This window comes from Pseudonaja textilis, chromosome Z, assembly GCF_049901715.1.
Source record: "Pseudonaja textilis isolate UNSWEBS1 chromosome Z, rPseTex1.2, whole genome shotgun sequence".
Lineage (NCBI taxonomy): Eukaryota > Metazoa > Chordata > Lepidosauria > Squamata > Elapidae > Pseudonaja > Pseudonaja textilis.
Window position 1 is genome coordinate 111,292,228 of NC_142008.1, and position 143,006 is coordinate 111,435,233.

At 42.9% G+C, this 143,006-nt stretch overlaps 6 protein-coding genes across 10 annotated transcripts in view; 5 read left to right on the top strand and 1 right to left on the bottom strand.

The window, feature by feature from the left end:
- Positions 1–4,818: 4,818 nt before the first annotated feature.
- Positions 4,819–14,623, bottom strand: LOC113449989 (cardiotrophin-1). 2 transcript variants are annotated; one of them, XM_026721131.2, is made up of 3 exons: positions 14,353–14,623; positions 8,829–8,950; positions 4,819–7,186 (listed from the first exon to the last, which is right to left on the bottom strand). In XM_026721131.2, exons 1-3 carry the CDS (start codon positions 14,366–14,368, stop codon positions 6,734–6,736), a joined length of 591 nt encoding a protein of 196 aa, XP_026576916.1. In that variant the 5' UTR covers positions 14,369–14,623; the 3' UTR covers positions 4,819–6,733. The 2 variants fall into 2 exon arrangements, with proteins under 2 accessions (XP_026576916.1, XP_087773979.1); XM_087917853.1 differs by lacking the exon at positions 14,353–14,623 and adding an exon at positions 13,591–14,295.
- A 3,749-nt stretch (positions 14,624–18,372) lies between these two features.
- Positions 18,373–36,611, top strand: BCL7C (BAF chromatin remodeling complex subunit BCL7C). Of its 2 annotated transcripts, XM_087916773.1 has the most exons (7): positions 18,373–18,578; positions 26,285–26,826; positions 28,538–28,616; positions 28,704–28,800; positions 31,512–31,679; positions 32,495–32,580; positions 35,029–36,611. In XM_087916773.1, exons 2-7 carry the CDS (start codon positions 26,735–26,737, stop codon positions 35,179–35,181), a joined length of 675 nt encoding a protein of 224 aa, XP_087772899.1. In that variant the 5' UTR covers positions 18,373–18,578; positions 26,285–26,734; the 3' UTR covers positions 35,182–36,611. The 2 variants fall into 2 exon arrangements, with proteins under 2 accessions (XP_087772899.1, XP_026576918.1); XM_026721133.2 differs by lacking the exon at positions 18,373–18,578 and having other exon boundaries at positions 26,229–26,826.
- A 3,921-nt stretch (positions 36,612–40,532) lies between these two features.
- On the top strand, positions 40,533–96,620 carry LOC113449994 (uncharacterized). Its single transcript, XM_026721135.2, has 7 exons — positions 40,533–40,705; positions 60,771–62,042; positions 64,161–64,287; positions 65,546–65,665; positions 68,194–68,875; positions 83,774–83,827; positions 88,462–96,620. The coding sequence occupies exons 2-7, from the start codon at positions 60,990–60,992 to the stop codon at positions 91,721–91,723; spliced, it is 5,298 nt and encodes a 1,765-aa protein (XP_026576920.1). The 5' UTR covers positions 40,533–40,705; positions 60,771–60,989; the 3' UTR covers positions 91,724–96,620.
- Positions 96,621–96,920: 300 nt separating this feature from the next.
- MAPK7 (mitogen-activated protein kinase 7) lies at positions 96,921–117,612 on the top strand. 2 transcript variants are annotated; one of them, XM_026721096.2, is made up of 7 exons: positions 96,921–97,184; positions 99,313–99,535; positions 103,088–103,253; positions 104,728–105,863; positions 108,475–109,385; positions 110,100–110,227; positions 111,232–117,612. In XM_026721096.2, exons 2-7 carry the CDS (start codon positions 99,316–99,318, stop codon positions 111,383–111,385), a joined length of 2,715 nt encoding a protein of 904 aa, XP_026576881.1. In that variant the 5' UTR covers positions 96,921–97,184; positions 99,313–99,315; the 3' UTR covers positions 111,386–117,612. The 2 variants fall into 2 exon arrangements, with proteins under 2 accessions (XP_026576881.1, XP_087773216.1); XM_087917090.1 differs by lacking the exons at positions 96,921–97,184; positions 99,313–99,535; positions 103,088–103,253 and adding an exon at positions 104,154–104,226.
- A 5,669-nt stretch (positions 117,613–123,281) lies between these two features.
- The window catches only part of LOC113449967 (zinc-binding protein A33-like), a 21,399-nt gene continuing 1,674 nt past the window's right edge, over positions 123,282–143,006 (top strand). The window contains exons 1-7 of one of the 2 annotated variants that reach the window (XM_026721097.2): positions 123,282–124,186; positions 126,766–126,861; positions 127,835–128,071; positions 136,040–136,062; positions 137,300–137,424; positions 139,735–140,296; positions 142,608–143,006. The exon at positions 142,608–143,006 is cut by the window's right edge and continues 1,674 nt beyond it. In XM_026721097.2, coding sequence (XP_026576882.1) covers positions 123,749–124,186; positions 126,766–126,861; positions 127,835–128,071; positions 136,040–136,062; positions 137,300–137,424; positions 139,735–140,285 — 1,470 coding nt within the window. In that variant the 5' untranslated portion in view covers positions 123,282–123,748 and the 3' untranslated portion in view covers positions 140,286–140,296; positions 142,608–143,006. The remainder of the gene's footprint in view (positions 124,187–126,765; positions 126,862–127,834; positions 128,072–136,039; positions 136,063–137,299; positions 137,425–139,734; positions 140,297–142,607) is intronic. The other variant, XM_087917091.1, reaches the window with a different exon arrangement.
- LOC113449968 (olfactory receptor 10AG1-like) overlaps positions 142,632–143,006 on the top strand; it is a 2,049-nt gene continuing 1,674 nt past the window's right edge. Inside the window, exon 1 of the mRNA XM_026721098.2 lies at positions 142,632–143,006. This exon is cut by the window's right edge and continues 1,674 nt beyond it. Coding sequence (XP_026576883.1) covers positions 142,632–143,006 — 375 coding nt within the window.

Consider the following 143,006-nt stretch of genomic DNA (forward strand, 5'->3'; position numbering starts at 1 on the left):
AAAAATTTTTTCCAGGAAGAATGATGACCTAGAACAGGGATCTCCAAACTTTGTAACTTGAAGACATTCAGTTCCCAGGATTTCTCCAATGGCTGGTTGAGGAATTCTGGGAGTTGAAGTTTTATAAGTCTTAAAGTTGCTCAGTTTGAAAACTCCTGATCTTGAGGAAAAGAAACTAAGACAGCCTGCTTCTTGGATCCTGCCTGATCCACACATCCCAGAGCATGCCCACCCTGTCTCCAGAAGTTGTGAATGCTCCAACACTGGAAGTTTTTAAAAAGATATTGGATAATTATTTGTCTGAAGTGGTGTAGGGTTTCCTGCCTAAGCAGGGGGATGGACTAGAAGACCTCCAAGGTCTTTTCCAACTCTGTTATTCTATTCTATTCTGTTCTATTCTAATTTCTATTCTGTGGATCTAATAGGGTGGGCAGAAAGAAAAGTCATCTATTTTGACCCCATGTCAGGCAGGGCTTCAGAGGTGACAACCAATATTGTGAAAGTGTATCCGGAAATCTACAGGGAACCAGGACAGCACATGGGTGGTGTTACCTCAATGTACCCATAACTCATATATTTTAATAATCAGCTGGATTACTCCTATTACATTACATAGCTTTTGAGAATAAAACTAAAAAATGTTCCATTTTTTTTTTTGACAATCTACCACAAAATAACAGCAACAATGCAGATTCTGGCACCTGAGCTGTTTGGAATCCTATTTATATTAGGTTGAGTTGAACTGTGTTAAAGTGAAGAAACCACAGATGAAGAAAACCAAAGCCTGCAGGAAGTCTGGAAATGTATTTCATTTCCTCAAAATCACTTTGACTAGTTCTTTTTAACCTTTCAATCTGGATTGTTTTCAGCGAATAGGTGCAACCATGAAATAGATGAATTGAACAAATCATGAATTCCCGTTTAAAGTTTAACAATTGTTTCTATCTATTGGGCTTTCCTGGGTCTGGTATATTATCTCCCAGTGGAAATATATATGTGAGATAAGGGAGAGCTATACCAAATGTATCTTGTAAATTAGCCAAAATTCAATGTTTATCTTTCAAAAAACCATGTCAGAATTGTGCTGTGGCATGCACTTCTCAAAAGGATGCTACAACCAGAAGAATAGTTACATTTATTTTTATGTTCCTTTTGTCGGAATGTGATTCCTCTCTAGTTTTCCATGTAAGCCCTTTGACCTTCAAGCAGAATGCAGGTAGTCGACTTATGACCACAACTGAGCCCAAAATTTCCATTGCTAAGAAGATAATTGACTTCTGCCCCATTTTACAACTTTTCTTGTCACCGTTGTTAAGTGAATCACCGCAGTTAAGTTAGTAACACGGTTGTTAAGTGAATCTGGCTTCCCCATTGACTTTGCTTGTCAGGAGGTCGCAAAAGGGGATCCTGCGACACTGCAACCATGGTAAATACAGGTAGTCCTCAACTTACAACCGTTCATTTCGTAACTGTTCAAAGTCACAATAGTTCTGAAAAAAGTGACTTACGACTGTTTTTCACACTTAAGACCGTTGCAGCATCCCTATAGTCATGTGATCAAAATTCAGATGCTTGGCAACTGCTTCATATTTAGGACAGCTGTGGTATCCCCTTTTGCGTCCTTCTGGTAAGCAAAATCAATGGGGAAGCTAGATTCATTTAATAACCATATTACTAACTTAACAAAAATGCAGTAATTACAACAGTAGAAAGAAAAGTTGTAAAATGGGGAAAACTCCCTTAACAAATGTTTTACTTAAGCATAACATAAATTTAGGGCTCAATTGTGGTCGAGGACTATCTGTCTTTATGATGGTTGCCAAGCCTCCAAATTTTGATCACGTGACCATGGGGATGCTGCAACAGTTGTAAGTGTGAAAAATGGTCATAAAGGACGTTTTTCAGTGCTGTTGTAACGTTGGTCACTAAACCAATAGTTATACGTCAAGGATTATTTGTAGACATTAGACTCAGATAAAACTTTTTTTATTTTAATTAAAGTTTTATTTGGGTTTTCACACACATAAAATACAAGTAAAACATCTTTTTTGAAAATAATCCCGGGTTACACTTCTTTATATAGACACAGTTTCATGCTCATTTTTGTGTTCTATTCCATATCTTATTACTATTTTGCATTTTCTATATAGTTTTTCCCCTCTTTTAATTTTCTCAATTTAATTTGATTATCTCATCTCAATTCAAATCCCTTTTTCAATTAGATTTTCACCCATTATCTCTAAATAGACCCTGTTTCTCTATATTTTGTTTCTGTCCTTTATAACTTCTTTTCCTTTCTTTCTTCCCTCTCTTCTTCTCCCTCCCCTTTTTACCCCCTTGTCTCTCTACTTCTAATTCTCTCTTCTGCATTTCCCTCTTCTGTTGCTTTCTGATTTTATACTTATTTTTCAATCTATTCTTTTTCTGAGTTGTTTTTCCCAGTCTTAAATTTTCCATTCTCTTTCCCCTCTTTCCTTCCCCCCACACCTAAGATTACTTGTTCATTAAAGATGGCTTCTTCTTTGTCTCAATTTTCTTGTTCTGCAGGCATTTCTTGTTGTTTCTCATAGTTCCAAATCTCCATTTCTAAGAACTGAAATACGAAGCCAAAAGAACCCCTCCCTTCTTGTGCATCTTCTTTGTACTTTTTAAGTTCCATATTCAGTTCTTCTAAGAGTGGAGCCATTTTAAACACTTTTAAACAACCACCCGATTGATTTTAGTCATTCAATTGCAGTAACCAAGAATCCAGAGATCACCAAGTAATCCAAATACTCCCAAGCTGTTTCTTCTTATTTCTTTTTTTCACTTTCTCTTCCTGGGGTTTTACTATTTTGTTGCGATGTTTCAGTTAAGATGTATCTTTTAGAAGTCTTGTTGAGATTTTACTGTAAATTCTTTTTAATCCCAGGCAGTCTCCTCCCGTCCAGATCCTGCCCTTTTATTCTTTTTCTCCCCTCTCCTGTTTTCAAAAGCTTTTAATTATCCAGAAATCTTTATTATCCCTTTGACTTTTTATTTTCAGCATTAAATACCTATAAATGTCAAAGTGGATTTTTTTCCAATTTCTTGCTTAAGTCTCTTAACTGTCAGTATAGGAAAAGGAAAAAAAAAACACCAAATCCTTTCCCTTTCTCTCTCCTTTGCTGCTTAGAAATCTTCTTTGGGAACAGTGTTATTTTTTTAAATAGTTTAAATTCCAGGGTACCTTATTTGTTGATTTGCTGTTTGACCCGGTCAACCAAAACTTTCTCTTATCTTCCTCCTGCACATTCTTTTCCGGTTGAGTTCTTCTTTGTGGTGGCCATTTCTGACCACTGCTACAACCGCCTTCGGGAAAGGGAGTAATGGCCAGCTGAGGAGGAGAGATGCAGCTCTCCTCAACCCTGCATGCAGTCTCCCCCTTCTTCACCACCTCTACAGAGTGGCTTAGCCCCGAAACCAGCCAGCTCGGGGTGCTCTAATGGCAAGCATGGATCGAAATCACGCAGAGTTGCGGTTTCAGTCTGTTGTCGAAGAAGCTCAAACCCCAACTCAGATAAAACTTTTAAGCCTCTCAGAGCTCCATCTAGATATTTTGGGGACCATTTTCTGTTCTGTGCTGGGTACTCCTCTCTTTGACACAGCTTGGCATTGCTACCCATGTCTCCCCTGCATGCCCCGCCCCCCCAGTCACTCCTTAGGGTATTGCTTTCTTTTTTTCCCCTTCCAATGATCAGCTGTTCCAATGATCAGCTGTGCCAGGATCCCCCTCGCTGTCTTACTGCTTCACCCAGGAGGCTTCCCTGAGGCCCAGGAGGCTAAAAAACAGAGTGCAGGGTGGTGGTGCAGCATGGTCTCCCCATTCCCCGCCCCCGTGCTCTGTATTTGGCCTCCTGGGCCTCAGGGAAACCTCCTGGGAGCAAAAATGGCCTCCTAGGAGGCCCCCCCCAAAAAAGGAGCAAGGGGGGAGGGGTGCTGAAAAAAAAGAAAAAAGAAGCCATTCCCACAGTTATATGGCCACGCCCACATAGCTATACCCACAGAACCGGTAGTAAAAATATACGCATCCCACCCTTGGGTTGATCATTTTACCCACAAACTAGAAGCCCCCTAATTCTGCAGGTTGGCATTAGAACTGGGAAAAGGCACTTGCACACCACAAATCAGCTTGTGCTGTAAACAGATGTGCATCTTGGGTGGAAAGCAATAAATATATGAAATAAGGATCGAAGGAGCTGTGGTTGATTGTTGAAATGATCATTCAGGAACACCATTAATCATGCTTTTGACTTCAAGGGTATTCAGGCAATGGTAGCAACAACCATTCTTAATTGTCTTTATATTTAATGATCAATGCTGCCCAGTCAACTGTTGATATGGGTGGCTATGAAATTCAATTAAAATGAATCACACTTAATTATGGCTTAATAAGATGTGTGAATTAGAGAATTATTAATTCTGGATAAAATATATTTTTAAAAGTCTAATTTCAAGTCCAGCTTGGCTCCCAATGATTAATACAGCCCTATCATTCATATCGCAGATATGTTGTTTTGCCTGCCCAATTGACATGATATTTCTTAGTGGTCTCCCATCCATGTAATAATAAGACCCAACTTTATGTAGCTTTTGGAGAGCAGACAGGAGTATTCAGGTACTCCCATTTAGGTGAACTTTTAAACTTAAGATACTCTGAAACTAATTTCTGGTGATTTCATTCATACAACTATGAAGTTTTCTTGGCAACAGAAGAGATTGTATTGACTACTTAAAAGCAAATCAGTCTAGTAAATTATTTGTAAATTGCACCAGAAGAAGAAAAAAGGCAACTACACATTCTACTAAAATACTTTTATTACGATTATAAATTTAAGTTTTTCTCCATATACAATACATACATACATACATACATACATACATACATACATATATATATATATATATATATATATATTTAGAAAACCATATAGAAATAAATATTTCTTTAGCTAGGAACATACATCCTAGAGGAAAGAAACTCCACAACTGGAATTTTAGCTAGAAAAGAGAAAAGACAAAAATTCACAATGCTAATAGCCTTGGAGGAATTTATAAAGAACATAGCAAATATTAAAAGTAATGCAAAAAAGCATTTTAAAAAAAAATCTCCCAACAGATGGTACAACCCTATGTAAGAACTCATCATTAAAACAGGATGGTTTATTGAGTTAGAAACAATATCAGTGAATGGACAATAAACTGTCCACGTATTTCAACGCTGAGGACTAGTTTCTTAATATTCAGTATTATTTAGAGCAACATTTCTCAACCTCAACCAATTTAAGGTGGGTAAGACTTGGAATTTCCCAGCCAGCATGCTGGGAAATTTCCTATGCTGGCTGAGGAATTCTGGGAATTGAAGTCCACATATTTTTAAGTGATTGACGATGAAAAACACCAATTCAGAGGGGAGAATGGACTCGTTTCAGAAAATCCAAACTTAAGCAAACTACTAAAAGTCACTTTAGCAGGCTGGGTTTGCTCTGTATTTTAAAAGTCGACTGAACTGTATTTCCCCATTGGAGCCTAAAACCGAACACACAGTCGCACTTCTCATTTCCACATTCAGGAGGGATTGTGCATCAAAGTGACTATTGGGCTGCGTGTTTGCAACTCCACTTTCCAAACGGCCATCACATCTCTCTTTGCTTTCCTGGACTTGCCAAGGAGAAAGATGTGCTTAGAATCAGCTGTCCAGCCTACAATCCTCTCCATGTTGCCTATGGGATTATGGGCGGGTTAGTTCCAGAGAAAACCAAAATTTGAAGAAGTTCATTTAAAGAAATTGGCCAGTTTTACAGCCATGAAGGGTGCAATGGAAAACCTCGTGCTTTGAAAACACACCATGCCATCTCTTTAGGGTTCTCATTAAATGGAAAAGAGATAGCTTATTAATATGTTCCAGGTGGGGAGAAGTTAAGTTGTCTACCACACAAGATTCATTTGTGATTTCAGAGCTTTTACATAGCTCTAAGATGTATGCAGGTAGTCCTTGACTTATGACTACTACTGGGACCAGAATATCTGCAGTTAAGCAAGGCAGTTATTAAATGCATTTGATCACCTGCCAAATTCCTGAATTTTGATCACATGACTGTAGGGATGCTGCAAGAATTATAAAACGAGGACCAGCCATAAATCACGTTTTTTCAGGACTATTTTAACTTTGAATAGTCATTAAATGAAATGGTTGTAAATCAAGGATTGCCAGTAATTGATTCAATGGCCAGTAATTGATTCAATATATATATTCTTAATTGATTTGAAGAGATGCTTTTTTGGGGTTATTAACTTTCAGCCTGGTTTGCTGTTAAGACACATTAACAGTTGGACAAAACACAGCTATGCACTGTACTTATGGTTCAAAAGCTAGAACCCCCTTTTAACCTGGTTACTAAATAAACCCATTTTCTCAGACAGAACATACATGTAATAAGCTGACCCAAGCAAGCCAAATTTGCACAACAGGGTAAGATGTAAATGAACTAGTTAAAACTAAGCAAGTTTGAGTACATTGTCGAATGGTAAGCATTGGATTTGCAACTGACTAAGTGGCTAAAGGTGCTGTGTGTTCACACCTGATATTTTGTGTGAACTCAGGAAAATGGATGGATTGATCCGAGCCATACTTCAGTGAAATATGGGGAGGGATATTGTGCGCCCTCCACATTTCCAGCCCTGCCACTGGTCAATGTGGAAAGAGAACCATTTTTCAGACGGGATATTTCTTAGTTAATAAGGCAATGTCCTTTTCACATCTGTTGACCCAGTCTTGGAAGAGATGGCAAATGTAGTAACCTGTGAGTTTCATAAAGAAGGTGTTGTCGGGTTCCAGAGGCTGAGCAGATACAACTGGACCCGGCACGATGCCCAGGGAAGACATGATGGATTTAAGGTTATTCTCCAGGCCCAGACAGTGCAGACGTGAAGAATCGAACTGACGGTGTAATTCATCTTCCAGTGGATTCAGATCCATTTGCTGGCATTTCACACTGGCTAAGTACACCGGCAGGTTGGAGAAGGCACAGGTGTTCTGCTGCAGCCGCTCCTTGTCAGTGAGACCCAGCCAGTCTGAGGTAGACAGTGTTGGCAACGGGAGTCCTGGAAAGGGCTGAATGGGTGGGTTGAAATCAGGCTCACCAAAAGGTATCCCTTGATGATGCACCTAACACAGAGAGAAGTCACAGCATCAGTTCTTTGAAAGGTGGATCCCTGGATCTTCAGAAAATGATAGAATGCTTTCTCATGATGACTAAATTGCAAGTGCCCTTGATTTACGACTGCAATGAAGCCCAAAATTTATGTTACTAAGCGAGACAGTTGCTAAGTGAGTTTTGCTCCATTTTACGACCTTTCTTGTGTCAGAGCATATTCATGAACTGGAATAGAGCTTAGTAACAAGGTCAGCCAATGAGAGCTGAGTTGAGGGCTGAAACTTAAAGAGAGAATCTAGACGTGTTTTATCTGTGCTGAGTGTGTTTTATCTGTTCTGTGCTGAGCTCTAAAGTGAAAGAAAAACTAACTTGCTTGCTTGCTTGCTGAAAACCAGAGCTCTGCTCTGAACCTGTAACGTGTCTGCTCCTGTTTGAGTTTGCTTCATGTTGGAGAAACCTACAACTGATTTGTAAAATGTACTTTGTGTTTATAAAGAAGTTAAATGAAGCCTCAGCCATCTGTGTTTACTTTTCTTGTGCTGAATTTACCCTGCAATACTCTGAACATCTTGCCACAGCTGGGAATCACTGCCGTTGATACATTAGGAACCCGGTTGTTAAGTTAATCTGGCCTCCCTGTTAACTTTGCTAGTTAGAAGTTTGCAAAAAGTGATCACATGACCCCAAGGAAATCGTTATAAAAACATGCCAATTTCAAAGTGTCCTAATTTTGATCATGTGACCATGGGGATGCTGCGACATTCTTAAGTGTGGAAACAGTCATAATGTCACTTTTTTCAGAGCCATTGTAGAAGAAAATACAGTTCATTATATTACACATTTTGAGATGCTGAAAACCTAAGAATCATTAATCAGCTGTCTTCATGCACCTGCTATGGTATTACAGCTTTTACTTGGCTTTGTTTAAGTAAAGCATTTGTTCTGAGAAAAATGCCCAAGTCCTTCATTCAGCAGATTCAAATAATTATTGGCTGCTAGCCCCTCCAGCAGCCAAATCAGAGGCAGAGGCGGTGTGGGAGGTGGCGGCATGGGCATCAGCATCAGGGCAACATGAGAGCTCAGAGAGGGAATGGACTTGTCAGAGAGACAGAGGCAGAGCCTGGGCTGTCCATCAGCCGTCAGATGGGGAGTCAACAGCCCCCAGGTCTGGAGGTGACTGATGAGGAAGTGGAGAAACAGCTGGGTCCAGTGCCTGATGTGCAGATGCACAGAAGGGAGGGGAGAGGAGAGGAGAGGAATGGAAATATTTGGCCCGATCCTTGGGATGTAAGAGCCAACACTGCTAGTGAAGCCCCACCCTAGCTCTGGGGATAAAAGGCAGGGGATGGAGATGAATAAACATGGCAGACAACCATAGGCAGACCTGTTAGCCTGTGGTGAGAGAGGAACTTTTTGCTGGGGCCGCTGGCACTTCTAATAAAGGAATCACTGATTTAACTACAGAGGGTTTGTTGTGTTCGGGGAGCTGGGTCCAAACAATTATCAATTTGCATTGATTAAAGTCCCTTCTTCTTTTCTATCCTGGATGTTTTGTAAATAAAATAAAATAAAATAACACACACACACACACATACCCCATAGACAGAACCCCACACCTTCCATTAATTTCTTCCACTTATATTTAGGACTTACATAGTTTGACAGCAGTTTTCCTGAGCTAATTTGCATGCTGAGGGTGAGATTGTGTGTCCTTTCAATCTCTATGGCTATTTCTTGCTGGGTGCGAGAGCATCCAGAGCACATTGGCAAATCCACTGTAGAAAGAAGCAAGAAAAATGTTAGACCCAACAACTAGTAACTAAAGATTCAAATACCTGTATTAATAATACTATCCATGTTGTCCTTTTTTTTTTTGCAGGCCACAGAACCTAAATGGCAACCATGGTGGGTGAAGAGAGTTAAGAGAGAGAAAAAGGAAATCAATTCATCTTAAATAATAATTCAAATTTTAGGATACAGCATCAGAAGTGAGCAAGAATGGAAAGTACTATACAGCAGTGTTTCTCAAGCTTAGCCATTCTTAGATGTATGAACTTCAAATCCCACCTAGCACACTGGCTGGGGAATTCTGGGAATTGAAGTCCAGACATACTAAAGTTGCCAAGGTTGATAAACATTTCTATTCAGGACAGGTAGTCCTCCACTTGGAACAGTTCATTTAGTGACTGTTCAAAGTTACAGCACTGAAAAAAGTGAATTATCGTTTTTCACACTTACAACGGTTGTACCATCCTCGTGGTCACATGATCAGAATTCAGATGTTTGGCAACTGACTCCTATTTATGACAGTTGCAGTGTCCTGGGGTCATGTGGTCCCCTTTTGTGACCTTCTGACAGTCAAAGTCAACGTGGCCACTGTGTCACCAACTTAGTTGCAGTGATTCACTTAAAAACTCTGTCATGAAAGTTCATAAAATGGGGCAAAATTCACTTAACAAAAGTTTCACTTAGCAACAAAAATGGGCTCCATTGTAGTCATAGGTCAAGGACTACCTGTATCTACCTATAAGATCAATGGGACCTATCCTTCAATGGCACCTATCCTGTGGAAGCTCATCTTAGGTTGTTTCAAAAACAGACACAGTTGGATGCCTGCTATTCACAGTTCAAAAAACCCAACAACCTTACAAGTCCCTTAAAAAAAGAAGACAAAAAGGACAGCAATTATTGAAGATGCCTGAAATTAGTTTGAGGTTTGAAGGATTTTCCAGAGATAGCATATATGGAATTGTGAAGTAATGCAGTTATGCTGAAGCTGTCAGTCCCCAAAATCACTGAGGCGGATTTCTGGGGAACCGCAGCAGTCATTAAATCAAGATCTCTATCACCGTTCTTAGGGTAGCATTCAAAAATAAAATGTAAAAATAAAATGCAGCCAGGTAGAAAATTCCTGGCCTTTTGCATGGCTATGTTTTCAAAAGGAACTCCAAAAGCTTTTTGTTTTGTTTTTCTTGCTAAGAGATTTGTTATTCTGTGCCACATAGATGTAGCTGTCCAATAAACTCTTTAAAAAACAGACTTTGTTCTTCTGGCTTGGAATGTACCCTCCTTCCCATGACCTGTGCACATCTTAGACACACCTGTAGATTTCAACACATTTTTTTGTCTTTTAACTTCTGGAAAGGAAAAGAACTTTGAAACTGCAGGGTTATTAGGAAAACCAGGAATGATTGTCAAAGCATGTTGAAGTTTCTGACACTTGCTAAATACAGAATGGAGGGAACTCCTTAATTGACTCCCGGATATCCTACAGCTGCTATCATCTGGTCCAGAAGCTTCTAAAATAGTATGGAGAAGGAACTTCTGTTGACAGCATGTTGAGGACCAACCTTTTAATGCGTGCAAAAACCAAATCCCAGCTCATTCATCGCTTTGTGTGCAGAACATGGGAAAAAACTCTGAAGCTATGCTATGAAGTTTCATCATTTTCTTTTATCTCTCAGTAGGAAAACAGAAGAGGTTGAAAGAGTATCACATGGATCCTATTAATGCATGGCCATTGGCTATTTTTGAGCTTTGGATGGATGGACAAGAACATTCATTGTTCCAGACAGCAAGGCCATTACATTATCTGGAGGACCAAGTTGGAAAAAGCTGACGTGTACAAACAGCAAAAACCACGATACTTCCTTCTTAATCTAAGTCTCCCACTGAGATAATTTCTATGCAAATTATTTTATCTAACAAAGGCAAAATTGTGCCAAGCTCCTAATCTTTCCTAGAATGTCTCCCTTTTAAGTTCCTTCAACTTAATTCAACTAGATTGCCAACTTCAAGACAGCCTTATGCAGTTTGGAAAAGGGTCAGGATCATGGATTACTGATGGTAACTTCAAAGATGAATGAACCCAGTGACAACTTTTCAAATTAACACATTTTATTAAGGTTATAAGCTGTTGGGAGCCACAGGTCTTTTCATCAGCCAGCAATATAATGGCTGCATATGTTTTTCCTAATTACCTTGGGGAAGACATTTGTGGGGTTGAATGGTAAAACTTTTTCTATAACTTTGTAAATATGTTGTCCATTCTGTCCACCCTAATCCTTTCCTATGGTCTCTGGTTTCTGTGTTAGAAAAAGACACCTCAGACCAGAGTTTCTCAATCTTGGCAGCTTTAAGATGGGTGAAATTCAACTCCCAGAATTCCCCATCCAGTCTTACTGTGGCTGGAGAATTGTGAGAGTTGAAGTCTACCAATCTTAAAACTTGCAAGGTTGAGAAACACTGCCTAAGACAATCAAGACACAGAAGGCTTAAAAGTTGGGAATCATGAACTTTTTAGAAGAGTTAGAACTGCAGTTGCAGAATTCCTGGCAGGTGTGGAATTCTGGGAATTATAGTGCCAGTATATTTGGAAAGTGCCTGGTTGAAGAAAGCTGAGACAGCAGGTTAAAAAAGCAGAGAATGGAATGAAGACTAAAGAAAAAATGAGGATGATTGCCAAAGGTTTCAAATCAGGACAGAGAAGAAAAATCTATCCATAGTTTTTAACTATTACTAAATGGAGCTTCTATACTTAAAAGCACTGTATCTGACTGGCAGACTGCATGAAGACATAGAAAACAAGACCAGGGAGGTATATTTGGTTGGATGAAGGAAAAACCTACATTTGCTCAATTGCTCTGGTGTTTTATCTGGAAATACCAAATTTTCTCCCTGGCTATTCTAAATGCAAATTGTATATTTTAGTGCCAGGCATTCTAACTGCCAAGCAGTAAATGTCTTTTAAAATTACCATCCAAGATCAATGATTAACTGCACCTTCAAGTTCAAGGTGTGAGGTCATCAGAGTCTTTACATCTCTTGATCTTCAGGATGGGGGTGGCGGAGGCAGAAAGGAAGAAGGAAAGAGAGCAGAACATTCCAGAGGTTTTACAATGAAGGAAATAAATTGGACAGAGAACATGAAGAACCAAAGGGGGTGGAGCAAACTATATATGCTTAACATGCAGATAGGAAAAAAAATCTGTCCAAAAGAATAAAACTAAACTGAAGATTTTCCCACATCAAATGTATTGGCCCACGAGTCCATCATCCCCAGCTGGCTTTGGACACACTGACCAAATGTTGTGAGGTTGCAATTCAGTACTAATCAGAGGCAACATGTTAGGAAAACACTGCTACTGAGGGAGAAGAATTTTCAAAGGCTGAGCTTATACAAATCTATCTTCATTGGTTGTGTGAACCAGGCAATGGGAGTTAACATGTCATGTGAATTCATAGAAGTTGGGTCGTTCAGTCTTAATTTACTCAGCTGATCCTGAGGAAACCTGAAACAGCACTGCTAGTCCAACCTGAAACAGCACTAGTCCATGTATAAAAGTCTAGTGGAAAGAATAAGAGAGATACTTTGTTCACCCAACTTCTTAAACCATGGTCTGCTTCACAGGTCTTCCTGAACCAACTGCCACCAACTGGGTTTGGACCTCACTCGAAAACATAAGCCCAAATTTACAGAAACCAAGCAAGCAAACCTATCATTTGGATCAATGATGCTGTGTGCATCCAGATGTGCATCCTCATTTCATAGTCATGCAACACTATCAAACTTCAGAATTCTTAGGAGATTCTGGTTCCCAAGAATGATGCAAATTTTACCATTAGCAAAAAGTTATAAATCATTTGCAGAGGAAGTTTTCTTTTTTCAAGCTATGAGTTATAAAATTTTCCAGCAACAGTTCTAGGATTTGAATGCCATTGCCTAGAGCCCTGCAAATTAGCAAATCTTAAAGTTTTATTACAGCTGGGAAATAGGTCCCCTAAGGTAATTCAGTAATAATCATGACATTAGGGAGATAATTAAACCTTGAGACTCTTGTCACACTATTGATCTGCTTCACAGCTGCTAAATTATAGTTTGTTTGAGTAAACCATAAATGGTGTGGATCTCCTCTAAATAAACTCTTGCTCCTGGTTAACAAAATGTTAAGCACAAATTTAACAAGAAGGCTTTGCAGCTTAGTAATATGTGTGAATGCAGCCTTGGCGTTACATGAGCAGTTCTGAGGGATGCATATGCCAAACATGATAATCTTACATGCATGAAATATATTTCAACCAAAAAGCAACCTGCCCATCTTCCTGTGGACACTTGTGTCTCACTGACCTGGATTCATCCCACCAGCAAAAGATCATTTATAACAGCCATAATCCTTAACGGTATTTGGAGCTTTGCTATTTTCAAGAAGTGACTGCATGCACTGACCTGCTTGCAGGAAAGGTAGTGGTTTAACCAATTTAGTCCCTCCCTCTGCTTCCTAAATAACTTTCAGAGAGAATCCTAAGCACAGGTCTCTTGCCTTTTACGAAAAGCAAATCTAATACCTCCCCCCCACCCCCAACAATTGGTAATTGTGAAACGGGAGAGGGAGAGGAAAGGAAATGGCTCAATTACCACGACTTTGTAAAGAGAAATGTGGAGGGCTACTTGCTGCCTTTACCATGCAAACTAGGCTGTGTGGCTTTGTTGACAGTCCAATAAGTGGAAAATGCAAGCAATAGGGTCAGCTGGGAACGCAAGCTTCATTTGTGAATTCGGCCACCGAGGTGACAGAAGGGTCCAACGCAGTCTCCAGTTATATACCCCAAGAATCTCCTTTTCGGTGAGATGGGAGGCATGATCAGCCAATCAATCACTCCCTACTAGCCTGCCAATCACTCCCTTCAGCCTGCCAGCTGAACAGGGAACTAAACCGGCCGATAGGGGAAAACTTCGCCTGAGAAGGACCCAGCTACCCCTCCGCTGCTGCCCGTCCCGCTCCGCTTTCAGCCGCTTCGCTGCCTGGGATCCAATTCGACCTTAGCTGCTCAACCCGAGCCTTTGGGATCGCGCCAAGCCGGCGTCGGTGGCAGTGGCTGGGACACGCACGATGTCTCTCCCCACCCCCTCCACACCTTGGAGAAGTTGTTTCTTCTTGACTTTGTTAGGCGAGCTGCCTACCGCCGGTAAGGCACGAAATGGAAGCGCTCCCGAATCGCGCTGAAACAGCGGTGGATAAACACGAGGTGGTTTTCAAATCCTTTTTAACCGACCCCCCCCCCCCTTGTCCCGCTTTGTGGGGGAAACTTGGGAGACTCTGAGGAAACTTTGGGAAAGCCCTTGCTTCCCCTCGCTCTCCCCGCCCCACACCCCGGTTTTTGAGGACTTTTGCCGTACCTGGCAGCACTTCCATCCTGCGACCCTCCCCGGCGCCGATTCCCGCCACTTTGTGGCTCGCCCTGTCCCTCACCGGACCTTTTATAGCCGCTGACCACGCCCCCTGTCCCCACGCCGGCCCGGGACTTGAGGATTCCAACAGGCTGAGGTCACCTACAGCCTGCCTCCTGCTGGGTCTGCAGGCGGCTGCCCTTTCATCTTTCCCCACCCTCACCCTCACCCACCCACACACCTGCTTTGGGCAGGAATGTGCGCTTGCTTAGCCGATGGAGAAGGGGCGCCCTGGATAGATCCAGGAAGGAAGGGGAAGGCGGGTGGGGCAGCTTTCCCAGGAGAGAAAGGAAGTAGTTGGTTTTATGGAGTGGTTAAAAATTCAACACATAACGCCCAGTCGTTTGCGCTGTTTCCAGGAACGCACTCTCTAAAAAAAAAAAAAAAAACGGAAAAAAAACGTATAGGGTGCAATCGAATAAAAAGCACCGCATAAACGAGAAAGCAACGCAGCCGCCTTTGAAAAACGGGGACAGCCTGATTCAAATATAATGAAAAGCCCATTTAGAAAACCGAGGGAAATACAGAAAAGTCTTTGATTCCGGGTGGGGGGGTGATTCCTCTTTGGAGGGGAAGGTGTTCCCTAAATAGGATCTCCCGAAAGCTTTGAGGGGCTCCAAAATTGTGGGACTACAAGTAAGAGACTGTATTTCGTTAGTGAACTGAAAATGACTGCATTTGAGACAATTCAGAGAGAAAGAGAAAAAGGAGAGGAGGAGAAGGAGAAGTAGTAGAAGAAAAATGAGATAGAAGAAGACATAAAAGAGGAACAAGATGTAGAAGAGGAGGAAGAAGTAGAAGACATAGAAGGAGAAGAAGAAGAAGAAGAAGAAGAAGAAGAAGAAGAAGAAGAAGAAGAAGAAGAAGAGGAGGAGGAGGAGGAGGAGGAGGAGGAGGAGGAGGAGGAGGAAGAAGAAGAAGAAGGAGAGGAGGAGGAAGAGGAAGAGGAGGAAGAAGAAGAGGAAGAGGCAGAAGAGGAAGAAGAAGAAGAAGAAGAGGAAGAGGAGGAAGAAGAGGAAGAAGAAGAGGAGGAGGAAGAAGAAGAATGTATTTCATCATTTTCTTAGGGAGAAAAAGTTAGTGTTTTAGGTAAATTGAATTGTTCTGGGTTGGGGAGAATCAAAAAAGAAAGGTGGTAATATATTTTTGTCTCTTGTGGTAGTATTCTTTTATCTGTTTTTCCAATGCTAAAATTAGAAACGGAAACTGCAGGGAAAAAAAGATAAGCTGGGTGGTTTAAACTTGGATGGGAAAACACCAAGAAGTCATGAGATACCGGGAAGTCATAAAAAAATAAATTCTTATTCAGAACTTTATCTAAATGTGTCTATGCTGTCACCTTAACTGAACTCAGAAGATAATAAAATTTTCTTTTTATATTGTACTAACATCCTGCCTTTCAGCCACATTGCAAAAGGGATGTGGGACCAATGAATCACTGTATGAAAACAAGATAAAATTGCAAATTCTAATCAATAACTCTTTACTGTGAAGGGAAAGGGGACCCCAAAAAGCCATTCAAGGTTTTAAAAACAGCATATTTTAATGGCAGGAGGTTTTCCTAGATTGCAGTCCATTTCATTAGATGCAGGAATGTAGAATGTTATGCCCCAATAAATTCAAATGCCTTTGAAATGCTACAATATGTTTTTATGTGGTTCACCGGTCATGCCAATGCCTTAGTCATGCCAAATTGCATTAAACTGGGTTTCACATAGCAAACTAGATAAAGCCAAAATAAATAAATCATCTACTTGCTTATGCCTGGTGTCATCCGTGAATCTGTTCAATGATGGAGTGTGAGCCTAGCCATTATGGTCACCTCATATTTCTCTTACTGTATAGACCCATATTTCTCAACCTAGGCAACTTGAAGACATGTAGACTTCAACTCCCAGAATTCCCCAAGTTGGAGAATTCTGGGAGTTGAAGTCTATGTATTTTCAAATTCCCGCGGTTGAAAATCAGTATGGACACTCAATGAGAGCTGCAAATGTTATGCTATATAGAAGAGCAAACAGACTAACCCCAGGGAAACAGTTCTAAGAAATGAACTCTTTAATTTAAATTTAATTTACTTGCATTAAAACATGAAGAATTTAGCCATGCTACTGGGCCCACTTCAGATTTGAGGGTCGAAATATGCATGGAGGCACAGAAGGAGCACACCCATCTGCAAGTCTTTGTATCACACACTTCTTTCCCTTGGGCAACCGTTCACCCTCCAAAGTTGGACTATATCATAAACTAGCTTGATACCCATGCTTAGCTACGAAACTATGTGGTTGGGCTTAGTTTTTGGGGAGGAAAATAAGCGGGGAAAATTATACCTCTGCCTTCCAGGGTCCATCGGTATTCATCTGGCTAGCATCCTGTCAGTGTGTGAGAGAGTTGAGGGCTGTTTGGAAACTGAAACAGTATTTGCTGTGTGAGTAAGAAGGAGACAGCAAGGAGCCTGAACGTGGCTTAGCTTAACTGTTCTGTACTAAAGCTGGTTGCTGCTGTGAAAATAGAACTGAAACTGAAACTCCTCTCCTCTGCTTGTGTTTTACATTTGGAACAGATTTCTTTTCAGGTTGGGAGGGGGAATAGAACTCCTTAGCATCAGGTCATGTTAATAATAATAATAATAATAATAATATATGAAACACTAATGCTCTGGTGGTCATTTCAAGAAATCCTTTCTTAGTGAGCATCTAGAAGCCAAGAGGAACATATGTACCAAATTTCAAGTTTGTAGGCTTTACAGTTATGGAGATTTTGTGATGATGCATGAGTAGTATTTCACTTTTATATATATAGAAGATACCGGTAGTTGTTGACATGACCACAATTTATGTTGCTAACTGAGAAATTTATTAAGTGAGTTTTGCTCCATTTGACCTCAGGACACTGCAATGGTCATAAGTATGAAACAGTTGTCATGGGAGTGCTGCAAAGGTTGTAACTGTAAAGAATGGTCACAAGTCATTTTTTTCAGTGCCATTGTAACTTCTAATGGTCACTAAATGGATTGTTGTAAATTGGGGACTATCTGAACAAGCAAATAAATGAACACATATACAAATCTCAGGCTGCCTTAAGGAGCTGCAGACGGGCAGGTAAAGATGGAAGCATCCTCCTTCCTCTGAATCTTTAGCCGATTGGTTTCTATTGAAACATCATTTGGAAGTTCGTAATTTACCTTTTCCCCCAGCCCAGCTCCGGATCAGCCTTTCAAGAGATATCTTGTACTGATAGCATGAGTGATGGTACTTTGGAAGAAGATCAAGGACAATCAAGACACCTGCTTGGGACATTTGTATGTGTCAAATCTTGCATAATCCTAAAATGGTGTGACTGAGATTGGCATATGTGGACCTGATTGGGGTAGATTGCAAGGGTGATACAGAAATATAATATGTCATTTTATTCTATTTTACATATTTATGTATTAAATTATTGTATTTAATTCTATAACTATTGTATTTTATCCTACTCTCATTTTAAATTGTTTGTTTAGAACAGGGGTTGCCAACCTTTTGGACCTCAGGGACCACTAAACTCATAATTTTAGATCCCAGGGACCACTAACTGGTTCTGTCGGCATGGCCTAATTTGTGGGTGTGGCTTGGTGGTCATGTGACTGGCTGGGCATGGCTTGTATTATAAATATTTATATAAATATTGGGTTTTTTTTTTATAAAAAAGAGCAATTTTTACCCAAAATCAGGCAGAGCAGGCAGATTGAGTTGCTCACAGAATCACAGATTCATTCAGAAATCAATCTATCTGCCATTGGCTAGCTCAATCTGTCACATTAAATTTGCTAGCAAGCAAACTCACAAAATTAACTCACAAAACACCATGTATGTAAATATTGAATTTTTTTATAAAAAAAGCAACTTTTATTCAAAATCAGGCAAAGCAGGCAAATTGAGTTGCTCACAGAATCATTCAGTGATCTATCTATCTGCCATCGGCTAGCTCAGTCTCTCAAATTTGCTTGTGGTGAGTCTGCACTGAATTTGCTTGCAAGCAAACCTTCAGTCATAAGGGAGATTTGGCTGTGCTTAGCTAGAAAGCAAGAAATCCAACCATTTCCTGCTTCCTAGCTAATCTAAATCTCCTGGCACAGCAGAACAGATGATGGTTGGAAAAAGGAAAAATAGCAACTTAGCAGACAAATTTTCCAGGTAAGGAGTAAGTAGGCAGGGAGGGTTCCCGGGGGCCTAGTGGGCTGAGCAGCCTTGTGTTTCTGCACAGCCTGGATTGATTGCTTTGTGGGGGTGCTCGGGGGGTGAGATTTCTCTGCGGCCCACCAAAATTTTCTCAAGGCCCACCAGTGGGCTGCGACCCACCCGTTGGCGACCGCTGGTTTAGAATGTTATTGGTAATGTGTGTTTGAACCTGTAGCCTATAGGCTAATCAATCCAAAAAAAATGTGATCACCCAATGATCTTCTTGAGGACCTAGCACAATCTCAGTTGGGCTTCAGAGCTGAGTCGAAAGATGCCAATGTCACCCCACAAGAAGGGAACACATGCTGTGGATTCACTTTTGATCTCATTGTCCAGGGAACATTCTAAATCCCTATTTATCTGTTATTTCCAAGAGAACTATCTGAGTGATGTATTTCAAAGCAATTAAGTTTGAATGGCCTGGATCAGATAACTGGATCATGGTAATATTGTATTCAGCCAGTTGGTTTTTTAAAGCTTATCCCCAAATGGGGGATTAGATATAGAGGTAAACATTCACTTACAACCAAAATTGACCCCAAAATTTCTGTTGCAAAGCAAGGAAGTTATTAAATGAGTTGTGCCTCATTTTATGACCTTTTTTGCTACGGTTATGTGAATCACTGCAGTTGTTAAATGAATCATGCAGTTGTTAAATGGACCTGGTTTCCCCCATTGACGTTGCTTGTCAGAAGCCAGCTATAAAGGTTACAAATGATGAGCACATGAGCCCGGTATAGCGGAACTGTCATAGGTACATGCCAGTTGCCAAGCAGCTGAATTTTGATCAGGTGAATAGGGGGGCGTTGTAACAGTTGTGTGAAAAATGGTCTTAAGTCACTTTTTTCAGGACCATTGTAATTTCAAATGGTCACTAAAGTAATGGATGCAAGTGGAGGATTACCTTTATCTTTGGTTTCTTGGTGAAAATTGTTTTATTATATTGTTACATTGAAAAAAGTTCTGATAAGATGTTTAATCAGGAAACAAAAGTGAAATACTAAAACTATTTCTATTGTTTCTTTTCTGAGCAATATGTTTGTTTTAGATAAGGCCACCATTCTTCTTATAAAATAGTAACACAGCTATCAAATTCGTACAGTGTTGTATGCATTCAATTTATAGGTAATAAAAGCATAAAAAAATATTCAAGCTTCTAGTCCAAATCATTTCCCTTTATGGAAATATCACTTCTTAGCATTTGAGAATCTCTCAACAATAATAGGGATACGATTATCATGAACTCTCCAGATCTTCTAGTCTGAAGAAACAGGGATAGTCATTCAGATGGATGTCCTTGGGAAGGTAAAAAAATAAAAGATTGCAACCACAGCTTTGTAATCTAACCCCATCCCCCTTTTAAAAATATGTATGAGATTCCCATAGGTGGTTTACAATATGCTGTAGAGATGTTAATTCTATGGCACAAGATAAGAAGGATCAAGCCCAAATGGAAGCAGTGATAAATGACATGCTGTAGATGTGATTGTTATTTTTGTTCAGTCACTAAGTCATGTCTGACTCTTTGTGACCCAATGGACCATAGCAGGCCAGGTTTCCCTCTCCTCCATGGTCTCCCAGATTTTGACCAAATTCACGTTCATCGCATGGATGACACTATTTAACCATCTCATCTTTTGCCCTTCCCTTCTTTTGCCTTCTGTCTTTCCCCAAAGCAGGGTCTTTTCCAAGAAGTCCTCTCTCTTCTCATTTAGGTGGCCAAACTATTTGAGCTTCAGCTTCAGTATCTGTCCTTCTGAAGAACAGTCTGAGTTGGATTTCCTTTAGGATTGACTGATTTGATATCATTGCAGTCCAAGAGACTTTCAAGAATCTTCTTCAGGACCACAATTTGAATGCATCAATCAATTTGAGGGGCTGCCATAGAGAGAAGGAGATCAAGCTATTTTCCAAAGCACCTGAAGGCCAGACAAGGAATAATGGATTGAAGCTGATCAAGGAGAGATTCAACCTGGAAATAAGGAGAAATTTTCTGACAGCGAGGCCATTCAACCAGTGGGAAGGCTTGCCTTCAGAAGTTGTGGGAGCTTCATCACTTGAAGCTTTCAAGAAGAGACTTGACTGCCATCTGTCAAAAATGGTTTGGGTCTGCTTGGGCAGGGAGTTGGACTAGTCACTACATGACCTTCAAGGACCCTTCCAACTCTGTTAATCTGTATCTGTAATTCTTCGGTGCTCAACCTTCCTTATGGTTCAACTCTCATAGCCATGTATTACTGTTGGGAAAACCGTAGCTTTGACAATATGGATGTTTGTCAGCAAGGTGATGTTTTTAGTGTGGTTAGCTGGCAGTAGGTGCAGACGGCTGAGGAGAGCAAGGACTCAGATGAGGGACCAGGACCACTAGGGGGTGGACTGCTGCCTTCAGAGATTGTGGGGGCTGGCAGCAGTGATGAGGAGGTTCCTGAGGAGCCTGTGCCAAGTGCGCGTGTGCACAGGATTGCTCATAGGAAAGAGCAGTTACAACAGCACAGGTGACTTGAGAGTAAGGCTGCAAAGTAAGGCTGCAAGAGGATAAAAGCCAGCTGTGAAATGAACGTTCTTTGCAGAAGGCAAAGATGTTTTGAAACTCCAGCCTCGTGGATGTTCCAGTATCCTGAGTTTGTATTTGAAGATTCTTGTATTGCAAATTATTTGTTGTCTGTTATCTTTTGGCAAGGCTTGCACAGTTTGTATTTGTATTATTTGTAAAAGCATTACAAGGTTTCTGTTCCTTTTGGATTGTGTTTGATTTGTTGGAAAAGGATGTGGGTCAGAACAAGTATGCTGTCTAGTTATATGTGATAGTTTTGCTATTTCAGCATTTACCTTATGTTGATCTTTGCTTTGCTTTCTTGTCTATGACTGTAGTCAAGTTTTGTGACCATGGTTTTCTTTAGAAAGTTCACCCAAACCTACCCTGATTATTCCAGTGAAGGAATTATCAGGTTGTGTTTTTGGGTATCCTATCAGTGGTGGGATTCAAATTTTTTTACTACCAGTTCTGTGGGCATGGCTTGGTGGGTGTGGCATGGTTGGTGAGCGTGGCTTGGTGGCTGTGGCAGGGGAAGGACACTGCAAAATCTCAATTCCCTCCCCACCCCATTAGCCTGCTTTCCAGCTCCGTTCTCCTGTGCAAGGCAACCAAAGAAGACCCAGCCAATCAGCTGGGACTCGGGAAGCAGAGAATAGATGGGGACGGGACCAGTCAGAGGTGGTATTTGCCAGTTCTCTGAATTTCTGCTACCAGTTCTCCAGAACTGGTCAGAAGCTGCTGAATACCACCTCTGCTTCCTATGCCAACTAGGGAAGATCTAAAATTTAAATGAACTTCTAACACTTAATAATGAATTCAACTTTGTGACAATTCTGCTGGCTAATTAACACTATTTCAATTGGTTTCTATTTTGGTAATACAAAGAAGGTAGTGTTTCCTTCAGTTTCCGCTCTTTCTTTGATAAGGAGACTCATTTATTCTTATCAGGGCCAGAGACAGCTTTGATTGCAATTGTATTTTCAAAACACGCAGAAATCCTCAGGGCACAACCATAACGAAGCCTTTGTCCCCGCCAGTAATCTCTTTTCCGTTTAGCAAAATAACTGGATGAACAGTGCCATCTCCTGCAAATTAATCCAGAAAAGTTTTGTTCTGAGTGAAAAAGGGATGATTCCAAAGGAAGAACACAAGGGAGTGGAGATCAAAGCCAGGCTCCCAAGTCATGTTAAACCCTAAAAACAGTTTTGCAAATGCAGTGGCTACATCATGAATCTTCAAAAAAGAGGGATGAGTTTCAGTGGTGGTATTCTACCGGTTCGACCCAGTTCTACTGAGCCGGTAGCACCGATGAGCATCGGACCGGCCTGCCTGGACTCCCATGCTCACCTTTATTCCCTGCCTTTGAAGCACAGCTGCTTTGCACGGAACAGCAGAGTTTCTCACGGCAGCTGCTGAAGCGACAGGAGAGTGCAGGCTTGAAGGAGGTGAGTCAGAAAGCCTCTGTGCCTGTGCAAAGTGCGCATTTGGCATGCGCATGCATGCAAAATAGGTGCATGTGCACAAAGTGCGCCCACCAAGCTATGCCCACCGAGCTGATGGTAAAAAACTTTGAATCCCACCACTGATGAGTTCACACACTATGCTGATCCACAAACTACCCAACTTGGCCAAGCCTAACATACTGTTAGAACCCAGTTTAATGTAATCTTGCATATATCTGCTCTGGTGTGCCTTTCACACATTCAGAGGGACAAGTAAGAGTTGTCTAAGAGTTATCTAAGAGTTTAGCTGTGTTTATTTTGACCCTAAGACTGTCTCAAATTGGGGATTTCAGCATCACATTCAATTTTTCTTTCTCCCTTAGATATATAGGTAGTCCTCAACTTACAACAGTTCTCTTAGCTATAATGGCACTGAAAAAAAGTGACTTGTGACCGCTTTTAACACTTATGATCACTGAAACATCCCCATGGACACATGATCAAAATTGAGATGCTTGGCTAGTGACTCAGATTTATGACAGTGGCAGGGTCCCTGGGTCATGTGATCCCCTTTTGCGACCTTCTGACAAGCAAAGTCAATGGGGAAACCAGATTCACTTTACAACTGTGTTACTAATTTAACAACGGCAGGGATTCACTTAATGAACGTGGCAAGAAAAGTTGTAAAGTGGGGCAAAACTCACGTAACAAATTTCTCAGTTAGCAATATAAATGTTGGGCTCAATTGTGGTCATAAGCTGAGGACTACCTGTAGTAAGCAGTTGATCTGAATCTTATAGTAAAAGCCTAGGGCTAGGAAGCAGGGAGAATCCCACAAAAGAAATTACTTAAGACTGTGGTGCAAAAAGGACCTCGTGTATCCATCCTTTGTGGTCCTCAGAGTACTTCAACAGAGAGGGGGAAAAATGGGACCCTATGTCCCATTTTTTTGGAACTTGGAAAGCTTTACAAGACAAAATACTCAATCTCAGGTGAGCAAGGCATCCACTTAGCCGATTAAAAGTCCTCAAGTACAGCTAGTCCAAGTACAACCGTTCATTTATTGAGCATTCATTAAGTGGCATCGGTATTTTGGTGGTGCAATGGTTAAAATGCAGTATTGCAGGCTAACGCTGCCCACAGCCAGGAGTTCAATCCTGACCACCTCAAGGGTGACTCATCCTTCTATCCTTTCAAGGTTGCTAAAATAAGGACCCAGATTGTTTGGGAAAAGATGCTGACCTTGTAAGCTCAAAGGGCACTGTAAAGCACTATAGAGCAGAATATAAGTCAAAGGGCTATCCTATTTATTTATTTATTATTTATTTATTGAATTTATATTGCCGCCTATTTGCCCATGGTGACTCGAGGTGGCTTACAGAATGCAAAACCATTTTTAAAATAAAAAAGAATAAAAACTAACAAAAAGAATCAAATAAATTAATAAAGTATAATAGAACAAAATCAATAAATCAATCACCTCCCAATTCCCACCCCCATATCCCGAAGACAGCAGATCACACAAGCCATTTGATCCTGAGAAATGGTGGGAAGTTGGCAAAACAGGAGAACAATCAGGGTAAAAAATTTTAAAAAGCAAAGTGATTATTTTACATTATCATCTTCCTTGGGGATCCAAAGAAATTACAGATTTAAGCTGATGTTTTATGGGAAAATTAACTATGGGTATTAAATTATGTTTATTAGAACAGAATGAGTAACCAGCAATACAGCAAAATCATTTAGTGATTTCTCTATCCAAAGGCGGAGATCTTTTATTGCTACAACAGCACTTAAAAAAAAGAGACTTATGACCATTTTTCATACTTATGACCATTGCAGCATTCCCATGGTCACATGGTCAAAATTTGGATGTTTGCTAACTGGCATGTATTTGTGGCTGTTGGTGTTCTGGGATCATCTTTCTGACAAGCAAAGTCAATGGGGAAGCCAAATTTACTTAATAACCATGTTACTAACTTGATAACTGCTGTGATTCATCTAACAACTGTACAAGAAAAGTTGCAAAATAGGGCAACATTCACTTAACAACTGTCTTGCTTAGCGCCGGAGATTTGGGGCTCAATTGTGGTTGTAAGTCAAGAACTACCTATAGCTTTCCAGAATAGGCCCTGGACTGACCTACTATTGGTGTCAACTCATAAAATATTTCTATGGTCTTTTTAGAGTTGTCAACAGAAAGGGAGAGGGGGAAAGGGGTTTGAAAGAGCAGTGAAAGCAAAAGTGCATTCCATAAATAGTTTTTCAAAGATAGTAACTAGGTGACTGAAGTGTCTGCTGTGAAGAACATGACTGATGACTCTTGGCTATGGATGTGCCTCATTGGAGAATATCAATTATGATACGGGGGTGGGGAAAAACCAGGGTCAAGGGTGACAATGAATTATGTGTCTCAGAGTTGGCTACACCCAGGCAATGCCGGATATGTTAACTCCCAACAAATCATTTTGAAGTTTTGGAAACTTGCTCGAGACTCATGATTTAACTGGGGTAACTGCCGGAATCCTGACAATTGGTGGGAGATTCTCAAACCAGAGGTGGTATTCACCTCAAATCAGAGGTGGTATTCTGGTATACCGGTATTAAAAATTTTGACTGGTTCAGAGAACCAGCAAATACCATCTCTGGATGGCCCTACTTACCCCGCTCCCGCTCTTAACCTCTCCTATATTCTGTTGTTTATTACCTCAGCTGATTTGCGTGGCAGAGCGGATTGCCGTGCCTCAGCTGAGGTAAAAAACAGCACAGCTCACCATCATTGATAAAGAAGACGGTCTCTGAGCCTTTTTTGTGTGTGTGTGAAATGCGCATTTGATGCATGCGTGCGTTAGGCATGCCTGCACAGCTCACCAGCATTGATACAGAGGGCAGTGTTTGAGTGCTGTGCATGCACGTGCGAAACGAGGTCGCCGACCCGGTACGGAATTTTTTGAAACCTACCACTGTCTCAAACTAACAAATGTTTAATATTTTTGAGCAAAGGAGAGTAGGAAATGACTAGAACAGCATCAGATAAGCTTCAAGCTAACTTCCAAGTTATGGGCAAACTTGCCCTGGGTATCCTTTCTTCTTATTTTCTTCTTTCTTGTTTTTCTAAAAAAATTTTTTCATAGTTAAGGACTGCTGGCTAGATATGTAGTCAATAACAAGCACTGGTTTTATTATTCTGGCTTTAAAATAATAATAATATACACATTTGCCCCCCCCCCCAAAATCTCCACCCTTGGATGGAGAAATCACTAAATGATTTTGCTCTATTTCTGATTGCTCATTCTGTTCTAATGAACATAATTTAATACCCATAGTTAATTTTCTCATAAAACTTGCAGCTCAAATGTGTCATTTCTTTGGTTCCCCAAGGAAGATGGTAATGTAAAATAATCACCTTGCTTTTTAAAAATTTTTTACCCTGATTGTTCTCCTGTTTTGCCAACTTCCCACCATTTCTTAGGATACTGGGCCATTTCTTGAAAGGATGCAAATTTCCTACTGTACACTTTCCAGCTCTCCCAGTCACTAGAGGGCGCTCACGAAGTTTGAAATATCTATTTTTTTAAAAAAAAGCAATCTGAAAGAACTATATTATAGTTCTTCCGTTGGTGAACTGCTTTTTTTCCGTTTTTTAAAAACGCCTCCTTTCTTCTCTTCCTTTTTTCGGACAGAACAGCTGAAGAAGCCGAACAGAGAGAGCAAGAATGCTGGAGACCCAACAGAGGGAAGAAGTAGATGAAGGCTGAGATAAGAAAGATAGACATACAGAGAAGGGAAAAGAAAACATCAGAAAACAAGGGTAGAGGGGAAAAAAATCACAACTGGAATAAACTGATGCAGGAAGATTGATTGATGGCACGACAGAGACAGGTGGCGGGCAACATTTGATGGACTAATAGCAAAGGGATGTGCATTCAGAATCTTTCCAGCATTCCAATTGTTTCTGTGAGCAAAAGAAGATAGGGGGTGCAGAGAAACCGATCAAAGAAAGAAAGAGGGAGAGAAATGGGATAAAGAGAACAAAAGAGCACAACTCAGAACTAACACCCCAGAGAGAAAGCTCCCGATTGCCTGCCCTCTCCATCCATCGCAGCTTTCCAACTCTCCAAACTTCTGGTCTCATGTCAGGACGTGCCATTCGAGCTGAGACGAGGAGCCGGGCAAAAGATGACATCAAGAAAGTGATGGCTGCTATTGAACATGTCCGGAGATGGTGAGCACAATTTGGGGAGTGGGGGTAACTGGGGAGAGGGAGCAGGTGGGGGAGGACTTTGGTGAGAAAGCGACAGGTTGCCCCATGCATATCCGACTGTGTTTAGTAAGGCTCCAGGCTGGCGGAGGATGGGTGATCTCAAAACATTTGGAGAGTACCAAGAAGGCCTGTTTTGGTAGGAAGTGACTGATGCGGGGCGGGGGGGGGGTGTTGATTATGATTCAAGCACCTGATATTATATTTTGGGTATTTTGTCTTGAGCGATCCTTCCCCTTTCCTCATCAAATTGTCACAGGAGAGGCATTATCTGCAGCCACTTAACGGTTTGAATGCCTGCAGCTTTTCCTGTAGGGGAGAATATAGTCTGGCTGCTATCTGTTTCTACTGAATCTGAAATGTATTTATTTATTTATTTAGTCCTCCTCTTTGTTAAACTAGACATATTCAGCTCCTGCAACTGGTCTTCATGTTTTAGCCCTCAGTCCCCAGTAGACTGGCTGGGGAATTCTGGGAGTTGAAATCTTCAAGTTGCCAAGGTTGAAAAACATGGGTACAGACTCAATGTCTTCAAGTTGCCAAGGTTGAAAAACGTGGATACACAGAGAATGTTGATCAGGTTCATCTTCTCACTGGAAAGATATCTTCCCAGACTATCCTTGGAATGTCAGAAAGATATTGAAAAATCAAGATAGATGGAAGAGAATTGAATACTGTTAGGAAAGCTACATAACATTAGGATAATATTTTAAAACACCCCAAAGAAACTGCGATACTCTGCATAAGCCCAGAAGCTAAATATGGTTATACTTGGTTAGTGAATGAATAGGCCTCCACTAGAAAATCACAGAAATCTAGGCTAGTCTGGAAGAAGGCAAAAGTAGGAGATTGACTTCATTCTGAGAATACTACATAGTTGCATCCACAAAGTTATCAGCAGTTAATGGTTAAGATGCTGGATTAGTTGACAGAAAGTTGGCAATTCAAGACCCAAGCACCGTGATAGAATGAGCACCATTCTTAGCAGTTAGCAGTTTTAAACCATGCAAATGCAAATAGATAAATAGGTACCACTTTGGTGGGAAAGTAACAGTGTTCTGTGCACCTTGGTATATAGTCATGCTGGCTACATGACCGAGTGTTTTCAGACAACTCTGGCTCCCTTGGCTAGAAACAGAGATGAGCATCACCCCCCAGAATAAAAACAACTGGACAGGGGAAATCTTTAGGTAAAGGTAAAGGTTCTCCTTGTACATACGTGCTAGTTGTTTCCGGCTCTAGGGAGCGGTGCTCATCTCTGTTACAAAGCTGAAGAGCTAGCGCTGTCCGAAGACGTCTCTATGGTCATGTGGCCGACATTAACTAAATGCCAAAGGAGCATGGAATGCTGTTACCTTCCCACCAAACTGGTCCCTATTTTTCTACTTGCATTTTTACATGCTTTTGAACTGCTAGGTTGGCAGAAGCTGGGGCAAGTAATGGGAGCTCACTCCATTAGGTGGTGCTAGAGATTCGAACCGCCAAACTGCCGATCTTTCTGATTGACCAGCTCAGCGTCTTAGCCACTGAGCCACTGCGTAAAGGGCAATCTTTACCTTTTCTAAAAACTCAATTCAGAGAAAATTTTACTTTTTTAGCTCAACACTTCCAAAAGTCAGAAGTGGAGAATTCATGCAAGCGGTTCCATTTTATCCTGCCATTTTTCTCTTTCTAGGGAAAAGCGCTGGGTGACGGTGGGAGACACTTCTTTACGAATTTACAAGTGGGTACCTATTATGGACCCTCAAGACGAGGTGAGAAAGAGGCTGGCTGGTTTCTCATGGGGTCTTTTGCCTTTAGCACTTCTAGTTTCACTTATTTGTTTGCCTCTTACATTGCAGGAAAAAGGATGTTTGGGAAGTAGCAAAGAGCAGCAGCCCACCAAAGAGAGAAAGTTTCCTCGAAGCAATCCTGCTCTGCTCATGTTGGACCTGAATGGTACGTTTTGGGACAGTTAGGACAGTGGTGGGAGTCAATTTTTTTTTACTACCGTTTCTTTGGGCGTGGCTTGGTGGGCTTTGTGTGGCTTGATGAGCTTGGCAGGGGAAGGATACTGTGAAATAACAGATAACAGATAATCAGAGTTGGAAGGGACCTTGTAAGTCATCTAGCCCAACCCTCTGCCCAAGCAGGAGACCCTACACCATTTCTGACAGATGGCAGTCTCTTCTTGAAAGTCTCAAGTAATGATGCTCCCATAACTTCCAAAAGCAACTTCTGTTCCATTGGTTGATTGTTCTCACTGTCAGAAAGTTTCTTCTTATTTTCAGGTTAATCTTCCCCTTTGTTCAGTTTCCATCCATTGTTCCTTGTCTGGCCTTCGGGTGCTTTGGAAAATAGCTTGAGCCCCCTCCTCATTGTGGCAGCCCCTCAAATATTAGAAGACTGCTATCATGTCTCCCCCTGGTCCTTCTCTTCACTAGACTACCCATGCCCAATTCCTGTAACCATTCTTCATATGTTTTAGCCTCCAGTCCCCTCATCATCCTGGTTGCTCTACTCTGTACTTTTTCTAGAATCTCAGCATCTTTTTAATAGTGTGGTGACCAAAACTGGATGCAGTACTCTAGGTGTGGTCTTACTAAGGCTTTATAGAGTGGCGTTAGTACCTCACTTGATCTTGATTGCATCTCTCTATTAATGCAACTTAGGATTGCATTAGCTTTTTTTGGCTGCTGCTGCACACTGCTGGCTCCTATTTAGCTGATTGTCCATTAAGACTCCAAGATCCCTCTCACAGTTACTTCTTTAGAGCCTGGTTTCACCCAGTCTGTATGTGTAGTTTTGTTTTTTCTTGCCTAGTGTAGGACTTTACTTTTTCTCTACATTGAATTTCATTTTGTTAAATATGGCCCAGTGTTCTAGTCTGTCAAGATCCATCTGGAACTTGAGCCTATCTTCTTGGTTGTTAGTTAAATCTCCATTCCCTTCCCACTCCAGGGGAAGGTTACTGCAAAATCTCCATTCTCTCCCCACCCCATTAACCTGCTTTCCAGCTCCATTCTCCTGTGCAGGGCAACAAAAGCTGGGACTCAGGAGGTGGAGAATAGATGGGGGCGGGGCCAGTTAGAGATGGTATTTGCCAGTTCTCTGAACTACTCAAAATTTCCGCCACCCATTCTCCAGAACTGGTCAGAACCTGCTGAATACCACCTCTGAGGCAGGGGGAGGAAAGGACATTTTATATTTCTTTACAAGGGCCTTGTAAAATTTGGCATCTCAGATCCTCCCTACACATATAGATAGTCCTTGGCTTATAACCACAGTAGAGCCCCAAATTTGTATTGCTAAGTCAGACAATTGTTGAGTGAGCTTTGACTCATTTTATGACCTTTCTTGCCATAGTTGTTAAGTGAATCACTGCGGTTGTTAAGTTAGCCATATGGTTGTTAAGTGAATTTGGCTTCGACTTTGCTTGTTAGAAGATCGCAAAAGAGGATCACGTGGCCTTAGGACATTGCAGCCGTCATAAATATGAACAGTTGCCAAGTGTCTGGATTTTGATCACGTAACTATGGGACAGCTACAACAGTCATAAGTGTGAAAAAGAGTCATAAATCACTTTTTCAGTGTCGTATCTTTGAACGGCATGTTGTGTACCAGTGCTGATCCATGGACCGGGGCTAAGGACCCCTGCTCTACAGTATTAGAGATGCTTTAGCCCAGTGTTTCTCAGCCACACCTTTAGGAGGTGTGGCTTTCAATTCCCAGAATTTCTTAACCAACTGGCCTCTATGATATATGTCAGGGGTCTTCAAACTTTGCAAGTTTAAGACTTGTGGACTTCAACTCCCAGAATTTCTGAGCTAACATAACTGGAGGAGGAATTCCTGGGCTCCTGGCATCAAAGGGGAAGGGAGGAGGGGAGGCATTTGTGGCACGCCATAGCTGTGTATCTAATAATGGGAAATGGGAGAGGGAAGTCATTACAGAAGTAGACCATATCACCAAACCAGCCTATATCAGGATCTTCAAGGCCGTTTACCCTCAGAATGGAATGTTATCAGTTTCCCACCTCAGAGTTTCTCAAAACATCATTCCAGCATCTTCTCAAAACATCATATTGGTATCGCATTGGCTGACTGAAGTAATGGCCAGGGGAAGAGTTGGAAAGAATAGCCTTTATTTATTCTTCACAGAAACATCTGATTCTGCCTGACATTGCTGCAACCAGTTTCTTTCAAGTAAATGGGGTCATGAGTTTTTCTTTCCTAAGAGAGCAAACTGGTGCAGGTGTGACATTAACAATAGCATGATCCACTTAACAATGCAGTGATTTGCTTGCCAACGTTGGTTAAAAGGTAGTAAAATTGGGCACAAGTCACTTAGCAACCGTATTCCTTGCAACAGAAATTCTGGCTGTAAGTCAAGGACTACCTGTACACTCCTGCTTTATGGTTCTACTACACCTTGGCTCTTTGAATGTTGCTAAACTACAGTTTGCCTCAGCTGGTCGTTGCTTCTGGGAACAGAGCTTCACCCTTTCTCATTCCACATCTTAGTTCCATCAGTGGATACTCAGGCATTCACAGGACATCAATGGTAGACTGCCGTTGCACCTGGAGTCTCCATGCACCCCTACTAATTAAAAAAGGACCTTCCCTGTCTCCAGATACAGTACTTCTTGGCTCAGTTTTGTTTCCCAACAGATGAGAACAGCAACCAGAGTTCTCTTTCGGAGACGTCCCTGCTGAAAGGAGGGGACACCAGCACAAGCCCCACCCCCACCCCAGATCGAAGCCAGACCGTGACTCCCACCCTTATAGGAGAGTTGAAGACAGAGGATTTGCAGCCTCCTTTGTTGGGGCAAGAGGGAGGTAAGTTCATTTGGGGAGAGATCTGTAGATATTAAGCAACAGCCCATGTTGTCTTGCGCCCATGACCTTGCTGGACTTATCGGAGGAGGAGGTAGAGGAGGAAGCGGGGGAATGGGAAGGAGAGGAAGAGGTGGTTTTCTCAGCCTTTGCAGTTTAAGGCTCTGTTTGACTTCAACTCCCAGGATTCTCAATCTCAGGAATTCTGGGAGTTGACATCCACACATCTTCAAGTTACCCAGACTGAGAAACTCGTGAGTTAGAGTGTGTAATGACATTTGGGAATAGCTTTGGGAGAGAAGAGAAAGAGCCATGCAAAATTTAGATTTCAGACAGCTGAGCCTGCAGAATAAATGGGGATGTGGAAAATGTCTCAGAAGGGACCCTCACTAGTTATTTTCATTGTAAGGGCAAGAGGGGAGAAATGTACTTTCAGACTTGCAAGATTTTGTTAATGTAACTGTCACCTTCAAATCGAACTTGGCAGAAGCCATTTTTCTATTCCTCAGTTACCAAGCAGAGTGGAGGAGGTGGGAAGGAGGATAGAATGCTTTGCTAAACACAACACAGATCTTTCTCTTGAGAACCAAGGTCATCTCAACAGACAATGGATAGAGGCAGGGAGGAGTGCCTAGAGAGCCTTCCAATTAACCTAATTGGCCAACATGGCTCATTGTACACATGTACTCTGACAATAAAGGTAGTAGTAGTAGTAGTAGTAGTAGTAGTAATAATAATAATAATAATAATAATAATACATTTTTCAGAAAATCTGCTGGAATTTGTCTCTTTTTGATTGATTCTTTTTCTGCATACAGATTCTGGGGTGCTCCTTCTTGAGGGAACCGATGATCCTCCCAAGCTTAGCAAGGAAAAACCAGATCTCATGACATCTGGTTTCCAGGTGAATGTGTTGATTGTGGAAAAAAAGCTGAGGATTCGGGGTTGGAGGGGAGGTCAAAAAATTCAAGATGGCCATCACCATGCAATCAAAGCCTCAGCCTTTTTTTAAAATGTCTGAAAATGAGGAAATTATTATGAACAAAATGCTATCAGATGTCTTCCAAATACAGTATTCTTTGTTCTTTCTTAGCCATTTTCTTACTTTCTTTTGTATCCTATTATTGTAACAATTTAAAACTATTTTTTTAAAGAATGTTTAAAAAATGGTCAGTCAGATATATTACTTTGGAGTTTTGAAACTTTTGATGCCCTCCTGAATGTAGTCCATACTCTTACATGCTTGTAAATAGTCCTCTGTTTATGACACAATTGAACCCAACTTTTCTGTTGCTAAGCAAGTCAGTTTTGCTCCATTTTATGATCCTTCTTCCCCAAGGTTAAGTTAATCACTGCAGTTGTTAAGTTAACAATGTGGTTTTGAAATGAATCTGGCTTCTCTATTGGCTTGTCTGAAGGTCGCAAAAGGGGATCGATCCTATGACTCTGGGACACTGCAACCTTTATAAATACAGGCTGTTTGCCAAGCATTTGAATTTTGATCACGTGACCATGGGAAAGGTGCAACAGTTGTTAAGTATGAAAAACTGTCATATGTCACTTTTTTCAGCACTGTTGTAACTTTGAATATTAATAGCACTTAGATTTATATACTGCTTCACAGTGCTTTATAGCCCTCTCTAAGCAGTTTACAGAGGAGTCAGCATATTGTCCCCAACAATCCATGTCCTCATTTTACTGACCTCGGAAGGATGGAAGGCTGAGCCCCATCAGGATCGAACTCCTGGAGTGAGCAGGAAGTTAGCCCTGCAGTACTGCCTTCTAACCACTGCACCATCATGTGAATCTTAGTGAATGGTCCCTAAACAAGCAGTTATAAGTTGTTTATACGGTTATAAGTTGGCCCAGAATTACAGGTTCCATTTTTAATCTTCTTTTCTTGTAAAAAAAACAAAACAAAACAAGGATCCCTTACCTCTGAATTTGCAAAGCAGAATTTCTGAATATTTTGAGATGCACAAATGTGGAATCAGATTTTGAGCACAATATTGTGGTTTTCCCCTTTATCTGAGTGAAAGGTTTAGGCTGGAAAGTCTGAGATAGAAGATCACTGTCAACTTTGAAACAGATCAGGCCTGTGGGGGCCATTTTCTCTGTTTCTCAGCTTGACGCACTTCGAGGGAGAGGAGGGAGCTGTGGAATGTCAGACCAGACATCAACAACTTACTATCTCGTGGGAACCAAGGTCATTCCAACAGCTGCTGGCCAGAGACTGGAAGCTTACCAAGGAGACGCCAGAACACCAAGTGGGTCAACATGACCTGTGAAAAGGGAGGCAGGGAGCTGTCTGTTTTTTATACTGAAAGTATGAGAAATAGCCAGAGCTGGTTTTGCATTTCAAAACTGCCGAAATGAGGTGCTCCATAAAGCTGTTCTTTGAGAAAGCCGAAAGTCTTAAAAGTTGCTGGATTCAAATAAAATAAAATAAAATCAAACGTTTATTGTCAATGCACAACATGTGTACAATGAAATTGAAAACTGATTGGCTGAGTTCATTACTCGGAACCTTGATAGTGAGTTGAGTGTTAAGATTAGGGTTACTAAACTCTGGTAATCTGGATGGGTGACTGAGGAATTCTAGTACAGATAGTCTTCGACTTATAACAGTTCATTCAGTGACTGTTCAAAGTTGCAACAGCACTGGAAAAAGTGACTTATGACTGGTTTTCATGCTTATGACCGTTGCAATATCCTTATGGTCACGTGATCAAAATTCAGACACTTGACCTATTTGACACTTGATATATTTTGACAAAATTCAAACATTTGACACTCATATTTATGATGCTTGCAATGTCCTGGGGTCATATGATCACCTTTTATTTTTGTATTGAATGTATTTTTTTTTATGAACACTGAAAGCATTTGTACCAAAATAAAATTCCTTGTGTGTCCAATCACACTTGGCCAATAAAGAATTCTATTCTATTCTATTCTATTCTATTCTATTCTATTCTATTCTATTCTATTCTATTCTATTCTATTCTATTCTATTCTTATGCTATTCTATTCTATTCTATTTTATTCTTCTTCTTCTTCTTCTTCTATTCTATTCCATTCCATTCCTTGACTTTCTGACAAAGAAAGTGAAATTCACATAAGTGTATTACTAACTTAACAGCTACAGCGATATGCTAAACAACTGGGACAGGAAAGGTCGTAAAATGGAGCAAAACCCACTTATCAAATGTTTCACTTAACGACAAAATATTTGGGCTCAATTGAGGTCATAAATGAACTATGTGGACTGCAGTGGAGTTTTGCTGAAGTCAGCACTGAGTTGTCAAGCTTGAGAGACGCTGGTTAAGAGCTTCCTTTGCTTGTCTTCCAGGCCACGGACACAGCAGCTTGCTTGGAACCCACCAGAGATGTGGACGAACGAACATCTGAAGTGGAGGAATCTTCCTTGTCAGAAGCCCCTCCCCGGAAGCGGACCCGTAAAGAGGAACAAGCTTTGAAGGCTACCCCACCCTCTGAGGCTTAATTTCAAGCTTTAGGCCTGTCCTTCCCATTTCTTTAGACAGATGGATCTACGGTATGTAGGGAAATGTGACATAATGTTAGCTAAATATGGTGGGGTCCAAACCATCTGTCTCTGCAACATGTGATTGCTGTAGTATTTCCTGCTGCCCTCTTGTGACAACACTGTTTACCTGAAGCATACATGTTTTATGCATGCATGGAAATGAAATATGGCTGTGGGAAGGGAGGCCTATGACCAAAAGCAATCATGGAGACTTGCAGAAATGAGAAAAGTTGTTTACCTTACTTATGCAGAAATGTGATTTATATATTGGGAATACGAGAGAGTAAAAGTCAAGCACACATTAGGAAGGCCAAAAGCTTCCTAAATTCTTTCTTCTAGCCTAGTTTTTCAGCCTGTAGTTTAAAAGCAAGGCTACAATTTTATATCCATTCCAAATCCAAATTTTGCAGCACGGAAACACATATTCTGGGAAAAGAGCAAGAGGCACAATTTACTTATTTAATAATGCTAATGTTTAAGGTACTGGAGGCTTTTTGAGTGTGTGTGTAAAAACTGAAAAAGGCTTGCAAGATGTGATTCTGTTATGGATAGCCATTTGTATGGAATGGTATAGGGTCTTCTACTTGATCAGGGGGTTGGACTAGAACAGGGGTCCTCAACCTTGGCAACTTTAAGACTTGTGGACTTCAACTCCCAGAGTTCCTCAGCCAGCTGGCTGAGGAACTCTGGAATTTGAAGTCCACAAGTCTTAAAGTTGCCAAGTTGGAGACCCCTGGACTAGAAGCTTCCAAGGTCTCTTCCAACCTTATTATTGTGTTCTCTGTTTGCAGATGACAAATCCAGTGCTGCTTTGCCAGCAGAGAAAACAGATCTAACTTTAATGTGGAGGCTCAAATAAGGCCTGAAATTAAGCCTCCATTGAAATGATTAACTTTGCTCTAAAGCAGGAATGGGCAAATATGGCCCCTTTATGACTCTGGGACTTCAACTCCCATAATTCCTGAGCTAGCCATGCAGGAATTCTGGGAGTTGAAGGCTACAGGTCATAAAGAGACCATAGTTGCCCACACTGCTCTAAAGACTCTTTATTATAGGAGCATGTAAAAAAGTGCAGGGCTCTCATTATGTGGGTTCAAGGCGACCATCTTGATTGTCTTGATCTCTCTACCAATGCTTCTGGATTGTCCAAGGGTCTTCAAACTTGGTGAGTTTAAAACTTGTGGGCTTCAACTCCCAGAATTCCTGAGCTAACATGACTGGAGGAGGAATTCTGGGAGTTGAAGTCCACAAGTCTTAAAGCTGTCAAATTTGAAGACCCCTGCACTAGGCTTTATATTCTGAGGAGAAATTTTACCCTACAGTTATTTTGGTTGCTGAAAACTTGGGGTTGGGGTAGTTAGGAAAGCCAGGAGTCTTATAGAATGTAACCCCCCCCACCAACCCACTTTTAATGGGAAGGTTTCCTGCTTTGATTCAGTTGCCACTTCAAAGATGTCCCATTTATGCCCACTGCAAAGACTAATTGGTAGGGAAAAGCAAACAAGGCAGTAACGGCTGGATTTTGCTCTGGGGTTGAAGGATGCCAGGGGAAATGTAGAAAGCCATAGTTTGCTGGGTAACAGGCAAAACAAAGTTTGCTTTCTCCTAAGGGATGATTCCAGCCAAATGAAATGTGTAGGGCTGAGACATGTTTAGGAGCTGGTTTATAGTGTCAGGCTATAATTATGTCATTTGTACCAGCTGCATCATTCAAATCATTTGCATCCAGGTAGACCATCAAGGGAAATGACAGAGGTTTCACACTCCAGTATACATAGTCCTTGATTTACAACTATTCATTTAGTGACCATTCAAAGTCACAATAGCACTGAACTGTGACTGTTTTTCACACATACAACTATTGCAACATCCCCATGGTCACATGATCAAAATTCAGGTGCTTGACAACCGGCTTATATTTATGATGATTGTTTCCTGGAGTCATGTGATTATTTTTTACTATCTTTGGATAAGCAAAGTCAATGGGGCAGCCAGGTTCACTTAACAATTGTGGTGCTGCTAATTTAACAACTGCAGTGATTCACTTAACAACTATGGCAAAAAATGTCATAAAATGGGACAAAATTCACTTAACGACTTGTTTAGCAACAGAAATTTTGGGTTCAATTGTGGAGATAAGTCAAGGACTTCTTGCATAGTCTTAAGTCGAGGACTACCTGTAAAGCAGCATGATGTGATGTCATGCAGCCCTCACAGATGCTAGTGGTGCAGAGTTGCAACCAGAGAATAAAAATAATAATGCTTTCTAACATTTTAGGAAGGAAAAAAAAACATTGTAGGCTGCTTACTAAAGATACAAAATTCATTAGAATTTATGGAGGGGTGTGAATGCATTTTTGTCCTTCAGGCTTCCTTTTCTTAAGATTGGCCAAATTCCAAGCGTATTTATTTTCTCCAAGCATGTTTGAAACACTACAATCCAGAAATTGTGACAATCCATATTGACCATCCATATAGATAAGAAACACTTGTCTGCATTATTTGGCAAACCTATATCGCATTAGAAAGTCATTCACCAATTGTGGATTTACCTGAAGGAGGAGATGCTATTGTATCAATTTGACCCATAGGCTATAGTCACACAATTTCTAAAATGCATCTGAGTTCTCAATGGAGGTTTTCCATGTGTGAAATCATTCACACATCATGAATGAAGACCTTCATTCATAAAAGAGTAAGGCAGTAGTAGCTAGTGAAAATGTAGTATTATTTGATTTAGCAATAACATACTAGCATTTTTATATCTATGGTTTTATAAATGTTAAATTTTACATTGTAATTTTCATAGCTTATAAACTCTTATTCCTCATTCAGAAGTCTGTAGTGTTTTTTTTTTATTTAAAGAAAAAGTGGTTATTTCTTAAAATCGACATTTTGTTGCAGGCATGGAACATATTTCGTCAATGATAGTTTTTAAATGACCTCTCATTTCTCAAATTCTGGAATAGGTAGGGCACATTTTGCAGGCCCTGAGTGAGCTCAGTCATAAAACTCCATTTTTTTGGACCTTTAGGGACAGCTAGAGGGTGATGGCCAAATCTGACCCTAGGTTCTGCCTCGGTTTACCTTTTCAAATAAGTAATCAAGTTGGAAGATCGTTTAAAAGCAATTTATTATATTCTGATAAAGTGGGATCTCCCTAGGAAAAGGGAAAACTTCAAGACCCATCTTACATTCCCTTTTATAGTTAAGACATCAGAGAAAAGGCAAGAGAAAAGGCAACAAAAGTAACTCCCTTTGCACAGGCAACCAATTATATGCAGTCAAACGTAATACCACAGATAAAATGATGATAGAAGGGGCATAAATTTTAAGATACTAATAAGCAGGGGTGGGATTCTACAAGTTCGCACCTATTTGCTAGAACCAGTTGTTAACATTCTAAGCAGTTCGGAGAACCGGTTGTTAGAAGAAATTACTGGCCTAATCCTGTAAGGAAGGCAAGAAGGAAACATTCTGGTGTGGTTTACAGAAACTGACTCTCCATTAACCCTTATTACATTCTTGGCAGGACCAGACTTCCTGTCTCAGGAACGACTCTTGAGTTTTTTCCCCCTCCTTTGCTGGTACTTTGCTTGTGTGGAGTGGCCATTCAAAGTTACAATGGCACTGAAAAAGGTGATTTATGGCTGTTTTTCACATTTACGACTGTTGTAGCATCCCATCATGAGGCCAGGTGAGGAGATGGTGCCTCAATGTGAGTGATACTGAGTTGGCCATGCCCAGCCAGTCACATGACCACCAAGCCACGCCCACCACCTAAGCCAGCTCAGTTCACCCTCAAAAAATCCGGCCATAGAAAGACTTACTTCAGGCAATTCTGGCCTAATTAGATCTAAAGACCTGTTATTTAGCAGAAAGCAGTTTCCTCCAGAATTTCAGCGGATTAAATGCTGAATGCACAAGCATTCCGAAGCTATAAAAGGTGTACCATGCTGTTCATTTAGACCAGGAGTGCAAAAATTGTAGCTGAGTGTCTTTTCTAGACACTAAATGCTTCCAAGGGTACAGCCAGTTTTCTTCCCTACATTGGACAACCTGGTTTCAAAAAGCAAAATGGCTGTAGTAAATCTTTGCAACTGCTTCAGCCTTCTTTACTACTTAACACACACCCTCCCATACACTTTTGCTACTTTTAGCATATGAAGAGGCTGGGTATACTATAGCTCTAAAGCTTATAAAAAGAGCATTCAATTAATCTATTCAACCAGACTATGGTGTAATATGGGGTTCTTGGAGGTCTCTGAATTTGTTTTCTTGCAGACTTTTTATTAGCCAACTAGGTAACTATATCACTGATGCCAACACTGATGATGTTACCTAGTTGGGTAATGAAACGTCTGCAAGAAAACAAGCAAACTCAGAGAGCAACAAGGACCCCTCATTTCAACCCTGAACTACAAATATTCTCCTGATGTAATGGCAAAGCACTCCTTAAACCATGGGGGTCATACTCAATCATGTCATATTATGACGTTTATTGTCTTTGCGGAGCCAGGGTGGGTGAGGCATGTGCTTGACATATCTGGCCCATGGGCTGTTCGTTTCATTCCCCTGCCTTAAACAACGGGCCACTGGGTAGAAAACATCCTGTAGGAAACACAGCTCCATAACACAGTCCTTTAAGCAATTCCAATAAGAGTCCCACACTCATTTGCATCACCCAGGTGACCCTTAACACACAGACAACCCTCCAAGTGGCCCCAAGGACTCTCTAAAAATAATGCAAATGTCCATCTGTCTGCAAGGAATATAAATCCTTCCATTTCCCACCATCCAGTCAGACTGATGAAGCTTCTTGGATGAGAAGCGAAATGTTTTCCAAAGAAAAAAAAACCAGAAAGCCCAGTTGCCTCCTGAAAAAGTATCTTTGGGACAACCACGACCTGGATGACTGAGAATCTCCATAGGCATTAAACAATATAGCTTTCTATCGGGAAAGGGTGACGGTGCCATCTACTGAAGGCGTCTTTCCCTTGCACTTGATTGCGTGGTGTGTGTTTGTGTGTGCACTTGATATTTTGTGTGTGTGTGTGTGTGATTTCTGGATATTACTTTTGCAACCGGCCAAATTAATCCTCTCGGTTGAATTGAGGATCCCAGAAAGTGCCCGCTTGGAGCGCAATTTAGGAAGCGCTCAAAAATACAAAACGATGGGCTGGGGAGTTCACAGAGACAGGGTCCCTTGGCGGTTCGTCTCCGATTTCGCAAAGCAAAATAGCCGAGGAATACTTAACCCCTAACACACCCCTCCTCTTAACCCATCCCCCGTTCCCACGTGCAGCAAGACGGAAGGGGAGGGCAGGCCGCGTCTTATCCGGAGGGGGCATTGCGCATTTCCTGGGATAGGAGAGTTCCCTTCCTGCGGCTCGCCCCCCTACCGACGCAGGCAAAGGAGACAGAGCTTCGGGATGGTCTGCTGGTCCCCAAAGAGTGTCCCGTCTTCTAGGGGAGAGGGAAGGTGAGTAACTCCAGTTTTCCTCTGGCCCAGGTACAACCTCACTCCCACGAGAAGGCGCGGGAAGGAATGCACGGGAAGGAATGCGCGCGCTGCAGACACCCGGCAAAAGAGACACTGAGCGCGCGAGCGCGCCAGGCAGGGCTCCCTTTCTCGCGTGCCCGTCCCCTTGGCCGGCTCGTTGCCCACGCGGAATCCCAAGCTTGCGACCGCCCAGCCGTGCCCCCCCTCCTTCCCTGAATCCGAGGGTGGGTGGGAAAGCCAGGAACCGGGACGCCTTTCCCGCCGCCTCGCCTTTCGTCCAATGGAGAAGAAACGGCGGCGCCTGCTCAATTTCCCTGCCCGTCAGTGTCGCGGGCGACGCTGCGCTCTCTCCTTTTTTTTCCGGTTTGGATCGGGAATCCAGCCTCTCCCACACGTCCTACCTTCCTCTCTCCCCCACCCCACCCCCTTACTTCGCAGGGGGCAACACGAGAATCTGACCATTGAGACCTTTCCTCACTGGAGGTTTTTAAAGAAGAGGCTGGACAGCCGTCTGTCTGAAACGATATAGGGTCTCTGGACCTGGAGTAGGGGGTTGGACTAGAAGACCTCGAAGGTCCCTTCCAGCTCTATTCTGATGTTTGAGAGCACGTGAAGCGTATCTGTGTGTGTGCTTGTGTGTGTATGCGTTTCTCTGTGTCTTTCTTAACTTGGACTCCTTTTCACGTGAGAGGAATTGCTAAGGTCGGGATATAACATACACACCCACCCACACCCACACACCCTGGTGTGGAGCTGATCAGAAGTTCATCCCAGAATTTGAGAGAGAGAGAGAGAGAGAGAGAGACTTTTTACCTGTGCAAAGGGGCTTCTTTGCCCATCTTGAAGTAAGAATCGGTAAGCAATGTAGGCAAAAGCAAAATGTCGGGCCTGCCACAACTTAAGACCTCTAAATAGAAACGATCTGTCAGGTCTGCTATCTTCAGCTTCTTTCGCTTGGCTGGCATCCTGCCATAAAAAAGGGGGAAGCAAAGGTGGGGTAGTGGGATGAGTAGACAAATGGGTGTGTGTGTGTGTGTATGAGAGAGAGAGACAGAGACAGAGACAGACAGACAGACAGACAGACTGACTGGGTGTGTGTGTATGTGTGTGTGGTGGGGGAGACAAGCTGACAAGAACCAGAGGGATAACTGGAATAAGCCGGTTGCCAGGGACACAGCCTGGGAGCAGAATGGGAAACTGCATCAAGAGGCGCCTAGCATCAGAGCTGTTTCCCAAAACATCGAAAAGGAATACTATTAGACACCAATGAACTGGTTTAGGTGGGAGGGCCAGGGAAAGAGGCAAAACTGGACTGGAACACTCAGATCTAACTTAATGTCAGACCTGCCCTGACCTAGACATTTATGAAAGAAAGATTCTGGATCCGATTAGATTGAATTGTTAGGTTCTTTTACTAAAGTTAAGTGCTTGCAACCTGCAACCTAGATCTGAATATTCCCACACAAAAGTTACATGGTCTGACACGATCCTTGGCTCCATTTGTTGAGAAAGATATAGTTTATTAGAGGCCAAGAATATTGCAGTACAGGTAGTCCTTGACCACAATTAATATTAAATGAGAAATTTGTTAAGAGCTTTGCCCCGTTTTATGACACGTTTTGCCCCGTTTGTTAAGCGAATCACTGTAGTTGTTAAATGAGTCACACTGTTATTAAGTGAATCTGGCTTTCCCTTTGACTTTGCTTGTCAGAAAGTCTCAAAAGGTAATCACATAACCCTCAAGCCACTGCAAGCATCATAGATAAGAACCATTTGTCAAGCATCTGAATGTAAATCACATGACCATGGGGATGCTGTAGTGGTCATAATTGTGAAAAGTGGCCATAAATTGCTTTTTTTCAATGCTATTACAACTTCGGTCATTAAACAAACGGTTGTAAATCAAGGACTACTGAGAATCATGCACCAAAATTCTTAAGTTCTAGTTTTCCCTCCTTTAACTCTCTCTCATTGTTCACCCCAGTGTAACCAATCAGGATCAGGCAAGATGTTTTCATAATGTTCAATCCAAGGGAAGTTTGGTATGCGGCTCCCCCATTTCTTCCAGCTGGGTGACCATGAGGCAAGAAATTCAGCATTTTCATTTTCAAACCATTCCTTCTCTCCACAATTCGTGGCAGTCTGTCACTGCCGAGCAGCATAGCGCAAGCAAGGAAAAGATGGCAGCTGACACAAAAAGCACTGATTTATTGTGTGTGTGGTGGGGGAGGTCAAATCTTTTTGTAGGGTACAGAAACAATTGATGCATGTGTTCAGAGAATTTCCCTGGGTTCCTTCCGAGCTGGGAAGCAATCAAGATGCAGAGGCTGGCTGCTTTTGGAAAAAAAGGTTTATTACAAAAAAAAAAAAATACAGACTGGCAAACCAGTGAGGTTTTTTTTTTTGCATCATTTGGAGTTCTTTGTGTAAGACATGAGATCACAAGAGTTGTATAAGTTTTATAAGTTTTATCACCCTTGAGAAACAGGAAACACAGGTGTGAAGTCAGAGGGCCTTAGAAAATATTTAGGCTGTTATCTCCCTCATCAGGAAAAGTCTTCCGGGCTGGCAGAGGTGCTAAATTCCAACGGCTTTTAAATGTTAATTGGCTCCAGCAACAGATTCCTGCCTGTCAGTGATCTATTGCCTTAAAGGAAGCATATTTGTTTTGACCCGGTGATGGGTTTCTCCGATTCCAGATCAGGGGGCTGTTAAAAAGAGGCAGATTCAAAGACTTTTTAACTTTTATCACATGCGTCAGTACACAGGATAGTCCGTAAATTAATGATCAGTTAAAATAGATTGATCGCTTGTGAAGTTTGAACAAGAGAAAAAAATGTTTTTACATAATATTCCACAAGTGACCAATGTATGGTTTACGATGATACTCTTTTTCCAGTTAGATTTGTGTCTTTTTTGCCCATTGCAAGTGTATTCAGAAGTTGTGGTAGCTTCACCACTGGAAGCTTTCAAGAAGAGATTGCCCTGCCATCTGTCAGAAATGGCGTAGAGCAGGGGTTTCAAACTCAATTTCATTGAGGGCCACATCAGGGCTGTGATTGACCTGGATGGGGCATGGCTGACTGGTGGGGTGTGGCCAGCTTGACGCCATTCCCCAAGTGTTGGCATGTTTCCTTTTCGCATTAGGTAGACTGGGACGAAGCTGGTCTGATCTTTCCTCTTTGTACTGGGTAGACTGAGCCAAAGCTATGCTGGTCTGATCTTTTCTCTTCGTACTGGGTACACTGGGCCGAAGCTACACTGGTCTGATCGTTCCTCTTCACATTGGGTAAATCAGAATGGCCCCATGGGCCGGATCCAAACACAACGTGGGCTAGGTCAGTCTGCGGGCCTTGAATTTATCACCCCTGGTGTAGAATCTCCTGCTTGGGTGAGGGAGGTGGGTTGGGGATGGGGTTGGAATAGATGACCTGCAAGGTCCCTTCCAATTCTGTTATTCTTTTAGTACGAAGTGGAGCTAATTCTGTTATTCAGGACAATAGCTCTCTGTTTGTAGTTACTGAAAAAGCCAGCTCTCACACATAATCAAAGAAATAGCCTTGGATAAGAAAGGGGGAAAGGGTTCCGACCGATGCCCTAATTAAATCATAAGCCTCAGGCCAAGCTTCAGAAAAAATCCAGTTATTTATTAGGAGTTTCATGCTGACACGGACCAGGTGGAGCCAACTCTGACTTCACTTAATTCGTGCTTTGGCTCTGACCCTGTTTCCCCCTCCCCCCAAGATATGTCATCAGTCATATTCCCCAACGAAAGCAATTTTGAGGGTAGTAGAAGTCACTCCCTCTATACACTGGGTTTCTATGGAGATGACCTTGATGGAATGTGGTTTCTATGGAGATGACCTGGCTGGAATGTGCTTTGATTGAAATGCAAGCTTCTTGATGGAGCTGTGAGGTTCGATTCCCCATCCCTCTTACCTAGGGCAATTTGAGAGCAGATCAGGGATGCTTCATGGAGTTGACCTATGCTTTCTTAAAGATAAAAAAGTGGGTCAGACTTGGATAGTGTTACCTTTTAAAATGCTAATAATGAAGCCTGAAATTTGAGGCCACACCTTCCTACTTTGGAGACTACCCATGTTGAAAAACTAACCGTGATGGAATGTGTAGGGGACGGAAGGTGTGGGATATCAGGAGAATTGGGGGTGGGGGAAGTTGGTAGTACCACTGGAGCTTCCCAGGGAAGAGGTAGCACATTCCGGAGAGGAGCAGGAACAGGTAGTTGCTATAGGGAGTCCTTAACCTACAACCAACTGGTGTGTGTGGTGTGTGTGTATGTGTGTAGTTCTTGGTGTTCTCTGAGCTTGCTTGTTTTCTTGAACAATCTCTTTGGTTGGGGTGTTTACTGCTGGCTCTTTGGCAGTTCTTAATCAAGAAACTGTCAAAGAGCCATCAGTAAGCAGCTCAACCAAAGAATCTCCCAAGACTGCCTCTATCCACCCACCCAGACAGGCAAGTCACCAGAATATAAGCTGATAGCAATCACCACTCTTTATTAGCACTGATGATGTTACCTAGTTGGGTAATGAAACGTCGGCAAGAAAACAAGCAAGCTCAGAGAGCACCAAGTACCCCTCATTTCATCCCTGAACTACAAATATTCTCCTTTATTACTACAACCAATCGATTAATGACTGTTTGTAGTTACAGCCACTCCTGGAAAAAGGGGACTTTGGACCATTTTTTGACACTTATGGCTGTTGCAACATCCCCATTATCACATGATCAAAATTTGGGCCCTCAGTAACTGGCACGTATTTATGAGTTGCCCTGTCCCAAGGTGTGACATGATCCCTATTTATATCCTTCCCAGCTGGTGTCTGACAAGCCTACTCCTTGAGTGGGGGGGCAGATTGACCTAACAACTGCATGCTTCATTTAACAATTGCAGCTTAACAACTGTGGCACAACACCGCCCCCTCCCTCCCCCATAAAACAGGGTGTAACTCACTTAACTCTTTTGCTTAGCCACAGGAGATTTGGGCTCAACTGTGGTTGTAAGTCGAGGACTACCTGTATTGCTGATGCTCCCCTCCCCACATGTCCTTCAACTGCACATCCTGTCTCAACTAGCAGAGATTTTTGCTCATAGTGTTGAGGGAATTATTTGTTTAGCAGAGTGATGGCGTTCAGGAAAAAACTGTCCTTGTGTCTAGTTGTTCTGGTGTGCAGTGCTCTATAGCGTTGTTTTGAGGAAAGGAGTTGAAACAGTTTATGTCCAGGATGTGAGGAGTCTGTAAATATTTTCATAGCCTAGTGACAATTAGGTTGTTTCAGGTATTTGGTAGTATCTGGTTCTGTTTTGTTGGACGTCTTTTGGCTTGAAAATGCTCTTCAGCAGTGGTCCCCAATCTTTTGGGTATCAGGAACCTGTTCCATGGAGAGAGGTTCTTCCGTGGATTGGAGGGGCTGTGGTTTTGCACGCTGCCTATATCCCATGGGTGGGGTTTCACTTGTTTGCAAGGCCTCATGCCAATCCACGGACCAAGGGTCAGGGACCCCTGTTCTATAGGTAGTCCTTGACCCAAGACCATTCATTCAGTAAACTGTTTGAAGTAATACGACAGTGGTGAACAAATGATGGTTATGGCTGGTCTTTGGAGTTCTGGCCGGCCCAGCAATTCTGGTCCTATGACTTTGTTCTAGGTACTGGGAAACTGGTTCATGCTTACAACTAGTTGCGGTTCCTTGCGATTGCACATTCACAAATTGTAACCTACGATGGAAATCTAATAGGGAAGCTGTCAGGGGAGGTTGCAAGTTGCTGGGATATGTTTCCCCACCTGCACACACTCCCTCAGCCCCTTTGGTATTTACACTGGCACTCCGAGACCGTTGCTAGTTATAGCAATAGCACTTAGACTTATATATCACTTCACAGTGCTTTACAACATTCTCTAAGTGGTTTTAGAGTCAGCATATTTCCCCGCAAAATCTGGGCCCTCACTTTACCAAACTTGGAAAGATGGAAGGCTGAGTCAATCTTGAACCAGTCAGGATTAAAGGAATCGAACTCCTGGCAATGGGAGCAGAATTATCCTGCAGTGCTGTATTCTAATCATTTTGCCACCACAGCTCTTTACAGCTAGTGTAGGGGGTCCCTAACCCCCGGTCTATGGGCTAGCACTGGTCTGTGGCCTACCAGAAACTGGTCCATGCAAATAAGTGAAATCCCATCTGTGGGATGCAGGCAGCACATGAAATCTTGCCCCCACTGGTCGGAGGAAAAACCTTTCCACAGAACCAATTTCTGGTGCTCGAAAGATTGGAGGCTGCTGAGCTAGGGGATCTAGTGTGCTCTTCTTGAGCTGTGTCTTTCACTCCCCCCACACACTTTCATGGCACCTTTTCAACCTGCTTTGTTCCTCTTGTACACCTCCATGCAGCCTCATTACCCTCCTCTCATGGACTCCCTTGCACTTTCATCCATCCTTGCACCATGCCTCTTCCCCGCTGTGGTGGTCTCTCATGAAAAGAAGACACTACGCAAAGTTGTCTTGGGATGAGAGTGCAGAGCGAACTCCGAAACCCTCTTTTATTAGAAGCAATCTTTGTTAATGTAGCAATTTTGATAACGTCCTATCACAAACGCATTACATCACACAACATGCACTGATCATTCGCATAAAGCATACAAGGCTGCAAAGTTTAAGTTTGCTACAGTTCTGGTTAGAAATGGCAACAATTTGTCCTTGCTCCGTGTTCCAGCCAACCACCTGAAGGCTCCGTTGTCCTAGCACGTACACAAAGAACAAAGAATCATAGTTCCTACATCTCCCCTATTTTTCCTTTTTAAAAGACAGGGAGTGTTTTAGTCCCAATAACAGTCTTTGTCAGGCGCGTAGGCAAGAGTGCTGTGCATGCTGATGTTATCCTCGGCGTTTGTGATTTCTTCAACCATCACAAACATCTGTCCTCGTCTGGGTCGTCACAGGTTGGCTCTCCTATCTCATCTTCAGATGGCAGTGGTTCATATGTGTTAGTTATTTGTTGATTCCAGAGAGCCATTACCTGCGCAGTGGCTTTTTTCTCAGCCAAGAGGGATAAACTGTTAGAAATAGTGCGTACAAAGATGGGTAATACAGAAAGCAATACAACACATCCCGCAGCAATCATACCAATGAGCGCTACAATAGCTTGTAAACCAGGCAATTTTGGGAACCAGGATCCAAACATGTCTCTAAAATCAAGACCATTCCATGTTTGTACGGGTACATGCGCAACCTTGATCATTCTATCAGTAATTTGTTGGATAACTTTTCCGCTATCATCTACCTCAATACAACAATTACTAAGGTTAAATTTTCCACACACTCCTCCTTCTTTGGCAAGAAGATAATCTAGAGCCAAGCGATTTTGCCTAGTATAAGTTCGTGAGAGCGCGCTTTCTTTAGCTAATTTTTTGAGTGCTACAACTGTTTCATTGGTTATAATTTCTTTTCCTGTAGATAAGATCTCTGCCAGCTGTGTGAGCCGCAGGTAACTCCTGCAGCGTCCGTTAGGACCTTGACCTTTGCTGATGGCAAGGCAAGCATCAAAGCATACTGAGGTGTTGGTACCCCCCCGAGTGACATTATGGGTTATGTACCCATTTTTTGTTTGACTGGTAGAGAACATTCCTGCAAGATCACAACTGGAGCCACCTTTGTATGCATAGACATATAGGGATGCTGTAATGGGTCCCACTGCCTTGGGCTCATAGCACTGAATGCCTTCGGCAGTGTAACATCGCGCATATTGAGTTTTGTTATGCAGACAAGGGGAGACCGTCGTGGAGTTGCACTCAGGCTTCAAGGTATGATAGATCAGGGTGGATTGGGTTTTTGTTCCGCTGCGAGTGGTTTTGATGCAGGCGTCGCAGGAGGATGGGGTGGCTGTCGTATCGGCAGGAACGATGTGGAAACCCAGGAGGAAAATGATGAATGCAGCGGGCAGCTTCATGATGCTGATGTAGGCAAGGCTGGTTTGGGTAGAAAAGGCCTCACTTGTCATCCCGGGACCCAGGTGGTGGCGTTGTTGTAGGAAACAGATGCGTACCCTCGTCCCCAGGTTATAAGTTCAGCTGGCCCATGCCATGTGGGATCTGGCAACTGTCGAAAGTAGACTGGAGGTCTAGGAGCATCCTTAGATGGAGAGCAAAAGTTTCTAGAGGCGGCAGAAGAAACAGGTGTGCCAGACTCATTCAGGAAATTTGGTGTAAATAAGCATAAGTTAAGCTTGTTTTGCAGCGTGGGTAGCCCTGGGGTGAGTTTCCCCATTGAGTTTTGAACTTTGTCAAGAGCATTCTTTAGGGTCAGATTGGCTCTTTCTACTATGGCCTGCCCTTGAGAATTGTATGGAATGCCAATTCTCCCTCAAGCTGCTCGGATCATCCAGAGAGTGGGAGGTGCTCCAGTCTGCGTCTGTGTAGGCTGGGCTTAATCATTAGGGAACGCTCCGCCCTCTGTCACATGGTCCCTTGTAGCCTCCCAGTTTATGCCCAGCCTTTGCAGAGTTAGGCTGTGTGTTTTGATTGTGCTTCCCACGCTTTGGCTGATTCAAGCAGGATAATATTTCAGTTCAGGTTTGATTTAAGCTTATTATTTCCTTAGCCTCTGCGCATCTGGGGGTGTCTTGAGACTTAGGGGTGTGCGTTTTTCGCCCCCAGGGGGCTGGGCGGGCAGCTTAGCAGCACTTAGTGCTAACACCCCCCCCGCCCCCCCACCCCGCTCTCTGCCGTTTCTTTTTTTCCTGCCTTGCTGTCCTGGTGCCTTTCTAAGGTCTGGAGCCTTTTTTATTCTGGTTTTCCCCCCACTAACGCCAATTTCAGCGTCCTCGCCCTCGTGGCTTGCAGGATGCACCCACCCTGAGCCGCCCGCTTTACCTTTCACTTTCGATTTCCAGGCGGCCGCCATTTTGGGCGCCGCCTCGTGGCTGGGCGACATTTTGCAGGCCTCCTATTGCTGCGACGTTCTGCTGGCCCTAGGCTTAGGCTCCCTGGCCTAGTAGGGCTTATCTCTCTATCTCCCTCTCCCAGAGGGGAAAAAGAAAGCTGTTCTTTACTCTTTACTCTGTTAATGGTTGGTGTAAGTGTTGGCTTCTGCAGCAGATCTCAGGGTGGGGAATTAGAAAAGCAGCCACTCCCTCCCTGAGGGGGGGCAAGCTGCCTGAGGCCTTGTATTGCTGGCGTTGATTTGGCTGATTGGCTTCTCTTCCTTTTACCAACTGCCAGGTTGTTATTCAGTCTAATACAGAATATCTTCATATTTCCTTACATTGGTAATCCAATCTCATTCAATTGGCATTTTTTCTCTCTCAGATTTGCTTAGAGAGACCTAGCTTCCATCACTGTCGCTGCAGTGTGTTTTCCTGGATCCTTATCCTGGTGGGATATAATTGTACATTAAAAGTCTATATCTGTGGCAGTTTAAAAAAAATTTTTTTTAAACCCCCCCCCCCCACTTTTTTGGTCATATTTTCAGATTATTCATTGCAAATTCCAAAAGGGGGCGCGGGCCAGTTTCTGGATACCCGGCCTTACCCAGGTCGTATCCTAGGCGTGCCAACCGCCTGTACACACATATATGTATATATATTTCTATATATTCATTTTGATACTTCTGTTGTTTTACCATGGCAGATGATAACCCTAACTCCCGCCATTCTTTGAAGGCGAAATCTAAGTCCCATCATGTGTGCAGACAGGCTAAGGAAACCTCCCAGGAGACTTCTAAGGCCTCTCAAAGGGACGCCTTAAGGCGTCATAAGGCACTAGAGAGGGAGTTCGATAGGCGCTCTAGGGTGACTCAACCATCACCCCCAGCTGCCCCTTCTACTTCCAGGCACCCCCCCCCTCCAGTTTGTTCCCCTCTCTCCAGGCATAGCTCATCCCAGGAGTTTCACGACCCTGGACCAGCTACCAGCCGGATGCCTGAAGCAACCTTCACTCCCACGGCCGCTGGCCTGAGACAGGAGGACCCACCCACGATCGAGATGCCTGAGTACATGAGAACTCGGATGGAGCAGGCTATTCGACAGGGGATAGCTCAAGGCATGCAGCAGATGGCCGGATCAAGCCTTCCTCAGACGGTTCCCGCGCAAGAACCGGTGCCAACTAGGTCCATGCCCGCCCTGGACCCTGCTCCTGGTCAGGTACCCTCCCGGGGGGCCAGCCCTCTTCCAGAAAGGGAACCGGAGGAGGGAATGGAAATTTTAGACCAATACAGGGGAGGAACCGGAGGACGCAATGTTCAAACAGCCCGTGGTGGCCAAGGATGTGATTCCCGCTCCTCCCATTTTCCACGATCTGGTTTCCAACCAACTGGGTTTTACGGGGGCTCCTCCGGCCCCATCCACACAGGATAAGAGGTTCTTTAACCTCGAACCGGGTTTCTGCTCCCTCCTCAATAGCCCGGAGGTGGACGAGCCCATTGTTGGTCTCGCCTCTTCCTCCTCCCCGAGTGACCCCCTGGAGGCCCTCAAACCCGAGGATAGGAGGTCTGAATTGGCCTTGCGGCAGGCTCATCTAGCCGACGCCTGGGCAATTAGATTGGCCACCGCAGCCTCCTCCTTTACCAGGTCCTCTATCCGGTGGCTCCGTCAACTGAAGGCCCACATCCCTCCATCCAATACACGGGCGCTGCAGGACATAGCCAAAATCACAGCGGCGGCAGAGTTCTCAGCTGACGCCACGTACCATTCGGTTAAATTCGCCTCCCGGGCATTAGCGTCCCAGGTCACTGCCCGCCGCCTGCCCTGGCTCAAACCATGGCAGGCGGACGTGAAGAGCAAGGTCAAGCTGGCCTCCGCCCCCATTAAAGGGGAGAAGCTCTTTGGGCCGGCCCTGGACCCTCTCTTGGCCGAAACTAGGGGAAAGAAGAAATTCCTTCCTCCTCTTTTTCGGAGGCCTGACTCCCGAGCCCCTCAGCCCTTTCGAAGAGGATCCTCCCGGTCCTTCTACCAGTCCCCCTTCCCCCAGGTACCCGAGACCTCCCTCGTATAGAGCATCATATTCCCAGGATCGTTCCGACCCGAGCGATCGAAATAGGAGGGGCGGAGGATTTAAGCGTCCCTTCAGGGGTTCCGGGGAGACCCTTCCGGCGCTCCAAATGAATCCTGTTTTTTCCCCCATTGGTGGTCGGCTGAGGCATTTCGCCGACCTGTGGGATTCTACCACTTCCGACAAATGGGTCAGGGACTCCATCAGGTTTGGACTCGCTCTGGAGTTCAACTCTCAACCTCCTGAGTTCTTCATGTCATCTCCCCCTCTAGGGACCCCTCCAAACGCAAATTAATGGATGCGGCCATCCATCACTTACTCTCCATCCAGGCCATCCAGCCAGTTCCCCCTCTCAGCGAGGGCAGGGTTTCTATTCCCACCTCTTCGTGGTTCCCAAGTCCTCGGGGGATGGAGGGCTATCCTGGACCTCAAACGGCTCAACCGCTTCCTAAACCCCCGCAAATTCAAAATGCACACCCTCCAATCCATTTTGCAGGGTACCAGGCAAGGAGATTGGCTATCTTCTATAGACCTCTCTGAGGCATACCTCCACATCCCAATTCGGCCTTCACACTCTAAATTCCTTAGATTCTGTTACAGTCACCACCATTTTCAGTATGTGGCCCTTCCCTTTGGGTTAGCCTCAGCTCCCAGAGTTTTCACTAAGATCCTCGCGGCCCTGGCAGCTCACTTAAGGGACTGCCCAGTCCGTCTCCACTGCTATCTGGATGATATCCTCATCCTGTCCCATTCACAATCCCAAGCAGAGCTGGACACCAAGACTACTCTCTCCGCCCTCCACGCCCATGGTTTCCTGGTCAACCAAAAAGAGCCAACTGGTCCCTTCTACCCAAATTGCCCACTTGGGGGCCATCATTGACACGGTGCAGGAAAAAGTGTTCCTTTCCCGGAAAGGCTCCAGAGTATTCGAAATTCAATTCAGGTTATTCGCTGATCAAAGAGGGCTTCTCTGTTAGATTTATCTAAATTACTGGGAAAAATGGTTTCATGCATCTCTATTATTCCTTGGGCCCGTCTTCATACCAGGTCCCTGCAGTGGCTCCTGCTTCCGTTTCAAAGGTCCGGCAGAAGCAACTCAAAATCCTCCATCAAGGTACCTCCAAAGGTCCTCTCGTCTCTCCTCTGGTGGACCAACCCTGCCATCAACAGGGGTCATCTCTTCAAAGATCCCCAGTGTCTCGTCATCACCACAGATGCCAGCCTGAGCGGCTGGGGCACTCACTTCCAGTCCCTTACAACACAGGGCAAATGGTCCCATGCAGAGCGGGCCTGCAGCATAAACTGGCTGGAGCTCCACGCCATCTACCTGGCCCTGCGCCACTTCCTGCCTCAGGTACGTGGGCGGCACGTCCTTATTCTCACGGACAATGTTACCGCCAAGGCCCATGTCAACAGGCAAGGCGGGACCCAGTCTATTCGGTTGATGAGAGAGGCCGAGAGACTCTGCCATTGGGCAGAGCGTCACCTCCTCTCGATCAAAGCAGAACACATTTCGGGGCCTCAAACACCCAGCGGACTGGTTAAGCAGGGCCACCGTGGACCAGTCCGAGTGGCGCATTCATCCCTCCCTTTTCAGGGAGGCTACCATGATCTTCAGTCTCCCGTTAGTGGACCTCTTTGCATCCCCCTGCAACACCCAGCTCCCTCAGTTCTTCTCCAGATTCCCTTCCTCCGGGGCCGAGAATCACGACGCACTTCGCTGTCCGTGGCCCCCCAGACTCCTGTATGCCTTCCCCCCGTTAGCTTTGCTTCCCAGGGTCATTCAGAAACTGATCCAGGAGAAGGCAGATCTGATTTTGGTGGCCCCCTATTAGCCCAGGCGACCATGGTTTGCAGACCTCCGCAACCTCTCGGTGTCTCCCCGTGGAGAATCCCTCTGGACAGGATCTCCCTGTCTCAGGGGCCCATTCAACATCCGGAGCCCCAATGGCTCCAACTAACCGTGTGGAGGTTGAGCGGGAAAAGTTGAGGAAGGATAATTTATCTGACCAGGTCATTAACACGATCCTGGCCGCCAGACGGCCTTCAACCAATCGGATATACGATGCCACCTGGGTCAGCTTCTGCAGGTGGTGCCATTCATCCATGGTCAACCCGCTCTTGCCTTCGGTGGCCCAGATTCTGAATTTTCTCCAGGATGGGCTCAAAAAAGGTCTCTCACCTAATACCCTGAGACGCCAGGTAGCGGCCCTCTCAACTGTCATCTCCGGCGACAATCTGGGTCCCCTCTCTCACCATCCCCGTATCAGGGCCTTCCTAAGGGGGCTACTAACCTCCGTCCCCTGTTGTGCACCGGTTCCCACTTGGGACCTTAACAAGGTCCTGGTGGCCCTCACCAGACCTCCTTTCGAACCCATTAGAGAATCCTCTCTCCAAATTTTGACCTTTAAGGTAGTTTTCCTGGTGGCAATTACCTCGGCTCGCCGAATTTCAGAGATTGCTGCCCTTTCGGTGAGAAAGGACCTCTGTATCTTCCATTCCGATCGGGTGGTTCTACGCCCCGACCCGACCTTCTTTCCCAAGGTTAATTCAGCCTTCCACAGGGCTCAGGAGCTTACACTCCCGAACTTTTGTCCCAATCCTTCGGGAAAGGGAGAAACGATGGCACACCCTAGATGTCAGGCAGGCCCTCCGCATATACATTAACCGCACACAACCCTTTAGAAGGTCAGAGTCTTTATTTCTCTCCTTCCAGCCCAAGTCCTTAGGCCACAAGGTGTCCCCTTCCACCATCGGGCGATGGATCAGAGCCACCATCGCCAAGGCTTATTCGTCTCAGGCCTTGCCAGTTCCCAGTGGGGTTACGGCGCATTCCACCAGGAGTGCGGCCACTCTCTGCGGCCTGGGCCACCCAGGCTCCAATCTCAGACATCTGTCGGGCCGCCACTTGGGCTTCCCCTCCCCTTTCATTAGGCACTATAAGATTGACATCTTTGCGTCAGCTGAGGCCTCGTTTGGTAGACGAGTCCTCCAGCGGGTCATCGAGGACCCAGGGAGCTCCCACCCCAGACGGATTCCCTCCCGTAGGACAGCCAAGCTTTGGTATGTCCCACTCTCTGGATGATCCGAGCAGCTCGAGGAGAATGGGCGTTGGTCTTACCTGACACGCCATTTCTAGTCGAGCTGCGAGGATCATCCAGCCCCACCCTTTTTAATTTTTCCGTCTGGGGGAACCTTGTTTCAGCCAATGATACTTTAGGTCTAGTTAGATGAGAGTTAGACGACTTTCCTCCTCTCTCGACTTCGCATAAACTGGGAGGCTACAAGGGACCATGTGACAGAGGGCGGAGCATTCCCTAATGATTAAGCCCAGCCTACACACACGCAGACTGGAGCACCTCCCACTCTCTGGATGATCCTCGCAGCTCGACTAGAAATGGCGTGTCAGGTAAGACCAACGCCCAATTTGTGCAAAATGCCCCATTGTTTACAAAAGGTAGCAAAGTTGGTACTAGTATAGGTGGGGCCATTATCAGTTTTAATTCCGAGGGCTTTCCCAGGCACGCAAATGACCGGATGCAGTGGTTAATGACATGTTTTGTGGTCTCTCCTCTTTGCAGGGAGGCCATGATGAACCCTGAGTATGTGTCCACTGAAACATGGATATATTTCCATGGTGCAAAAGGCGCATACTGGGTTACATCCATTTGCCAAATTTGGCAGGCTTTTAAGTCTCTGGGATTTACTCCCATTGGCAGGGCAAGGGCTTGCTTGCTGCAAGTAGGGCATTGTTGAATAATTGCAGCAGCCTCTTGGGCGGTGATTTGGAATTCCTTCATAGGAGCCCTTTTATTTTGATGAAAATAGTTATGACTGTCCCAAGGGGTTAGGGGAGAAAGAGAGAAAGCGGATAGAATAATAGCAGCGGATGCGGCTAAAGCCGTTGCATCGGCTCTGTCATTTCCTTCTTGTAATGGCCTGGGAAATGGTTGATGACTTCGTATATGAGCAACAAAGAAAGGGTGGGAGCGGGTTGAGATGAGTTGCTGAAGCAAAATGAATTTAGTAAGAAGGTCATTGTCCAGAGTGGGGGAGAGATATGCATTGGAGATATTCTTTACTATAAAAGTGACATAAAGACTGTCCAATATTAAATTGAAAGGTTGATCGGGAAAATGTTGAAAGGCCAATATAGGAGCAGCAAGTTCTGCCCTTTGGGCAGACGATTGTGGCTGAGTAACTTCGGTGCGCCATTGCCCTTCTGAAAACCAGGCACAGGCACCATATTGCTTCCCTCCATCTGCATATATAGTGATTGCAGAGGGAATGGGGGCTGTGGATTCTATTAATTGCCAATTAAAAGGAACCAGCTTAAGTAAATTAAGCCAGTCATCTGCAGGGAGATGGCAGGAAATAGTCACCGGCCATTCTCCCATTACAATTTGTAATGACTCTGAATTCAATAGCATTACCTCCCAATCGAACAATGACATAGGGACATATAGTACAGAGGGTTCAATAGCCATTAGGGCTTTTTAACGTTGATGCCCTTTGTGAATAAGTATAGAGAAGAGCAAAGGTTTGGGGTTAATGGATTTACGAGGGGTATGAGGCAGATGTATCCATTCTAGGACGAGAAGTTTAGAGAGACTTTGAGCAAGAATTGCAGTAGGTAGCTGAGGTGTATTGAGCAAGATTAAGGAAATAGGAGCATTGTTGTGACATCGGTCGACCCACTTTTTCTGCATAATATGCTGAATGTCCTGGGTGATTTTCAATTGATGATCTGTAAGGGAAATTTTATCCCCTGGAGTGGTTTCTCCCTTTAATGCATCAAACAGTGGGCTGAGCATGTATGTAGTGATGCCAAAATAGGGACGGGTCCAATTAATAGCCCCTAAATATTGTTGTAATTGTACGAGGGATGGGGTGCGGGGCAGGGCTAATACTGGTAAAACTGGTGCCGAATAAGCCTGCATTAGCTTATGTCCTAGATATTGAAAAGGATGTCGTGTTTGAACCTTTTCCGGGGCTATGTGTAAACCACCTTGGTGTAGCAAGGTGATAAGGTTGTCCAGGTTAGCGGCAACTGTGCCTTCCGGACCGGGGGCACCTATGAGAATGTCATCCATATAGTGGTAGACTAGAAATTGTGGGCATTGTGTTCTATAGGGCTGAAGGATTTGATTAACATAGTATTGGCACATTGTAGGGCTGTTGAGCATGCCTTGAGGCAATACCTTCCATTGATACCGTTTAGTGGGATGAGAATTGTTAGGTTGGGGAATAGTAAAGGCAAAGAGCTTGCGGTCTTCTGCATGAAGGGGGATAGATAAGAAACAGTCCTTGAGGTCAATGACAATGACGTCATAGTTAGTGGGAATAAGGTTGGGATTAGGTAAGCCATATTGGAGTGAGCCCATGGGTTGTATGATGGAGTTGACAGCGCTTAAATCGTGCAAAAAGTGCCATTTTCCAGATTTTTTTCTTTATAACAAACACTGGAGTGTTGTATGGGCTAAGTGACGGCTCGATATGATCATATTGTAATTGTTCGGCTGTTAATTGCTGCAATGCAAGCAATTTATTTGCTGGCAACGGCCATTGATCAACCCAAACAGGAACGTCCATGGTTAAGGTCAAGCGAGGGGAAGAGGGTGAGTCATTCTAGCTGCAATTTAGCGCTAAATTGAGAGAGTAAGTACCTTCCCCACAAATTCGTGTGAAGGGGGAGGATGACAGGCTTTATTTGTGCAGTCCCTGTGAGGTTTTCAGAAGTCACAGGGAGCCAAAACTTACTGATGTGAGCCATTTGAATCCCTCCTACACCTCTTACCGATGGGGAGGTGTCTGTTTCCCAGTCTGTAGGCCACTCGTCAGAGCATATCACCGAGACGTCAGCACCAGAGGCCAGAAGACCGGTGAAGCGGCGACCCTTGATTAAAGCCAAGAGTGTGGGCTTAGTTTCGGTGATAGATCTAGTGAGGGCAAGCACATCAGAGGGAAGTTGCGGTACCATGATCATTTTTGCTACGACGTCACCCTTTTGTAACTTCGTTGGAAGAGTGGATAGCACAGAAAGGTTAATGGCTGAGAGTTTTGAGGAAGGATAAAGCAGATCGGGAAGCACAGAGATTCCTTTGAGGAGGGCATGAGGGTGAGATTGTATAAGAGCAGTTTTATCGGAGGAGAAGGAGGCAGAAGGAGGAAGCTGTGTACCGACAAAGAGTGGTAGATGGGGAAAGGATATGAACACATCTTCTGCCACTGATAATTCATACACAGTGGATGATATATGGGCAGCCTTGGGAGAGGGGCTAGCTGCCGGCCCCTCTACTCATTTCCCGAGGGTTCAGTTTTTGATTGACATTGATTAGCCCAATGATAGCCTTTCTTACATTTCGGGCAGACTGTTTTTGGTCGAACATCTCTACTGGCGGAGAGCTTTGCTGCCCCCCCTCCGGGGGCTCAACATTGTGATTTAAAATGGCTGGGCTTCCCACAATTGTAACAATTACCAGATGGCTTATTACCTCTGGTGATAGCTGCAGCCATCATTTCAGAAGTGTGTTGGTGTGTTCCTACCACCCTGCAGGCTTGTAGGAATTGGGCTAGAGTGGCATCTGGAGAATTAATCAAGGGAGTAAGCAAGGTTTTACAGTCTGCATTAGCGTTCTCATATGCCAATTTAAGAAGAATTTCCTGCCGAGCCACCTCATTTGTAATTTGCCTTTGTAGGGCCGTTTGGAGGCATTCAATAAAATCGGCATAGGGTTCATTGGAATTTTGTAGAATTTTTGCAAAAGATTGTGCGGAGGTATGAGGGTCATCCAAGCGAGAGAGAGCAAGCAGAGTGGCTTGTGCAGAAAGTTTAAGAGCATTAATAGGGCTATTATATTGAGCTGTGGGAGCAGCAAAGGCACCCTCTCCTGCCAGTTCATTTGCGGTAATATTTGGATTTTGAGCTGCCAATAGGCGACAGTGATGGAGAAACTCCGATTGCCATACAACAAATTGAGTCCCTGTTAGAGTCATGTGAAAAAGGCTATGCCAATCAGCTGGGATCATTATATGGGTGTTAGCCATCATTCTAAATAATCCCATCGTAAACGGAGCCTGAATACCATACATTTGTACAGCTTGTTTGATATCATTGATTGATTTAACAGGGATGGGATCCTAGTGCAGGACGTTTTGTTCCTGCGCATTCTGCGCATAAACCAACGCGGAACGCCGATGGGCAGTCAGTGTGATCTAACTCGCCAGTTCTAACTCCCGCAGCGATGGCGGCATGAAACGCGCCCATAGGAGGGGGTAAGGCAGGAGAGGAAGGCACAGAAGGGAGAGCAAGAGAAGAAGAAGAGGGATTGGGTGAGGGGGGGGTCAGGAGAAGGGGGGGAGGTTTACCGACCTCATTTGCCTCCGGGGGCCGTTGGTTTAAGAGACACAGGCGCCACAGCGGGGGCAAGAGTTGTACAGCAGGATTCACATAGGGAGGGGATCCAGAAAGGGGGCCAAGTAGGGGTTGCTCTAGAGAGGAGAGAGCCTCAAAAACCACCCTCCAAGCAATTAATATAGACGAAGGCGCCCTAGGACTTGCGTGAAGGTATTTTCCAATCTCCTTCCATACTGTAGTTTTGATACTGCCTTTAGCCGGATAAGAAGGGCAGTGTTGCCAAATGTATTCTAGGAGTTCCTCAATAGAGGTTTTTGTGAGGGGGGCACGAAGGGAGCCCCCCCCTTTTAAAGGTAAAATTTTTTCGTTTGGTCAATTCTCTGATTTCCTGAATGTGAGCTGCCTGCTCCTTAGAGAATCTACCACCCATACTCACGAGGGATCCGTTGTCGCCAGCGATTCAAGCGGATGGGGTGCACCAAGTCTATTTCAGACTATGAGAATGGGTGTGCCAAAGACGTATCACTTTTGAGTGGATCACATCGGGGTCACCAGTTGTGGTGGTCTCTCATGAAAAGAAGACACTACGCAAAGTTGTCGGGATGAGAGCGCAGAGAGAACTCTGAAACCCTCTTTTATTAGAAGCAATCTTTGTTAACGTAGCAATTTTGTTAACGTCCTATCACAAACGCATTACATCACACAACATGCGCTGATCATTCGCATAAAGCATACAAGGCTGCAAAGTTTAAGTTTGCTACAGTTCTGGTTAGAAATGGCAACAATTTGTCCTTGCTCCGTGTTCCAGCCAACCACCAGAAGGCTCCGTTGTCCTAGCACGTACACAAAGAACAAAGAATCATAGTTCCCACAAATCATCTTTAACAGTACTGAGGCATCTTTGTTACATACACACATTTCCATACATTTCTAATTATTCATATACATTTCTATATCTTATTCTAATCTCTACAATTCTTATTCCTATTGTCCATCCATTCATACCAATTTTCCCAAACCGTATAATACTCCGAGTCTTCCTTGCCTTTTAACTCTAGGGTGAGTTTATCCATTTCCACACAGTCTAAGATCTTTTGAATTACTAGACGTCCTGATGGTATAGTATCCTTTTTTCCAACATTGTGCGAGTGCGATTCTCACTGATGTGCTTATATGCAAGATCATGTATTTTATCTTTTTATTGTATTTCCCCTTAATTATCCCTAAAAGGAACAATTCTGGCTTCAATTCTATTTGACATTTTGTAATTTCGTACAACCATTTTTGTATTTTAATGCAATACTTTTTAACTTCAGGGCATAGCCACCATTAGTGAAAGAAGGTACTTTGTCCCTGGTTGCATTTCCAACAACTTGGGTTCAGATTCGGGTACATTTTTGCCAACCTTGTTGGGGCCAAATGCCAACGATAAACATCTTACATTGATTTTCCTTGTATGCAGCAGACTTTGTGATTGTATAGTTTTTATTCCAATTTTTTTCCCAATCTTCAAGCTCAATATTACGTCTGAAATTTTTGACCTATGCTATTATGGGTCCTTTTACTATTTCTTCTTCCATGTCGAATTTTAGTAAATAGTTACATATTCTTGATATTAATTTCTCTTCTGTGCCTAAATTGCCAACATTTTTTGACCAGACACATTTTCTTTCTTTTTTTCTCTTCAGCAGGCTGGAAGAATCCTCTTCATCTCTCTTCTGGAGGATATCTGTTCATGGGGAGAACATAAGTTCCAAAAAATAAGCACGTTAAAGTTGCTAAGTTCCGAAAAATTAGCAAAAGGTGACAAGGATGGCTTCTTGAGGAATCTGACTTCCTAGTAGTTTCTAAGCTGGTTGCTTCTTTTTTCCGCATTTCCAAAACCAGAAGTCTAAATTATAGTGGAAATGGAGAAGTGTCTACCTTCTGTTGGGACAGTGAAGAAATTCCTAAATTGCTCACCATCCTGGAGGGACCGCATGGATCTAAGTGGAACGGTGGTAAGGCCCCAGTGCTGGGAAGTCTGGCAACAGGTCCTCCTGCCGACTCCACAGCACAAAGAGACAGATGCAACCCCTCCCAAGACAATGCTGGACGATATTCAGATTTGTGTGGTTTCCTCTGAAAATTCTTCTGAATCCCTTAAAGAGAAGGAGGACAACACTGAAGGGATGGTTGGAATTGATTGTTTGATTACTATTGAAGAAGAAATTGAGGTCCAAGGGAAGTCCTCACCAGAATCTAGGATTGAGCTCAGAGATGATATCAAGATTTGCACCGTGCCTGAATTACAAGACAAGGCCCCACTTATTACAAGACGAGGTTCCAAAGATGGAGGGAGGACTAAGGACTTCACAAAAGCTGTTAAAAATAGAGGCCTCTCCAAGGTTGAAAAGGCCACTCAGACTGAAGTCACCCAGATGGAGATGGCTAAGATCTGTGAGGGCTATATTCAGAAAGCAGAAGGATCCAAGGACATCTTATGGGGCAATTGCCAGGCCAATGTGGTTTCCCAAAACAAACCAAGAGATTCTGAAGAAGGGATGATCCATTTGACAGAACCTGACGGAATAGGAGAACCTGAAGAGGCAGCTTGTGATAATCTCACATCTGGAGACAAGGGAAACGAGGAGGAAGAAGAGAGAGGCATCTTGAAAGAAGAAGGTATTGCCATGGAGAGGGCCCGCCAGAGTTTCCGCTGGTACTGTTACCCAGAAGCCGAGGGACCTCGAAAAGCTTACGGGCAGCTATTGGACCTTTGCCACCATTGGTTGAAACCAGAGAGCCGTAGTAAGGAACAGATTCTAGAATTGCTGGTCCTGGAACAATTTTTGGCTATCTTGCCCAAAGAAATACAGAGTTGGGTATGGCAGCAACACCCAGAAAATTGTGAGCAGGCTGTTGACTTGGTGGAAAACTTTCTGACAGGACTGTCTTTGCTTGAGAGACATGGGAAAAAGGTAAGGGATCTTAAAGGCCATTGGCTGAGGCAGAGCATCTTAATATTGATCCTCTTGCCTCAATAGTTTAGAGCGTCATGGTGTTAGAATCACTATTTGAGGTTGATAAACAATCTATCCATGAGGAAAGGGATTTCCCAAAGACCGAAGATCACATCTTTAGTTTTTCAGATTGAGGAACTCTGGAGAAGCAGGAATTTATATAAGGAAGCTTGGATTGCTATTGGATCGTTTAGGTCACCTGACTCTTTGGAGTTCTTCAGTGTTCCCCAGTGATGTACCTTTCAGAACTCATTCATCTTTTAACAGAGTTGGAAGGGACCTTGTAAGTCATCTAGTCCAACCTCCTGCCTAAGCTGGAGACAAACCGTTCTGTGGCAAATCATCCTATTTCTAACAATTCATTCTTGAAATAAGGATGAATAGCTACTCACCTGGCAAGGTTGATGTTGTGGGGAAAATAGGAGGAGGAAGGTGTGTTAGATGCCTTGATGTATTGATGCCTTGAGTTCACTACCTTGAGGTATTTGTTAAAAACAAGGCAGAATACTATACCAATTAGTTGATATAACAAATGGATGAACTGATGCTTGCAAATGATATTGTTTTAAAATTAAGGGTCCCCCCTTTTCATGCTGTAGAAGTATAATAGATTAATATGTATTCTTTGGGATTCTATCAATATTCCTACTTTTTTGTCATTTAAATGATTTAAGGAAATGTGCATGATTTAGTGATTCTGTCTTAGTATAAATAATATATATGCTATTCCTTAATTTGAATGCAAGATTTAAACCACACCTTTGGCATTTAGAATGCAGTTGCTCCTGCCTTCTCAAAGAATTATATAACGTGTCTGTGACTAACTTTGTTTAGCGACTGTTCAAAGTTTCCACAGCACTAAAAAAAAGTGACTTAGCTCAATCCTTACGCTTATGACCACTGTACAGTCCAAACAGTAACATGTTTAAAGTTTGGGTGCTTGGCAGCCGGCATGTATTCATTATGGTCGCAACAACCTGAGGTTACGTAACCCACCATTTGTGACCTTCCCAGCTGGCTTCTAACAAGCAGAGTCAGTGGAGGAAGCCAGATTCACTTAATGACTATGCGATTCATTTAACAACTGCAGTGAATTGTTTTAACAACCATGACAGGAAAAAAAACCCATAAAATTGAGTGCGGCTTGCTTAACAACCCACTTGTCAGGGTTCCAAGTAATAAATCCATTGCAAGCAAAAACTCCGAGGTAGGTGAATTCCTCAAAGAATAGCTTTATTGGACATTCAATTCATATTGGCACATATCTGGTGAAAACCAACTCTGAAGGGCCCCTTGGTTTTCACCTAATTAAAAGGTTTTCCCCCAACCCCAATCAGTCACATACATGGATCAATCACTGCAGCGTCTGCTAGTCTGGTGACATTACTGCTCCTTCCTCTGGCCAGGTCCTTGGTTCCCAGGAGAAAGTCTTGAGAAAATGTTTTATTTTGACTACACAAACCCAGCTCTCTCTAATCCCCTCTCCCTATCCCTCGCTCCAGTATGACAGCAAGGAAACTCCAAGATGGCTTCGGCCAGGTCAGCTTCAGAGTTGATACCACATGCTTAGCAACAGAAAATCTGGGTCCCAATTGTCGTAAATCAAGGACAAGCTGCAACAACTGATCATTTCTACATTCTCAGCAGTTTCCCTTGGTCGTAGTCCTCGACTTACGGCCACAATTGAGCCCAAAATTTGCATTGCTAAATAACACAGTTGTTAAGTGAGATTTGCCTCACTGTATGACTTTCTCGCCACAATTTTTAAGTGAACCATTGCAATTGTTGAGTTAGGAAGCATGGTTCTTAAGTAAATGGCTTCCCCATTGGCTGAAGTTTATCAGAAAGTTGCAAAAAGTGATCCCATGATCCTGGGACACTATAACTGTCATAAATATGAGCCAGTTGCCAAGCAGCCAAATTTTGACCACATGACCCTGGGGATGCTGCAAAAAATAGTCCTAAGTCATTTTTTTTCAGTGCCATTGTAACTTCAAACAGTCTCCAATTGGTTGTAAGTCAAGGACTATATGTATAGGATGGGGTCTCAATTACTCACCATTTGAATGGTTTCAGGCTCTGGTGTCTTTTGAAGAGGTGTCCATGTATTTCTCAGAGGAAGAATGGAGACTCCTAGATGAATCTCAGAGGAAGATTTTCACAAAAGTGATGATGGAGAATTATGAGAATGTCCGAGAATTGGGTGAGAGTTGGACAGGACTGGGGAAGTGTAACGGGCTGGGAGAGTAAACCTGAGGGACAGGAAGAAGGGCTGAAGCCTACACTGGTATTTCTTAACTATGACCACCTGAAGATGTGTGGACTTCAACTCCCAGAATTCCCCAGCCAGAGAAATCCGAGTCCAACGCAGACATGGAAGTGGAGAAAGCCTCTTAGAATTGGCCCTTCCGCATTCTCTGGAATGCAGAGTCAAGGAAGGAAGAGGCGCTTAAAAGATGCTGTTACTCTAACCTTAAAATAAACTTAGAACAGTATTAGTATCGTTTTCTGGATCTGGATTACTTTGAAGCTCTGTCAAAAAGAGACTTGTGTCTTATATAATGTTTGTGGCCTAAGCCTGGCTCACTTAACAAAATCGCTTAACAACAAATTAAGCATGCAGATACGTTCATCGAATGCTCAGCTCTCTGCAAAGCATTGGCCATTCGTGACCAATCCTGAACAAAAGCAGAACTAGAGCTTATATACCTTTGCCTTGTTATACAGTATTATGAAGACAAGACAAGGGAGAGACCGTGTAAATTAGATTTAGCCAGGCTGACGTTGGAAGGCTTTTAATAAGGCCTCCTATGTAAACATATGTATCCTTTCCTACTAGGTTAGCATAGCAGCCAAAGACCTCTGAGATATGGTTGGTGAATATATATGACCTGTGTGTTAGGCTATCTTTTACCACCACAGTAATAAGTAAGATCACTGAGCCGCAAACCATAACCAGATGCCTTCTAAAGCAGAATTCTCCAACCTTTCTGGTGGGTGGGATGGGGAAGGGATGGCACTGATGTGTGTGCCGCTCCATTTGCACGAACAGTGGGCATGCGTGACTGCTGCTCGCGCAAATGGAACACGTATACAGGTGCTCGCCCACTGCTCGTGCAAGTGGGGATGCCACATGTTTGCCCGCCACTTCCCACGGCCCGGTTCCGAGCAGTCCAAGGCCCAGTAGTGGACTGTCGCCCGGGGGTGGGGACCCCCGTTCTAAGGGAGGAGCTGCTGATTGGTTCCTTCACCATAAGTTTGAGCCTACAGCATGTGTTGCCATTGAAAACCGGAAGTTGGGTTTAACTTGTGCTGTTGAAACATTCTAACGTGACATGCAGGCAGATTTGAGTTTTGTGTAAGTTCTCGTGGATTATCGTCTTTAAGATGTTTTGCATTTTTTTTAAAGAAAAACACACACACATTTCTCCACCCCCCTCCTTTTTTCCCCTTTTTTACAGGATTTCCCACCAACAAGCCAGATCTCATCTTCAAAATGAGGAGAAATGAGAACCATGAACTGTACATGGATAAAATTGAGAACGGTGTATCTCCAGAAGGTTTATCTCCAGAAGTCACAGGTGAGGAAAAGGTTGCTCCTGATTTGACTTGATTTGCTTCTGTGGCCAGAAGCAAGAATTGTTGCCATGGGGCTCCTTTGTGAAACAATGTATAATAGAGGTGAGTTTCTACCCCACTGGGATGTGTAGCAGCTACATGAGGGCATGGCACCTCTTCCAGGAGAAAATTTTTCAGAGTGATTGATATTTATTTAGCATATTGCATGTGGAACATGTGGATATTATCCTCTTCATTTAATGACCCCCTAATCCCTTGTGGGGTGGAGTCTGGGCCGCTGAATGGGCTAGCAGAGTGTTTTAATGGCTGGATGCCCTTCCTGTCGCCAATATGGAGCTTTGTTCAGCAGATATATTCTTAGTGCATCCAGAGAGAGAAATATCTGCCTCTGCCTAGGATCGAGCTCACAACCTCCTGATTGTGAGGTGAGAGGTCTACCTCTAGGCCACCGCACCACTCCTATGGAGCACTTGGATAACAGAAATAAAATTATATGGAAGGCACACATAGTGCTATGGTAATGTATGATGGAAATATGTAGCCTGGTAAGACTTGAAGAATTCAAGACGTTAAATATAAGTTATAGATCACATTGTGCTTGTGTCAGAAGCACAGAGGTACTTCTGAGTTGAAAGGATCATCACCGTTGCCTGGGAGATGCACATTTGGGGACTTCTTTCATGATCCCAGTAGGAGCTGGAGCAAAGGACGAGAACTCATCCTACCCCAGGGCAGCATGCAGCTCTCAAACACAGGCTTGCTCATTTCTATCCAAGCAACTGAACCACGAGTGTCAACGTGCTCCTTTAGTTATAGATTACATTTTAAAATATGTTGATTCATAAGAATAGAATAAGTTTTCTATATATTAATGTCTAGACCATTTATCCAATTAAGGTAGTATTTGTTAATTGGAGAAAGTCTGCTTTTCCTCTTGTTTAAGCTCTCAAAGGCAGCTAGTCATTAATACAAGGACCTTTAAATTTGGCAAGATTAAGACTTGTGGACTTCAACTCCCAGAATTCCTGAGCTAACATGACTGGAAGAGGAATTCTGGGAGTTGAAGTTCACAAGTCTTAAAGCTGTCAAGTTTGAAGACCCCCTGAATTAATAGATTGTGGAGCCTATATTATTATTAATGGTCTGCTACAGGTAGAGTTTTGCTGAACAGTATGTTGATTTTCAGCAAAACAGTTGTAAAAGAAGGTTACCAACACCTAACAGAACCTGGCAGAAACCATTTTCCTGGTTCAGTGTTGCTACGCTTGTATGGGAGAGGGGAGGAAGTTGTAATGTATTACTAGACACAACATAGAGCATTCTTTGGAGAACCAAGGTCATCTCCTGGGTGGTGAAGGAAGGAGGAGAGGAATACAGGTGAAGCCTAATTGGCTAATGGTGATTAATGACACTGGGGGGAAGGGATCATCACTGGTTTTAACCCAATACTGTAACCTGGGAAAAAAGTCAGAGTTGGCTTTCCTTCAAAGGGTGCCCATATGGTTTACCCAATAAGGAAGTTTTTTGAGGAAGTCTGGAACCTTTACAAAGGTCACATAACCTCAGGATTCTGTAAACAGTTATAAATGCAGCCTGGTTCCATGCACCTGGTTCAGTTATGTAACTGCAAGGAGGGGTGACCGTTGGGATTTAGAATAATAGTAGTACTGTGTTTCTCCAAAAAAGAAGGCTGGGTCTTTTTTTTTTTTGACCCCCCCAAAATAGCTAGGCCTTCTTTTGGGAGGGTTCTAATTATTGACACCTCGCAGCAGTGGCACCGACAGCCCCGCCCAGCAGGAGCTCACTGCTGACCCACTTCTTCTGTGGCTGCTTGCAGCCACTCGCGTGCATTGCTCTGGCCTCCATTTTGCCTTCAGATGCTTTCTGGAAAGCCCTCTGCAGCTGATAATAGAGCTCTGGATCGATCCGGAGCTCTGTTATTGGCTGCAAATGCTTTCCAGAAGGCATTTGTAGAGCTCTATTGTCGGCTGCAGTGGGCTTTCCAGAAGGCATCTGAAGGCGAAATGGAGGCTGGGGCGATGCGTACGAGTGGTAGCAAGCGGCCACAGAAGAAGCAGCTGCAGAAGAAGGTGAGGCAAGTGTCGCGGTGTATGAGGCCTGGTGAGTAGGAAAGCTCCACCTCCACATCCCTACCCTAACTTATTTTTTACCTGTGTGCCTTGCCCCACCCACTGCATCCCAGGGTGGGCGGGGTCTTAATTAGGGCTAATTTTGTGGGTGGGGCTTAATTTGATCACAGGCGCTCAAGAACATGATAGGGCTTCTTTTCAAAGTGGGTCGTCTTTTTGGAGAAACACGGTAAGTAGTCCCTTGGTAGGTCCGTCGTAACTTTGGCCAGTAAGCAACCGGTCATAAGTTGAGGGCTACGTGCATGCTAAAGTAAGAGGTTTAACAGGATCTAGTTTTGTGTTGACTGGAATTTCAGAGTGTCAACCAATGGGAAAGAACAGTGCTCCAGGATGAATATAATTCCTACTCTTTTCCCTCCCCCGCCCCTTCCCCTTTAAAGGAGAGTTAGAGTTTTCAAATGAAAAGAAGAGGCTGGCAACCTGGAGACAAAAGGATATGGAGGATGCCCTGCCATCTGGGCCAACGTCTCCGAGACTTCTCAAGAGTTGTGGTGCCACTGTCAAGGGTCGACCTCCCAGAACGGAGGGGGCGAGATCCTTTTGGCAGCAAACCATGCCAGGTTTTGTATGCCCAGACTGTGGCAAGGCATTCTTAAGCAAATCAGACATGGCTCGACACCAGTGGTACCACTCCAGAAAGAAGCCCTGCCAGAGCTTGAGTTGTCCCAAGAGCCTTGCCAAGCCCTCCCAACCGGCCCAGCAGCAACCTCGTCCACCTGGAGAGTGTCAGTGCTCCAAGTGCGGGAAGCGCTTTACGGATCTCCACGGACTGACGTGCCACCAAGCGGTCCATGCTGCCAAGCAACCTTTCCACCGCCGTGCGCATTGCAGGGGCTTCTACTTTAACTACAACCTGCGCCAGCACCAAAACCAGAACCAGCAAGAATCCGCGGCAAAACCCCTCTTTCACTGTCTTCATTGTGGGAGGCAGTTCACTCGCCGCTGTAACCTCATCCAGCATTCGCGGATACATCAGTATCCGTGGCATCCACAAGGGAAGAGATGGACCCTGGAGACCAAACCCAATGAAACATTGGAAGTTCAGGTTGGGCTCTGTGCATAGCAGCAGAATTGGGGGTTCTCTGTACTGGGAACCCTGAAAATAAAGAGGTGGTGGGGTTTGGGGGAGGGGACAGTGATGATGCCAGATTTTTTTCTCTCCTTTTCCTAATGATGTCCTGCAAGGACAGACTCTTCCCCCCACCCCCCCACCCCCGAAATGTTGATCTATGTGTTGCGATATAGGAACCCACCAATTGACTGGGTTGTTGCTTGTCAGATTGCAGACAGAGCAAGAGATTTGATGGTGGAGATGATGACTCTCGACTCGTCCAGGATGGAGTGCTATTCCACTAGATCAATTGGGTAGATGTTCTAATCTAAATCTCCAGCCCACTAATGAGACTCTTCACAATAATCCTCTGCAGACGCTCAGTAGGAATTCCAGCTTTTCTCAAGGCCAGGGAATCCATCCTGAAGAGCACTCTGAAACATCTTGGGAATGCTGACATCCTTTTAGTTTGCCCAACTTAGCCAGCCAAGATCAGTTTGCTTGTGTTTTTGGCCAAGGCTTTGCAGGTCTGGATTCTTCACAAAGTTTTAGGCAGTATTTGAACAACGACCATCGACAATACTAAAGGATCATTGAGTCATTCCTATGGACAAATATCCGTTCTGGTGTAACAAATGTGAATAAAATGTGTAGAGACTATTCTAGCAACCAGTAAGTCCAAGACTAGTTGCAAGTTTTGGCATTTGCTTCTATACAAAATATCTTTGCCCTCTCACCTGAATTCTGTGACAATGATTTTGTAATTCAGTGTTTCTCAAATTGGTGGCTTTAAGATGTGTGGACTTTGACTCCCAGAATTCCCCAGCCAGCCTTTTAAAGCCATCAAGATTGTAACCTATCTTGATGGGTGAAAAAAAATTCTGGGCAAGTTGGATTTCAGGAAGTTTTGGTTATAATGGGCTTGGAATACTTGACTTGGATGGTCTAGGTTGATCCAAGCCAGTTTGATTTGTAACAATTTGTGACTTTGACTGGGATGTGGGGTTCATGAATTTTTTTTTAAATTGCTGGTGTGGAAATATTTATCTTTGGACTTGAGAAAGCATTACTTCAGTAGAGGTAAAATTTAAAAAGGAGATAGTTAGCTAAAAAATCTTGATGGCCCCCATTTGTAAATTTGTAATTGTACATAGTTTTCTACTCCAAAGATTTATTCTGGTTCATCCTTAGAAATTCAAGAACCAGGCATTGGTGCCAGATCTTGTTCTGATTTTGTTTGTGGTTCATGCTTTGTTTCACATTCAAATGACAATGGGACACCCCAATTAGGCAACCTGCATTACCTAGATAACTTCCATCAATTGTTTTATAGTTATTTTCCTCCATCAGAATTGGAGAAATTGAAGGTTGTTATAAATTATCTCTAGAACTTGGTTGACAGTCCTGTCAAATGGAGAAAAGGACCAAGATCCTATGACCATGGATGCATTCAATCAGAATATTCCTAATGCCAGAGACTTTTCAGACAGCCAGTATCAAATAGATATAGAACAGTGGCGTCAAACTCAATTTCATCCACATCAGTATTGTGTTTGACTCCGAAGGGCGTGGTGGGTGAGTGTGATGGATGGGCGTGGCGAGCTCAACGTCACTCATCGAGGTTCCGTTTTCAGATGCAATGGTCTCTTGCAAATCTTCCACCAGTGAAAACCAGGCTCGAGAGACCGCGCTCGGTCCTGCCAATGAAAATGGAGCTCAGGGTGGCCATGAACGGAGCCCAGGCAGTCTCTCCAAGCTTCATTTTCACTGGCAGAGGCACTGTGGGCCCGTACTTTGCTGTTTCCAGGGTGGCCCCATGGGCCAGATTTGGCTGGCGGGCCTTGTGTTTGACACCCTGATATAGACTAAGCTTTACACTAGTGTGTGGTCAGCATTTAAGAACTGGATTGTAACCTCCAGATGACCACTAGGTGTCAGCAAGAGTATCTCCTTGTTGCCTTCTACTGATTATGTAGATTTTTGCAGATTGAATAAGTTAGAGGTCCCCAACCCTCTGTCTGTGGCCCAGTGCTACACTGCAGCCACTTCAGAACTGGGCCACAGAAGTGGTGGGAGAGTATGTCTGCATGCGCACAAAGCTGCATTCGTGAAATCAGCATGCATGCACACACAAAATTACCCCTCTCACAACCGCCACCTCCACTGGTCTGCTGAGCCGAAAAGCTTGGAGACCACTGGAATAAGTGATGTGAAACTTTGATAAGTGCCACATACAAAATACTTCCCACGTCAGGGGCCCTGATGCAGAATGCACATTGTGGGAGGCCTTTTTCTTTCCTGTTGTCCATGCTGTTACTGTTGTCTCAAGGATTGGGAAAATCGCAGGTCTTTTTCTGTGCATAGGAACATGGATGAAAAGGAGTCATTTGTCTATGCAGTGCCATCCTTCCCCAACCCCAACTGCCTGCTTTTTATGCAAATGAATAATTTTTGAGAACTATAAAAAGATACTTACTGGAGGAGCAACTTACAGTAATATTTCTGTTTTGCATACTGTTTCTCTCCAACCTGATTTCTCTCTTAGTGGAGCCAGAGGTCATCAATGAAAAGGCCTCAATTACTCTCAGACTGGGCTTTATGTACTGTAAATTCTCTCCAGTTTTAGCCAAATGGAGAAGAATGCACATTTTGTATCTTTTTTTTTGAACAATGTTGTTTCTGGGCTAGTTAATTATATACAAGAAAAATAATATTTTTTTTGGTTCATTTCCATGACTTTTCTGGAAGAAGCAGGACTGAGGCTGACCTATAACATAAAATTATGAATTGTGTGACACAATGTGTACTGCAGCCTCTAACTGGAAAGCTTACAAACCTGCAGCCTCTTACAAAACTTTTGGATTCAGTTCTAGTTTAATTTACTTTATTGTCTTTGCACCTCCTACAACAAAATTAAATACCATCTTCAGTGTATATTATGACTGAAAATAAACACAAACACACATCCTTCACATTCTATACATTGAATTGAAAACCCCCAACATCACACCAACACTGCACTATACAGCAGAATTCAAAAGAGATACTGCCCTGGGATAGAAGCTGTTTTTCAGCCTATTTGTCCTTGTTTTTATTTTCCTGTACTGTCTGCCAGATGGTGATAGTTCAAAAAGAGGGGTGCCTAGGATGAGATGGATCTTTGAGAATGTTTTGAGCTTTCTTAAGGCAGTGGGAGCTATAAAGCTCTTCCAAAGATGGGAGAGGGCAACCAATGATCCTCTGGGCAATGACCTCTGGGCACTCCTCTGGAGTACTTTCCTATCTGCCAGTGGGCAATTGGCAAACTATACAGAGGTGCAGTAAGTTAAGATACTCTCTATGATGCAGCGGTAGAAGGTCACCAGCAGTTTTTCATTCAGTTGTTTTCTGAGAAGTCTCAGGTAGTATAATCTCGGCCCCTTTGGCCAGTGCTGCAATGTGAGCACCCCAGGTGTGGTCCTCTTTTATGGTAACACTCAGAAACTTAAAAGTGGCCACTTGCTCCACTTGGTATCCATTGATAAGCAAGGGTTGGGTTCTTTCTATAGTCCACTATAAGTTCCTTAGTCTTATTGGTGTTGAGGACCAAGTTATTGTCTCCACACCACAAAAGCAATCGGCCCACCTCATCTCAGTAGGCAGACTCATTCTCCCCCACCCCCACCCCGGAGATGAGTCCCACCAGTGATGATTGTCAGGGCGATACAGGAAGTCCTCAACTTACGACCACAACTGAGCCCAAATATTTATGTTGTTAAGTGAGAAATTTATTGAATTTGCTCCATTTTACGACTTTTCTTGCCACGTTTGTTAAGTGAATCACTTAAGCAGTTCTTAAATGAGTAACACAGTTGTTACCGTGAATTTAGTTTCCCCCATTCACTTTGCTTAAATCACGCGACGATGGGGATGCTGCAACGATCGTGTGAAACGGGGTCATAAGTCACTTTTTTGTGGCGCGATTGCAACTTTGAACAGCCACTAAATGAGCTTTTGTAAACCGAGGACTATAAATACTATCCATTCAATTTTCTGTGACCCTTTGGAACGGTTCTCTTCATGCCAGGATTGTAGGCATGGCTTCTCCCAAAATTTCAAAATTGTAGACAGATGAAGGAATGGTCTTGATGGACAGAAGGAAGAGCCACTAGGAAGGCAGTGATCAGATAAAAAGGGCTTCGGCTTCAGCCAAGAAAGTAGTTTGAGAAAAACATCTCAGGCAACCCCTATTCTAGCTCACACATAAAGTAAGGGATCGGGAAGCATGTACAGACTTGCAAGATTCTGTTATTATTGCTATCACAATAAAAACCATAGCAAAATTTCAGTGACTGTGCGACCTTAGAGTTTGGCCCCGTTTTAGGAGCTTTCTCGCCACTGTTAAGTGAATCACAGCAGTTGTTAACACAGTTACCAAATTGTCTTTGCTTGCAAGATTGCAAAAGGTGACAGCATGAATTACATGGCAGTTGCCAAGCATCCAAATGATGCTGCAGTGGTGTGAAAAATGGTCATGTCTATTTTTTCAGTGATGATGTAACTTTGAATGGTCACTAAATGAACTGTTGTAAGTTGAGGACTACCTGCAGTCCTGACCTATAGGGCATTGATTTCTTAAGTCCGGTCTACCTTGCAGGGATGACATGAATCTTGCAATGTACTTTCCCTACCCTATATCTTTTTGTGCTGACTAGGGGAAGTGTTGTCTGAGATCTTTTAAATCTTTAAGGCACTGCTTTGCCCATAGTTTGGCATTTTTAAAAAGCATCAGCACATTCCTGGTGGTTTTTGTTTTTGCTGTGTCTGTTCCCCGTCCCCGACAAATGTCGGGTGGAATCAAACAGGTATTTTTGCGAAATGTTGGAGCTTGGAAATCCTTGGCATTGATGTAAAGCAAACTTTACATCAAGTAAAAATATAATTAAATGTTTATGAGTGTGCTTATAAGGGTGATTGTGTAATTACAAATTGGTTTCTTATATCTCGCCTGGGGATACATATTCCAAGTACAGCAGTTTTTAACACTCAAAACAGAAAAATGTAAGCGGTTCTATATCATGATCAAATGATAAAAATAGGTTTTGTCCATGGATAAAGTATGGGAGGAGCAGGCTAAAAGCCTAATTCCAACCCTTATGTTTAAATATGGTTTAGTTTGATGTGATTCTTTCTTTCAATAAACCGCAGTTAAATTATGGTTCAACTTGGTGTATGAACCCAGTCAAGATGGATTCAGAAGATCCTGTCTCCAGGAAAAATTCCTGCTTCTCCAACTCCGACATATATGATAACTGCCAGAAATCCAACAGGAATATCTTTTTCCAGACTGGTGGCATTGATCTGGTTCAAAAAGTCTGCTCTATAAATTGCTTCTGGTAGTTAGGCAACTGTAAAATAACAAGAATAGTCAATTGCAAAAGGTATTTTTACTTGGAACAATTTACATCCTGCAGTGGCTCCATTAATGTTATTAAGAAATCTCTGCCTATCCTAAGGCATTGGGAAGGACTCAACTGATGAACAAAAATATTAAGTCCAATCTAAAAATATGGCTGTGTAGCCAACCATACAGGCCTACATAAATTGTAACCTTTCGGCACAGAACGGAGTTGCGATGATATCCAGAGCTCATTTATCAGTCAATTTATATACACTTGCAAGAATATGGGCCCCAAATCTTTTATGCTTCTGCCAAATAACAGTCACATATGTAAACATGACAAATATGATTCCACAAAACAATGACACCAAACTTCCAATTGTATTATATTGTAAACTTGTTTATTTGCTATTTTATTTTTCACCCATTGTCTCTTCACCTTTTCCTCCTCTTTTTGCAACTGTTGATTTTGTTCCTTCAAGTGTTTTTTTTATAAATAAGATCTGGTTTGTGCTTTATAGAACAGCAGCTGGAAATTCTAGGCCCATACATTGCTCTGTGAATAAAAAATATTCAAAAGAAAATTAGAGCAAATGACATTTATAGAAAGTTAGGAGGAATCAAGCTTGACTTGAAGGAGATTTATGTGGTCTAGCACAAAGTTTTTCAAGTTCAGCAACTTTAAGATGTGTAGACTTCCATGACCAGAATTCCACCACTCTAAAGTAGAGTGGAATGGAAGAATGCAAGAACGAAAAAGAACAGAATAAATAACACAGTTGAAAGGGATCTTGGAGGTCTTCTAGTCCAGCCCCCTGTTCAGTCAGGAGACCTTATACTATTTCAGACAAATAGTTGTCCAATCTCTTCTGAAAAACCTCCAGTGTTGGAGCATTCATAACTTATGGAGGCAAGTTGTTCCACTGATTAATTGTTCTAACTCTCAGGAAATTTCTTATCAATTCTAGGTTGCTTTTCTCCTTGATTAGTTTCCATTGCTTCTTATCCTGCCCTCAGGTGCTTTGGATAATAGCTTGTATGGTAGGCTCCCAGGGTCTCCTGGTGGTATTCCATCCTTGATCTGATCTTACTTAGTTTGTGTTGAGAGAAGCCAAGGTCGGTGACAGCATGCCACATGTGGCAGCATCGAATAGAGACAGGTAGAGTGCTCCAAACCTTCCCATTTGGATTTGAGTAGGAATGCCAAAAAACGTCCGCGTTGAATTTGTGTGGAGCGAAGATCTTGCTCAGTGCCTTCGTCGGCAAAGCCGCACCTCTTCCCACTGATCTGCAGTCTGCGAAAGCTTTCGTTCTTTTAACAGAATAACAGAGTTGTACGCAACCTTGTAGGTCATCTAGTTCAACCCTGCTGCTCAAGGAGGATACCCTACACCATTTGTGACAGATGGAGGTCTAGTCTCTTCTTGAAAGCTTCCAGTGATGAGGCTCCCACAAGGGAAACTGTTCCATTCAGGGACAGTCTTAACGTGTGGGCCTGATGGGCACTTGCCCACGGGCCCCACAAGCATAGGGGCCCCATATTAATCTGATTAGTTGTTGCTGCATGACATTTTTTTAATGTTTCAACACCGATTTTGTTGGAAGTGCCAGTAAAATAAATATATGTTTAGTTTTATTGACCATTTACATTTTTATTCCTGTGAGTAGTTGTAGGGGCCCCAGTACACTGCTTTACCCGGGGCCCGCAATGCTGTTAAAGACAGCCCTGTTCCATTGGTGGATTGTTCTCACAGCCAGAAAATTTCTCCTTTATTTCTAGGTTGAATTTCCCCTTGATAAGTTTCCATCCATTATAGAATAGAATAGAATGACAGAGTTGGAAGGGACCTTGGAGGTCTTCTAGTCCAACCCCCTGCTTGGGCAGGAAACCCTACACCACTTCAGACAAGTGGTTATCCAACATCTTTTTAAAAACTTCACAACTTTTGGAGGCAAGTTATTTCACTAACTGTTCTGTCAGGAAATTCCTCCTTAGTTCTCGGTTGCTTCTCTCCTTGATTAGTTTCCATCCAGGTTGCTTCTTGTCCTGCCCTCAGGTGCTTTGGAGAGTAGCTTGACTCCCTCTTCTTTGTGGCAGCTCCTGAGCTATTGGAAGACTGCTATCATGTCACCCCTGATCCTTCTTTTCATCTAACTAGACATACCCAATTCTAGCAAACCGTTGTTCATATGTATTAGTCTCCAGTCCCCTGATGGTTTTAGCTTCCAGTCCCTTATGATATATCATTATTTATTATGCACCATCCGTTGCGATGCGCGGCCCGTGCATCGCGGCAGCCCGAGGGGTGAGTCTTGCACAGCCGCCCAAGCGCCTTGGCGAGCACCCCCATCTGCCTTCGGTGGCGCTCGGAGCGGCGCGTCCTACGGCCCCGTTCGCTGCCTCTTTAAGGGGAAATGGTTAAACACCATAGAGAAGGGCTCCTTCCCCCCTCGCAGTCGGCAGCGGCGGAAGAGGGGAGCTGCGCTGCCAAAAGCACTTCCTCCGCTCTTTCCCAGTCACCCTGAGCCTGCTTGCTGGTGAGCGGAGATCGGCTGCCTGTATCGAGCGGGAGGGCTGGTAGCGAGTAGAGGAAGGAAAGAGGAGAGGCTAGTTTGCAAAAAATGCGGGGAATATCCCCGGGAATGCATCTGCAAAGCGGTGCAATTCTGGGCCAGAGCAGCTTCAAGGGTCAGATTAGAGTCTTTTTGCAAGAGCTGCGAAATGGGTACATTATTATTATTTTCAATGGGGTGGAAGTGGGGGTGGGGGGGGTTGGCCTAGAAAGCTGTCTCGTCGGGACGGAGCTCCCCCTGGTTAAGTTGCAAAGGAAGCGAAGAAAACAATAGGTCGGTTCCTCGGTTGCGACATTGTAAGAAAAGTTGGCAGGAAGATTAGAAGCGGTTCTCTTAGCACGGATTAAGGATTCTTCTTCCCTTCCCCGGTTGGGTGCTTTGCCGAAGGGATTTATAACCTGTCTATTTGTCCTTGACTTCAGTGCCAGGACATAGTTAAGGGATGGAACGACACATGATCCAACAAACGGACAGAAGAAAATTTGGGGGCAGCTTCTAAAGTTGCTGGAAAGCGCCAGGTTGCATAGGTGTGAGATGTTTGTACCTAGTGAACAGGGACCAGTCGTGGGGTGGGGTAGGGGGAAGACACTTAAAAGACCAACGCTTTTTGGCACTTTTTTAGGCAAGTCTTCTCACTATTGCTAAGAGGATTTTGTATTTTCTGTGAAAGTAATTGATAGTAAGTCTCTTAAGGCAATTTTATTCCTCTGCATGGATTCTGAAGTTTTGTTAAGTTTTAGAGGGCTTTTGGTGTTTGTGAAGTATGTGTTGCTTTAATTTTAACTGAAATGAAGCTGTCACACCACAATTGTATAAACTCTTTGGGATTATAAATAAGCATTTGTAAGCATTTGCTTGGCAGTCTCACTAAAATTCTTGCTTCCCCCCCTTTCTTTCTCTCTGGTGGTTTTCTTTTGCTGTTAAAATTTACACATTAACTTGAAAATAAAATTACAAAATTACAAAAAAAAACTTTAGACCCTTAAAATTTTAGGACAGTAGTTTCTGTAGCACTGCTGGATGATCAATGAAGTTGTTGCAATTAGTGGAAATCCAGCATTTTTTTTGACATTTACCTACCTGTCTTACTTGATTGTTTGGAGAGGCTGAAGGAACCCTGTTTTTTCCAGAAAGTCCAGTTGCTGAGCCTTTCCAATTGCAAAACATTTTGGACACTAGGGCTTGAGAAATCTTCAGTCTGAGGCCCTGTTATCCAGAGTCTTGTCCTCAAGACTCTGTCCCTTTAAGACATGCTGCACGGGGTTCATAGGTCCAGTAATTCAAAATTCAGGGCAGGACTGACTCTTGGTCTGTTTGCCTTTATCTCTTTATGATTGCTGTTCTTTCCTGAGACAGCTTGATTCATTTTTGTTTCCTCTGCTTGCAAAGTGGGGCTGAAACCTAAGAGCAGGGGTCTTCAAACGTGACAGCTTTAAGACTTATGGACTTCAACTCCTAGAATTCCTCCTCCAGTCATGTTAGCTCAGGAATTCTGGGAGTTGAAGTCCACAAGTTTTAAACTTGCAAAGTTTGAAGACCCTTGCTTAAGAGTCCAAAACCTTTGGATTTTAAGTTCCACAGAGGCTGTGTTGGATAATTTTCACCCCTCATCATAGAAAGTGTCCACTTTATCCACTAAAGATAGCTACTTGATTACAGGCATTCTGTTATTTTTAACTTGTTTTAAGGACTTAATTAAACTTTATGTATCTGCCCTTGTGTCCCCTCAAACCTTGTGTTTGTCAACCTTGGTCACATTCTAATGTGTAGACTTCAACTCCCACAATGCCTTAGCAGCTGTCATTCAAACTGCCTGTCTGCCTTCATACATGCTGGGGAATTCTGGGAGTTGGGTTTGCAGATTTTAAAGTTGCCAAAGTTGAGAAAATGTCCCAATCTGCTTGTAACTCCCATTCATGGTACTATTGCCACTTGTGGAGGCCCATTTCTGTACCCTCATAAGGAGGGTATTAATTAAATTTATCATCTGTTACTTCCAGTCATAAAAATTGGGTATGTTATTGGGATTTGGCTCTTCTAGACAGGAAGTTTCAAACTGATCTCTGCTGCAGCAGTTCCCTTTTAAGAATAACCTAAACAGATGCTGGAAAGAGGACAATCTTGTTAACCGTATATCCTTTGTAGAGTTGACTGACTTGATTTGGTGCATATATTTTGCAGAGAGCTTGTTTTGCTATTTTGGGTCGCTTAAGCTGAGGCAATTGGATTATTTAAGGAAGATTTATTTATTATTATAAGGCCAGTTTGCTCTAGTATTTAAAGCAGCAGGTTAGAAACTTAGGAGACACTGAGTTCTAATGCTGTCTCAGGCATGAAAAACCAGCTGGGTGACATTGGGCCTCTCAACCCAACTCACCTCACAGGGTGGTTTTTGTGGAGAAAATAGGCAGAGGAAGAAGTATAGATAGTTTTTGACTTACAACGACTTGTTTAATGACTCTTCTAAGTTACAACAGCACTGAAAAAAATAGACTTAGGACTGTTTTTTACACTTATGACTGTTGTAGCATCCCCATGGTCACGTGATCAAAATTTGACTGCTTGGAACTACTTCATATTTATGATGCTTGCAGTGTCCTGAGGTCACATCGCCTTTTGTGACCTTCTCACAAGCAAAGTTAATGGGGAAGCCAGATTCACTTAACAACTGTATTACTAACTTAATAAGTGCAGTGATTCACTTAGCAACTGGAACAAAAGGTCACAAAGTGGAACAAAACTGTCTTGCTTAGCAACAAAAATTTGGGGCTCAATTGTGGTCACAAGTTGAGGACTATCAACTTGAGATAGTCTATTGTATTAGATATGTTCGCTGCCTTGAGTTACTTATAAAAATAAAAATGGTGGGATTAAAAAAAAGTCTAAAGATGGAATGGAATATGCAGTTATTCCTGGATTAGACTGAATAGATGGAAAATGGCGTGTATCTTGGCTTATTTTGAAAAGCTAAACAGAGCTGGATGGGAGACCACTAGGGAAAAAAAGAACCCAGACTAGACTGGAGAATTAAACACGTTTCTGGGAAATAGGCAGTTGAAAAGCAACTTCCAAACTGTTAAGACCTACTTGATTCTGTCTATGAAGTCTCCAGGAGTTGAGTTCAATGCAAAGAAATTATCTTTACTTTCACTAGACACACATATCCTAAAAATAAATTCCTGTTTCCATTTTTTTTCATATTTAATACTAGAATGCATTGGTCTGTATATTACAGGTAGTCCTCAACTTACAACCACAATTGAGCCCCTTTTCTTGCTAAGCGAGACAGTTAAGTGAATTTTGCTCCATCTTAGGACCTTTCTTGCCACAGTCGTTACGTGAATCACTGCAGTTGTTAAGTTAGTAACATAGTTATTAAGTGAATCTAGCTTTCCCATTGGCTTTGTAAGAAGATTGCAAAAAAGGGAACACATGAACCCAGGACACTGCAACCATCATAAATATGAGTCAGTTGCCAAGTGGACGAGTTGATCACATGACCATGGGGATTCTGCAATGGTCAAGTGTGAAAAATGATCATAAATCAGTGCTGTTGTAACTTTGAACAGTTACTAAATGAACTGTTGTAAGTTGAGGACTATCCTCGAAAATAAAACCCTGTCTCATTTTTTGGGACCACCAAAAAAAAGGCACCAGGTCTTATTTTGGGGGGGATTTCATCCACTGACTAACCTCACTTGTGCATGTGACTCCTGGCCTTTTTGTTGTCAGAGACCTTCTGGAACTTCTTCTGTGGCCAGCAAGACTTTTCTGAAGGCCTCTGCAGCTAATAACTTAGCTCCAGATCATTCTGGAGCTTTGTTATCAGTTACAGAGGCCCTCAGGAAAGCCTTGCTAGCCTTGCCGGCTGCAGAAGAAATGGGCCGGCAAGGCAGATGTCAGGGTGTGCGAGGCCTGGCTACAGCTGTCCAAAGGTAGGTAGTAGGGCAGCTCCCCCCCAGCTTAATTTCCTCCTACACTCTGGAGTGGGAGGGATCTTAATTAGGGCTTATTTGAGGGTAAGGCGCACATGTAAAACCAAGCTAGGATTTACTCTCAGAGTAGGCCATATTTTCAGGGAAGCACGGTACCTGTATTATTTTCATATTTTGAGCTACTCTGAACATATTCTTCATGGTGGAAAAATACTATCTGAAAATGTAAAAATAAAAACATCCTAGAGAGGTTTTTTTTAAACAAAGGATTTGCATTTGGGGAACCAATGTCACCCTAATTGCAATGGCATTCTTTTAATTATTTTCTGATACTTATTGGGATGGGAAATAAAGTGTGGTGCTGATTTCCACCATTGTAGGGAGATAAAACTTCCTATGTCGCTAGCATTTGGCTTCCCACTTGCCCTAGAAAAATGATGCATGATGTTTTCTGGAGTTCCTGTGTATTTGTGCATGTATCTACCTCCAGCTTGCAAGAAAGGGAAGGAAAGTCCCCTGGCCAAGGGGCATAGAGGTAGGATATGTTGGCTTCTGTCAAAAATGTTTAGAAGAGTTTTAGGATGACCATATCTCTCCTGCAAAAATCCAGCTGACCACTGGGGGCAGCAAAGACCAATTCTCCCAAAGGTGCTTTTTCAAAAAGCAACTGGACTTCCTTTTATTTTTCCTCGAAGATATTTCACTTCTCATCCAAGAAGCTTCTTCAGTTCTGAACTGAAGAACCGAACTGAAGGAAAAACAGAGAAAATCCAATTGCCTTTTGAAAAAGCACCATTGGGACAACCGTCGCCTGGATGACTGAGAATCTCCATAGATATTAAAGACCTACTGATCATCCAATCTGCAAAATAAAATAAAATAAATAAATAAAAAATTGACCAATGGGATGGTTTCTATTTGTCTTTCAAAAGGTTCTCTATTTATTGGTATGATTTATATTCCGCTCTTTGCAGAGCAACTTCCTCTTGTTTTTTATGCAAATCAATTCTATAGGGAAGGCTGGGTTGTTAGAGAATAACACATCCAAAGTCACCCAGATGCTTCTGCGACTAAAGGAGGGAGTCTTACTAGTATTAGTCCAACACTTTATATGTACACCACAATTGTTCTTAGTGTGCAGGCTACAAGATACCGGTAGTCTTTGACTTACGACCACAATTGAGCCCAAAATTTCTGTGGCTAAGCGAGACAGTTGTTAAGTGAGTTTTGCCCCATTTTATGACCTTCTTGCCACAGTTTTTAAGTGAAATCACTGCAGTTGTTAGTTAATAATATGGCTGTTAAGGGAATCTGGTTCCTCATTGACTTCAACCGTCAGAAGGTTGCAGAAGATAATTACATGACCCTGGGATGCTGCAACCGTCATAAAATATGAGTCAAATATCTAATCTTTGATCAGGTGACTGTAGGGATGCTGCAGTGGTCATAAGCGTGAAAATTGGTTATGAGTCATTTTTTCTAGTACTTTTGTAACTTGGAACGGTCCCTAAATGAATGGTTGTTAAGTCAAGGACTATCTGTTCTTAGTAAGTTCCTTTTATGAAAGAAATATCCAGGTTTAGCCTTCATTCCTGCCTTCTGTTGATACATAGCTTAGCCTTGGAGAGAGTTTTTTTTAAAAAATTCTGAGTCAGCACTGTAAAAATGCATCTGGAGAAGGAATATTGGGCTTCTTTAACTTGGAAGATAGTGTGTAGAAGGGAGGGGAGAAGTTGGGGTAGAGGGAAAGAAGAGAAAAGAATTAGATTAAGAAAATGCAGGTAGCTAAGTGATTCTGCAAGGGTCATTAGTATGAAAAATGGTCATAAATCACTTTTTTCAGTGCCATGGTAACTTCAAGTGGTCACTAAACCAATGGTTGTAAGTCAAGAACTACCTGTAAATGTACTACTTACTTCTAACCATTGCATTTTCATCTGTATGTCGCAGGAGTTTTCCAATTTTGCAACCTCACAAAGAGCAAGGTATGTTGTTACTCCCACTTTGCCTTCCCAAACCTTTCAGGTTTTTTTTGTTATAGTGTTATTTTTTCTAAATTGCTTCCTACTTGTTGCCCTCTGTGCCTGGACATACCTGTGAGTTTCTGTCTGGAAGGATTCTGTTCTTTTTTTTAAAAAAAATGTTTTATTTATATAACATGTAAAAATTCAATTTCAATCAAACAGTGTGTTGTCTGTGTCCAATTATTTTTAGGAAATCATAATCAAAAAGTTTACAATAATATTCATCACAATGATATTAATTCAATAATAATAATAATAATATTTTACTTATCTACTTTACAAATCTCCTTTATAACAGTAGTCCTTTTTGTATCCTCATGGTTCTAAGTTCTGTTTTTATTATCTAACTATTGGTAAAGTAGGTTGCATGTCAAGAAATATTCAGATCCTTCTTTTTCCTTAATTGTAAGCGTTAATCTGTCCATTTCTGCACATTCTTATATTTTTTTAATTGCACCCTCTTTGCTTTTCTATTGTTGTGCAAATACAATTCTGGCTGCAGTTAGTAAATGTAAGATCAAATACATATTCCTTTTGTCATATTTTCTGGTAGAATACCCAACAAAAATATTTCTGGTTTCAAATCTATATGCTGCTTTATCATTTTTTTTCCAATGAAGTATGTATTTCCGTCCAATACTTTTTTGCCTTTGGGCAAGTCCACCACATATGGCAATACGAACCAGGTTTCTGGTTACACACCCAACATTTAGGTCTTCAAAGGTATTTAAACATCTTTACCAATTTTGTTGGTGAAAAATGCCATCTGTAAAACATTTTATACAAATTTTCTTTATATGCAGTTGACATAGTTATCCCACAATTTCTGCCATTTATCCAGTTCTATTGTATATCCAATTCTGCAAGGGTCATGGGTGTAAAAAATGGTAATAATTCACTTTTTTCAGTGCCATTGTAACTTCAAATGATCACTAAACAAATGGTTGTAAGTCAAGAACTACTGTAAATGTACTGCTTACTTTCTAACCATTGCAGTTTCATCTGCACGTCGCAGGATTTTTCCAGTTTTGCAGCCCCACAAAGAGCGAGGTATGTTGTTACTCCCACTTTACCTTCCCAAACTTGACAGGTTTTTTTTGGAATAGTGTCACTTTTTCTAATTTGCTCCCTACTTGTCATCCTCCGTGTCTGGACCCACCTTTGGTGAGTTTCTGTCTGGAAGGGTTCTGTTCTTATGATGTCAAGAGATGCTCCATACAGATGTCGACAATTGACAACATTTCTGAACTCCCTGTAAATTCTGTGTGTCCCAAAGGTGCTTTTTCAAGAGGCAACTGAACTTTCTGGTTTTTGTTTGAAGACGTTTTGCTTCTCATTGGAGAAGCTTCTTCAGCTTCCTCAGCTCTGAAGAATTCTTCGGAGTTGAAGAAGCTTCTCGGATGAGAAGCAAAATGTCTTCAAAGAAAAAAAAAACTAGAAAGTCCAATTGCCTCTTGCAAAAGCACCTTTGGGACAACCATGACCTGGATGACTGAGAATCTCCATAGACATCTGTGTGGTTTCTTCCACCAAGAAGCCTCTGCAGGAGAACTAAAAGGAATACACCCTTGATGAAAGACCCCCATTGAGGATTTGCATGGACCAGAAAGAGGGCTGAGAAAATATGTACAGACCCCTCGCATCCTGGATATAATCTTCAATTTCTCCTTACAGGAGGCTGCTATAGGGTATTGCGTGTCAAAATTACAAGATACAAAGACAGTGTTTTCCCCTGTGCCATCACTCTGTTGAACACTTAATTCCCTCATCACTGTCTCATTTCTCATCTTTTCTCATCCTCTCCGAAAAAAGTGACATGACCGTTTTTCAGAGTTACGACTTTTGCAACATCCCAACAATCACAGGATCAACATTCAAATACTTGACAACGGGTTCATATTTATGATCTTTGCTGTATCCCAGGGTCATTTGAACATTTTTTTGTGACCTTCTGACAAGCAAAGTCTATGGGGGTAGCCAGATTCACTTGACAACCGGGTTAGTAATTTATCAAAGGCAGTGATTCACTTAGCAACCGTGGCAAGGAAGGTCGTAAAATGTGCGGCAAAACTCACTTAACAAATGTGTCATTTAACAAAAAGAAATTCTGAGTTCAATTGTGGTAGTAAGTTGAGGATTATCTGTATATACATTGAGCTTATGCACCAGACAAATTTTTGTGTGCCCAATCACACTTGGCCAATAAAAAATTTCTGGGATTCTATGAATACTTTATTCCCCTTGATGAATATTAGATGAATGGTTTTGCCTTTTTAATTGAGAGGTTTTTGTATTGTTTTGGTACAGCATATTTTATATTGGAAGCTGCTTTGAAATTACAGTTTTCAAGGGAAGTACAGTACTATGGAAATGCATTAAATAAATAGTAAAACCAAGCCCCCCCACCCACCCACCCCCCGCACCCAGCCAGATTTCCTTGCAGCTGTATAGTAGGAAGGAAACCCATAGGGGAATTTAGTTTTCTATTCTTGCTGATGTCTATGGAGAATCTCAGTCATCTACTCCCTACCATGCAGTCAGAGCTGAAGAAGCTTCTTGGATGAGAAGTGAAACGTCTTCAAAGAAAAACCAGAAAGTCCTGTTGCTTCTTGAAAAAGCACCTTTGGGATATTCTTGCTGATCTCCTCTCAGGGAAAGGGCAGCCCTGGCCAACTGTTAAGAATATTGGCCAATCTTCTTATTAAGTTTCAAGTTTACCCCTTTGCTTCTATGTTTCTGGTTACTCTAAAAATTGCTTCTTGCACAGGATCCCAGAAGGAAGGAACAAGGTAGACTTGACTGAAGTTTGGAAGCAGAAGAATCCTTGAGAATCCCCTATGCAGGTGAGAAAGAAAGAGACAGTGGTGTGTGTGTGTGTGTGTGTGTGTGTGTGTGTGTGTGTGATGGAGAGGGGGAGGGAGGGATCAGGAGAGAGGAAGTATGGAAGATCTTAGAATGAAGCTGGAAGAGATTGCACCAGAAGATGAGTAAGAGCCAGTGGTGGGATTCTACTGGTTCAGACCAGCTTGAGTGAACCGGTAGTAAAAAATGCTACAGTTCGGCCGAACTTGTAGTAAAAAAACAGATATCGGTTTGACTGAACTGGTATTTTTTTCCCCCTCACGATGATCAGCTGTTCCGACAATCAGCTGTGCCTGGATCCCACTCACTGTCTTACTGCTTTACCCAGGCTTCCCTGAGACCCAGGAGGCAAAAAAACAGATCGCAGGATTGGGGGTATGCTGCACCCCCCGCCCCCATGCTCCGTTTTTTGGCTTCCTGGGCCTCAGGGAAGCCTCCGGGGGTGTGTGCGTTTTTGCTCCCAGAAGGCTTCCCTGAGGCCCAGGAGGCCATAACACAGAGCGCGGGGGTGTGGGGTTTGCCCCCCAGCGCTCTGTTTTTTACCTTCCTGGGCCTCCGGGAGCAAAAGCCCCCTAGGCTTCCCTGAGGCCCAGGAGGCAAAAAAAGCATGGGGTGCTGCACCTCCCCCAAAAAGCCACACCACCCAGTTACATGGCCACATAGCCACTCCCACGTGGCCATGCCCACAGAACCAGTAGTAAAAATATTTGCATTCCACCTCTGTACTAAGAGCTAATTCTGAGATGAGAGAGCAGCTTCAGCTATTCAGAATGAGACACGAGCACTGAGTTGAGTATTTTATATGGCCTTGAAATCCTGGTCCGTCAAGAACAGTGAATCAAAACACAATTTGATTTCATATGTCTAGTTAGTGGTCACTCTGACACAGGGCTGTCCAGCCTTGGCAACTTTAAAACTTATGGACTTCAACTCAGAATTCCCCAGATAACCATGTTGGCTGTGGAATTCTGGGAGTTGAAGTCCACAAGCCTTAAAATAGTCCAAGTTGTCTTAACACAATCACACAATACAGAGACAACTTTTTGGGAGTTAAAGCGCATTTGAAATTTTAAGGGGTGGCTACTAAAAGACAACTGTTAACCTGTTCATAAAATGGCCACCTTTGTTATCACAGTGACATAAGGTTCCCATTTCCCCGAAGGTGGAATAGTCCTGGATATTTTCTGTCCTATAATGGAGCATTTCTGTAAATGAATCTGAGGGTCAATCCTGGTGATTCATCTGGCAGCATACCAGTTTCATATTTTATTTTCTAAAAATTAAAATAATCTTTTAAAAAATGCAGGAGAGAAGACAGGGAATCTTATGGGTGCTGAAGGAACGGTTTGGGTATCAACTTGCTCTACCTTTGTCCACTCCTGCCTTGTAAGTGTTCAGGCCAATGTTTCTCAAATTGGGCAGCAAGAAGATAATGTGGGCTTCAACTCCCACAACTGCCTGTGGAATTCTGGAAGTTGAAGTCCACATCTTTTCAAGTTGCCAAGGCTGTAAAACACTGATTCAGTAAAATCATTGTATATGTTTAGAACTATGGCCCTTTTATCAGTTTTATGGCTTACGGACTTTTTATGACTTGTGGACTTCAACTCCCAGAATTCCTGATCCACTCGTGGTCTAGAACAGGTGTCAAACTCAGAATTGTGTTTGATCTTGGGGGGGCTGTGTGTGTGTGTGTGTGTGTGTGTGTGTGTGTGTGTGTGGATGGGGGTGGGCATGACCATGGTGGCCGTTTGTCACAGGGTCAAGATGCATTTTTTTCTTTCCATTCTTTCTTTCCATTGTTTTTTACTATAACCATTTTCCTATCTCTTCTACCAGATATTAATGGCAAACGTTCATTACTTATTCTTCATACTCCAGTATACTTTTATTTCTAAATTTATACCCCATTGTTTAATAGTAAATTGCTTTTCCAGGCAGAAAAGCTGCTTATACTATTGTATTTTTTATTATTATTCAACTAGTAATAAAAATATAATAGCATAAATAACATGATAATACAAGATCTAACAGCAGAGTTAAATTTCCAGGATAGTAAATAAAAATGGCTGTCAATTTTTGATTGTTGATGGTAGATTAAATGGACCTATAGTATGTAAAATTTGGCATTAAACTGTAGCATAGGATGTTGCTTGTTTTCTATCCAGATCAGGCACTTACTTGAGGCCACATAATCTGGTCCAAGCCAGTCTTCCTGCAGCACTCTGCTGGCCAAAAATGGGCCTCGTGGGGCCTCTGTGTGGACTGTTTTCACCTGGAAGAGTGCTGCTGGAGGCTAGGGAGGCTGAAAACGGGCCATGTGGGAGGGCTACATGCTGCCCCTCATGGCCCATTTTGGCCAGCAGAGGCACTGCGTGCTGGTCCTTTGATATTTCCAGGCTGGTCCCACAGGCCAGATTTAAGCACCCTGTGGGCCTTGAGTTTGACACCCCTGGTCTAGAAGGACCAATATCCAATACTGGGTATCTAGATTACATGAGCAAATTATGTGTGTCATGATGTCATCTTGCAATGGACGCATCTCCTGTATTGGCTTTATCATGACATAATTAAAAATCTATGTCCTTTGTGAAAGACACGATGGCTCCAGTCATTGTTCTGCTATCATTGCAGCTTTTTTCATATACTGCTGAGCCGGTAAGCTGACTGCTCAAGGCAGAATCTTCTGCTCTAGAAAGCCCTCATCCTGATATCATGTTAGTGGGAGAACAGCGTCAGCTTTGTCTTCTGGATGATGCACAAATTTGTTGAGACTGAGCTTTTTCTGATTTTTCTCTGGTCTTGTCTTTACATTTCCCCAGGTGGTGGATTATAGGATTGCCCCTGGACAAGGAGGAAGGGGAGATTGTCCTGTGTGTTGAGCCCAGCAGCCACATGGAACAGGACGACGCACCTGCAGTCGCTGTAGCCCCTGCGTCCCGAGGGAAGGGAGAACGCCCTCACCCCTGCAGCGAATGTGGGAAGGCATTCAGCCAATGGTCCAAGCTAGTGCGCCACAGGCGTATCCACACAGGCGAGCGTCCCAATACTTGCACGGACTGTGGAAAGTCCTTTACTCAGAGCTCCCACCTGGTTCAGCACCGGCGGACACACACCGGCGAAAAGCCATACGTCTGCCAGGATTGTGGCAAAGCCTTTTCCTGGAGCTCCAACCTGGCCCAGCATCAGCGTACCCACACTGGGGAGAAGCCGTATGTCTGCCGGGAGTGTGGCAAGGCCTTCTCGCAGAGCACCAACCTTATCAAGCATCAACGCAGCCACACCGGCGAGAAGCCGTACCGCTGTCCCGAGTGCCCCAAAAGCTTCTACCGCTCTTCCGATCTCATTCAACACCAGATCACGCACACCGGCGAACGCCCCTTCAAGTGTGAGGAGTGTGGGAAAGGATTTACACAGAGTGCTAACCTGGTAAAACATCGTAAGATCCATGCTGGAGAGAAACCCTTCCGTTGCAACGACTGTGGTAAGACCTTCATCCAGAGCTCAGAGCTCATCCAGCACCAACGGACCCATTCAGGGGAGAAGCCCTACCAGTGCCAGGAATGTGGCAAACGCTTTGGCCATGGTGCTACCCTGGTCAAGCACCAGCGGCTCCACATGGGGGTGGAGCCCTATCGCTGTACAGACTGTGGCAAGACTTTTGGACTCAGCTCTGCACTGGAGCGTCACCGGCGGTGCCACAGCGAAAGTCGTCCCTATGCTTGTGGGGAATGCGGTCAGAGTTTCTCCTTAGCCTCTAATCTTACTTTGCACTCTCGTATCCACCGGGGCGAGAAACCGTATCGCTGTGCAGATTGTGGCAAGTGCTTTGGCATGAGCTCCACCCTCATCCGCCACCAGCGCATCCACACAGGTGAGAAGCCATACGCGTGTTTGGACTGCGGGAAAGCCTTTGTCCGAAGCTCACATCTCACCCAGCACCGCCGAACACACACAGGTGAACGGCCGTACCATTGTGAGGAATGTGGTCGGCGTTTCTCCCAGAGCTCCAACCTTATCACCCACCAACGCATCCACATGGAGGAACGGCCCCATGTCTGTCATGGCTGCGGGCAGCGCTTTGCCCTGGAGGAGGAACTGCAGTGCCACCAGCAGGAAGAGAATGGGAAGTGCAAAGAGAAAAGAAAGGCCAAAGAACCAGAGAGCAACGTTTCCCCTGCAGAGGACTTGTATGGCAGCAGCCCTGAGGATGACGCCCACATGCAAGAACTTTCGGAGGACAGCAGTGCAATGTGTGCTACATGCCGTCTGGACTGCAAAGACGTTGGAGGAGTGGAGCAGCATCAGAGCCACCATGCTCATCTTTGTAATATTTGTGGCCAGAGCTTTCGAGATGCTGCAACGTTAGTGCAGCACGAAGAGAGCCACACTTCTTACATCTGCACGGAGTGTGGGAGGAGCTTTGATGATGCTGGAACCTTGGCTTGCCATCAGGAGGATCATGAATTTTGGATATGTGGCACCTGCGGACAGGTGTGCAGAGACAGTGTGGCTCTGGTTGAGCATGAAGAAACCCATTCATTGCCAATTAGTAGGGCGTGTAGGGTGAAATCGATTGACCGCAAGAGAGATCAGCAGCATGAGAGAGGCAGGAAGGGCAAGGAAAATATGAAACGTTCATTGGTCCAAGAGCCCTCCAAGGTCCTGCTATGTACCAATTCCAAGGTTGTGGAGAGAGTCCTCATGGAGCCAGAGGAAACACAGGCAGCTTGGGTCCGTCTTGAATGTGGAAAAAGCTGCAAGGATATCTCAATCTTAGGGAGACATCAGCAGAGTCCCAGGAGATCTCTTGTCTGCTCTGAACATGGGCAAGGTGAGGTCAACTCTAGGCCAGATAAATTGTACCAGTGTTCTGAGTGTGAGCAGGAGTTTGGAGATCTGTTAGCCCTGACTTGCCATCAGAGGGAACAGAAGTGTGGGCAGCTGGATCAGTGTATGGAGTGTGGCCACCTTGTGGTGGACACCTCAGCCTTTATGCTCCACCAGGAGAGGCAGCTGGGGGATAAAGGGCATGAATGTCTTCAACCCAAAGAAGCTTCTAGTCCTGAATTAGATATTGCTGTGCCTCAGAAGAATCAGACCGAAGAGCCTTCTGATACAGCTCTTACTGAGCTTCAAGAAGTCTTCGCAGAAGAAGAGACTTGCAAAGAAAGTGCTCTCTGTAGCTTCAGTCAGGGAAAACCACTGGAAGGTCAGCCATTCTGTGGCTCCTCCTCAGGTCTTTCTGTCCACCAAAGAACCAACCTGGATGACAACACTTCCAACAACAAACCTCAGAGAATCTCCATGGGACCCTCTGGTGGGCTGCCACAGAGCCATTCATCTCTTTCCTTACAAGAAGATGAGTCCTGCTTGCATCCACAAGATGGCTGTAGAACCAAGAGTCCCTTAGATGTTTCTTCTTTCAAAGAAGCCTCTATCCGTGCTCGGATCTCTCAAAGGACTAGCAACCTAGGCAAGTCCTCTCCAGTATCCACAGTAATGACCGCCCTCATCCAGCAGTCGAGCACCAAACCTTACAAGTGTCATGAGTGTGAGCAGAGTTTTGCCACTGCGGCCGGCTTGTCTCATCATCAGATCGGCCACACGAAAGAACGTTTGCTGAAGTGCCCTGAATGTGGACAGGGCTTCCCAGAAAGGTGGGTTCTGATCCAGCACCAGAAGGTCCACACGGTAGAGAAAGACAAAAGGGCCCATAATCCACCATCCCCAAAACAGAATTGTAGCAAAGACAGGGAGAGCCCAGAACTTGGAGAGAACTTCACAGGGTTCTCAGCCATCCTTTTGCAGAGAGGGAATCATATCTCTGAAAGGAGCATGTTGCTGCGGCCCAACGACCATGGAGCTGATGGAAAGCAGACTTTGGCTGAATCCTTGGAGACCACAGAGTCCTATTTCAATCTTGACTTGGGTAAATCTCCCCGCTCTGGCGGTCTGTTGGCCCAGCACCACATACGGCCAGATAAAGCCAGATATTTTGTGCGTTCTGAGCCCAGGAAGATTTCCAGAAACAGTTCACTTTTGCTGCACCATCTCCAGAATCACACGGTGGAGAAACCTTGATGCCCTGCAATTGCAGGTCATGTCAGTATGACTTGTAGCTTTGACCATGTTGATGCTTTCCCTCCTGACGTATAGGCCTATTGAGTTGTGGGGCCCTTTGATGCAATTGTGGTTTTTTGAAGTCAGCCAATCAGAGGAGAGTTGCCAGCTAGGAACTATGGGTATCATAGCCCCAGAGAGCACCAGATTGGGGAAGGTTGCTTCTGATGGAGATAAGACACAGACATTACTCTATGAATGGGATGTGGAGATGAAGCAGAACTGAAAAAGAATGTGTTGTTTGGCAGATGTGCAAGATGAGAAACCCTTACAGTGCTTCTCTATGCACAAAACAGAGCAAATTTCCTTTCCTTTCCTTTCCTTTCCTTTCCTTTCCTTTCCTTTCCTTTCCTTTCCTTTCCTTTCCTTTCCTTTCCTTCTCTCCTCTCCTCTCCTCTCCTCTCCTCTCCTTTCTCCCTCCCTCCCTCCCTTCCTTTCCACCCACCTCCAAAACAAGGCAAAAAACCTCAAGAATAATGTGAACTCAAATTTCTGTCATCTGTAATGGATGAGTGGAACAGTTTAGAGCAGTGTTTTTCAAACTTGGCAACTTTAAGATGTATGGATTTCAATTCCCAGAATTCAATTCTGGGAATTGAAATCCATGAAAACTCTGGTATATAGGTGTGAAAAAAATTGATAGAAAAAGAAAATGAGGTTTTTTTTTTCAGAATCCATCTCTTTCTCTGGCATATTTTAGCGCTTCCTAGAAAAACCTACCCCACTGCAAACAGATTTCTTGAAAATTATGAAGAGAGAGACATTTGATCAAGTAGAAATTCTCCTTTCTCTCCAAATGGTGGCTTTCCTGTCATTGGTGAGCTTTTGAATTTCCCACGGCTGATTCTATATCCTCTATTGATTGGGTTTGTTTTATTGCACATTTGATGGCAATTTGGAGCTTTCAACTTACAGTCTTCCTCCAATAAAGATGGTATCTGTAAATCAGAATGCTCCAGATGCAGGCATCTTCTAGCCAGATGGGCAGCATATAAATTTAATAAATAAATACATCTTCTGCAGCATAGATTTCTGCTCCCTGGAATAAAATTTTTCGTAGCAAAGAATTTTGAATGTTTGCTGAAAGGGGTAGGTCTAGGCAACATTTACAATTTATCTCCTTGATGAAGTTCTGAATATTCCAGTCTTTCTATATTGCTAGTCTCATATTGTAGAGATGATAAATAAATGATGGTTGGCTTATTCCAGACCGTGCAGATATGTGATAAGTATCTCTCTTGGATCCAAGTGTACAGCAGTCAGAATTTGTAATTAAAAATTGATGAACATAGTGGGTCTTTAACAATTAATACTAATATTTTCTGATTATAGGAAGCACTGCCAATGTTATGATTTTTTTTTCCAAAAATGGATGAGTGATCTTGGATGAAAATTGATTTCGGCCCAAGATGACTTGATAATCTGTATATGATTTCAGGCTGCTACAAAGTCAACTTGGGTTTTTATTTTTTAAAGCAGTGTTATCTTACCCGTGGCAACTTGAAGATGTATGGACTTCAAATCCCAGAATTCTCCAGTCACTTTGCTGCCTGGAGAATTCTGGGAGTTGAGCCCACAAGTTGCCAAGATTGAGAAACACTGTTTTAAAGAAGAAATAAGTCTGGAATTAAAACAGATGGGCTGAAATCTCAGGAAAGATATCCACTATGCTGGTTTTGTAGTTTTTTTTTTCCTTCTGTAGCTGAGAAAATGTTTTGCTCATGGGATCGGATGGCTAGTTTTTAGCTTTTCAAGTCATGTGTTCATATTTCTTTTTCCATCTTCTTAATTCTCGTAGTTTTCGATTCTTGTTAAACTTATGATAGAATTTTATGGTCTACAAAAACATTTTAGATTAAACAGTCAAGGTTTCTTTAATTTACCAGTCTTAGTTAGATCATATAATACCTGTTGTCACAGGAAGAGCTGTAGAATACAGCAACAACTATAGAGCAACTGTAAATCAATCTATTTGTAGAGAAAGCATGAAATAGAATAATTGTAACAACAAGGGCTTACATTGTTCAATTTAGACTAATACAGATTTTCTACCCCAATTATTTTTTTCATAACAGTGAATCCTCTTCATAACGTCTGGTGATACATAAATTTTATATTAAACAGTAATGATCTCAAATTATGGGACTACTTCCATTTCATATCTCTTAACAATACAGCTGGTTTGGCTCCGTATTTTTGAAAACTGATAAATTGGCTGGTTGCTTCTGAAGGAAGTGATACTCCAAGCCACAGGATTAATGTTTAAACTCAAAGCATAATATCCAGTGCTTCCTTTTGGCTATAGCAATTTTTAAAAATGTTATTTATGATTTTGATGTGCCACGTTACTTCTAGGAACTCAGTTAGCCTACATGAGAATCTTCCTTTATTTTATCTTCACAAAACTCACCCTATGAGATTGGCTGGAGCAAAAGAATTATTGGATCAAAATTTCCATGGTTAGGCCTGGATGTGAAACTGGTTTTTCCTAGTCTTATCCAAGGCTGGAGCATGCCGGAAATCCAGAAACATTTCTTTATCCATTAAAGGGAACATTAAATCTAAGCCTGTAGAGGCTTTGCTTGGTTAAGGGTAGATAAAAGTATATAGGCGAGCTGAAAAAGTGCATCAAGAAAGTCTCCAAAACTTGCTGCCTCTACTAAGGAGGTCAAGGGAACCAAAGAGCCAGTGTGCTCTAGTGGTTAAGGCGTAGGCCTAGAAATAGGCGACTGAGTTTAATTCTGCCTTAGGCACGAAAGCTGGCTGGGTGACTTTAGGCCAATCAGCAGGAGATTGAGTTCTAGTCCCACCTTAGGCATGAGACCCAGCTGAGAGACTTTGGGCCAATTGGCAGGAAACTGAATTCTAATCCTGCTTTAGGCATGAAAACTGACTTGGTGAGTGGGCCAATTATTCTCTCTAAGCCCAACCCACCTCACAGGGTTGTTATGGGAAAATGGGAGGAGGAAGGAGTATTAAATACGACACTGAGTTATTTATAAAGTAATAAAGGCAGGATAAAAATCAAATAAATAAAACCTCAGCCATTCTTGTTTGGAACACAACTCCCCTTCCCCCGGAAGTCAAATAGCAGATAATGGTGCTCCTATGCGTGCACAAAGACCAGCTGGCTGGCATGCATGTGCATGCTGGAACCCAGAAGAGCAATGGGTGACAGCTGGCGTGCCCAGAGAGATGGCTCTGCATATCGCTTCCAGCATGTGTGCCATAGGTTCGCCATCACAGATCTGTGCAGTTTTATTGAAGCAATAGGAAATCATGACAACTTCTTAGGTGCTTTTGGGGTGTAGGTCCCTGCTTACAGTTCTTGATTTCTGGGTTTGTTCTTCCATCTGTGTTCCAGACGTTTCTATTCAGCCTAGTTTCTCCTGCTCTGCCTGATGCTGCTGTAATGATGTTCTAATATTCAATTTGAATTTTATCTACCTTCCCTGTTCCCCTTCCTTCCTCTCCCTTTTATTATTATTATTTCAGGTATCAACTTCACTGAAAACTGGAATTCTCACCTTAAATTTGAAAAACTCTGTGTTTACTCAGAAGCAAGTTCAGCAAGGTTTCCACTTTATAAGTATGTGCAAAATGATTATTTTTAGCACTTGTCTTTTGTAACTCAGGGCTAACATTTTATTTTCCCCAAATATCAACCTGTCCAATATTGATAAATAAAAACAACATCCAAATGGTAACAGTTGGAGATTTTCCATATAAATATGATTTTACTTGTTGGAGGAGCTATAATATTGTTTTTCTTTTCAAAATCCTCTGGTTTCTGTTTAATGAATTTATTTCCTATCAAATTTTCATTGTAAAACTAAGAATGATCAAACCTGGAACTAATACAAACTGAAAACTGATTTATTTAATTGTTTTGTCTTGGTGTGTTATTATTATACAGACAACAATGTGAAATCATGGCTGTCAGTTCTTTAGCTGGTGTTAGCCTTCACATGCATTGAATTCTTTCCCCATTGGCATAATATATGTTCTCATCCAAGCAGGGTTGCATTTTGCAATTTACAGATGGAAATTTTGTGAATGATCTAAATTTTATCCAAGGTATTTTGGTATGGCACCTGTGTGGTGATAACTATTGGACTGCCACAACTGGTTTATTCCAGTCTTTCAACTTTGAACGTACAGGTTCAAACACATATTACCAATAAAATTCTAAACAATTTAAAATGAGAGTAGGGTAAAATACAATATTTATTGGATAAACTACAATAATACATAAATATGTAAAATAGAATAAAATAACAAAATTATATTTCCGTATCACCCTTGCAATCTGCCCCAATCAGGCCCACACATGCTGATTTCAGTCAGACCATTTTAGACAGAAATTGTGCTGTATTAAATGTCGCTTTCAGATTCTGGCCACACATATGTTGTTTGAATATGGACCCCCCACTGGGTCATGTGTTTAACATGTGGATCAAGGTACTTATCTTTCACCCCCTTATACAAGCAGCAATCAAGAGTCAGATCTACCTCTTCAATTCACTGTATTGGTATCCTATAATATTGATGAGGGTGAAGCATCGAAGATCAACATCTTGGTCACCCCAGGTATGAAAAATGGTGTTTGAACTTAACATCAAATTCCTGTCCCTGCAGGACATGAGTCTTAAGCTAAACTGTATGTGAAATATATGGAATTATATGGACATATACTGATTATATGTAGGTTAGGGCTAGGCACACACATAACTTAAATAAAATCGACTTTATTTTGCTAAAACAATTGAAATAACAAAAAGAAAAAAACAGCAAAAATAGAAGGATTTTTCCGACGTGCTTTTTGCAAGAGTTTTAATAAAGCCTATTTCATTGAAAACGTCTATTCTTTTATCTGCAAGCAACTCATTCATGAATCACTGCCTATATCTGGTCTTTCATCTGCTGAATAGCTAAGGCTATATATTTATTTCTCTTTCCAACTTCGAAATATTGGGGTGCCGATTCGTTTCGTGAGGCGTTCCCTTCGCAGCAATCCACAACAATAGCGGGCTGAAGAGCAACAGGTGAAACACCCGCCCTCCGCATTAAGGCTACAGAACGGCTCCACTCGTATTTTAATATTATTTCATTCCCTCTCTCATTGGCCCCCTGGCTTTTTTCTCCGCGCCCTCCGATTGGCTCTTCCTAGCGGGCGAGGTGGGGCGTTTCATTTTGTTTCAAGAAAGGTACCGATGCCGGAGCAATCTCGGGGCGCTTTGCCCTCGTAGCCACGCCCGCCTGCGTTTTGATTGGCTGAGGAGCAGTCGGAGCCGTAACATCCGGGCACTCTTGACCAGCCGGGCGAGCCATCATCCTCACCAGGGTGTAGCGGACCAGAGAGGGAACCGCCCCTGTTGTCCACCTCCTGAGACCTTCGGCGCTTCATCTCGCATCTTGGCAGGTGGGGATCCTTTTTCTCCCGCGGGTTCCTTCCTATCCTCATTAGGGGTGGACGATTCCAGCTGGAAGGAGATTTGGCCAGCGGTATAATTTTCCCTTTGCGTTGCAGCTCTAATAATTCAGCCCTCTGCCCCTCCCCACGAGATCGGCAGCCCTTTCTCCCTCCTTATTTTCCTCCCCATCCCTGCTTTGCTCCATTGGCAACATTCAGCTTGGCTACTGAACCCCAGCCCCTCCCTCTCAATTACTGCTTTTGTCCGAGAGGTCAACGTGGGTTGGGTCTCCCTCCTTTGTCCTTTTGGACGGAGGGAATGTGGCTGATCCGAAGACATTCAGGGAGTTTTTAGGGTGGATTTGAACTTGGGAGTTCCCCGGTCTTGAGCAAGTGCCTTAACTACCATACCAAACTGACTCCCTTCTTACAGGGAAACACTTTTCCTTTTCTTGCTCTATAAAATTGGCTACTGACACTTTTCCCTTTTTTTGTCCAAATCCAGCCCAGTTTGCTTCCTAATCTCACTCTGTCCTAAGAACTGATGGGGGTGGGGGGAGAGAAACTATTTTTTCTTCTCTGAAATTTCTGTGTTTTTGATTGGTAAGAGAACAACTTTTCCATGCTTCCCTCCACGCCCACCCCCCATCCTATCCTATCGTAGATTCTTCTTAATTTCAGGCTGGCAGATTACTGTCATGCTGCCCTATTTTATTTTCCCAGTCAGAAGTACTCAAAGACTACTGCTCTCCTGTTCCTAAATTAAAAAGGAACTTTCTTTCACATTCTATCCTCAAGTTTGCATCCATTTTTTCCTTTTAAAGTACTTTATAAAGTACTTTATAAAAAAGTACTTTATTCCAAGAGGCTCAGTAGGTTGAATTATCTTGCAAGTTCTCTTTCATAAAGTATAAAATTATCTTGTAATTTCAAATTGTCTCAAATAATTTGCACACTCACTTGTGCAAGATTTGATTATCTGTTCTTAATTGTATGCACTCTCCTTTCGTGCTTTTTTTTTTAAAAATGTGTCTCACTCATCACAATCTGCATAGCTAGCTAATTGAGGTCAGTTACAGAGGGTCAAGGGAGAAACGATTAATGAACTACATTCAATTATATGCTTCATATATTAATATAACACTCTTATATTTTGCCTGTCATTATTCCCAAGTTCCCAATTTTAGTTCGTTCAATTTGTTTGGCAAGATCTTTGGAAATGATTTGCCCTTGTCTTCTGCCTAGAACTGGCAGGACATGACTGGCCCAAGGTCATTTATTAGCTTTGGGTGTAAGGTGGGTCTAGAACTAAAAAGTCTTCTGATTTCTGGTCTGCTGCCTTAACCACCTTAACTAAAGGTGCTTTTTTCAGGAGGCAACTGGACTTTCTTGTTTCTTTTGAAGATGTTTTGCTTCTCATCCGAGAAGCTTTTTCAGCTCTGACTGGATGGTGGGGAAAGGAAGGATTTATATTCCTTGCAGACAGCTGGTCATTTGCATTCTTTTAGAGCTGTCAAACTCCTGGCCTGCAGGACTAATGCATCATGTGCTGGCCATGCCCACGCCCAGTTTAGCGAAGGGGAAAAAGTCCCAATACATCACATGATGCTGCTGTGACAACGTGCGTTTGACACCCCTGTTTTAGAGAATTGTTAAAACACTTGGAGATTTAATCTGTGTCCTCAGGGTCTACAAGGAACTATAAATCCTTTGATTCCCACCATCCAGTCAGAGCTGAAGAAACTTCTTGGATGAGAATTGAAAGTCTTCAAAAGAAAAAGAAAGAAAGTCCAGTTGCTTCCTGAAAAAAAAACACCTTTAAACAACCATGACTGAGAATCTCCATTCAGTTTCTTAACAAAACTGGTTCTCTGGTAAGACATATGTTCCTCTGCTTGGCCCTAAATCTATTCATTGTTCATCATCTGCTAAATGCTGCTGTTATCCTGGGTTACTTTCAACAGTCTTGCATCAAGTGTCAAGGCTTGCTTGTGTCCACCTGCTATATTTACTGTAATGAAGATGAGAATAGGAAATTAGGCATTGGGCAGTAACCTCTTGAAACATTTGGCTTGGGCAGCAGGATTTCATAATTCATGTTTGTCTCTGTGTGTGTTTGTGTGTGTGAATGTGACAGACGATGGCTGAACCACCAGTGGAAGACGAGGGTGAGGAAGCAGCTGAAACTCAACCCAAGCAGGAGTCCACCCATCAGGCCACGGTGGCTGCAAAGAACTTAGCCATTTTGAAGGCCCGGTCATTTGACGTCACTTTCGAAGTGGGAGATGAGTATGAAGTCATTGAAACAATTGGCACTGGAGCTTATGGTGTGGTGAGCTCAGCACGGCGCAAAGACACAGGTGTGTAAGTCAGATGGCTTCATGCTGCTCTCTGCTGGGTGGCTGTTGAGATCTTGTGTAGTTTATCTCCTGCATAGAGGTGGGGCATAGAGGAATTCTCCTTGACTAGTGGTATGTATCAATAATATATGTCCTGTGGTTCTCTGTGTAGTGTTTTCTGCAAAGTTTGGTTTAGTGGCGGAGTGGTTAGAATGTAGTACTGCAGGCTACCTCTGCTGACTGCTGGCTCCCTGCAATTTGGCAGTTCAAATCTCACCAGGCTTGAGACTGATTCAGCCTTCCAGCCTTCCGAGGTTGGTAAAATGAGGACTCAGATTGTTGGGGGCAATATGCTGACTTTGTAAACTGCTTGAAGAGTGCTGTAAAAGCACTGTGAAACGGAATATAAGTCTAAGTTCTATTGCTATTGCTAGTGCAGTAGAGCCTCTGGTCGCCACCATAATTCGTTCCATAACTTTGGTGATTTCTTTGCCTTCTAATGTTTTGTCTTCAGGAATTTCTGGGTCAAGGGTCGTGTTTGATCACCACCTGAGTATGTGTGACCAGATTAAAAATAATTGTGAATTTTTGGGTCAGAACCCGATTTGGTTGTGATCAGAGGTACTACTGTACCCTGAAATATTAATGCATATGGGTAGTCCTCATTTAGCCACTGCCTCATATAACATTTATGATTGTGATGAAAAAATAACTATGCAGCCATAGTTCTTCGCGCTTATGACCTTCGCAGGTTTGTAAAACTTAAGTACGATCATATCGTAAGCACAGTGGTGGTTTCACTTAACTGCTTTGCTTAATGATGAATTGTTTATTCCGTGGCTATGACAATTCTCTGCAAACAACTTGTCATGGTCAACTTGCCCCAGGACAAGTCACTGTGGGACAATTCAACCATTTAATTATTTAAAATAATTAAAAAATTATTTTAATTTTTCTCATTCACATTTCATTTTGTCTTTCCTTGGGCATCCTTTCCTTAATGATTCAGTTCCAGCATTTCTTCAATCTGTCAACTCATGAAATATTTCTATGGTTTTTAGAGTTGCCAACAGAAAGGGAGGGAGGAGCAGTGCAGCAGCTTGCAAACCGCAACTGCATTCCATAAATGTTTTCAAAGATAGTAACTAGATGACTGATTGATGACTCTTGGCTATAGATGTGTCCCATTGGAGAATATGAATTACAATACATCCAAGGGGTGGGGGATAACCAAGGTCAAGGGTGACAGTGAATTATGTGTCTTAGAGTCGGCTATACTCACGCAGTGCCGGACATGTTAACTCCTAATTAATCCTTTGAAGATTTGGAAGTTTGGCTCAAGACTCATGATTTAAATGGGGGTAACTGCTGGAATCCTGACACGATGTTATTATAATTCTTGTCCCACACCAAGTTGGCCATGTTGCGTTGGCTGTTATGAGCTGTCCCATCCCGCTGATTAGAATTGTTAAACTAGGACTACCTATAATTTACTAGTAGCAGATATTTTTGTATTAGTATTAAAACAGGTAGCAAACTATGCAGATTAATGAGACACTGTTATTGGACTTGTACTTTTTAAAAATGTATATATTTGAATGACTCAAGACCGTCAATATACCTAATATTTCTTCTTCCTGTTTTCCTCACCACAACAACCCTGTAAGGTGGGTTCATTTACTTAATGACTGTTGCATTCACATAATGGCAGTGGCATTCGCTTAACCATCACCAAAAAACCAAACAAACACATAAAACAAATTTTTTTCCCACCACAAGAGAGAGTGACTGGCCCAAAGTTACCCAGCTGTCTTTCATTCCTAAAGTAGGACTAGAATTCATAGTCTCCTGGTGATTGGCCCAGTCACCCTGCTGGCTGCCATGCCTAAGGTGGAATTAGAACTCACAGTTTCCTAGTGATTGGCCCAAAGTTACCTAGCCAGCTTTCATGTGTAAGGTGGGACTAGAACTCACAACCTCCTGGTTCTAGGCTACTCCTCCTTGATGTTTTAAGGTCTGTGCTGCTGGGTATGCATCTTATCAGTATATTGATAGTGACACTGCCTTAAAGGAAGGATTTCCTGCCCGGGCTACACATTTTCTGTTAAGACAAAATCCTTCAGAATGCTTTTGCCTGTGCCACGTTCAAACTAGATACCTGGATCGAAGCCAGCCTTTCCTGACTACAGTTTCAAAATTTTTCCGTCATGCTGGCTGGGAAATTTAGGAAATATAATTCCAAAGGAACGGATTGATGCCAGGCCAGGGAAGGCTTGCCAGAGTCTGGGAAATAGGGAGACTTAGTTTTATATATTGCACTGAGATGCAGAGCAGAGCTTTGGCATAAGGACCCAAAGAAATGCCAAGGTCCCTAATTACATAAAATGGCTTTAGGTTATATTCAGAAACTGTCTCAATTAAGGAATAATGACTGTAATGGAGCTCAGAATTTTCATTGTAAGTCAATGATGGTCAGAAGTCAAGGCATCCACATGACTGGATCTGATTTTATGGGGTTTTTTTAGAGTGGTGGTTAAGCTGTTATGTGGTCATTAGGTAAACAGGATATTCCTATGAGTGATAAGTCACATGACTATAACTTGTGATCATGTGTTTATGATAGATTGTGTGACTGTGTGTGTGTGTACGTGTACCTGTTGGACCTCTCGAACCAGGTGCTATAGCTTTTGGTTGTCCATTGTAATTTTGAATGATTGCTAAAGGACCAGGCATAAGTTGAGGACTACCTGTATGAATTCGAACCACACATGTATATGTGGTTCATTTATAAATAGTGATTAAGGAAAGGTGTGAGTTGACTGGTTGGATTTGTGAAATAACTTAGTTTGGAAAGTGAATTACCTATTTTATGAGTTCATGCAATACAGTGATTGAATAGGCTGAGTTCCCACAAGACACTGTTATGATGACATAAAAATATTAGAAATAAAGATGTGTCTAACTTTCCTGACAGTTAGAACAATTAATCAGTAGAACAATTTGCTTCCTGAAGTTGTGAATCAGATTGGGTAATCACTTGTCTGAAATGGTATAGGATTTCCTTCCTGAGCAAGGGGTCGGACTAGAAGACCTCTAAGGTCCCTTCCAATTCTATTATTCTATTCCTATTTCTTTCTATTCTATTCTATTTTCTATTCTATTCATACACCTTAATAATATTTACGCTAGATCATTATTATACCTTGTTTCTTTTTTCTATTGTATTTTTTCACTTTTTTCCCTAGAGTACTTTTAATGCATTTCTTTTTCCATTTGAAACTGTGTCCTTTGTAATTTTTTTTGACGTTTTGTTCCTTTTTCTTTTTTGTACTTTAAAAGGAAAATAAATAAATACAAGTTGCACTAAGAAAACATTCCTCAAATCCTCTCTCCAATAAAAGCCATTAGATTTAACAGTGTATAACCAATTAAAAAAAACAACAACCACCCAGTGCTTGTCAGAATGCATCTAAGAACCTTTAGAGTGGCATACCTGTGAACAGGAAACAAATTTGTGATTTGCAGAATGTGAGAGATACACACCTCACCTCTTTCCTGTTTTCCACTTACCAGGCCAGCAGGTGGCGATAAAGAAGATCCCGAATGCCTTTGACGTTGTGATGAATGCCAAGCGTACCCTCCGGGAACTTAAAATCTTGAAACATTTCAAGCACGATAACATCATTGCCATCAAGGATATCCTGAAACCTTCCGTGCCTTATGCTGAATTCAAGTCTGTGTAAGTGTCTGTCTTAAAAGTTTTCCAGGCTTGAGAAATACTGTCTGGTCCTAGCCCTGTCTGAAATTCCGGTAGCCTTTATGAGATAATAAATTAAAACAGTTCATTTCTTCTTGTAGAAAGCTGATTAAATCAGTGTGAGCTCAGAAGGTTACATCACCTCTAGTTTTTAAAGGATTAGTTGACAACTTATATAATTGTTTGTTTTATATAGCTGCCCATCTGCACGTATATGACTTCGGTAAGTGTCAGTGGAGATTCTCAGTCATCCAGGTCGTGGTTGTCCCAAAGATGCTTAATGGACTTCCTTGTTTTTCTTTGAAGACATCTCACTTCTCATCCAAGAAGCGTCAGCTCTGAGCTCTGAGCTGAAGAAGCTTCTCAGATGAGAAGCAAAACATCTTCAAAGAAAAGCAAGAAAGTCCAGTTGCCTCCTGAAAAATGCACCTTTGGGATATATAATTTTGGGGTTCTCACATTAAACATTAAAAAAACCCAATTGTTTGTTTTATATAGCTGCCCATCTTCAAGTATATGACTGGGTGTCTCATATTAAATATTAAAAACAATTAAAACACCAATATTAACCTAAAACAAAAACAATAACCTTGTTCGATGTCAGGCCACAAATTCAGTTTTGGCGAATTGACACGAAGGCTTTTTGAAATAGTGAGTGCTTGGGGAATTTGCTGCATGTGGTAGAGGGTTTTTTTTTTTTTCTGCATCAAATTCCCAGATCCTTTGGGACTAGGACAGTTTCCAGTAAAAGGTCTGGTCCGTTTCTTGAATAAGATGAGATAATGTTAGTGGTTGTCAGAAAGTTTGGAAATCCAGGTTCGAATAATGATAGTTTTTTCGTTGTCCGTGGGTGAGTTGGTCTCTCTTGTCCTTATTTTCCAGGCTTATTGTGAATATTTTATTGGCTTGGAAACAGCATGTGCGACTTCTCAATTCAAGGAAGTAGAATCAAAATGTACGAACGCCATTTTTTATTTATTTATTTAAGAAAATATACATGGCCATCTTATTCACTCTCAGTGACTTTGCAGCTAATAAAAGCTTAATATAAGAACAGGTGGGGACCAATCTTAGCTCCAGAGGGATGATGTTCCTCAGGAAGGGAGACACTACAGATAAGGCCCTTCTTATTGCTCCCCCTCCTTAGGAGAGGGGAGCTGTAATATTCACCGCCTCCCTGCTTTATTATTATTCTCTTATTCTCTATTTCCAAGTGGACAGTCTTCTAGGTAATCACATCAATATGTGATATACACATCAGCATATGTGCCGTGCTACCATTTGGCTCCGGAATAGCACACAGGGTTATTTTTACAACAACCCCCAACAGGGAAGGTCGTATGCCTGCATACGAGAAGAGGAGAGGTCCAAGATTATTCAGCAAGTATTGCATGTGGGCAACACTCCAGATTCACTCTTTTATTGACTTGTGCCCTTTCTTTTCCCCCGCTGGCAGCTATGTGGTGCTAGACTTAATGGAGAGTGACCTTCACCAGATTATCCATTCGTCACAGCCTCTCACTTTGGAGCACGTGCGCTACTTTCTCTACCAGCTTCTCCGAGGCCTTAAGTACATCCACTCGGCCAATGTGATCCACCGAGACCTCAAGCCCAGCAACCTGCTGATCAATGAGAACTGTGAGCTGAAGATTGGTGACTTTGGGATGGCCCGAGGCCTCTGCACCAAGCCAGTTGAATACAAGTACTTCATGACAGAGTATGTGGCCACTCGCTGGTACAGAGCCCCAGAGCTGATGTTGTCTCTGCACGAATATACACAGGCTATAGACATGTGGTCAGTAGGGTGCATTTTTGCAGAGATGCTTGGACGGAAGCAGCTTTTTCCTGGGAAAAACTATATCCACCAACTGCAGCTGATTATCACCGTCCTGGGCACTCCTCCCGCCAAAGTGGTCCACTCCATTGGTGCCGACCGTGTGCGTGCTTACATCCAGAGCTTGCCATCACGCCAGCCAGTGCCGTGGGACAATCTCTACCAGAATGCCGACCGGAAGGCCTTGTCTTTGCTCTCCAAGATGCTCCGCTTCGACCCACGTGAACGCATCTCTGTGGTGGAGGCCTTGAACCACCCGTTTCTGTCTAAGTATCACGATCCGGACGATGAGCCGGATTGCGTCCCGGCTTTTGATTTTGACTTTGACAAACAAGTGCTTACCAAGGAACAAATCAAGGAGACTATCATGGCGGAAATCAAGGACTTCCACGAACGCCGGGAAGGCATCCGGCGGCAGATCAGCTTCAAGCCCTCTCTTAGGCCAGCCGTTGTGGACGGCGGGGTGGATGAGGCCGCTAACCAGGCACTGCTACTGCGCTGCAACGATATTGACATGCCCAGTGCTGGTTCTCCACGCGCCGATGATGATTATGCGATGGCCTCTCCCATGCCTTACCCAACAGAGACCATTGACTTCACCTCTCCTCTGGTTGCTGCCTCTGTCACGCCGCCAGAAGTCAAGGCTGAGGTGGAGGCCCCCGTGGCCCCACCGAAGCGGGAAGGCGCCATCTCGGATGACACCAAGGCTGCTCTCAAAGCCCTCATCTTGCAATCTGCATTCCGGAATAAAAACAAAGGTGAGGTTTCTGCAGGTTTTGGCTCTGGGAAGTGATATGACAGGATATCCAGGGGTCTCCAACCTGTGGGCCGTGGCCCGTTAATGGGCTGTGAGGGATTTGCAACCAGGCCGGGGAAACGGCCTATGAGCGCATGCACCTACACGCACATCCTCATTGCATGATCAGCAGGAGAAATGAAATCATTTAAGTGAGCGGCAGGCACGTGTGCATGCTGCTTGTGCAAGGAGAGCTGTGCGTGCACGAGTGCATGCCGGCCATTTGCATGCAACCATCCCCTCTCCGCCCCCTCCCCTCTGCAAAGCTGGAAATGGTGGGGGAATTCTGACCTAGTTAGGCAAGACGGTTAATTTCTCCCTTTTTACAATTTTTATTTTGTGGGGGACACAGTTGTGAAGCTAATTGTGTAGTTATTAAGGGAAGCCAGATTTGCTTGCTCATTGACTATGCTTGTCGGAAGCCAGCTGGTAGTCACATGATCCCAGGACTGTGCAGCTGTCATAGATATATGCCAGTTGCCGAGCACCTGAATTTTGACCATGTGACCCTGGGGAGGCTGTAATAGTTGTCTGTGTGAAAACTGGTCATAAGTCACTTTCTTCAATGCCATTGTAACTTCAAAGGGTGGCGAAGTGAATGGTTTCATGTTGAGGACTTCCTTTTCAATTTCATCCCAAATCAAAATCAAGTAACCTTTTTAGAAGAAATTTAAGGCTAATTTTTTTTACAGGAATCAGATAATATTTATTGAATATAATACTGCATCTTGGTAGCATTGCATCTTAGCAATGTCTATGTTGCTCGAAACTCCCCTGAAGAGCAAGATATATGTAATTTCAGCAAATAAGTATACAGATGCAAATGTTGAAATGTTTTCACCTGTTTAGCTTTGTATTTGTTCTTCCATCATTTTTACATCTGTTTTGTTTTACATACAAAACAACCTTGAATGTTCTTTTCAGGCAGAAGCATGTCAGGACTCCAACAAATCCACCCTCATTCAAATCAAAAGTCTCTAGCCGCATCTCGGAGAAAAGTAAATTGGTTTATTAGAAGTCACCATGTTGGCGCATGGCTGGGTGCAGCCGATACTAAATTACATCATACATTTCCCCCTTGACCCTGGTCTCCCCCCCCACCCCCGGATGTATATTCTCCAACGGAACACATTCATAGCCAAGAGTCATCCATCATGCTCTCCAGTAACCTTCTTATGCTCTGACAACTTTGGGGTGCTGTTGGATGATTATCTAGGCATTTCAAGAATGCCTTGTTTTCCCCCACTCCCTTTTTCTGGCAGCTAAAAAGACCCAAGGAGTATCTTTTTGGGTGACACGCAGCATATCATGAAGCTACTAAGCAATGAAATATAGGTAGTCTTCAATTTACGGCCACAATTAAGACCAAAGTTTAGGTTGTTTTGCCCCATTTTATGACTTTTCCTTGCCACAGTTGTTAAATGAATCATTTCAGTTGTTAAGTTAGTAATCCGATAGTTAAGTGAATCTGGTTTCCTCCCATTGAGTTTGCTTGTCAGAAGGTTGCAAAGGATGATCACACGACCCAGGGACACTGCAATCGTCATAAAAGTGAGTCAGTTGTCAAGCATCCGAATGTAAATTACATGACCACGGGGATCCTGAAACCATCATAAGTGTGAGAAATGGTCATAAATCACTTTTTTCTGTGCTGTTGTAGCTTCAAATGGACACTAATATGAACTGTTGTAAATTGAGAACTACATGTATTCTTTCTAGAGCAGGGGTTTTCAAACTTGACAGCTTTAAGACTTGTGGACTTCAACTCCCACAATTCTTCCTCCAGTCATGTTAGCTCAGGAATTCTGGGAGTTGAAGTCCACAAGTCTTAAAGATGCCAAATTTGAAGATCTTTGATTTAGAGTCTAGAAACCTGCTTTGAAAAGGACTTCAAAGCAATTGTTAGTTTTCCAAGGTTCAGTAGATACCAAAGAGGTTGTATCCTGGATACTGTAAGATCAAGATAATCTGTAAGACCTGGTTAGAATCCAGGAAAATGCTTAGAAACCTTGGGAGAATCGGAGTGAAAGTATTTGCTGCTTAAATACAGGTAATCCTTGACTTAAAACACATTTGAATCCCAGATTTCTGTTGCTAATCAAGGCAGTTGTTAAGTGAATTTTGCCCCATTTTACAATCTTTCGTGCCACAATTGTTAGGTGAATCACTGCTGTTGAAATTAGCAACGTGGTTGGTAAGTGAATCTGGCTGTATCTGGTAAGTGAATTTGCTTATCAGAAGGTCACAAAAGGTGATCACATATAACCCTGGGACACTGTGACTGTCATAAATGCGAACCAGTCTATCCGAATTTTGATTACGTGACTATTTGGATGCTGCAATGGTCGTAAGTATGAAAAATGGTCATGTCACTTTTTTCAGTGCTGTTTTTGTAACTTTGTACGGTCCCTAAACAAAGTTGCAAGTCAAGAAGTACTTGTAGTGATGCTAATCTGTGATGGGTGTGTTTTTTTAAAAAAAGTGTGGCCTTCCTTGATTATGTGTTTGCAGCCGCCATCTTTACTTTTTCGATTCCTTCTTCACAAGCACCACTGGCTCTTTCTGTCTTGCAGATATACCTTCCTCTGTCTCAGAAACTCTTGATATCCGGCGACCGGTAACGGCAAAGGAACGCCAGCGTGAGAGGGAGGAGAAACGGAAGCGGCGCCAGGAACGGGCGAAGGAGCGAGAGAAGCAGAAGAAGGAGAAGGAACGGGAGCACAAGGACATGCTGACCGAGAACGACCGGAACCTTCTGGAAAGGTGGACCAAGATGGTGGATCGCACCCAGAACAAGCCAATCCAAAATGGGTCCACAGCCCCACCTCAGAAAAACACGGCCAGTCATGTCCTTCCCTCAGTTCCTGCCACCAAGCCTTTGCCCCCATCGGCCTGTGTCACTCCCGCCCCTTCTCGTAACACACCGGCACCTTCCGAATTCCTTGCTTTCTCCGACAAAGCAGCGCCAAGCCTTGCCCCCAAGCTCACCCTTGTCCCGGTGGGGACCGAGCTAGCCTCGGTCCAGGCTTCCAACACCAACGTTATTCGTTTTTTCCCAGCGCAGACTGCCCCCTTCATGGTGGCTGCCCCGGCTTGCCCCAAAGCCATTCCTGCCAAGTCCGAGTGCCTCTTGAACGTCAAGTATGCCCCAAGCCAGATCTTCCAAGGCCCATATGAAATGACGGCCCTCAACGCTTGGCGTAGCGTCTCTCCGCCTGAGAACTGGGCTGTGTCTGGACAACTGCCTGTTGGCCAGCCTGAGGTGGCACCTGCTGGGCCTCTGCCAGAACCGGTTGTCAATTTTGTGGCAAGAGCTGAGGTGGATCAGTCCCTGTTCCAGTCTGAGATAGGCAAGGCTGAACTTCTGCCCCAGGGACTGACCACAGAAGAAACTAGAGGGTCAGTTCAGTCCCAGGTAGCGTCAGGATTACCTTCAGAATCTCCTGATATCAACGTGGTAACCCAACAGCTGTCAAAATCTCAGGTAAAAGCCCTTGAGGGACTCCTCCTTTTGATATTAGGAGGACACATGGCTTGGGGTAGTATAAATTCCCTTATTATAATCCACAAGAGTTGGGAGCCCCCTTGGCACCTCTAAAAGATGCTCCTGGCAAACTTAATGCCATTTCTGCAGGATGCTTAATAATTGAATTCCCACAATGTTCCGTGTAGGCTGCAGCATTTCTCTTGCGGGGCTCCCAGAGATGAGCAAAAGGCTTTTCGCAGCCTGAGAAAGGAGTACAGTCCTCTTCGTTGTGTGTGTCAGTCAACACAATGCTTTGAATAAAACTGTTTATTCTGGATCGGATCTGGAAAACATTATTTTTCTTCCACTCCCACTGAAAGGAATTTAGCAAGTTTATACTTGTTTATTTCTCTGACTTGTGATTTTTGTTAAATGCAGCTGACTTCTTTGAACCTACCCTTCCTCTCCTTTTATTTGCTAGTGTTTTCCTTTTTCTGATGTGCTCCAGATGTGCTTTAGCATCCATAGTTTTCGAACAGCATATCCAAAAAAAAGACGCTGACTGAGGGCGATATTCCTTTAGGGTACCAGGTTGAGGAGATGGTTTGCTCATGGTGCAAGGGACAGCTGAGAAACTCAGCTATTCGTGCAGGAATAAGGTTGTATGGAGAGTCCCTTGTCTTCAAATCATTGGTAGTCCTACATTAAATTTTTATGGGTTCTTCATTCCAGGTGGAAGATCTTTTGCCTCCTGTTTTCTCTGGAACGCCCAAAGGCAGTGGTGCTGGTTACGGGGTTGGATTTGACCTGGAAGAATTCCTGAATCAGTCTTTTGACATGGTGGGGGAGAACAGAGAGAGGTGAGCAGTGTTTCATATATCCTGTTTGTTGGGACTTTGTGGGGAGAAGTTTGTGCCGTGGAATAGGTGGAAGAATACATGCATTCAGGAACAGATGTTTGCTTTATTGGAACTAGCATCTTGGTGGGCAGCAGGAAGTAACATGTCCTTAATGGACGAAGAGGTTGTATTTCTTCTATTGGCTTACCTGCTCTGATACCATTGAAAACAGGGCAAACTTCTTTTGAAAACAAGGAGGAGCCATGATCTGGCAGCGGTAAGATCTGACAAGTAATAATGCTTAGTTGGAATCCATCTTCTGTTACTTGTTCCCCTTCAGCCCCTACAAAGCCTAGCTAGTCTCACGAAGCTTAGGAAAGATGAGGCCCAACGTATCCGGAAAGTACCATTTTCAAATGTGGCAATTTTGGATGATTTAAATTTGTTTCCTGTTCTGCATTAGCCGTTCTTCCTGTGAAATTTGAAGAGTCAGAGATTAATATGCTGGCCTAGAAGCCAGGAGGCTCTAAACTCTAGGCCTTAGGTCTGAAAGCTGGCTGGATGACCTTGGGCCACTTATTCTCTTTCAGCCCAAGCCACCTCACAGGTTGTTTGTTGTGGGGAAAATAGGAAGCAGGAGGTACGTTCGCTGAATAATAATGTAATTTGTCTTCTAATATTTTCAAATGAATCTCTACTGTCTCTCTCAGCCCTTTACAGCAGTTCCTGAGGGCTAAAGTGGTTTGGGCTCCATCAAAAGCTATACTGAAGCAGCTATCACTAAATTTGATCTGTCTTCATGCCATAGAAAAGAATTTTATCTGGAGATACTCTAGGGTTTTGTTTAGAATAGTGTTTCTCCATCTTGGCAACTCTAAAATGTGTGGACTTCAACTCCCAGAATTCCCCAGTCATGATAGAGTTGCCGAGAAACACTGATCCAGATAATTTAGAGTTCTGTATTGTCCATTGCTTTGTCTCCATCCCATCTCCTGGTCTCTCTTTCTTGTACTTCACTTTATTAGTCAAGGTGACTCCGCCCCACTCTCGGCTTCACTTCTCGCTGATTGGTTGGAAGTCCATCGCATGAACCCTGCTGACATGGAGTCTCTCCAACAAGAACTGCAGTTGGGTTCTCCCATGATCCTCTCTGACATTCCGGATCTGCAAGATGCATGAGAAGCTGATATCCTGTTGGCCAACGTCTTCCTCTTCTCCCCCTCTCCCTCTCCCTCTCTCTCCCTCTCTTTTATAAAGCCTCATTAGAGTGGATGTGAAAGATCAAGGCAATTTGCCTTTTCAATGACTTGGTTTGGAAATGTCACCACAGTGCCTATGCATTTCTGTTGTTTTGCTTTACAGAATTGGGCTGATGTTTTAGACTGGAGGTCTTTTGCAATAAGAGTTGAAGTAGACTTGGTTCTACGCTGCCTTCTGTGGGCATGTGGAAAGACACACACACACACACACACACACACACACACACACACAAATCAGGGAAGAACTCTGGCAAAAGAACTCTGGCTAAAGGATGCACCATCTCTTTCCTTGCGAACAGGCATCCAGTCAATTTCTTGCTTGACCCCACACTGTGTTTCCTTACCTCATGGCTGATAAACATGGATAACATTTTCTGTTTAGAATATTGAAAGCTCTTCGAAAGGACAGAATTCATGTACAACATGTTCTCTGGGTCTTTTCATTAAAAAAAACAAACAAACGATGCACATAAGCACCAAATCCAGCCTTCCTCCATAGGCAACTGTTTTCAAATTGGTGCCTTCCAATTGTATCGGTTTTCAGCTTCCCTAGTCTTCCCTTCAGTCCTCTCTTAGATATAGATAATCCTCAACTTACGAGACTATGATTGAACCTCAGATTTCTGTTGCTAAATGAAACATTTGTTGAATTTGGGGCCCTTTTTATGACCTTTCTTGCCACAGGGTTAAGTGAATCCACTGCAGTTGTTCAGTGAGTAACCTGGTAGTTAAGTGAATTTGGCTTCCCCATTTGATTTTGCTTATAAAAAAAGGTCACAAAAGATAACCCCGGAACATTGCAGCTGTCATAAATATGAGTCAGTTACTAAGCATCCAAATTTTGATCCTATGACCGTCAGCAATGGTCATAAGTGTGAAAAATGGTCATAAGTCACTTTTTTCAGTGCCGCTGTAACTTTGAACGGCGACTAAGCGAATTGTTGTAAGTCAAGGATTACCTGTATTCTAAACTTCAGTCCTCCATAAAGTATAACATCTGGTTGAGTGACTTGAGGGCCATCGTCCTCTTTCAGTCCAGGCACACATCCTAAGGTGTGGGGAAAATAGTCAGGAAGCTGATGGACACCGATCACTTTGAGTTGTACAATATAAATCCTAATAATTAAATGAATAGCCCTCTGGCTTCCTAGGGATAATGGAGGCTGAAGGTCATGTACATTTGGAAGGCGCTGGTGGGGAAGTTTCTTTTTCATAGCATGCTACACTATGAAACAGATGGATTACAAACTTGTGGAAATCAAAGGACTGCCTTGTATTGAGTTAGGCCAGTGGGCTATCCAATCTCATATGCTGTATTCTGACCAGCTATACCTCTTCAAAATCTTGGATGGAGGATTTTCCTGCATTTCTGTAACTGGAAATACCCAAAGTGGAAGTTTCAGCCTTACACGCTTCAGGATTTTGCTTCTCTGTTTATTGGTTATTACTGTGGCTGCCCAAGGTAATATTCTGGAGAACTTGGCAGCTGCCGTCTTCAGTAATGCGATGAGGATGGGACAGAAAGTCCCACAGATTCCAATGGAAAAGAGACATAAGTATCAAGGGCTTCTTTGGCCTCACCTCAGTGTGCCATATTGTCATGCAGAAAAAGCCTTGAAATTATGAGGGAGGGAAGTCCCAGAAACTTAGGTTTTTCTCCTTTGATGGTGTTATAGTGACTGATTGCCCTGAAGCAAGGCAACCTTCTGCTTTATAAGTGAAGATATGCAATGTTGATGGTGCCTACGCTCAAGGTTTTTGAAGACAAAGATTGTACAACTTTGTCTTCTGCTTTGAGTGGGATGTGACTGTCCTACCAATACATGTACTGTCTACTAAAGGAAGGGACCACCTCTCCCTCTAACTTATACAGCTACTACCCCACGTTTGCTGTACCAGTAGCTTTTTAAGAACCTTCTCTGCTTCCAAGGTAGTTGGGCAAGGCTTTCTCCAGAATCTTGGTTGCCACTTGCCATATGAATGTGCCTCCGGACAGTGGCCATGTAACAGTGGCTATCATATCTTGTCTGCAGAAACCTGGGTGACTCTTGATCAGGCAGAGAGTTTCGGTCCCTGTTTACCGTCATCTAGATTTTTGCAGCCCAACTATAATACTCCTGATAAGGCCATCATTGTCTGTCTTTGTAAAGACCTTGCATATATTCAGCCTGGCGACTAACATGGCCTGCCACTTTAATGTGTGTGTATGTATTTTTTGTATGTATATTTGCCTATATCTTTTATTTATAGAGCCGTGGTGGTGCAGTGGTTAGAATGCAGTACTGCAGGCTACTTCTGCTGACTGCCAGCTGTCGGCAGTTCAATTCTCACCGGCTAAGGGTTGACTCAGCCTTCTATCCTTCTGAGGTCGGTAAAATTAAGACCCAGATTGTAGGGGGGCGATATGCTGACTCTGTAAACTGCTTAGAGAGGACTGTAAAGCACTGTGAAGCGGTATATAAGTCTGTGATATTGCTATTGCTATTGCTATCATATCAAATTTGGTAGACATGTTTCTGTTTTGTTATGCCCCGTAGGTAAGCTTTCGTTAAACAAACCCTGATTCTCTTTTAAGCTGCCATCTTACCAGCACAGGGCATTCTGTGGAGCAGCCTGAATTTTTTTTTACACTTCCAGTGCTAAGTTGGTCTCATCTAATATAATTAAGCCATTCTGTGGTTTGTTTGACTCTGGTTGTGCGAACATGTTGCAGCTCATATACCACGGCTTAGCATGTTGAGCCAACTCATTGAATTGTATGTGAGGGTATATTCCTCCCCCCCCATGAATTATGGTTAAGCATGTTCCATCAAAGATGTATGAAGGTGAAACTTACTTGAGTGTAAAAGTCTCTTCGGTCTTGATGGCACCTGATTTTGAGTAAATATATTTGTTATTGCTGAAAAAACAGCAATGATGGCACTCCTGGAAATGCTTTTGCAAGATTTTGGTGGCCAAAGGAGCCTTGCTGATTATCCAGCTGTGACTGTCCTAATATTTAAGTTACCTATCTTAAAATTTAGAAGGCTTTTATTTACAAGCCTCTGCCCCCAATATGTAGTCCAAAATCTTGGGTGAGAAGCTTTTGTGTTTCTGTAAAGCACAGGTTTCCAAACTGGCCATCTTTAAGACTTGTGGACTTCAACTCCCAGAATTCCCTAGCCAACATGGCTGGCTGGGGAATTCTGGGAGCTGAAGTCTACAAGTCTTAAAGTTGCGAAGCTTGGAGACCTTTGCTCTAAAGCAATGTTTCTTAAAGAATGTGGTCTTAGGATCTTTGGAGGTCTCCCAAGACCCTTTCAGGGGTCCTCAAAATCAAAATTATTTGCCAGCCTATGTTGAAAAATAATGTAATGCTAAACAACTGATAGGGTGATATTTCTTTTTCACGTATAATATAGGCCAGCACCATTTCTCCTCCCTTCATAAGCCTCAGCAGAGTCCTTCCTCTTCCTTGGTTGACCCGTGGCACAGCCTGCCACTTTGCTGGGAGGAATGGGAACAATGGGAGCCCTAGATTGTGAGAAAAACTTCCCATTCTTGCCTGTCCCCCAAGGCCCCCTTCCTTCCAGGGAGGAAGAGAGCTCACACATAGACATCTCCAGCCAGCCCTATCTCAGCAGCAACCATCTGTGTTGCTCCCTTGCCCTTCCTTCATTGACCCCTGTCATTAAGATGTTTCAGATTTCGACCTAAATTCTAGAGTATCCAATAAACTACTTTCCCATTGGCCCTTAGCGCCAGCAATTGGACACAGGAGCCAGAGGGAGGTGGGAAGAAAGGCAGGGGTATGCCCATGAAGATCATGTGATCATGGGTGACAATGATGGCACAGCAACATGGCGGTGCTGAAGCAGCAACAACTTTGTCAAATCCCATGGGTGTAATCATGGGCCCTGGATTTGGAATGCATTTTTTAAAGTTAACCCAGGTGAGTTATTGTTGATTCAAAAATTATTGCTCTATGATGCACCATTTTGCCCAATTAAAGGCTACAAATAAGCAAGCATGGGAGTTTTAGTATATTGAATAAAATTTCATCAAACAGTTGTGAGAAGTGGTAAAGGCAATGAATATATCATTTTAAATTTGTAATAGGGTAAATATCGATAGAGGGTGACGGTGGCTCAGTGGCTAAGACCCTGAGCTTGTCGATCAGCAAGGTCGGCAGTTCGACGGTTCGAATTCTTAGCACCGCGTAACGTGATGAGCTCCCGTTACTTGTCCCAGCTTCTGCCAACCTAGCAATTCGAAAGCATGTAAAAATGCAAGTAGAAAAACGGGGGGGCCTTTGGTGGGAAGGTAACAGTGTTCCATGTGCCTTTGGCATTTAGTCATGCCAGCCACATGACCATGGACACCTCTTTGGACAGTGCTGGCTCTTGGGCTTCGTAACAGAGACTGACCCTTAGAGCCGGAAACAACTAGCACGTATGTGCGAGGGGAACCTTTATCTTTAAATATAGATAAATACAACTTGTACAAAGGAAAAATTCCCAGGAAAAGAAAGTTTAAGAAACATTGCTCTATGGAAATACAAAATACGTTGTTTAATAGAAAACCTCTTTCAATTCATAGAGTATGGCTAGTAATATTATTTGCTGTCCAATTAACTTGGATTTAGTTGGGATCAGTTGGTCAGACTTTCCTGTTACTTCCAAAGTAACAGAACAGTCTCTTCGCTCCTAAAATATTTACAAGGCCAAATTGTTACACCAATTCCATCTTCACCCCTAGTTGCCTTTCATATGGGGATGGGAGTGTGTGGATTTGAGAGTTGATATAGGTAGTCCTCAACTACAACCACAAAATTTCTGTCATTAAGTGAGGCAGTTGAGATGTACCTTATTTTACAATCTTTTGTCACAGTTGTTAAGCGAATTGCTGCAGCTGTTGAGTGAACCATGCAGTCGTTAAGTGAGTCTGGTTTTCTCCATTGACTTTGCTTGTTGGAAGCCGGCTGAGAAGGTTAACAAATGGTGATCCCATGACTCTGGGATAGTGCAATTGTGATAAATTTATTTCAGTTTCCAAGCACCCGAATTTTGACCATGTAACCATGGGAATGCTAGCAGTGGTCGTAAGTTTGAAAACTGATCATAAGTTACTTTTTTTCAGTGCTGTTATAACTTCAAATGGCCACTAAATGAAAGGTTGTAAGTCAAGGACTACCTGTATACTTTTCTGACTAATTCAATATTCACCTCTGAAGTTCCAGAGGTCAGACTTGGGATCAAGTGGATGCAGCTTTGAATTAGTATGTGAAACTTGTTTGGAGTGCTTTGAGCATTGTGTCCGTTATCTGTGGTGCTTTGGTGTGATGTCCTCCCCCGCCCCCGCCCTGGTGATGTCTTAGAACAAAGAAATTGTTCATTAAACTTTCTATTAAAATTGTGATTTGTAAAATGCCAAAACAGTGTTGTTGTACTATATGGCTAAGTTTAAATAATCTCCCAGACGTTTGGTTTTTGAGATTTCCCATAGATGCTTTAGTTCAGGGGTCTCCAACCTGGGCAACTTTAAGACTTGTGGACTTCAAAACGAAGCTGGGTGAGGAATTCTGGGAGTTGAAGTCCACAAGTCTTAAAGTTGCCAAGGTTGGAGACACCCGCTCTAGTTCTTTCTTTGAAAAGTAAAAAAAAAGATGGAAGAAGCAGGATGATATTAAGGACACTAAAAAAATAAAAAAGCCAAACCAAACCAAAACAAAACTCCAAAATAACAAAGAACCAAGAAAACATTATCTGGATCTCAGTTAAGAGTCTCTAGAAGATGTAGAGGACTAAACTAGATCCAAAAAGATCGTGACAAACTTGAACAATGGGTTTTATCCAACAAAATGGATTTTAATGTGGAGAAAAGCAAAGTTTAACATTTAGGCAGGAAAAACATATCAAAGGTATAAGTACAGATTAGGCGAGAGCTGGTTCAAATCAAGTAACTGTGAGAGGGAAGTTGGAGTCCTAGTGGACGATCACTTAAACATGAGACAGCAATGTGTGGAAGCAGCCAAAAAAGCTAATAAAATCCTGGGTTGTATAAACAGAGACATAGAATCAAGATAACAGGAGGTATTAGTACCATTTTGTAAAACCCTAGTAAAACTGCACCTGGAATACTGGAACCAACTTTATAACAAAAAAGATGTTGAGACAAAAAAGTTCAAAGAAGAGCAACTGAGATGAAGGTCTGGAGACTGAAACATGAAGAACGGCTGCAGGATTTGGGTTTGGCTAGTTTAAAGGGGAAAAAAATTAGGAGTGATACGATAGCAGTACTCCAGTATTTGAGGGGCTGCCACAAAGAAAAGGGGGTCAAATTATTCTCCTAAAGCACCAGAGTGCAGGACAAGAAACAATGCATGGAAACTAAGCAAGAAGAGAAGCAATTTGGAATTAAGGAAGCACTTCCTAACAGTGAGGACAATGGAACAGCTTGCCTTAAAAAATCATGGGTGCTCCATCACCGGAGGTTTTTAAGAAAAGACTAGACCAGAGGTCTGCAACCTTAAATACTCAAAGAGCCATTTGGACCCATCTCCCATAGAAAAAATATCGGGAGCCACAAAACCTGGGTGGGCGTGGCCAACTCGATGTCACTCACTCCCATCCAGTCATATGACTGTGTCTGTGTCTCTTGTCTCTCTTTCCCTCCCTTCTCTCTCTGCCTCTCTCTTCCTCCTCTCTGTCTCTCTCCCTCCCTTTCTCTTCCCCTCTCTCTCTGTCTCTCCCCTGTCTCTCTCATTCTCCTGCTTTCTCTTTCTCTCTCTCCCTCTCTCCTTCTCTCTTTATTTCTCTCTTTGTCTCTCCTCTCTCTTTTCCTCCTCTCTCTTACCCTCCTCTCTGTTTATCTCTCTGCCTCTTTTTCTTTCTCTCTGCCTCTCTTCTCTTTCTCTCTCTGTTTCTGTCTCTGTCTCTTTCTTCCCCACCCCTACTTCCCAACTCACACACCCAGGGAATAACTGTAAGGAAATTCAGCCACGTTCTCTATGTCTATGGAAAGGTACAAAAATAAATATTGCATTGCAAAAGGAGTGATTGTCAGCTGTTACATCACAGCGTCATGAGGTTGCCGCCTTAGATTGCTGCACACACTTCAAAGAAGCATCATCCCAAGCAGCAGCACACACACAGGCACACATACACATCCTGCAACTTGGTCCAATGTGGCCGGAAAATATAGTCCCTAGGCACCCCCGAAGACGCTTGGCTGCATCCTTGCAAAACAGCAAAGGTGGAGAGAGGGATAGCAGACGGAGCCAAATCGAGCCAAATCTGTTTCTCTGTCTCTCGCTGCCTGACTGCAGCAGGAAATGGTGGGTGGCTACTTCCTGCCTTGGTTGGTGCTGGACGTGTGACCTACTCTGCCCTGAGACACTGGCCCATCCTGCACTGTCAGGATAATGTTGCTGCTGTTGCCAGGGACAAGTGGGGAGGGACACATTGTGGCTCTGCATTGTAATGGGCTCCAGGAGGAGGAGGGGGCCGCGTTTCCCCCATTGTGAAGCGCACTAACGTTCACAGTGCTGCGCATGGCAGGCATCAGGAGCCGCAGCAGAGGGCCGAAAGAGACGCATGCGGCTCCAGAGTGATGGTTTGCCAATATCCAGACTAGGCAGTCACTGATCTGAAATGGTATAAGTTCTGCTTGAGCAGGGGGACTGGACTAGAAGACCTCCAAGATCCCTTCTAGCTCTATTTTATTCTCTAAAACATCATATTTTTTTGTCTGCAATTGTTTTAGATGGGTATCCCAATCCTAGCCTGATCAGTCTCCATCTAAAGCAGTGTTTTTCAAACCTGGCAACTTTTAACTTTAACTCCCAGACTTCCCAAACCGTCCTTTAGTTCTTGGTAGCAAATCAAAATATAAATCGAATAAATATTTCTTCCGACTCCTCAACAAGTTATGGACAGAAAACAAATAACTTTGTTCAGGGCTCCCAATTCCCTTGCTTTGAGCTTTTTCTGTACATCAGATATGTCTGATCAAAAACTGAAGCTTTTCATTTCAGAGAAATATGCATATTTCCCAACCAAAGCTTTGAATGCCAATAAGATCGCAGTTGGAAGTGTCTCATGTTTTGAAGCATTACAACATTTGAGGTGGAGCCCTTTTATTGGTGTTGACACAGCAGCAGGATAAAGACTTTGAATAAAGCTTGAAAAGCTTCAAGTAACTTGGTGCAAAATTCTCAGGAATGCAATGCTTTGGATTTTTTCTCAAAAGCACTGCAGGGGGATGTGTTGGTTAAACCTCTGTGTGCTGGGAAAATTGGCTTTATATGTGGTCAAATTTAGTGTGCAAAGTTTCACTTCACAGAAAAACCAAAAGTACACATATATACACGTAAATCCAGGCTTAATAGTAGTAACTGTGAGAGGGATCTTCAAGTCTTAATGGAGAACCAGCTAAATATGAGCCAGCAGTGTGCAGCAGCAGCCAAAAAAAGCTAATGCAATCCTAAATTGCATTAACAGAGGGATACAGGTCAAGATCAAGTGAGGCATTAATACCACTCTATAAAGCCTTAGTAAGACCACACCCAGAGTACTGCATCCAGTTTTGATCACCACACTATAAGAAGATGTTGAGACTCCAGAAAAAGTACAGAGAAGAGCAACCAGGATGATTGGGGACTGGAGACTAAGGCATATGAAGAACGGTTACAGGAACTGGGCTTGGCTAGTCTAGTGAAGAGAAGGACCAGGGGAGACATGATAGTTGTGTTCCAGTATTTGAGGGGCTGCCACAGAGAGGAGGGGCTCAAGCTATTTTCTAAAGCAGAAACTTTCTGACAGTGAGAACAATCAGCCGATGGAACAGCTTGCCCTCGGAAGTTGTTGGGAACACCATCACATGAAACTTTCAAGAAGAGATTGGACTCCCATCTGTCAGAAATGGTGTAGGGTCTCCTGCTTGGGCAGGGGGTTGGACTAGATGACCTACAAGGTCCCTTCCAACTCTGATTATCTGTTATCTGATTTCCACTCTGGTCAAGTATTGTGCAAGAGAGCTCAGGTCACAGAATCAAGTGATTGACTATGTGAGATGGATGGATAGATGGAAGGAGGGAGAGAGGGAAAGAGGAAATTGAAAAAATTGCCCTCTAGCAATCAACATGCTTCCCTCATATTTATACAATTTGAATGATCTTATGATAGTATGGCCACTGAGGGTGATGGGAGTTGGGATCCAAATGTCAGAAAAACACCAGTGAAGGAAAGTTATGGAAAGCATGTATTTCTGAACACCTTCAACTCATGGTGCTTGCAAGATACCTATCACCATTTCTCATTTTTGAGAAGCAGACCAAAAAAACAACACCCAGACATTTTAAAAACAAACAAGAAGAAATCCAAGATAAATACTGGTACATTTTCTACAAATATTGCAAAGATAACTTATGAGAGTGCTTTAGGATAGAACCTTGTACATATTTCATTACTTCTGGGAATGTCCATCCTTGATACCCAAGCGTTACAACTTTCAGAAGTTGTGTAGTTCTAATATTGTATAGCTAGAATTTAAAACATGGTCAGGAATAGAGATGATTCTTTCGGGAGTACTTTGTGCCTCGCCTTTCCTTCCGGTTTTTGTTCTCCCAATCTTTTCAAAAGAAGCTTAAAAGAAATAATGGGTTCTGCCCAAAAGCAATACAGTAAAAATATTGGCAGCAGTTGAGAGAATTTCCTGCTTTTTCATTAGTGAATCATTGAATCCCAAGGTCAGTTTGGTCTACTGGTTAAGGCGCCAGGCTAGAAAGTAAGAGACTGGGAGTTCAAGTCCTTCCTTAGCCATGAAAGCCAGCTGGGTGACTTGAGACAATCACTGGGAGAGTGGGAGTTCTAGTTCCACCTTAACTATGAAAGGTGACCTTGGCCAATCACTCCCTTGTAGCCCATCTTACCTCATAGGGTTATTGTTGTGAAGAAAATAGTAGGGGGAAGGTGGGTTGGGTATGTTTGCTGTATTATTTGAAAAATAATAAAGATAGGAGAATATGTATGTATGTGTATGTATGTATGTGTATATCTATCTATCTATACACACACACACAAATAACACAGCAAACATCAAACTTGCACCTCCTATTTTCCCCACATTTTAGAAATATAAAATGGCAGTCCATGGGATGGGTATTAGCCTATTGAACCGTGCTCCATTGAACCGTGATGACAATACTGTAATGGTGGAACATTCAAATACAAAACCTGCATTCTGGAACTAGAGATAAACAGATATCAATAAAGGAAAGTATATGTAGCTCACAGGTTTTGGTGCTCTTGAGTTTAATTATTTTCTTGTAGATGTTTCATTACCCAAACTAGGTAACATCATCAGTGCTAGTAAGGAGTGGGGTTTACTCTCAGTTTATATTGTGGTAATTTGCCCTGTCAATGTCAATCAAATGAATTACACCAAGATTAACACCAGACCAACAATCAAAAAGTAAACAACCTCCCAATCAAAGAACTGCCATACAAGCTAACAGTAAATAGCCTTCCAAGATCTCTCCCACCAGGGCAAGCCACCCCATTCCTTACTAGTACTGATGTTACCTAGCATAGATAATGAAAGATCTTCAAGAAAACAACCAAGCACAGAGAGCACCTCGTAAACATATATTAAAAAAAAAACAACAACCCAGAAAGAGAAGCAGGCTGAAGTGAGAGATCTTCCTCTCAGTCTAAGGTTTTTAATCTTCCTCCCCCACCAAAGGCCAAGGGGGAAAAATGGAACCGAGTGAAGAAGTCCGACAATAATCTCTTGCTCTACTTTCTTTTGACTGATTCATCTCTAGAATCAACAACGTTTATGCCTAGAAGGGTCAACGGTTCAGAAGCCTCTTAAAACTAATCCCAGAGAGAAAACAAACAATGGGTTTCCTTACATGAGAGAGATTAAGCACAGAGTATTGATTAAGACATTTCCCTTCCTTGGGTGAGGCCTGATTACTCATTCTTTACTTTTCCCAGCTGTGCTTTCTTCCTTGTACAGAATTGAGATGAAACCAAAGATACAGAATCTCCTTTTTATGCTTGAAATCAGCATTTCTGGGAGGCAGTCTTGAAATTGCTAAGGCTGAAAAGCACTGCTCTAAGTTACCAGTAATCCTTGATTTATGACCACAATTGGGACTGGGATTTTGGTCATAAGTCGAGGCACCAGGTGATTGGATTCAATTTTACAATTGTTTTATGAGAGTTGTTAGGCAAGTAATCATGGTTGTAATGTGAAGCACATGGTCAATGAGTCAATCAAGCCATCAGAAGGCAAACCTATTTTATCACATAGGAGATTGGAAAATGAGAAAAAAGTCTCAATTTGCATGATTGTGTCTATTTCTGGTTTCTGGTTAAAAAACATCCATTGCAGCAATGGGCTTATTTAACAATCATGATATTTGCTTAATGACCAATTAATGACAGTAACATTCACTTTAAGATTGCTACATTCTATTTGATTGTTTACATGGGTGCCTTGATTTGCAACCATCATGACATACAGTGGAAATTCTAGGCTCCATTATAGTCATAAGTTGAGGACTACCTATATATTTAAAAGTCTTGCATTTCTGGCCAGTAATGGTCTTTCCTTCTTTCTTTCTTTCTTTCTTTCTTTCTTTCTTTCTTTCTTTCTTTCTTTCTTTCTTTCTTTCTTTCTTTCTTTCTTTCTTTCTTTCTTTCTTTTTTCTTGCTATCATTCGTCTATCTATCTATCTATCATCTATCTATCTATCTATCTATCTATCTATCTATCTATCTATCTATCTATCATCTGTCCATCCATCCATCCATCCATCCATCCATCCATTCATCCGTCTGTCCATCCCTCAGTTTGTGTAAAAAGGCAGTCTTATAGATGGGGTGGTGCAAAGACGTTACAGACAATGATCAGATTCAAGGTGTGGCTTCAGTGGGAAACCTTTTAAAAACAATCGAGAATTCTTCAGAAGGTACGCTGAGACTTGTCTGGGCAGGGTTGACTGGATGAGAAGAATCCATTAAGAGAACCCTATTTTGAAAGACAAGGCAGGAACAAGCTTTGCAAAGAAGACTGGCTTTACTGTCATTTTGTTTACCTTTATTTAAAATCGGTTTTATTACCACTGGAATACTTTTTTTAAAAAGCACCAAGAAGGGCAAGAAAATGAGGAAGTAAGGACAAAGGAACGAAAGCCCAGAAAAACCAGCAAGGGTTGAATTCCTCTGAGGAGACAGGAAGGAGCTATAAAATAAATTCTATCCTTTTCCGATTTGGGAAAGGTTTTCTTTCCTCCATGGCTGCCCCAACAGGCATAGAATGTTTTGCTGAGGATCTGAGCTGTTCTATTTGCCTGGAGCTGTTTTCAGATCCTGTCATACTGGAATGCGGGCACAACTATTGCCAGGTCTGTATCACACGGTTCTGGGCTGAGATCCCTAACAACCATGAGGAGAACATGCCCCCAACACTTCCTACTTGTCCAGAGTGTCGGCGTGAGATTCCCGGTGGCAAATATACACCTAACAGGGTGCTGGGACAATTGGCTGGCAAAGCCCAGGAATCTCTTTTGGTTCAGCCTGGTGGTGAGGAGACTAACCATGATGAAGATGACGAGGAGATCCAGGGTGACAAGCTGTTTTGTACTGAAGATGGGTGCCTGGTGAGAGCTTTGCAACCAGACCACTGGGGTCATCAGTGTCTCCCTCTAGCTGAAGCTGTAGAGCACTTCAAGGTCAGTAGAAGGGGCTTGTGGACTCAGTGACTAGGAAGAGGGGTCCACAACAGATGTTCTTGAGGTTGCTGATGGAAAATGAGAAGATATTAAGAGTTGTTAACCTAATCGTACGTAGCTTTTTCTCTGGTAATATTACACTACTAACTAGAGTATGCAAAATAAAGAAGGGGACTCTGGAAACTTGCTTGTTTTATTCATGTGCATTCAGAATATTATAATTAGTCCTAATAGAACTGTGCTATGGTAAGCTATAGATACCTATTTGAGCTTTTCCCATCCTTTTTTGTATACAACTGTTAACTCACAAAGCAGGTATAACGAGAAGAGGATGAGTCTTCCACACTACCTTTGTATATGTCAGGGATTTTTTTAAAAAAAACACACACTAATCATTTGTAGCACAACTGAGAATTACTTAACAGTAGATTGAAATATTGCAATTTGTGTTGGGTTCGGTCCAGTGATCGGTTTATTAATACGCTTCTCACATGCCCCTGCCAACTGATTGCTCATACTTTTCCTTCGGTTTAAAAAAAAAATTATTCACAAACTTTGAGCTCCAGTTGCACAACTCCGGACAAACAATCCATACTGGATGTGATTTTGTTTCAGTCCCTTGGTACATTCTTCACCATGTAAGCTAACCTTTGGCCACCACACCCAGCACTGACTGTGCTTTGCTCATCTGTGGGAAATCCACATTTGCTTTATTCACCTCTTCTCCTTTGCTGCATATTGAACATTAAGTGGGAACTTACTACATGTTGGATTATTATTATTTAAATAATCACAAGAAAAACTCTTCTAAACCCTGAAAAGAAGCCAGAAAAAAGGCAGGTGCCACATCAGCTGGTTAGATACAGATAATCAGATTTGGTAGGGACCTTGTAGGTCATCTAGTCCAACCCCACACCCAAGCGGAAGACCCTACACCATTTCTGACAAATGGCTGTCCAATCTCTTCTTGAAAGTCTCAAGTGATGGCGCTCCCACAACTTCCGAGGGCAACTTCTGTTCCATTGGGTGATTGTTCTCACTCTCAGAAAAATTCTCCTTATTTCCAGGTTAAATCTCTCCTTATTCAGTTTCCATCCATTATTCCTTGTCTGGCTTTCAGGTGCTTTGGAAAATAGCTTGACCCCTTTCCTTTCTGTGGCAGCCCTGTAAATATTGGAACACTGCTATCATGTCTCCCCTGGTCCTTCTCTTCATATTTGAAAGATCTTTTTTTTTTTTGAAAGATGAGTTCTGAGTGTCCATCCAGATACCACATATATCATCTCTAACATAGTTGAAAAATGAGCAAAATATTCTAGGCTCAAACATTTTTCCTGGCCAGCTTCAGGTTGACTCAGCCTTCCTTCCTTCTGAGGTTGGTATAATGAGGTTCCAGATTGTTGGAACCAAGATGCTGACTCTTAGAGAGGGCTGTAAAGCATGATAGCAGAATTCCAGTATTTGAGGGGCTGCCACAAAAAAAAAAAGTGGGGGGGTGTCAAGTTATTTTCCAGAGCACCAGAAGACAAGACAAGGAACAATGGATGGAAACTAACCAAGGAGATAAGGAACCTGGAATTAAGGAAGAACTCCCTAACAGGGAGAACAATTAACTAGTGGAACAGCTTGCCACTAGAAGTTGTGGATGCTACATCACTGGAGGTTGTTAAAGAACAGATTGGACAGCCACTTTTCTGAAATGGTATAGGCCAGTGTCTCCTGCTTGAGCAGGGAGCCAAACTAGAAGACCCCCAAAGTATATAAGTCTAAGTGCTAACGCTATTGTCTTGGGGTAAACTGCCCAAATGAAAGCATGTGTGTTTCCAATTTTGCAAACTGTATGCAGAATGAAATGGAATTATTTTGTCCTGTGTGTGAATACATGAATGCAAGAGGGTTATTTTTTCCAATATGCAGGTATTCCTTGACCTACTGCCAATTGTTTAATGGCTAGTTAAAGTTACAACAGCACTATAAAAAGGTGACATGTGATTTTGTTTCAGTCCCTTGGTACATTCTTCACCATGTAAGCTAACCTTTGGCCACCACACTCAGCACCGACTGTGCTTTGCTCATCTGTGGGAGATTTTTCACACTTACCATTTTTCACACTTACGACCATTGCAGCATCCCCGTGGTTATGGGGTCAAAGTCAGACACTTGGCAACTGACTCATGATGGTTGCAGTGTTCCTGGAGTCCTGTGATCATCTTTTGTGACCTTCTGACAAGCAAAGTCAATGGGGAAGCCACTTAACAACCATGTTACTAACTTAACAACCGTAATGATTCACTTAACAACTGTGGCAAGAAAGTCATAAAATAGGAGAAAGTTCAGTGAACAAGCAACTTAGCAACAGAAATTTTGGGCTCTATTGTGGTTGTAAGCGGAAGACTATCTATAGTGTCCAAGGTGGAGAGTCCCTATAAGATCTGGACTCCAGTGCAAATTATGTTTCTACTTTGATGATGGCAGTTTGTTTTTTCTGACATCTGTTTTCATTAACCTCAGATGAACAATAACTGTGAACGAGTTACTGTAATCTGGTTCTATCTTGTGATATCTCTGCTTGCCTTCAGGGGATCTTAACAGCATCTCAAACCCAGCTGGAATCCAAAATCCAAGCAGAAAGATCCATTGAAGAGCAGAAGTCCCAGAAACTTCCAGAAATAACAGTAAGTCGAATCTTCCATGCTGCTGAATCTATTGAGCGAATTTTTGACATGCTCAGTCATCAGTGGTGTTTTAGAAGGCAAATGAAACTAATGGTAGAGATAATGCACTGGTGCCAAATTAATCTTTTAATGTTATGCAGATATAGAGTTGAGCGGTGTGGTGGCCTAGTGGTGAAGATGCTCACCTCCCACTTGGAAGGTTGAGAGTTTCATTCTAGGTAGCTGCAGACCTTCCTCTCCTAGGGCACAAAGAGAAAATATATTCTGCAAATTCCACGTGGTGTGAGGAAGGGCATCTGGCCAGTAAATGCTCAATTCAATCTAGTAGTTGGCCTACCCTGAATTAAGGGATTATAGGGTCATAAATAGGGAATATATATATAGAGAGAGAGATCATACAGTCAAAATCAGTATAGGCTGGGAAATTCTGGGAATTGCAGTCCACACATCTCAAAATTGCCCAGTTTGGGAAATACAATTTTAAATTATCAATAAAATCAGTCCATAAATGAGATAGAGGTGAATGGATAGATAGATAGATAGACAGACAGACAGATAGATGGATTGGTAGATAGGTAGGTAGGTAGATAGCTAGCTAGATAATAGACAGATAGATAGATAGAGAGATAGGTAGATAGGTAGATACTAGTAGGTAGGTTGATGGATGGATGAATGAATGAATGGAGAGATACACATGATTGAGGCTGGTTAGTGTCTGATGGGGGACCATTAAAACTATCAGATTAGACAGAAAAGTTATAAAGAACCCTAACAGCAGGTTTTAAAAAATCCAAATAAATGTCACAGACAGTTCCATGTGATTGGAAACAGAGCTTGACTAGTCGGAGACTTGACCTTATTTTCCACTAAACTACACCACAGGGCAACTCGAAGGGGCCTTCTTGATAAACAGTAGTTTCTAAAAGCAGGCATGGTGGGAATCTCATGCCTTCCTCTTCCTTCTCCTCCTGAGGCCCAACGGTTGTGTCTGGAGCAAAATGTCTCTGCCCAGTTCACGGAGCTCCATCAGTGGCTTCAGGAGAAGGAATCTGCATTGATCAGAGAGATCCAGAGAGAGGAGAAGCTGCTGCTTAGTGAACTGGACAGGAACCAAAGAAACAGCCAAGAGCAGATCCGCACAGCCAACGAGCAAATAGCTAAGATCCAGGCTCGGCTTGCAATGGCACCGGACTCTGATAGCTTCCTTAAGGTCAGTGCATTTCTCAAGCCATACCTGCATTTTTCTGTCTAGGTGTGTATGTGTCTTTCTCTTACAGGTAGGGCTCAACTTATGACCGTTCGTTTAGCAATAGCAATAGCCCTTAGACTTATACACCGCTTCACAGAGCTTTACAGCCCTCTCTAAGCAGTTTACAGAGTCAGCCTCTTGCCCCCAACAATCTGGGCCCTCATTTTACCCACCTTGGAAGGATGGAAAGCTGAGTCAACCTTGAGTTGGTCAGGATCAAACTCCTGGCAGTGGGCAGAGTTAGCAATAGTACTTTGTTGTGGAGCGATGGTAAGGAAGAGGCATGAGACCAGAGCGTACAACTAACAAGGCTTTATTGCGGGGAATAAAGGGTTGTCGCGTCTGCTTGCTAACTTGCAGACTAGCGGGCGACAACGGGCTGGCTCTGCCCAACAGCCGGCTTATATAGCCGACTGTCAAACGGAGCCAACCAATGGGAGCGGCTGGTGCTCCCGCTCAAACGGCGGACCTGGTTGGGAACCCCCACCAGTTCCACGGATATAACACTCCTTTCCCCCAGCTGGGAACACGCGTAGTCCTGCAGGTAAGCCGGCTGTCTCCGCTGGCGACCAGAGCGTCGCAGTTCGGGTGGACTGTTGGCTGGTGACAAGTACAGGCCTTCGGGATGTGCCTCGACGGTCGTCGGGGCATGGGCTTGCCCTGGCGCGGTGTCTTGTGAAGTCGGCGAGTCCCTTTGCTCGGGCTGACCCGAATGAGTCTCGTGGTCCGGTTGGCAAACTGGAACGCTCGGCTGCTGAGTCGGTGACCCTGGCCGGAAACTCGGGTTCTCCAGGAGACCTTCCTGTTCATCGGGGAAAACCGGGTCCCACAGGGAGCTTCCGTCTGGCACCGGCAGGGAGACGTTGGCGCTGGCCGGTCGGGTTGGGTTGGTATCAGTCGCACGCCGCCTTCTGAGTTGGTCCACGTGCCTTTGCCACAAGCGTCCATCTTCCAGGAGGACCCTGTAGGACCTTGGACCTGTGACTGACACGATTTGACCTGGTACCCACAAAGGATCCCCTGCATAGTTCCTGGCGTACACCAGGTCTTGCAAGGCAAAGTCTCTGACCAGACTGTCAGACCCTAAAGGGGTGTCTGGGCAGTAGTGGGGGTGTAGCCTGTCCAGGGTGGTTCTAAGGCGTCTCCCCATTAACAGTTCGGCGGGAGATTTGTTAGTGGTGGTGCAGGGTGTCGTATGTTGGCTAAGCAGGAAACGAGACAGTTTAGAGTGCCAGTCTACCTGGCCAAACCTGGCGAGTGCCTCCTTGGCTGACCTTACCGCTCTCTCTGCCATCCCGTTGCTAGCAGGGTGAAAGGGAGCTGTAAGGACATGTCTGATGCCCAAATTAGCCACGTACATACTGAACTCACATGACGTGAACTGCGGGCCATTGTCAGACACCAGCGTGTCTGGAAGTCCATGGGTGACAAACAAACGTGTCAGGGCTTTGACTACTGCTTGGGTGGTGGTCGTGGGAAGCAAGGCCACGTCAATCCACTTGGAGTAGGAATCCACGACCACCAAGAAAGTCTTGCCATGCACTGGTCCAGCCAGGTCGATGTGCAGGCGAGACCAAGGGGCACTAGCACTTTCCCACCTGGTGGGCGTGGCGGCAGGCGGGGCAGCCCTGGTTTCTTGGCAGGGTTGGCAAGAGCTTACCCAGTTGGCGATTTGAGCATCCATGCCGGGCCACCAAACGTAGCTGCGGGCCAACGCCTTCATCCTTACGATGCCCGGATGGCCCTCGTGAAGCACCTTCAGGATGGGTACTCGAAGGGTGGCTGGGATGACTACTCTTGTGCCCCACAATAGACATCCCTGTAGCCTCGACAGTTCTTGCTGGCGGGTTTTAAAGGGAACAAAGTCAACTGTACATTGAGTTTCCGCCACCCCTTCCCACCCAGTCCAGAACCTGGGCGATTATTTTGTCTTTTTGGAGTGTGCCGCGATGTCTTCGGCTGTCACTGGAAGTTTGAGTTCGTTGACCTCAAAGATGGCATGAATTGGTGCAGGGTCCTCGACTGGGACTGGCAGGGGGCAGCGACTGAGGGCATCGGCATGACTCAAGTTCTTGCCAGGACGATGCACCAACTTGAATGAGTAGGCGGCCAGAAACAAAGTCCATCTGGTCATTCTGGGTGAAAGTACCTGCGGGGTTTGCTTATCTCCAGATAAAAGTCCTAGGAGAGGTTTATGGTCAGTCACAAGTTCAAAATGGTGGCCAAACAAGAATTCGTGGAACTTCTTAACTGCAGCAACCGCAGCCAGGGCCTCTTTATCGATTTGGCTGTAGTTCCTTTCTGCCGAGGAGAAGGTCCTAGAAAAGAAGGCAATTGGTGCCTCGGAACCGTTGGGGAGTCTGTGGCTTAGGACAGCCCCAATCCCAAAAGGGGATGCGTCAGCAGCCAGGACCAGAGGAAGGCGTTGATCGAACTGGACTAAAACCGCTTCCGATGTGAATAATGATTTAACTGATCTGAAAGCGTGGGCTTCCTTGGGTCCCCAATGCCAGGGTGAGTCTTTATCTAAGAGTCTATGTAGGGGTTCAGCGACTGATGCTTTGTGCGGGAGGATTGAGGCGTAAAAGTTTAGAAGCCCCAGAAAGGCTTGTAGTTCAGTCTCTCTCAAACAGCGGACCTGGTTGGGAACCCCCACCAGTTCCACGGACATAACAACTTAGACTTATATACCACTTTATAGTGCTTTACAACTCTCTCTACAGTGCTTTACAATCCTCTTTAAGAGTCAGCATATCGCCCCCAACTATCTGGGTCCTCATTTTACTGACTTCAGAAGGATGGAAAGCTGAGTCAACCTTGAGCCTGGTGGGATTCAAACTGCCAAACTGCAGTCAGACGGCAGTCAGCCTGCAGTACTGCACTCTAATCACTGTGCCACAGAGGCTCCTAGCAACTGTTCAAAGTTACAATAATGCTGAAAAAATAACTTACCATTTGGTCCTCACAATTACAACGGTTGCAGCAACCTTGCAGTCACAGGAATGCTATTTGGTCCCTTGCCAACCAGCTGCCATTTATAATTATTGCAGTATCCCAGAGACATGTGATTGCCAATTGCCGTCTTCCCAGCCAGCTTCAGACAAGTAAAGCCAATGCGGGAAAGTTGCAACTTTCTCTGCAAATCATGCAGACCCAAACTGGATCTGTTGGAAAGAGTTGATACCACAGAAACACGAATAACATTCCTTGACACCATAGTAGCATCCCTGGACTCTTTAAAAGAAAGTTTATCCAACCTTGAAAAAAAAGACATAACGCAAAAACTTGAAAATCCAATAGCTACAAACCACATCTCTACCCAACAACCACAACCCAATCCACAACCCAATTCACAAAAAACATAAATCAGACAAATAATGATATCCCAATCCTCATCAGAGAAGCTGCTGAGCATGAACGGAAATGTCCAAATGCCATCTTATTTGGTCTAGAGGACATCAATGACAATGAGGACATCACAACTGTCTGAAACATAATCAGTGATTATCAAGCATCAACGATCTCCCCTGATGAAATACTTGACATTTCCTGCATTGGCCGAGAGCTCAAAAACAGAAATGGCTCTGTGGCCCCACGCTTCTGCAGGGTCATTTGCAAAAATGAATCAAGCAAATGTAAATTCATTTATACTATAAATTCACTTGCCAAAAACAACACCAACCTCCGTTCTCGCCCTGACCTAACCATACAGCAATGTGCCCGCTCCCGTGTACTCCGCACTGAACTCAAAAAATGTCTAGACAATGGAGAAAAGGACCTGGACATTGACTACCATGCTGACTGTATCAAAAGTAAGTCACACAAACTGCAACTCAGCTTTAACATTCAATCACAACCCTACCTCAACCAATCCACCATCACCCAAGACTAGGCATGCACGCCCCTAACTACCTCAATTCCAACTATTCCTGGCCTTAAATGCAAGCTGCTCAATGCAAGAAGCCTTGTGAATAAAATACCTGAATTTCTCTAACTAAATATGGCTAAATTCGACATCATATCTGCCTGTAAAACATGGCTCAATGCATCTCTCCCTGACTCCATTACCACAGTAGGAGACTATCATGTTTACTGATCAGATCATAAAATTCATAGAGGAAGTGGTGTTGCTATCTTCTATAAAAAGTCCTTACATCTAAAAAACATCCAAGTTACCCAGGAGCTTGCTCTTCCTAAGACCATCATCTGTGAACTGTCCTTAAATATCACATTTCGATTCTTACTATGTTACAGAACACCTGATTATGACATCAAACATGTAAACAAGCTAAATTCACTACTAACATGGGCAACATCCTGCCCACATGCTTTTATCTTTCTTGGTGACTTCAATCTACCTCATATTGACTGGACCCTAAACGAATGTACAATTGAACCCATACATGCAATCTTCTACAATGCTGTAACAAACCTGGGACTGGAACAACTAATAACCAACAATACTAGACTAAACAACTGCCTCGATCTCATCTTCTGCAATAGTTTGAATTTAATTTACAGAATGCAAACTAAATAACCCTTTTCCAATAGTGACCACAATATGATTGACTTTTGTCTCAACATACGTCCACACAAAAATAATCACAATGTTGTAATCCCCAATTATAATTTCAAAAAAGGCAACTATGATCTTATAGACAACGATCTCTCATCCCTTGATTGGCAATCTCTATTCACTGGATACAATACTGTTGAAGTCCATTACAACATATTTTTACTTGGAGTCAAAAGAGTCATCAAACTATATGTACCAACAACAACTCCCAAAACAACAACAACAACAAAAACAGATTACCCATAACAATAAGGAAACTTCAATCCAAAAAGAGATCACTCTGGTGGAAAAACAAATCTGGTCACGTTGCCAATTTCAAAAGCCGATACAAAAATTTATTCCACCAGATAAAGACTGAATGTACCAATTATCACATTAAACAAGAGGAAAACCTTTCATGCACCAATTCCACCTGGACTTTTTACAATTTTGTAAACAACAACTAAAAGACTCAAGGTCCATCCCATCCCTGATAGGACCTAATGGTAAAGACTGCAATGACGACACCATTAAAGCCAACATCTTTAACACATTCTTCGGCTCAGTATTTGTAAACAGCAATGGATCATGCCCAGTATTTCCTAGCCGAACCACAGAAATCTACAATGATCTAATACATATCAATTTTACAGAAGACAATGTTGAAAAAGCACTATGCAATCTAAAGCCATCTCTATCTATTGGACCGGATGGAATATATGCCTACTTTTTAAAAAAGCTATCTACTGCCATAGCAGAACCTCTGAGCGTAATCTTTGAAAAATCCTTCAGGACCAGTTCCTTGCCTAACCTATGGTCACAAACCACAATCATCCCCATCTTCAAAAAGGGAGACCCCAGCCTAGTTGAAAATTACAGATCAATCTCCTTATGCTGCGTCACCTGTAAAGTCATGGAATCAATTATTAACCAATCTATTATCCTCCACTTAGAGACAAACAACATACTCTTCAATAAAAAATTTGGTTTCAGAAAAAAACTATCCTGTAATCTGCAACCCTTACACTGCAAAAACATATGGACTACACAACTCGATTAGGGCAAAACAATAGACACAATCTACATAGACTTCTGTAAAGCCTTTGATTCAGTGGTACACAACAAACTATTCCTCAAACTAAAATCTTATGGTATCTCTGGACACCTGCATAACTGGATAGAAGCATTCCTGTCAAACAGACAACAAATGGTCAAAATTGGGAGCGTCCTATCAAAGTCTGTACCTGTCAATAGTGGTGTCCCCCAAGGCAGTGTTCTAGGACCAACTCTCTTCATACTCTACATAAATGACCTCTGTGATCATATTAAGAGCAACTGCGTTCTCTTCGCTGATGATGTAAAGCTGTTCAATACCACAGACAATACTGCTACCCTTCAAAAAGATCTTGACTATGTATCAGAATGGTCAAACAAATGGCAACTTCAAATCTCAACAAATAAATGCTCTGTCTTACATATTGGCAAAAATAAATAAATCAGAAAATAAAATACAAGCTGAATAGTCAAGACCTTGTTGATATCAAGCTCTGTCAAGGACCTTGGAGTTCTCATCTCTAATGTTCTAAGTGCTAGAGCCCACTGTAACTACATAGCCAAAAAGGCATTAAGAGTTGTTAACCTAATCCTACATAGCTTTTTCTCTGGTAATATCACACTACTAACTAGAGCATACAAACATTTGCTAGACCAATACCTGAATACAGCTCATCAGTCTGGAACCCACATTACGTATCTGATATTAGCACAGTTGAGAAAGTCCAGAAATATTTCACAAGAACAGTTCCCCACTCCTCTACTCATTGTAGAATACCTTATGCCACCAGACTTGAAATTCTAGACCTAGAAAACCTTGAATTACGCTGTCTTTGGTCTGATCTAAGTATGGTATATAAAATCATACATTGCAATGACTTACCTGTCAATGAATACTTCAGCTTCAACCATAACAATACAAGAGCACACAATAGATACAAACTCAAGGTTAACCGCACCAAACTTGATTGCAGGAAATACGACTTCAGCAATAGAGTGGTCAATGTCTGGAATACTCTACCTGGCTCTGTGGTTTCTTCCCCAAACCCCAAAAACTTTAACCTTAGACTGTCTACTATTGACCTCACCCCTTTCCTAAGAGATCTGTAGGGGGCGTGCATAAGCACGCCAACATGCCTACTGTCCCTGTCCTATTGTTTCTTTTATTTTTCTTATATGTACCCATTTCATGTATTCATAACTATGTATATACTTACACCTATTATTTTGTAAGCGATTGACAAATCAAATAAATAAAAAAATAAAAAAAAACTTGTGGTCACATGATGTCTCACTTAATGACCAGGAGGGGGAAAAAGTTATGCAATTGGGTGTGGCCACATGATGCCACACTTAGTGTTCACATCACTTAATGAATTTTACAGTTCTAATTATGTCATTGGTGACACAGTACTGCAAGCTACTTCTGCTGACTGCTGGCTGCCAGCAGTTCAGCAGTTCGATCTTCACCAGCTCAAAGGTTGATTCAGCCTTCCGTCCTTCTGAGGTCAGTAAGATGAGGACCCTGATTGTTGTAGGGAATACGTTGATTCTGCAAAACTGCTTAGAGAGGGCTGTAAAGCACTGTGAAGCGATATATAAGCCTAAGTGCTATTGCTATAAGTCAAGGACTACCTGTCTATCTCCACTATTCAAGATGACATGCAGGTTTTCTTGTATCTAACTCAAGCCTTTCTGGTTTTGCAACCAGGCTACTGTCACAATGCATTTATCAGCAGGGGCAACCTTTAAGCCAACTTAGTATTTCCTTTCCAAATAATCTACCTGGGCATTAGGAAGTTGCCATCTAACCAAGTCTCCCTCAGTTGTGTGGTCTTCCTGTCAAATAGGATATTTACTCTCCACTAATCTATCTTCAAACACTTCAAAAGCTGTTACAGGGAAGAGGGTATGGATTCATTCTCCCTAGGTGCCAAGGGTAGAAGAACCAGTGGGTGGAAGCTTTACAGTATATGGAAACAACCAAACTCAAAATAAGGAGAACATTTCCTCACCATAAGAGCACTTAACGGTTGTCCTTTGGAGTTGTGGAGCTCCATCATTGCAGGTTTGCAAGCAATGGTTGGACAAACATTAATCGAGGATGGTTTAGGAATTCCTACTCTGGCTAGAGGAGTTGGACTAGAAGATCTTCAAGAGCCCTATGATTTCATGATTCAATGGGAAAGATGGTGGCATTCCTCTTTCTTCCATTAGATGAATTCTGGTGGAACCAGTTTAAAGTAATGGGCTAAAGAATACAAGAAACTATTTTTAACAGCTGGCCTTTCTCTGATCATTCTTACTATTTTCTTCCACAGGATATCAAAGCCTTCATAGAAAAGTGAGTATCTCTTCTCGATGAACCAATGTCTTGCTGTTCTGTTGGTCCTTTATAAATTGGGTTGAGGCCTTCTGTTGAGCTACTTTAATTTGGCTTATCTATAATAACTACTATAAAGTCACTGTCCTCTGTACTTTGTCTGTCTTGGGGCTTTCCCCCAGTTGTGAGCTGAAGTGCTCTGTGCTCTTCCTTGAATCAGTAGAATATATCAGCATGACACTGGCTGTTTTCATTACTAATTCCTGCTGCCTCTGATTCCAGATTCAAGGATCTGCCCAAAAATATTAATTGTGAACAAATCTCGGAGCATCCTTGCAAGATGTTATGAGGATAAAATGACTGCTCAGCAGAGCAAGTCTGATGTAGAGGTTAAGGCACCAGATTATAAAATTGGAGACTGTGAAGATAGGTGGCAAATAAATTTAACAAATTAATAAATTCTAGTCCTAGTTAGGCACAAAGTAGCTGGGTCCTTGGCCAGTCACTCGCTCTCAGCCCTAGGAAAGAGGCAAAGGCAAACAACTTCTTAAACCTTGTCAGGAAAATTGCAGTGACCTATACAGTCAGTTGCCAGAAGTCAATGTTGACTTGAAAGCACAAAATACTACTACTACTACTACCCAACAACAACAACAACAACAATGTGTCATTTGGAACAAAACACACCAGATATCATAGTTGTTGAAAATTGAAGTGTACAATTTATTGATATTGCTTACTAGGAGACGACAGAGTCAAAGAAAAAGAACTGGAAAAAAATCATAAGATATTGCAACCTCGAAATTATGTGATTATGGATGAAACATGTAACAGTGATACACATTGTCATCAGGGCACTAGATACCATGTCCAAGAATTTTACAAAATAGTTAAGTAATTGCAGCTTCCTGCAATAATACCAGCAGAACTGCAAAAAACTGTGCTACTCAGAACATACTTAGATATGACATACTTGGATACTTAGGATGCTGGCAGCAACCTATTATTAACCATCAATGCCAATCAATGATATTTGTTATACATTTTAAAATATTCAGTTGACTGAGCTTCATGTTTAATGAATTAACAACAACAACAATACTAATAATAGTACTAATAAAATTTCTTCGGTGCATCATTTTAAATGGAAGGAAAGGTAATATTGAAAGCCTCAGAAATTCCCAGATATAGCCACCAGATGGTGATCAAGATCAAGCCATGGCATTGCACAAACTTGTTGATTTTTCTGTCTTTGCAGATACTGTCCCGGTGAAGACAAGGCAAGTCCGTTGCCTGTGATTTCTCGTGACTTCAATTTAGGTCAATTTAAAGGGCCTATTCAGTACATGGTCTGGAGAGAGATGTTGCTGGCCTTAAGACCTTGTGAGTATCATGGGGGAACAGCATTGATACTGTGTTTCCCCCAAAATAAGACCCTGTCTTATTTTAATTTTTTCTGCCATCAAAAATGGCACCAGGTCTTATTTTGGGGGGATGTCTACTGACGAACCTCACTTGTGCGCCTCACCCGCAGCCTCCTTTTCATTGTCAGAGGCCTTCAGGAACTTCTTCTGTGGCCATCAAGTCTTTCCTGAAAGCCTCTTCAGCCGATAACAGAGCTTTGGATCTGTGGTTAGAGTATTAAGTTAAGCTGCAGCCTTGTCTGAAACGGGTCTCTCCCGATATTGTGGATTACAACTCCCATCAACTGCAGATAACGGGTTGGTTCCCAGGCTGATAAAAGATTCAGGAAGCTGTTACGAAAATAGACAGATGCAAGCCTCTCTATTGTCATTGAAAGGGCACACCTCTTTTCCAGAACATAGGAAATCTGTTAGAAAAGAAATTAAAAACAAAACAAAACCTTTCATCCTTAGTGTACACCCTGGATCTAAACAGTTCAGTAGCTGAAATGGTTGCAAAGCCAATTCTTTTCAATTCAAAACATGCTGCTCAGATGAACTCTGAAAAAATTGTGGCTGCAAAGAATTGTGATAAGCAGCTGCCAAGGAGCATAACATTGTGCTTAATGTTTATGGATGATGGGAATACTAGTGCCCAACCCATGGGTGGAAGCAGGTTGAGGATGTCAGGCTCAAAAACTGACCTTCATCCTGGTGCCATCTTTTGCTTTAATTTATTTCACATAATTGGGAGGAAAAAGGTAAAAATTGCATGGGAATGAGTGAGGTATAACTCATCGCAGCTCTTTGGAAGGAAGATCCCACCTTCCTTCCCTCTTCAGAATTTGTTTCCATCTTTATGGAAGAGGATTGTAGCATTGATTAACTTTCAGACTTACCTCAAAGTTGAACTTACTAGGTTCAAGTGTTTGTGCTTTGCCACAAAAGCTTTTACGAACTGGCTGGTGGTTTGTAGAACATTCAGCCATGAGGTGGTTATATCGTCATAGGAAATGGTACCAGAAAGGTATGATAGCAGTGTCCCAATATTTGAGGGGCTGCCACAGAGAGGAGGGAGGAGGAGGGAGTCAACTATTTTCCAAAGCAAGGAATAATGGATGGAAGCTGATCAAGGAGAGATTCAGCCTAGAAATAAGGACAAATTTTCCGACAGTGAGAACAATCAGCCAATGGAACAGAAGTTGCCTTCAGAAGTTGTGGGAGCTTCATCAGTGGAGGTTTTCAAGTAGAGACTGGACTGGCATCTGTCAGAAATGGTGTAGGGTCTCCTGCTTGGGAAGGGGGATTGGACTAGATGACCTATAAGGTCCCGTCCAACTCTGTTATATATTCCCAGGGAGTTGACTAGAAGACCTTTGAAGCCTCTTCCGACTCTGTATTCCATATAAAATATTTTTTAAAATGATATTTGTTTTACTTATTCTGCCAGACTTTTGTTGAAGGTTATTCTTTTGTTCCTTTGCAAGTGTTTGGCTTCTTCTTGGACACCATCACTAAATAATCATTTCAAGGGGAGAATCATGCAGGAAGGCATCACCTTGTAGAACTTGGAGAAGATACCATCAGGGAATTTGGGTACCATACTATACCATAGCAGCTCATCAATTAGAAAGCTGAAAAAATCATGTGTGTGTCTAGAGACATACCAACTACTAAAGTTAAGGTAGTCCTTGACTTATGACCACTAATGAGCCCCAAATTTCTTTTGCTAAGTGAGTTTTGCTCCATTCTACTTGCTGCAGTTTTTAAGTGAATCACTGTAGTTGTTAAATTAATACAATGTTGTTAAGTGAATCTAGTTTCCCCATTGACTTTGCTTGCCAGAAGGTCGTCAAAAGTGATCACATAATCCCAGGACATGGCAACTGTCATAAGTATGAACCGGTTGCCAAGCACCTCAATTTTGATCACATGATTACGAGGATGCTGCAGCGGTTTTAAGTGTGAAAAATGATCATAGTTTACCTTATTCAGTGCTGTTGTAACTTTGAATGGTCACTAAACAAATGGTTATAAGTTGAGGACTACTTATAGTTACCAAATTAGAACTCTGGGGGTGGAAGCAATAGATTTCAAATTTATTGAAAATTGTCTAGATTTTAGGAGGACTATAACAGGAGTTCTTGGTTGGCATTGCTGGAAACTGATGTGAATTTGAATTGTCTACTTGGCATAGACTTTGAAGTTTTTTGTTTTACATCTTCTTAGGGGGAATGTTTCCAAAGTTGTCAAATAGAGATAACTCTCTTATTGTTCTCCCCCCAAACAGTCCCTTTTCCTATAACCTTGGATCCTGCCACCAACCATCCTAACCTTGTGCTCTCCAAGGATCTTGACACAGTACGCTTGGAAGATAATCCTGAAGAAGTGGTCCCGGATGGTCCAGAAAGATTTAGCAAGACTGTATGTGTGCTGGGTGCTGAGGGCTTTACTTCAGGATGCCATTATTGGGAAGTAGAAGTTGGAAATAAAACCAGCTGGGATATTGGGGTGGCCAAGGAGTCGGTGAACAGGAAGGAGGCCAAAGTGACTGTCAAGCCCAGCAATGGTTTTTGGGCCATTTGGCTAAGGAATGGCAGTGAATACAAGGCCCTTGACTCTCCCTCCAAGCAGTTGTTCCTCAAGATCAAGCCTCAGAAAATAGGGGTCTATTTGGATTATGAAGGAGGACAAGTCTCTTTTTATGATGCTGACACCATGAACCACATCTACACCTTTATGGATGCCTTCTCCGAGTGCCTGTATCCCATGTTTAGCCCCGGGGTCAACAAAGATGGCCTGAACGGTGCACCTCTTTGCCTTCTGTGCCCACGGATCTAGCAAGGACTAATGTAAGAGTTATTGGGCTCTGTGTTGACTTTTATTTCAGTTGTGAATAGTCTGAAAATGCCTAACATGCCACACGGTTGAAACTTGGTGGAACTGAGCCTATTCATGGGACCACATGAAAGTTGGCTTGAACTTTTCTATATATAGGGAAAAAAAAACATTTTAGAAATGACAATGTTACATCTTACACCACCCAGAGTCCTTCTTTGAAGGAGATCGGAGGTTCAGAAATGTGAAATATAAATAAATAAAAATTCCCACAAATTCAAACACAATCAATCAGCAGGTTTTGAGGGGCTCTGTAGAAAGTTTTGAGATTAGGTCTACTTATAATGGATGTTCTTCTGCAGACTAGCTTTCTTAACCTTTGACTCTACCGGTGGTCTGCAAACTCAGCAACTTTAAGACTTGTGAACTTCAACTCCCAGAATTTCTCAACCAACCACGCTGGCTAGGGAATTCTGAGAGTTGAAGTCCACAAGTCTTAAAGTTGCTGAGTTTGGAGACTCCTGGACTATACTTAACAATCCCTGTTTCAACTGTAAGTTCACTACATTCCATTTGAAAAACTTGTGCTCTCACGTATGACATTGAATTAAATCAATCCAAGTTCCTATTTTATGGGACCAGCATTTCTTGTCTATTTTTCCCTTCCCAATCTGCATATTAATGCCTTGAAATTTGTGTTTAGCAGATGACATGTCTTCATTTAGAAGACGTTTTGAGAAACAAGAAGTTTCACATAGGCAGCAGATGCGGTTCATTCTCCTTAAAAGGAAGTGGATTTTTTCAGTCCTACAAATCAAACAATAATAGCATTATGATTGCTCAAAAAAAAAGTTTGTGTTTTGAAAAGTATCTAAGGAACCCAAACACTTAGGGGAACTTGTCATTACTTCTGGGAGAGAAAGTATATGTGTTCACTGGGGAAGCCTCATGGGGAACGCAGCAATATAGAAAGATACTAGTTGAGCCAACCACAGATTTTCTTCTTTGATAATAGATTGGATCAGATTTTCAAAGATAAGTGCAAAGGTAAGTGTTTGTGAATAGAGTGAATAGACTGTCTTAATTTTTCAATATAATTTCAGGATGAAAAAAATACTTTAAAAGTTTTTTTTAGGTTCCAAAAGACCTTAGTTGTGCTGTTTGCAATTGTTCATGAAAGCCCATTTGAGAGAGACTTGTTTGATAGAATCTCAGATAAAACAATCATTTTCTTTTCATTCCAAGATGCTGGAATGATTTTTTGCACTTCACTGCTTGTGATGGCAAACATTCCATCCTGAAGTGCATCTGCAGAACTTCGTAGTGATTCATTGGGAATTTGTAGGAGATCGAGATATGGAATAAGTCAATATCAATATTTTGTGTATCCAAACACATATATTCGTCTTAAGTTTAAATTTTTTTATTTACTATGACTATTTCAATCCTGCTGAACTCCACATAATTCTGCTTATGGTCTATTGGTTTTAAGTTAGAGATTTTTCTTTTTGGATTCAAGTTAGACTATCCAAGTCCTTCCTTTAAATAACTTTGGGAGATGCCTATGATGGGATCTGTACATTTAGCCATATCATTTGTGTAAGTTGTCCTCCAATATTCAGTAGAATTAACTTCAGTAGAAATTAATTTGCAGGTGACCATTTATTCTCTTTTTATAAATAACAGAAACCCCTCAACATGGTACCGTGGCTTAAAAGGAAGTGGGAGATTTAGGAAATCTAGATTTATAGGAATAGATACAACTGGATATATATATTGCATCAAGCCATGGTTTGTTTTAAATAAGTAAATAAAGTACAATTGGGTTCTCTGTCTCTCTCTGTCTCTCTGTCTGTGTCTCTGTGTGCATGTGCATCTGTCTCTGTCTCTCTGTCTCTCTCTGATTCTCTCTCTCTCTCTCTCCATCTCTTCTCTCTCTTTCTTGTCTCTCTCTCTGTCTCTCTCTCCATTTGTCTCTCTCTTGTCTCTGTCTCTCTCTTCTCTCTCTACTTTCCCTGTCTCCGTCTGTCTATCTGTCTCTGTCTCTCTCTTGTCTCTGTCTCTGTCTCTCTCTCTCTCTGTGTCTCTTTGTTTTCTCTCTCTACACACTCACTCTGTCTCTCTCTGTGTGTCTCTCTGTGCATGCTGCACGTAGCAACCTTGTTTCCTCCTCACTTTTCTGCAATTACTGTATAACTAGGGTGAGAAATCAGAGGGTGTTACCACCAAGGAGATAAGTCCATCTTTCTATTGAACAGCAGCAGCAAACAAAGAGACAGATAATTTTTCCATTGGTGATTCTTTGTTTTCTCTTATGTTTTGCAGATGAGTCATCCTCTGATATGAATTATGTTCAACCACTCTTTTCTTGTGACCGAGTTCATCTTTGCTGGGTTTTCTGTACGGCCGCAATTGCAGGTGCTCCTCTTCGTTCTGGTTTTCTCCATGTATGGCATGTCCCTTGCTGGAAATACTATCATCACTACGGTGATCAGGCTCAATGTGGTCCTTCATACTCCCATGTACTTTTTCTTGACTAATCTGTCTCTCCTAGAAATATGCTACACCACCTCCATTGTTCCTAAGATGCTAGCAAGCTTGATGTCAGAGCAGGGGAAGAAGATAGCTCTCTGGGGTTGTGCTACTCAGATGTATTTCTTCACCTTGTTTGGAATAACAGAATGCTGTCTGCTTGCTGCCATGGCTTACGACCGCTATGTGGCA

What these genes read in the sequence shown, in the direction of transcription:
- MAPK7 (XM_026721096.2), top strand. Translation starts at nt 99,316, where the DNA reads ATGGCTGAACCACCAGTGGAAGACGAGGGTGAGGAAGCAGCTGAAACT. An exon ending in ATTCCGGAATAAAAACAAAG is followed by an intron (nt 105,864 to 108,474) that starts GTGAGGTTTCTG and finishes TCTGTCTTGCAG; the next exon opens with ATATACCTTCCTCTGTCTCA. An exon ending in AACAGCTGTCAAAATCTCAG is followed by an intron (nt 109,386 to 110,099) that starts GTAAAAGCCCTT and finishes TCTTCATTCCAG; the next exon opens with GTGGAAGATCTTTTGCCTCC.
- LOC113449989 (XM_087917853.1), bottom strand. Translation starts at nt 13,639, where the DNA reads ATGGTAAAGGCAGCAAGTAGCCCTCCACATTTCTCTTTACAAAGTCGT. An exon ending in TTTCTCTTTACAAAGTCGTG is followed by an intron (nt 8,951 to 13,590) that starts GTAATTGAGCCA and finishes TTCTTTCTACAG; the next exon opens with TGGATTTGCCAATGTGCTCT. An exon ending in GAAAACTGCTGTCAAACTAT is followed by an intron (nt 7,187 to 8,828) that starts GTAAGTCCTAAA and finishes TCTCTGTGTTAG; the next exon opens with GTGCATCATCAAGGGATACC.
- BCL7C (XM_087916773.1), top strand. Translation starts at nt 26,735, where the DNA reads ATGTCAGGACGTGCCATTCGAGCTGAGACGAGGAGCCGGGCAAAAGAT. An exon ending in GCTCATGTTGGACCTGAATG is followed by an intron (nt 28,801 to 31,511) that starts GTACGTTTTGGG and finishes GTTTCCCAACAG; the next exon opens with ATGAGAACAGCAACCAGAGT. An exon ending in TTTGTTGGGGCAAGAGGGAG is followed by an intron (nt 31,680 to 32,494) that starts GTAAGTTCATTT and finishes TTCTGCATACAG; the next exon opens with ATTCTGGGGTGCTCCTTCTT.
- LOC113449994 (XM_026721135.2), top strand. Translation starts at nt 60,990, where the DNA reads ATGGAGAAGTGTCTACCTTCTGTTGGGACAGTGAAGAAATTCCTAAAT. An exon ending in TTGAGAGACATGGGAAAAAG is followed by an intron (nt 62,043 to 64,160) that starts GTAAGGGATCTT and finishes GAATGGTTTCAG; the next exon opens with GCTCTGGTGTCTTTTGAAGA. An exon ending in TTTATCTCCAGAAGTCACAG is followed by an intron (nt 65,666 to 68,193) that starts GTGAGGAAAAGG and finishes TCCCCTTTAAAG; the next exon opens with GAGAGTTAGAGTTTTCAAAT.